Below are 144179 nucleotides of genomic sequence, written 5' to 3'. Positions count from 1 at the left end.
CAGACTGATGAAATGATCTGTTTGTTGCTCTGTTCTCATCTTGCTCACATCAGCATTCTTCTATCACTGCAGAACAGCTGATTGGCTCCTTGTACTTATTTTTGCTCCCGCAGTCTGAGCTCCACTGTAAGGCTGGGTTCACACTATGTGTGGCCGTGGGACACAGCAGGGGGTCCGGTGCTTTTTGAAGTGTTTTGCATTTTCCCTTGGCCACAGTCAGGGTAGACTAGTGTACATGTAGCTTTAATTTTTCTACATTTTAGGGTACTTTCACACTGGGGCTGGGGGGGGGGGGGGGTGTCGGTGTTAAAAGGACGCTATTTTTAGCAGCGCTTTACTGTCGTTTCAGTTATGCTTTTCAGCTGCTAGCGGAGCCCTTTTAGCCCCTGCTAGGGGCTGATGAAGGGGTTAATAGTGTCTAATAGCGTTTTGCAGGTGCTTGAGCGGCACTACCCATTGATTTTAACGGGCAGGGCGTTTTTAGGAGTGGTGTATACACTGCTCCTAAAGCACCCCAAAGATGCTGCTTGCAGGACTTTTTTATGTCCCGCAAGTGCACCTCTCCAGTGTGAAAGCACTCGGGCTTTCACATAGGAGTGACAGGAGAGGCGCTTTGCAGGTGCTATTTTTAGGACTAAAATGCCTGTAAAGCGCCTCAGAGTGAAAGTAGCCTAACAATGGGGTTCCTTGTGCATAATTTTAAAAAGGTACTTTGACCGAAAATAGGTTGAAAAACACTGATCTGGGGAGCCAAAGTTTCAGTTATGTTCTCTGTTCATATGCTATGCTTGGGTATACAAGGTATTACACAAGTAACATTTTCTACAAAAGCTATTCAATATTTCATTTAACTTTGCTGATGTCCAGGGCCAGCAACTTTAAGTGGGTCATGAAGTGGGTAGGAAATCCTAATCCTAATCCTAATCATGTGGCATTTTGGCTGCACAGTGTTGACATCATTGGGAGCCTGGCCTACTGGTTTTCAATCATCGGTGGTTGACCGCAAGCTGTCAGTGACAGCTCAATCACAGTTCTGGGGTCACCCATAAATTAGGAAGGGATTAGAACCCCTATCAAGTTTGAATATCTGTCTGCAACCATTGTCAACAAGACAAAAAGTGAACGTTAAGTGGAGGATAAAAGAAGGGAGGCACGTGATCTGACGCTTTGATCAAAAAATGTATGCAATTTATTCACATAGAAAGATAATAAAAAAGCAAAGTATCTACGTATTCATAAAGACAGGTATACAACATATTCAATTAAAAACGTAATAATAAACTCAGACATGCCCATGCAAGGACAAGTAATCAAAAAAGTGGGCTAACGTGTTTCAAGGATGCCCTCTTCATCAGAGCCTTCAATAACAGAACAAAATATATAGAGTCGACCAACATAAGAGGGGAATGGTTAATTGGGAGATGTCACATATTACGTGGTGATTACTCATTAGCTTTGCAGCTGTCCATATTGTCCATATCCCAGCGCTCTAAACAGTGTAGAGAGATAATATATATATGCACAGAATGTTTCCATGTGTGTGAATAGGTTAAGCTTGAATGTCTTTGGAGTGGATCCTGGCTTTAATTGCATCAATTGCTCTCTGATTGCTATCAGAGAGCAACTGACTGATCACAGGTGATTTTTGGTTCATAGTAATGGGCATTCTTGGCAAATGCTGCATCTGTTATTCAAAGAGGCCATTATATAAATCCAGCTCCCTTTACTTCTTGGAACTCTGCCTAGAACTCTAGGTCAGCCTCCTGAAACATGTGACAGTAAATTCCCAGAATGCAGCTGCGAGGACATGGTGATATCACCAGTTCCCTTTAGGAAACCAGGACGTGGAAAAAACATAATTGCATGACAACCTCTTTTTAAAGCCTGGATACTGGATGGAGAGTGTTGCTCAACTTGTCTCTTTAGAATTCCCCATACAGACTACTCTGTCAATACCCAGAAATAAGGATGACCCAAACACCCCCGGTTCGGTTCGCACCAGAACCTGCTAACAGACCTAAAATCGTGTGAACTTTAGAACCCTATTAAAGTCTATGGGACTCGAACGTTCAAAATCTAAAGTGCTAATTTTAAAGGCTAATATGCAAGTTACTGTCCTAAAAAGTGTTTGGGGACCTGGGACCTGCTCCAGGGGACATGTATCAATGCAAAAAAAAGTTTTAAAAATGGCCGTTTTTTTTTGGGAGTAGTGATTTAAATAATGATTAAAGTGAAACAATAAAAGTGTAATATTCCTTTAAATTTCGTACCTGGGGTGTGTGTATAGTATGCCTGTGAAGGGGCGCATGTTTCCTGTGCTTAGAACTGTCCCTGCACAAAGTGTAATTTCTGCAGGAAAAAAAGTTATTTAAAATCACTCGCGGCTATAATGAATTGTCGGCTCCCGTTATACAGAAAACCCTCATTGAAAGTCATTGATAAAAAAAAAAAAAAAAAAGCGTGGGGTTCCCCCAAATTCAATTACCAGGCCCTTCAGGTCTGGTATGGATATTAAGGGGAACCCCACGTCAAATCTAAAAATCCATACCAGACCATTTATCCGAGCACGCAACCTGGCAGGCCGCAGGAAAAGAGGGGGGAACGAGAGAGCGCCCCCCCCTCCTGAACCATACCAGGCCACATCCCCCCAAAGCACCATGTCCCCATGTTGATGGGGACAAGGGCCTCATCTCCACAACCCTGGCTGGTGGTTGTGGAGGTCTGCGGGCGGGGGGCTTATCAGAATCTGGAAGCCCCCTTTAACAAGGGGACCCCCAGATCCCACCCCCCCTGTTTGAAATGGTAAGGGGGGTACAAAAGTACCCCTACCATTTCACAAAGAAAGTGTAAAAAATTGTTAAATAAGACAAACATTCAATCCAGCGCTGGTAATTAGTGATGGACGAACTTCCGACGGTACGTTTCGCGAACGCGGCGGATAGTTCGCGAACGGTAACGTTCGCGACGGGCCCCATTGACTTCAATGGGAGGCGAACTTTGCAAACCTACAGGTCAAATTTGCAGCCACAAAATAAATACTAGCTGTGCAAACATAGTCCCACCACATGGCCAATGACATAACACATGTATGAGGTGAATCTGGGATCGACAACTACAAGATATTCTTTTTTTATATGTGAAATTGTGACAATTCAGGACTGTGGAGCGCATGAAGGCAATGGAGGAGAGGGAAGGTCAGGGTAGGCAAAGAAGAGGGTGCAGGAGATGATCACCAGCAGCGTGACATACAGCAATGACACCTGCACTGTGATAGAGTGATCTGACACCAGCACCGTGATAGAGAGCACTGACATCAGCAGCGTGACATACAGCAATGACACCTGCACCGTGATAGAGTGATCTGACACCAGCACCGTGATAGAGAGCACTGACATCAGCAGCGTGACATACAGCAATGACATCAGCAGCGTGACATACAGCAATGACACCTGCACTGTGATAGAGTGATCTGTCACCTGCACCGTGATAGAGAGTACTGACATCAGCAGAGTGACAAACAGCAATGACACCTGCACCGTGATAGAGTGATCTGACACCAGCACCGTGATAGAGAGCACTGACATCAGCAGCGTGACATACAGCAATGACACCTGCACCGTGATAGAGTGATCTGACACCAGCACCGTGATAGAGAGCACTGAGATCAGCAGCGTGACATGCAGCAATGACACCTGCACCATGATAGAGTGATCTGACACCAGCACCGTGATAGAGAGCACTGACATCAGCAGCGTGACATACAGCACTGACACCAGCACCGTGATATACAGCACTGACACCTGCACCGTAAGCAGCCCCAGGAGGAAGTCAGCGTAGCACAGGGATGGTGGGAGCCCCTCATAATGAGCATAGCACAGGGATGGTGGGAGCCCCTCATAATATGCACAGCAGAGGTACAGCCCCAGGAGAAAGTCAGCACAGCACAGGGATGGTGGGAGCCCCTCATAATAAGCAGCCCCAGGAGGATGTCAGCATAGCACAGGGATGGTGGGAGCTCCTCATAATGAGCATAGCACATGGATGGTGGGAGCCCCTCATAATGAGCATAGCACAGGGATGGTGGGAGCCCCTCATAATATGCACAGCAGAGGTACAGCCCCAGGAGGAAGTCAGCACAGCACAAGGATGGTGGGAGCCCCTCATAATAAGCAGCCCCAGGAGGATGTCAGCATAGCACAGGGATGATGGGAGCCCCTCATAATAATCAGCCCCAGGAGGAAGTCAGCACAGCACAGGGATGGTGGGAGCACCTCATAATGAGCATAGCACAGGGATGGGGGGAGCCCCTCATAATGAGCATAGCACAGGGATGGTGGGAGCCCCTCATAATATGCACAGCAGAGGTACAGCCCCAGGAGGAAGTCAGCACAGCACAGGGATGGTGGGAGCCCCTCATAATAAGCAGCCCCAGAAGGATGTCAGCATAGCACAGGGATGGTGGGAGCCCCTCATAATAAGCAGCCCCAGGAGGAAGTCAGCACAGCACAGGGATGGTGGGAGCCCCTCATAATGAGCATAGCACAGGGATGGTGGGAGCTCCTCATAATATGCACAGCAGAGGTACAGCCCCAGGAGGAAGTCAGCACAGCACAGGGATGGTGGGAGCCCCTCATAATAAGCAGCCCCAGGAGGAAGTCAGCACAGCACAGGGATGGTGGGAGCCCCTCATAATAAGCAGCCCCAGTAGAAATATGACACCGCTCAACCTCTTCAAACAGGAGGGTACGGGCATATAGTACGGTGTGCTTTTTTTGGACAAGGAAGTGAGCCAAATGAAGAAAGAAGGTCTGTGTGCTCGATTAAAAAAATGGTTTATAGACATATACATGGTCTACTGGTCACGTGTTGATCCATGCCTCATTCATTTTTAGAAATGTGAGGTAGTTAACACTGTCGTGAGCTAGGCGAGTATGCTTATCGGTCACGATCCCCCCTGCTGCGCTGAACGTCCTTTCGGACAGGACACTGGACGAGGGGCAAGCCAACAGTTTGATTGCAAATTGGGCAAGCTCTGGCCAGAGGTCAAGCCTGCCCACCCAGTAGTCCAGGGGTTCATCACTCGTCAGAGCGTCCACATCGGCCGTTAACCCAATGTAGTCGGACACCTGACGGTCTAGGCGTTCCCTGATGCTGGGTCCAGGTGACACCTGTCAATCGGTCGGCTGAAAGAATGACCTCATATGAGAAGTCACCAACACATCTTCAAACCGGCCTCTTCTTGCAGGCGCTGTTGGATTGGTACCCGCAACTCCTTCTCTGGGAGTGGGAATTGCTCCTCTGCCAGCGCACGCAAAAGCAGAATGCAGCATTTCTCGAAGCAAGGCCTGGAAGTGCTCCATTCTGACAGCCATCTGTGAGGGCGGTAACATTTCCGCCATTTTGTGTTTGTACCGGGGGTCTAAGTACATTGCCACCCAGTACTGGTCCTTGACCCTTATGCTTTTTATACGGGGGTCCCTATTAAAACACTAGAGCATGAAGGCTCCCATTTGCACTAAACTGGAAGCGGTGTGGTGGCCTGGCTCCTGCTCATCATCCAGGATAATGTCGTCCTCTTCATTCTCCTCTCCCCATCCACGTACAACAACAGGGATCCCAGAAAGGTTTAAAGCATGCTCTTCTTGCTCCTTCTCATCCGCCCCGGCACCATCCTCCTCTGACTCCTCTTCAGACTCCTGTTGTTCACTTGTCTCAGATAGTGTAGCCCCCCCTGGGAATTCATCCAGCATTGCGACTTCCTCATCTTCCCGCTCCTGCTCCTCCACAGCTTGATCAATGACACGACGCAATGCACGCTCCATAAAGAAGGCATAAGGTACCATGTCACTGATGGCGCCATGGCTGCGACTGACCAGTTTGGTGATCTCCTCAAATGGGCGCAGAAGTCTGCATGCATCGCGCATAAGCAGCCACTGGCGCGGTGAAAAAAAAACCAGCTCCCCAGAACCTGTTCTGCCGCAGAGTTCATACAGGTAGACGTTAACTGCACGTTTCTGCTGGAGCAGCCTATCAAGCATATAGAAGGTTGAGTTCCATCGCGTCGGGCAATCGCAAATAAGACATCTGACCGGCAGATTGTGTCACCGCTGAATGTCAGCAAGGCAAGCCATGGCCGTGTAAGATCTTCTGAAATGGGCCGAGATTTTCCTTGCCTGCCGCAAGATGTCCTGGACCCCAGGGTATTTGACAACGAATCGCTGCACGACCAAGTTTAAGACGTGTGCCATGCATGGCACGTGCGTAATTTTGCCCTGTTTCAATGCGCTAAGCAGATTGGCACCGTTGTCACACACCACTTTACCAACTGTCAAATTGAGCGGTGTTAGCCACTGATCTGCCTGTGAATGCAAAGCTGAAAGGAGTGCCGGGCCAGTGTGGCTCTTGGCTTCCAGGCATAATAGACGCAGCACGGCATGGCAACGTCTCACCTAGCATGTCGAATAGGTTCTGGGGAGCTTGGGCGGCGCAGCGGAAGAGACGCTAGCAGCGGATAAGGAGGAGTCAGCCGAGGAGGAGAGGGAGGAGGATGGAGTAGGAGGAGGAGGAGGAGAAGAAGAGCCAGGCCTGCATGCAATCCGTGGCGGTAAAACCAAATCTACACGGGTGCCACGGGTTACATGCTTGACGGCCGTCAGAAGGTTCACCCAGTGGGCAGTAAAAGTGATATACCTTCCCTGCCCGTGTTTGCTAGACCACGTGTCTGTGGTCAGATGTATCTTGGCACCGACACTGTGTGCCAGAGATACATTCACTTGCCGCTGAACATGGCCATATAGCTCTGGGATGCCCTTCTCTGAGAAATACTTCCTTCCTGGGACCTTCCATTGTGGTGTTCCAATGGCCACAAATTTTCGAAAGGCCTCCGAGTCCACCAGTTTATATGGCAGTAGTTGGCGGGCTATCAGTTCTGACAAGCCAGCCGTCAACCGTTGGGCAAGAAGGTTATCCGGCGTCATCATTTTTTTACGCTCGAACATTAGGCCCACGGAAGCCTGCCTTTTTGCAGAAAAAGTGAGCTTGGCGTGATGGAAGGTGGAGTGGAGGACAATTGTGAGGAGAGAGGAGAATAAGTAGAAGACGAGGCTGGACGGTGAGATCCTGGAGTGTGGCTTTGTGTGTTCCATTGCTCCAACTGGGCTCGGTGATGGCTGCTCATGTGCCTTCTTAAGGCGGTCGTCCCTAGGTGAGTGTTGGGCTTACTGCGACTAATGCGTTGACTGCAAAGATTGCAGATGGCAATACTATTGTCAGCAGCGAACACGTTAAAAAAAAGCCCACACTGCGGAGCCATGTGGCGGCGTCCTGGGAGCGCCAGATGTGACTGTACATGGTCGATGACTCGCTCCTGATACATTAGCAGTCTGCTTTGTCCCTCCTGTGCAATGTAAGTTATTCCTGCTTCTCCTCCCTATCTGCTGGTCCATATCTCCCTCTGAACTCCCCTCCTCTTCCTCTCTTGTGGCCACCCACGTGACATCACTAGACACGTCATCATCGACGTCACCTTCCCCACCGCTATAAGTAGAGATCTCGGAGTAGGCAGCAACACCGGGGACCAACCTCCTCCTTGGGCTGATCTGGGTACTGTCGTCAGACTGCTGAGTGGCGGTTCTTGCTACCTCCTCTTCCTGATCCAATGCCAAGAGTGGCTGCGCATCAGAAATGTCTTGATATGGATCGGAAAATAATTCCTGTGACTCTAGCGGAAGGTATGTGGTGGTGGTGGTGGTGTTGTTGGTGGTAGTGTCTTTGGGGGTGCACATAGCAGAGAGTGAAGAAGAGGGTGCAGATCGAGAAGATGAGGAGGGTGCAGAAGAGTAAGGCTGAGTGAGCCACTCAACCAAGTCTGGTGCGTCCTTTAAAGTAATTGAACGCACCTTCTGCAACTTCCCACTTTGGCTCAAGCCTGTTGCTCCTGCCCTACCCCTACCACCCCTGCGGAAGGGACTGCCTCTTCCTCTGCCTGTCATTTTTTAAATGACCCTGTGACAAAACTCTCAGTCCCTATACTGATAAAGGACTGCTGCAGAATAGGGCAGCAGTCAGCAGTAGTGCACCTCAACCTTATATATTGTGGACCTATACCAGTCCTTAAGGATTAGCAGACTGTACCTCACTCAACCCTATATACTCTAGTACGCTATACCTTACCAGTCCTTATAAGGACCTTTGTGCAACTAGTAGGTTGTGATTAGCAGACTGTACCGCAGTCCCTATACTGATAAAGGACTGCTGCAGAATAGGGCAGCAGTCAGCAGTAGTGCACCTCAACCCTATATATTGTGGAGCTATACCAGTCCTTAAGGATTAGCAGACTGTACCTCACTGAACCCTATGTACTGTAGTACACTATACCTTACCAGTCCTTATAAGGACCTTTGTGGAACTAGTAGGTTGTTATTAGCAGACTGTACCTCAGTCCCTATACTGATAAAGGACTGCTGCAGAATAGGGCAGCAGTCAGCAGTAGTGCACCTCAACCCTATATATTGTGGACCTATACCAGTCCTTAAGGAATAGCAGACTGTACCCCACTCAACCCTATGTACTGTAGTACACTATACCTTACCAGTCCTTATAAGGACCTTTGTGGAACTAGTATGTTGTGATTAGCAGACTGTACCTCAGTCCCTATACTGATAAAGGACTGCTGCAGAATAGGGCAGCAGTCAGCAGTAGTGCACCTCAACCCTATATATTGTGGACCTATACCAGTCCTTAAGGAATAGCAGACTGTACCTCACTCAACCCTATATACTGTAGTACACTATACCTTACCAGTCCTTATAAGGACCTTTGTGGAACTAGTAGGTTGTGATTAGCAGACTGTACCGCAGTCCCTATACTGATAAAGGACTGCTGCAGAATTGGGCAGCAGTCAGCAGTAGTGCACCTCAACCCTATATATTGTGGACCTATACCAGTCCTTAAGGATTAGCAGACTGTACCTCACTCAACCCTATATACTCTAGTACGCTATACCTTACCAGTCCTTAGAAGGAACTTTGTGCAACTAGTAGGTTGTGATTAGCAGACTGTACCTCAGTCCCTATACTCATAAAGGACTACTGCTGCAGAAGGGCAGCAGTCAAGTAAAATATTCTTTATATATTTGGAAGAAAGAATATTATACGTGTACAAGCCTATTACCATACCAGTCCTGCAAAGAACCTTTGTGGACCTAATAGTAACAGCTACTGATTAAACTGACTGTCCCTCACTGCCACACACAGCTTCCTGCCTGTCCCTATTTAAACTGACAAAACACAGGCGGCTGCAACAATAACTTGAATAGCACTCAAAACTATATCCTGTACTACTTTACCATACCAGTCCTGAAAAGGACTTTTGTGGACCTAATAGTAACAGCTAATGATTAAACTGACTGTCCCTGCTGCACACAGCATCCTGTCCCTCTGTCTACACTGACAAAAGACAGGCTGCTGCAACAATGACTTGAATAGCAGTGCCTCAAACCTATATCCTGAACTACACCTAACACCTATACCATACCAGTCCTTAAAAGAACTTTTGTAGACCTAATAGCTAGCGATTTAGGTCACTGCAGTCTCTCCCTGCTCAACACAGCAACCTCTCCCTATAGTGACAGTAGAAAGAATGTAAAATGGCCGCCGGATCGGGTCTATTTATAAGTTAGGGGGAATGTCCAAGTGTCCATGTGCTGTAATGTCTCAATTGGCTGTTCTGTACCACATGATGGATGTGTCATCATAGGTCAAAGTTCTTTTACACAGTAAACACGTAAGTCCGCCGGGCGAACAGCGGCAATAGTCCGCCGATCGGGCGGACCGCGAACAGCCGAAATTCACTGCAAACCGACCGCCGGGCGAACCGTTCGGCCATCCCTACTGGTAATCCACTCTTGCTATCCAGCGATGGATGATCATCTCTCCGGGGTCCACGATGGCTGATCTGATCCAGCGACAGGTGTTCTCTCAGTCCAGCGCAGCGCAGCCCATCCATGCATTCTCTGTCTCCACTGTCGGAGACACTGGGGATCCCGGCGGCCTGACATTTCTTATATGAGGAGGGCGGAGCCACCCGTCACCTGACCCCGCCCCCTCTAACGCAAGTGGGGAAGCCGGGCTTCCCCAATGATGTGTGGGTGACCCCGCCCCCCTCTGATGTAACGGAAACCTGCGTTGCATCAGAGGGGGGCAGGGTCACCCACATGGTGCTTTTGGGGGGGACCCCAAAGCATCCTACCAATGTTGAGGGCATGTGGCCTGGTACGGTTCAGGGGGGGCGCTCTCTCGTCCCCCCCCTCTTTTCCTGTGGCCTGCCAGGTTGCATGCTCGGATAAAGGGTCTGGTATGGATAATTAGGGGGAACCCCACGTCAATTTTTTTTAAAAATTTGACACGGGGTTCCCCTTAATATCCATACCAGACCTGAAGAGCCTGGTAATTGAATTTGGGGGAACCCCACGCTTTTTTTTTTTTTATCAATGACTTTCAATGAGTGTTCTCTGTAATACGGGAGCCGACATTTCATTATAGCCACGAGTGATTTTAAATGGCTTTTTTTTCTGCAGAAATTACACTTTGTGCAAGGGCAGTTCTAAGCACGGGAAACATGCGCCACTTCACAGGCATACAATAGACACCCCCCAGGTACGAATATTACACTTTTATTGTTTCACTTTAATCATTATTAAAACCACTGCTCCTGAAAAAACGGCTGTTTTAAAACTTTTTTTTTGCATTGATACATGTCCCCTGGGGCAGGATCCAGGTCCCCAAACACTTTTTAGGACAGTAACTTGCATATAAGGCCGCGTACACACGGGCGGACTGTCTGGCTAACTAAGTCCGTCAGACAATCCGACAGACAGTCCGTCCTACTTTCGAATGAACGGACTTGACCACACACGATGAACAGACAGTCCGCCGAAAGCTTGCGCGATGACGTACGGCACGTACGACGGGACTAGAAATAGGAAGTCCAAGACACAGCAAAGCACCCTTTGGGCTCCTTCTGCTGACTTTGCGTTAGTAGAAGTTTGGTTAGAGGCGATTCGCGCTTTTCAGACTTCAGCTTAATTTGTCCGTTTACTGCGGCGCAGTCTACCTGTGAGGTTTGTATCTGTCTTTCGGTACGCGTGGATCAGTTGTACCTGTTGTTAGGCGCTTCTGGTCCGCTCGTTTCTGGGTTTCAGGTCGTTCTTCATAGGTCTGGCTGTTCTTCAGTGCGTTCAGTTGAGCTTGTTTGTCCAGCCGACCGTTTCAAAGCCATGGAGAGTGGACGTACTCGGGAACGAGTTCGTGCTATATTGGGGCTTGGTGTTGGGGTTAATACTTTGACCCAAGCCCAGTCTGTGAATAGGGTGAGGAGGAGTTCATGGACAAAGAATTGGTTGCGCCAGCGTGACCAATTCTCGCATATGCCTTTACTCCGTGAGATCCGTGAGAATAATCCTGATGATTTCAGGAATTATCTCAGGATGACGGACCCCGTTTTTCACCGTCTGCTGGCTTTGCTGACCCCTTATATCAGCAGGCAGGATACCTGCATGCGGCAAGCCATCACTCCGGAGCAGAGGCTCGTCGCCACGTTGCGCTACTTGGCGACAGGGAGAAGCCTTCAGGACCTCAAGTTCTCGACAGGCATCTCCCCCCAGGCTCTGGGGATCATTATTCCAGAGACCTGTTCTGCCATTATTCGGGTCCTGCAGAAGGAATATATGAAGGTAAGTTTGTTCTTTTAATATTGCATACAATGCATTATATGCATTGTATGTTTGTATTCATTTCATCATGACTTTTAATATCCATGACAGGAATATGATGTGAATGTCCCCTTTATATGAATGCATGCATTTTTTTTTTTTGTTTTTTTGTGTCATTTTGAGCTTTTTACCTTTTTGTGTCCCACGTGCATATTTGCTTTCACTAACGTCCTCAGCATTCAATCCTGGGCCCCTATACACCCACAGCCGAGACAGTTTTTCTCTATAATTCATATTGTCAGCTCCATTGTACTATTTTACTGCCCCCCCACCCTTTGTATACTCTTTGTATACACCCTTTGTGTGTATGTGTGTGTGTATATATATATATATATATATATATATATATATATATATAGATTGTCAACTCATTAATTAGTCCCCCCACCCCACTCAAATTGGTTGCAGGTATTGTCTACTCATTAATTAGTCCCCCCACCCCACTCAAATTGGTTGCAGGTATTGTCTACTCATTAATTAGTCCCCCCACCCCACTCAAATTGGTTGCAGGTATTGTCTACTCATTAATTAGTCCCCCCATCCCACTCACCCACCTAACTTATGTCCCCTGGTCCATCAGAGGGCTGAGTAATCTGTGAATTGGGCCGTCTATTTATTTTTTTTGGCAGAATTTTTTTTTCAATTTTTCTGTTTAACTGTTGTTCCAAAATGTTTTTGAGTTTTATTTGTTATGAATTGTTTTGATTTAATGACTATTTTTTTTCCTGTGTTTGACTCCCCAGTTTCCTTCCACGCCACAGGAATGGCAGACTGTGGCTTCCCAATTCGCTGCCCGTTGGGACTTTCCCAACTGCGGAGGGGCGATCGATGGGAAACATGTGAGGATTGTGCCCCCACCCCATTCGGGGTCCTACTATTGGAATTATAAGGGGTTCCATAGTGTGGTGCTAATGGCGGTGGTGTCAGCACAATGTGACTTTCTTTACGTGGATGTGGGAAAGAACGACCGGATGTCTGACGGAGGAGTCTTTAGGCAGACCGAGTTCTGCCACCGTCTCATCACTGGTGGCCTGGACTTGCCACCAGATGCCGAGAATGTGGAGGGTCTACCGTTTGTGTTTCTAGCTGATGAAGCGTTCGGTCTGAGTGACCATCTGATGAAACCCTTCCCCCAAAGGACCCTCACCCCGGAGAGGAGTGTTTTTAATTACCGGCTGGCCAGAGCAAGAAGGGTTGTGGAGAGTGCCTTTGGCATTATGGCCAGCCGGTTCCGTCTGTTACTGACAGCGATCAACCTAGCAGAGTATAAACTGAACTATGTGATTCTTTGCTGCTGCATTTTGCACAATTTTCTCCGCAAACTTTCAGGGAACCAGTACCTGCAACCTATTGGGCCTGAGGCCGGACTAATATTACCAGAACTCACAGGGCTGGATCATGCCCTTCCTGGCTTAGCCCCCCAAACAGCACGTGAGGTGCGTGACCGGTATGTCAGCTATTTTAATGGTAGGGGGGCTATTCCAATGCCAGCTGACCAATAAAAATTTATTTTTCTTGAAATATGTATTGTCTGTTCAAATTTTTAAGTTTGGTTCTTGTTTGCTTTTCACGGTGCTTGTCTCCTACATTCTCCTAATTCAGGGATATGCAATTGGCCAACCTCCAGCTGGTGCAAAACTACAAGTCAATCATGCCTCTGGGTCTCATGCTTGTGGCTGTCAGTCTTGCTATGCTTCATGGGACTTGTAGTTCTGCAACAGCTGGATTTCCACTAATTGCATATTCCTGTCCTAGTGCATTTGTATTGCAAAGTGGTTTTTGCCAATAGTAAATAAGGCCCTTTGTGACAGAAAACACAAAATGACTTCCCAAACTGGTATTGAGTATTGAAAGAAGTAGACACACACACACACACACACATCTTTTTTTTGGAATTTTTAATAGTGCACATTCCAACCAGTGCCTCTTTTTTAGATATTTTTCTTTTTTGTTTTGTTTTTTTTTTTGTAATTTTTAATTTTTTTTGGAAACATATAAATATATAGATATGTCTATCTACATATATATATATATATATATATATATATATATATATATAAATAAAATTATAAAAAAAATACATAAAATCAAATTTTTAACTATTTACAGAAAACAAGGGGTAAAGCCAAATTTTGAAGATGCACACCAAAAAATGGTAATGTCAACATGTGCTATGTACCATCATGAGTGATCAATGGACGTGTTTGGTGGGTGCAATCCCTTCCTCTCACATACTAGAATGAGGAAGGGTTTGCAAACACCAAATGCGTACATTGCGATCCTCTGATGGCACATAGCACATGTTGACACACCGTGTGCATCTTCAAAATTTGGCCTCTAAAAACAATGTTATAAAAACATTAAAAAAAATATGGCAAGGAAATGAAGAACATGATCTTTCGTTTTAGGGAAAAGGGGCTTAGATTCTCCCTAAAACATCGATCATGTTCTTCATTTCCTGCCTCATAGTGTCCAGTTGTTGCATGGCATGGATTTGTTGTTGCATGGCATGGATTTGTTGTTGCATGGCATGGATGTTGTTCTCCATCAAATCAATCCTGCCATTCCAGGCCATGATCTGCCCAATCAGCCTCTGGGCACTGTCGGTCGTAAATGGCTCTGCGGCTTGTCCTTCCACAACCAGATCATCACCTAAAAACATGTGTAGATAAAAAATTGGTTAAAATATACAGCCATTAATTGTTTACCTTAAGCTGGGTTGTCAGACACTCACTTTGTGGGGTGTGTATCTCCACCACCTCTTCCTCCTCCACATCTAGCCCTGGGCTGGGCTGATCCAGCTCGGACACTGGGCTTGGCTGCTCCCTCACGGACACGGGGCTGGGCAGCTCCATCACGGACACGGGGCTTGGGCTAACTGCCCAATCAGGCTGGTGAGGTCAGGGGGTCCTGGGCTGCTCCGCCTCTTGTCTGAGTCTTTGTTCCCCTATGAGAATGAAAAAACAAAAAAAAAGGTATACTTTTAAGCATAGTGATATTTGAGTTCAGAAATTGGAATATGAAACATTGGTTTGAAGTGGTGTACAATTATTAGCTGGTTATTACAAGCTCCTAGTTTAATACATCATTAAAATAATTTTTTAGTTAGGCTGTGTTCAGACTGCTGCGATGTGCGAACGCTGCAAATCTACTGTGGTTTCACGCATCGCATGCCTCCCGGAGGCAGTTCACACTGCCCTATGTGACCTGCTGGGAGTGTCAGTGTAAAGTTTTATTGACACCTCCAAATTATTTCTCATATCACAGTGCAATCTTTAAACTCGGACAGGAATCGGACCACATGGTGTGAACAACCATGTGATCCGATTCTGCTGTGGACTAAAAAAAGGGCCATGTACAAGTTTGGGCCGGATGCGATGCGAATTCAGCCATACTATATGTATGGCTGAAATCGCATCACACAGAGATCACATGTGATTTGCACTACATTTGATCTCGTACATTGCAGCAATGTGAACCGAGCCTTTAACCAAACTGTGATACTTTATATCTTTTGTCCAAGTTTCACAGACGGACACACTCGAATCATCCCCTGGAGTACCTGTGTGTGATTATGTCAAAAAATGTTCTATGATGTCCCAAACTACACTAAATGATTCCCAGTCCAGATGTTGAACCAGCATTTTATCTATCTATCTATCTATCTATCTATCTATCTATCTATCTATCTATCTATCTATCTATCTATCTATCTCATTTTTTTATTGAGACTACATTACACTGAATACATTTATGAAACTTTATTAAAAATGTATATCCTAAACTGAGTGTGACAATTCAGTTTATCATGAACAATACCAAAAAATTAATAACTAATTAAAATCTAATCAAACACCAGATAAATTTACACCATATACAAACCCATGCTATTTACGTCCACATATACGAACAAGCATATTCGCTCATTACATGAACTATTAACCACACGAACGATCAAATGCGCCAGATTTACAAATATATCGTATACCTATACGAACGATTATGTCCGACAGTCACGATAAACGCGGAGTTTACTCACTTTTTTTCAGGGCCTTTTTGATTCGATGGTATTGGTCCGGCTCCCTGGATTTGATGTCGGACCATCGTTTCCGGAGCTGATCCTTGCCTCTTCGGACCCCAAATTTGCTGTGCAAAGTTTCGGCAACTATATCCATGATGCCGTTTTTGCGGATATTGGGTTTGGGATATGGGCCATTTTCCCCATCGTAATCCTCCCTTCTCAATATATCCACCATCTCCACCATCTCTTCAAAGGCCATGTTTGTGGCCTTATATCTCTTCCTTGCTCCGGAAGCATGGGGTTCAGGGCTTTCCTCCGCGCTGCTCACTGAAATTCCGTCCGCCATTTTCACCTATCAATCTCCCACAGCGGAACGAGGGTAAAAGGGGCGGGGAAATGCGGTCACACGGAACGTCAGGGGCGGGCAACGTGGGCGACGCAGGTGGAGCTTGAACGCATGCGCTGTATATAAAGCGTTACCGCGAGGCCGTACGCTTGTCCGAACGGAAGCAGCGAGTGCTACACGCAACGGTAAGATGGTTATCTTTTTATTTTATTTTAATTTTAAGCCTGCGTTAGGAATGTATATAGTGAGATTTCACCTTATTGATGGTTAATTGATTTTTATGTAGGTTGGTGGTTGAGTGGGGTTGGTGTTTTGTGTGGTAGTGTGGGGTTGGGGGTGGGTGTATGGGGGGGGGGGGTAGTGTGTGTGTGTGTGTGTGTGTGTGTGTGTGTGTGTGTGTGTGTGTGGGGGGGGGGGGGGGGTGGAGGTGGGTGTATGGGGGGGTAGTGTGTGTGTGGGGGGGTAGTGTGTGGGGGTAGTGTGTGTGTGTGTATGGGGGGTAGTGTGGGTGTGGGGGGGTAGTGTGTGTGTGTGTGGGGTAGTGTGTGGGGGTAGTGTGGGTGTGTGGGGGGGTAGTGTGTGTGTGGGGGGGTAGCGTGTGTGGTAGTGTGTGTGTGTGGGTGTAGTGTGGGTCTTGCCTACATTGTCACAATATAAATAGTGTGCATTTGGTCTGACATTATTATTTTTTTTTTTTTTTTGTTTGTTTTTTTGTTTTTCAGAAATCAAAATGCAAAAGTATAACCCAGACCCCTTTAAGGAGGAGGCCTTCCTCTCCACATTTATTGATATAATAGAGTCGCACAGGAGCCTTTGGGATTCCAAACACCCACAATATTCCAGCCGTCCTGGCCGGAGGAAGACACTGGGGACAATTTTGACGTTTGTGAAAACCCGACTCCCCCAGGCAGACATTGACTTTGTGAACTCCAAAATTCAGAATCTGCGTAGCGTGTATAGGCGGGAGCGCAAAAAGATCCTAGACTCCCAAACATCAGGATCAGCAGCAGGTCAGGTCTATGTACCTAGGCTGTGGTATTATGACAGGCTGCGTTTTCTGGATGACACATCAGAAGCCAGGCAGTCACTTTCCACTCTTCCGTCTACCCTTCCCTCCACCCTTCCCTCCACCTCAGGTGAGCCATCCCTGGAAGATCCAGACCCTTCTTTGCTGGACGAAGTTGATGCGCCCAGCTAGAGCCAGGTATATTTTAGTTTCTAAAGTTAGGATTGCTCAAATATTAATGATGTAAAGTTCAATGTTTGAATTGCTTCCAAATCTAGGATTTCATCACAAATTAAATTAGATATAAGGATACAGTAGTTTACACAAATGTGGCTCAAATCTTGGTGAACTGATGGAAAAATGATGGTGTCAAAATGATAGCCTTTTGTATTTCAAGACAAATGTATTTGCAAGTGAGAACTGTAAAATTGTTAGTGATTGATGATTTCAAAATATAGACATATTTTATTTATTGATTTCTTTGTTTTTTACACAGGATGAGCTCACCCAGGAGGAGGCCGGGACCAGTGGTATGGAGGAGGAGGCCGGGACCAGCCACACACAGGAGCTAGCTGGGCCCAGCAGGAGTCGGACCGAAAGCCAGGTCCCTCCCCTCTGCCTAGCCAGCAAAAGGCCCAGGAGGATGACACGGACAGAGGAGGAGTCCTTGGCACTTATACGCCAAGCCACCCAAGTGCTGAGCAAACCCCCCAATCCTGAGGAGGCCTACGGTACTTATTTGGCAAGCAAGTTGCTAGAAATGGAGAAGGCACAGCGCAACTTGTGCGAAGCCATTTTTTTTTATGCGATTCAACGGGGTCTGAAGGGTGAGCTAACACCGACCACCAAACTGTATAACACAGACCCTACTGCTACTGCTCCTCCTCCTCCTCCTCCTCCTCCTCCTACAACAAGTCCACCACCAGAGGCACAGCCTCCAGCGAAGCGTGGAGGGAAGGCTAGACGGAAGAGTCGGAAGTGACTGCCTGGCTTCAGTCTGCTCTGAAAGAAGACGCAGGATGTTGTAGTACCACAGTCTGGGGACATAGATCTCATCTGCTGCTGTTCCTGGTCTTTGGGATTCTAGGACCTGGTTGTGCTCCCTATTTACATGTTACACAGGTTCTGAATTTTGGTGGCCACTCACCTGATGTGTGCCTGGGGGACAAAAGGCTTCACAAACTTCAAAATTGTCTCCAGTGTTGCCTCCCTCTTGATTTAGTTTTGTTCTGACGAAAAATAAATATTTATTATTTCCAAAAATATTGTATGTTTTTTTTTGTTATTTTGGCTTAAAAAACAGAGTTTATTTGTGAGTAGGCAGGTACATGTCAAAAGACTCTGGGGGTTATTTACAAAACACACGTTCATGTTAATATAAATATGCTAACTTCAAGTGCAATTTTTAAAGCACTGCAAGTGCACTTGGAAGTGCAGTCGCTGTAAATTTGAGGCTTAACATTTGAAATGAGGGGAAGCTCATATATATATTTTTTTTTTTTTTTGATATTTTTTTTTGTTTTTTTTTTTATTTATTTTTTAAAATATTTTTCTAAAATTGGAAGATTAATCATAGGATGAGGATGAATAAAAACATTTGGTATAACTCTGTGTGAATATAAGCAGCAAAGCTACTTAATTTTTCTTGCATTATGAAGAAGAAAAGAATGGGCTATATTAAAAAAACACAAAATTAGCAGCATGACGAATATGCTAGCTTCAATACGAACACTAGTTTTACAAGACCGAGCGCTTCCGCCCTGTCCGCCCTGTAAATCCTTTCTGGGCATGCGTCATACTTAGTCCGTCCAACTTGCCTACTCACGAGCGGACTGTCCGCTGAAAACAAAGTTGGACGGACAATATTACGGAAATTCCGAAAGACTTAGTCCACCAGACTGTCCGCTGAAAAAGTCAGCTGAAGCCCACACACGAGCCCACACACGAGCGGATTGTCAAGTCCGTCAGACAGTCCGCCCGTGTGTACACGGCCTTAGCCTTAGCCTTTAAAATTAGCACTTTAGATTTCTCCCATAGACTTTTCGAATTTGCCGCGAACACCCCAAATTGTTCGCTGTTCCTTCTATGTGAATAATTTTCATACCTTTTTTGATCAAAGCATCGGATCCCTTCTTTTCTCCTCCTCCTGGCTTTCTTTGGACCACCCCTGGTCAGTTCAGGCAGTGGGACACACTACAACCGACTGAGTGTCTACCTCGCTGATAATAGCCTTCTTGATCCCCTTCAGTCTGGATTTCATCCTCAACACTCCACAGAAACTGCTGTCTTAAAACTAACAAATGATCTACTAACGGCCAAAACCAATCAACATTATTCTGTACTCCTCCTCCTGGACCTCTCTGCTGCCTTTGATACGGTTGACCACCCCCTCCTCCTCAAAAAACTCCACACATTTGGTCTCCGTGACTGTACTCTTCGATGGTTCTCTTCCTACTTATCCAACCGCACCTTTAGCGTTTGTTACAACTCTACTTCCTTCTCTCCTCTTCCTTTCTCTGTTGGGGTCCCCCAAGGTTCTATTCTTGGACCACTGCTATTTTCAATCTATACTTCCTCCCTGGGTAAACTGATAGCCTCCCACGGCTTCCAATACCACCTCTATGCTGACGACACCCAAATATATTTCTCTACCCCTCAGCTCACTCCCTCTGTCTCCTCACGTATCACTAATTTACTATCAGATATATCTGTCTGGATGTCACATCAGTTCCTCAAACTCAATCTATCCAAAACCAAACTTATAATTTTTTCTCCCCCATATGCCCTTTCCCCTAATCTCACTGTCAAAATCGATGGCACAACCATAAGCCCATCCCCTCACGCCAAGGTTCTAGGTGTAGTCCTGGACTCTGAACTCTCCTTCAAGCAACACATCCAATCACTGTCCAAATCCTGCCGCCTCAACCTCTGCAACATCTCCAAAATACGCCCCTTTCTAACCAATGAGACAACAAAGCTCTTAATTCACTCTCTGGTCATCTCTCGCCTCGACTACTGCAACTCCCTTCTCATTGGCTTGCCTCTACATAGTCTATCACCTCTTCAATCCATCATGAATGCCGCTGCCAGACTCATCCACCTTACCAGTCACTCTGTGTCTGCTACTCCTCTCTGTCAATCCCTCCACTGGCTTCTGCTCAGCCAAAGAATTAAATTCAAAATACTAACAACTACATACAAAGCCATCCACAACTCTGCCCCCAGCTACATCACTAGCTTAGTCTCTACATACCAACCTACTCGTTCTCTTCGTTCCTCTCAAGACCTCCCGCTCTCCAGCTCCCTCATCACCTCCTCCCATACTCGCCTCCAGGACTTTTCCAAAGCCTCTCCAATCCTATGGAATGCCCTACCCCAATCTGTCCGCCTATCTCCTACTTTATTAGCTTTTAGACGATCCCTGAAAACACTTCTCTTCGAAGAAGCCTACCCTACCCACACCTAACTGTATTTTCATTTTCTCCATCAGCTCATCCCCCCCACAGTTATTACCTTTTGTTTCAACTTGACCCTCCCTTCTAGATTGTAAGCTCTAACGAGCAGGGCCCTCTGATCCCTCCTGTATTGATTTGTATTGTAAGCGTACTGTCTGCCCTTGTATTGTAAAGCGCTGCGCAAACTGTTGGCACTATATAAATCCTGAATAATAATGATCATTTGCTAATTCACTGCTCTCGGAAGTACTACCACCATACCAGCAGCACCTTCACAAGCGCAGGAGTATTTCATTCTTTCTTTGTTCACATCTAAAAAGTGAAAGCTGCCCGTAGGCAGGTGAAGTCTGCTTTCTCCACTGTAGGCAAAAGATATCCTATTAGATGCTGCAGCCCATGTGACTCCTGCAGCCATCTTGGGTCAGGCAGAGCCTTTTCAGGGCCCGTATTTTGCTTGCATTTGCGAGATGGTAGCATAGGGACAGGTACCCCATCTGTTAGGGATAGTGGTAGTGAAAGGTTCCTGATTTTAGTAGAGCAATCTCCCCTGTTGAGCTATTGAGTTCCAACAGGGGGCACCCCCCAGCTAGAACACTCCGGTCAGTGCTCTCACCAATTGGCTGAGAGCGCTGATAGGGAGCCAATCGGATGCTAGTTTTCCAGCATGCATGTCTGACAGAAGCCAGCCAACCAGTGATGGTGTGTGTTTGTGCATTGATGCCTTTTCACACCATTATGGGTGCTGGTCAATGTGGTGGCATTTTTTTCTGAATTTCAAAGTATCTTTCTAAAAATGCTGCAAGCACCTTTGTGATGCATGTTGGTGCTTTAGGTAGACTATTAAAATAATGAGACTACCCTAACACAATGCACAATAATCCACAGCTACAGTGTAAAGGCTGGATCACACAAGATGCAGCGGGACTGCATTGGGCGGCTATTCCAGTGCAGTTCATGGGCATAATGTCTTGTCTCCTTGCAGTGCTGCGGCTGTTTCACTCTAGGACACAGTGCTTGACAACTCCTGCATATTTGTGCATGTGGGAGGCACATTGGGGCATAGTTGCCCTAGACAGATCATTTAAAATGTACGCACTGTAATAAATCTCAGCACACACAAATTTAGCGTATGTTGCCTTTTTTTGCAGTGCATCACAACCCATTGCGGCTGTGTAGCACAGGTACACCTGGGTGCCTTAGGCCTGATTCACACCTATGCCTTTTTAGTGCTTTTTGCATTTTGAAGATTTGCACTACAGAACGTGTTCCATATGAAACCATGTTAAATGGACTGTAGTGCAAATATACAAAATGCAAAAGCCGCTAAAAAATGCATAGATGTGAATCCAGCCTTACTGCAACACTCTGGTGTGAATGAGCCCCAGGGAGACACTGTCATTTTACCCAGCTACACTTTTCTTGTAATTTTTATTTATATTTTTTAGTATTACTGTAGGAGTATAATGGTACCCAATTTTTGTAAAAAGTATCAAAAAATATTTTTTATATAATAAAAATTGCACATGTATACATATCAAAATAGATACAAAACACATAAAAGCTGCACATAAAACATAACCAAAACCATCTAGTACTCCTGCCAAGAATACCAGTTCTTGTTGGCTCCCCTATGGTCCATAGGCTGGCTCCATAGGGGAGCCACCAAGAACTTGTATTCAAGGTGTCCTAGATGGTTTTGGTTATGTGTTATGTGCAGCTTTTGTATCTATTTTGATATGTATACATGTGCAGTTTTTATTATATAATAAATATATTTTGATAATTTTTACAAAAATTGGGTACCATTATAGCCCTTGTATTAAGTTTGTTATTGTCCATATTTTGTATATCATTGCTTAGAATGAGGTACCAGAACGATATGGTCTACCAAGTGAGGGTCTCTCATTGAGACCTTCCTCCCAGTTTCCTGTTTTCATATTACTGTAGGGGATGGCATGAACAAAAATCACTAAATATTCCATAGTGCAATCACTTCCCTTGAAAGTGTCTGCAGAGAACTAAAATAAAAAAAATAAAAAATCATGTCCCATGTAAGGCACCTTTCACGCGGAGGCACTTCTAAGGCTACTTTCACACTGATGCGCTTTACAGGCACTACAGCGCTAAAAATAGTGCCTGTGTAGCGCCTGTAAAGATCCTCTCTTGTGTCTCCAGTGTAAAAGCCCGAGGGCTTTCACATGGGAGCAGTGCGCTTGCAGGACAGTCAAAAAAGTCATCATCTCTACAGCGCTATTGAAGCGGTGTATTAACCGCTCCTAAAGTGCCCCTTCCCATTAAAAACAGTGGGGCAACGCTGCAAACCTGCCGGCAAAGTGCCTTGCAGGCGGTTTTAACCCTTTTTCGGCACTAGCAGGGGTTAAAACTGCCTTGTTAGCGGCTGAATAGCGCCGCTTTACCGACGGTGCCGGCCCAGTGTGAAAGTATCCTAAATTGCGAGCAAAACATTTGAGCGCTTTTGAAGAGCTTTTCAGGCGCTTTTCATTCATTTCAATGGAGAAGGGCGTTTTTTTCACCGCCCTGCCAGCCCACTGCCCCAGTGTGAAAGCATTCATTGATTTTAATGGAAATAGCTTTTCGTGAGCTTTTCGGGCACTTTTTTTTTAGCGTGAAAGCGACTGGGTGTGAAAGGTGTCTAAAGCTGGCCATACGCCATACAATTTTCTTTAGATTTACCTTCAACTATGTAGTGCATGGGCCTGCCTGATTGCATACAGATTGAAAGTGTTTAGGTTTGATCTCCTATTATATCGTTTTGGTAAATTTAAAGGAAAGTTGTGTAAGAAAATTGTATAATTTATGGTCAGCTTTAGTGAATGATGGAATACTAATTAATTAATCAACAGGATACAGGTTTAGCCTGTTCAGCTGGGTGACGTGTTTCCTATGGACTTGGCTTGGTTGTGGTTACCCAGGAGAGAAGGGAGTGATTACTGCTGGTGCTGGATCTCCTGGTAATTTGGATGTGTGTGATGGTGAATGATCTATGGCAGGAATGGTGCAGATTTGTCCCTAACTGAACGATCTATGGCTGCAATTTTACAGATTTATCGCTAACTGAACATTCTATGGCTGGAATGTTGAATAAGTAAGGAGCTGAAAAGTATGTCAATGTAGTATGAGTAACCTGAGTTCTCATGCACTAAGGGACTGACACACATAGTTACAATTGCTGTTTGTAGATCGGTTTTAATTAGTAACAACTTTCATATTTGTTATAGAAAAATGCAACTGTGGTGTGTTTTCTATTCACTCCAATGCATGTTTGGTGCAGTTTTGAAAAGCATACTAAAGACACAGAACTTTTACAAATGTAAAAATGTATTATTATATTATATTATATATATAGAGTTTATTTTTAAACCTGGTCAAAAACTGATCAGTGTGAAAGGGCCCTAAGCTCTATTGCTGCTATTTCAAATGTGACAGAATTGCATGGCAATGGAAATCGCATTGTTTTCAGATTGGTTTACACCTATGCAAGTTGTGATATTGAGAGATATAATGTGCGTGTGTGTTTTTTTTTTTTTTTTCTCACGTGTTTGATGTATTTTTTTTTTTTGGGGCAGAGATGTCTGTTGCCTGGTGGGAGAACCCAGCAAAAAACGCAAGCACTGTCTTTTGATGTGTTTCCATTGAAGTCTATGAAACCTGAAGGGAGACCCTGACCCTTTCCTAAAAACACACCTGTGGAAAGCGCACAGATGTGAACATGACCCATAGGAAGATATGTTAGATGGACTGTAGTGCACTTCTTCTGCACTGAAAAACGCATAGGTGTGAACCAGGCCTTCAATGTGCCTGTTAAGGATGAGTTCCGCCATGGTTGCAGAGCCCCCAGGAAGTCGGCACTGCGATGCGCTAATCACAAGCAGTGAGACATTGTCCCGATGTGCGGCTGCCAAGATCGGGGAAATGTCTCGCTGCCTGTGATCAGCACTTCCTGGCGGGCTCTGCACATGGGCTGTGCGAACACACCGGAGCTCATCCTTGGTGCCTGTTCTCGGTGCAACTTGGCATGGTGCGATTTTATGGGAAAGGTTTCTGTACCACTTTGGTGTGATTCCAGGAAGGTTGCCACCTCATCCTTTTAAACCCGAACACCTGAATTACACAGGTTCTGAGGCTAATTTAATGCAGATAAGGCACCAAGTGAGATTACCCCCTTAATCAGGCTCAGAACCTGTGTAATCAATATATGTTCGGGTTTAAAGGGATGAGGTGGCAACCCTAGATTCCAGTGCAATTATGGCCCAGTAGACTAGGAAAACCGTATCCAAGTTGCACGACCTAATCGCACTGAAAATCGGATTGTGGCACTGTGAACCTAGCCTTATGTGTATTGTCAGGTTACACCCAACAGGTGTTTTTGCCCATGAGCATCAATGTTTTTGGGCAGCTGCCAGACACGGGTAGCGATACTCAGAATTATTCTTTTGAGTCTAGTGATGCAACCGAAATACACTGGTCACAGTTGCAATGCCCTCCAGGCTGATTTGCAAAAGAACAATAAGGCTCGGTTCACGCTTGTGCGATACGGGAACCCTGTGAATCCACTGCTGGTTCACGCATCGCACCCGACTCACATGGCAGTTCACACTGCCTTATGCAAACAACTGAGAGTGTTAATGACACCCCCATTTCAGCTCGCATATCACACTGAGAACTGGCACTGCAGTGTGGTGTGAATCGCATGCGACCTCGCACCATGCACAAGTGTGAATTGGGACTTGATGCGCTTTTTTTTATTTTTTTTTATTATTATTTTTTTCCTCAACTCATTTCCACTACATGTGCACAAAACTGTAACAGAAAAGTGTCAAAATATGCAGTATCCTATGAAAATACTTCTGTATGCATGTCCAGCTTTTCCAAAGAGTCCAGTACTTCAACTTAGAAATTGCCCTTTGGAGGGGCTCCAATGCTGTGTGTGCATTGATAAACATACTGTAGGTTTACCTGAGTGAACCAAAAGCCCGCCACGGAATCCTTCATGCTGTTCTCATCCATTGTGATGCCTTAATATGCATTATTATAAGGCAGCCCATTTGTTTGATTGGGCTGCCAATATGCCATGACAGATCTAAGGTCGTGCATGCTGTATTTTCCACTAAGGCCTCGTTCACACCTATGCATTTTTAGTGTGTTTTTTGCAGATTTCCACTACAGTCCATTTAACGCGGTTTCCTATAGACCACTAAAAATGCATTGGTGTGAAACTGCTCTTACGCAGTGCTACTAATGCACTATTGTGCGCTACCATTTATCTTTAATACATGGAGGTTGTTACCACATTGGTGCCACTAGACTTCTTTGTCTTAGAGGTTTGCCACACACTGTGCAATTCCCACTGGAGCCGCTGTGGAGATGTGTGAACCATCTCCATAGAGAGCCTGTCACAATCCCCTGACATACGAATTGGATGCGGCAAAACCCACATCCATAATTGTACAGTTTGTAAGGTTGAAAAAAAACAAAAACAAAAAGTCAATCTAGTTCAACCAAAAAAAATACAATCCCATATATACACTCCTATACCCACAGTTGATCCAGAGGAAGGCGAAAAAACCCAACAAAGCACACTCTAATTTGCTACAGCAGGGGAAACAATTCCTTCCTGATCCCCCCCGAAAGGCAATTCGCAATGGTATGAACCCAGACTAAAACTGGGCTTGAGGGACAAAAAAACTTTTATGCTTGCAGCTGCTCCCCCTCCTTACTGCAAGTGTTAACAGCTCATTTTGCCAAAGAAATTGGGCATTAGGTGATATACTTGCCATATTCCTTGTACCTTGTCCACTGACAGATGTTGATTGGCCACCTGAGGACACTGACAGATGTTGATGTCACAATGGTACACCATTGCAGATATAATTGCCGTATTCCTTGATCCTGCAGGCTTTGACCTCTTCTTGAAGTCAGCTTGTTCAATTAAGTTTTGACAATAACTGATTGGTTTCTATGCAGAGCTGCACCAGATTTTGCGCTCTCAAGTTTTAGTAAGTCGACCACCACTCTGTTTCTGCCGTTATTCGTTTTTTACCTGCATTTTACAAGCATCTTTATGCATTGTGCATTTTTGTTAAGCAATGAGAATGCTTTTCCTTTAGCGATATTATGAAGGAATGTGCCGCCTGGTTTTTAGTGTAGAGTTTAGGAGACACAGCTGATTTTACACTCCTGTTTGCAGCTGCGACACAAACTATCAGTCTTCATTGTGGCTGAGCCCGTTGCATGTAAGCTAAATAAGTGCTTGTAACCATGGGATGATAAGTTGAAACAGTATTTGCAGCTGCTGACTTTTTTTTTTTTTTCTCTCTTGCTGATGAATAGGGATGTGCTGAACACCCCCCATTTCGGTTCGCACCAGGACATCTTGAACAGACAAAAAGTTCTACCGACCATGCGAACTCTATTAACCTCCCTGGCGGTATGATTATGTCAGATTTTTGCGTCTCACAGCGGTACGTTGTTTTGCATAGAAATTTGGCATTTTATATTGTAGGCCTGTAATTCTTAGCAAAAACACACTGGGCAAAAGGGTTGTGAAATAATTTCATACAGTAATGTAATCTGTAAGATTACAGTGTACTGTATGTATTATGAACTTTCTATTTTTTGAATTTGCCGTGACACTTGCAGGGAATGGAGCCCAGCACACAGGCAGAGGACAGAGCCCACAAACACAGCGGAGGGGGGCGAGACGTTGCAGGATCCTGCGGACAAGGTAAGTACACTACACCAGGATCCTACAATGCAGTCCCGAGTATGGCTTGGGGTTATCTCTAATGGTACTGAAATTTAACCCTGAGCCACACTCGGGAAAACTGCCAGGGAGGTTAAAGGCTATGTGACATGAGCATGAAAAATCAAAAGATCTAGTTTTAAAGATTTATATGTAGGTTATTGCCGTAAAAAGTGTATGGGGACCCGGGTACCGCCCTAGGGGACATGTATCAATGCAAAAAAGTTTTTAAAGAATCAGTGATTTTAATGGTGCTTAAAGTGAAACATTAAAAATGAACTATTTTTTAATTTTGTGCCGGGGAGGGGGGGGGTTCCCTTAGTCTGCCTGTAAAGTGGCGCAACTGTACAATTTTTTTATTTTTTTTCTAGAATATGCTGCAGCAATAACAACCATTCTAAAGGAACCCTTTTATTTTGTTGTTTTTTTTTTTTTTTTTTCATTTGAACTGTGGCGTCTGCGGTTGGGGGGGGCTTATTGAAATCGGGAGGCCCCAGATCCTGCCCCCATTCCCCCAAACCACCCCCCCTCCCCCATGTGAATGGTATCGGGTACAACGTACACCCACCCATTCATCAAAAAAGTGTCTAGACAGTTTTTGACAAGTCCTTTATTAAAAAAGAAAAGCTATAAAAAATTGTACCGCGATATAAATCCACAGTCAATCACGCCACCCGACAGAAACGAAAAATAGCAAAAGTGGAAACCGATCCGCCTCCATGGAAGGCCTCCCGCCGACTGCGCTCTCTTCAATTTGACAGCTCTTATGTAGGCAAGGGTGGGGCCAGTGACATAACTGGGGGACCCTGTCCCTTCTGATGTCATGTTATATACTCTGCACTGATCACTTTCCGAAGCTCTCCAAACCGCTCGCAGGTGTTTCTTGGGCTTACCGTTTTCACCAGCGCACCCGAGAGACATTATGGCAGTGCAGCTGACTGGTCACAGAGGCACTGAGAGACTTGATCCTCTCTATGGTCTTGGAGGACTGGAGCGTCATGACGTCACTTCTGGTCTAGGGTGAAGGTAAACTCTTCTTTTGCTTAATTTTTATTTATTTTTTTTCTCGATCTTTTGCTGGTAAAGGAGAGATTTGGGATCTCTCCATAAAGAGGACCTGTCATGCTTATTTCTATTAAAAGGGATGTTTACATTCCTTTTATAATAAGAATAAAAGTGATTAAAAAAAAAAAAAAAGGGACAGTGTAAAAATAAGAGCCCCATCCCTCTCTGCTTGTGCGCAGAAGCGAATGCATACGCAAGTTGCCTACGCATATGTAAACGTTGTTCGCAGCACCCATGAGCTATTGCTGTGAATGTTGCCACAAGAGAAAGAATTCTAGCGCTAGACCTCCTCTGCAATCCCAAACTGGAAACCTGAAAACATTTTTTAAGTACTGTAGTTTGTGGCTTCTCCAAAAAAAATTTAATGTTGGTTATCTGACATTCTAGATGTACAGTACTTTTTTTATTTTTGATTTTTAATAATTCAGTTAACCACTAGATGGCAGTGTGGTCCTTTTTCTGATGGTTGTGTGATCTAAAAATTCCTTTTCAGTTACAGTATAGAGGGGTTTGCCAACTGTGCATTAAAAAAATAAAAAAAATACAGATTGTATGAAAATAAAATGCAGACAAATAAAGGCTGTGTTTGGAAAAGAAAAATGCCCACAAAAATTCCCGCACTTGAGTATGAACAGATTACAATATTTTATCGCCTCTAAAAAATTATATAAAATTGAAAATGATGATTTTGTTAAATGGAGAAGTTTTCTGTACTCGCTACAGTGTGATGAGCAGTTGTTACATGCCAACATATAACCACTAAAATGTTATTTCTACAACACAGCTGTGTATTTAAAAATGTAGGCCTAAATGTTTTTAATGCTGCTCCTAGAGGGGGGTGTGTGGGGTGTTTTTTTTTCCCCCTGCATGTTGGCCTATGTGTCAATGCACACATCAACTTAGCGCCTGAAAAACGCCCGAAGTGTGAAAGGGATCTTAGAAGCAGAAACCCCCACTGGCAGTGTGTCAAAGAGCAGTGGCATTTTAGTTGGGAAAAAGCTTGATGCGTGTAAACCTGCCTAAATGTGCATTATTGCTAGACACACTTAGCAATTGAGCGTTGATTTCATTGGCCAGAATAATTATTCTGGCCACTGAAATTAATAACGCGCGCTTGAATGCGCTATATGCGTTTACAAGAGTCAAAATGGTAAAAAAACACTTCTGCCGGGAGGAAAAGCATCTAGAAGAGCTTGGTAAAGTCCTTGTGTGCATGAAGCCTAAGGGTCCTTTCACACGGGGCGGATCAGTTCTGATCCGCCCCGTGGATATCCGTTTGCTCAGCGGGGATCACTCTGCCGATCCCCGCTGAGCAGGGAGATGACAGCTCCGTCTCTGCACACTGCGCAGGGACAGACCTGTCACAGCGCCGCTCTCCCCTATGGGAGATCGGATGACGACGGACCGCAGTGTCCGTCGTCATCCGATCCGCAGACGGATGGAAAAATAGCTTTTTCCTCCGTTACACTTTTTCGGATCGGAGCGGGTCGGATGTCAGCGGACATGTCACCGCTGACATCCGACGCTCCATAGAGCTCTATGGAGCACCCGTTCAGGTCCGCCTGAAAAACTGACAGGCGGGCCTGAACGTAAGTGTGAAAGAGGCCTTAGTATTGTTGCTGTGGGCAGCTTATTATTGTGATGGTGATGTGTCCGTGTAAACAAAACATTTTTTGATGTACTCCCCACAAAAAACCTGTGTAACTCCACTTTAACCACTTTACGACCAGCGCGCGACGATGTACGTCCATTTTTTGAAGAGGGATATCTCGGTAACGGCAGCAGCTGCTGCCACAACAGAGATGTCAATCTCTTCAGGCGCCACTCGTGTGTACAATAATAATGGTGGTCTTTGCGGCGGGTTCGCCTTGAGATCACTGTTATCGGCGGCGAGAGGGGTGCCACCCCCTCCCTCCCGCTGCTTACCGGAGTCATCGGTAGCGGCAGAGGCGATCGGGACATGCCTTCTCTGTGGTATGGAGACGAGTGAGTCACCCCCACCCGTGTCTATACCATAGCAGGGCGGAAGCCACGTCTAAACGTCACTTCCGCCCATACCTCTTAAAGGCACATTTTATTCAATGTCATTTTTTTCAAATGACAATTTTTTTTTCTTTTTTTTTTTTTTTTTTTTATTGCATTTAAGCCCAAATATGAGATCTGAGGACTTTGACCTGTCATGTTTTTTTCGATTACAAGCGTGTTTACATTCCTTGTAATAGGAATAAAAAGTGATCCATTAATTTTTTTTTATCAGTGTAAAAATAAGAAACCTTTTTTTTTTTTTTAAAACGCCCTGTCCCGATGTGCTCCCGCGCAGAAGCGAATGAACACTTGAGTAGCGCCCGCATATGAAAACGGTAGTCAAACCACACATGTGAGGTATTGCCACGATCGGTAGAGTGAGAACAATAATTCTAGCCCTAGACCTCCTCTGTAACCCAAAACATGCAACCTGTAGAATTTTTTTAAATGTCGCGAGGGTAAAAGTTTGACACCATTGCACTAGCGGGCGCAATTTGACATGTTGGGTATCAATTTACTCAGCTTAACATTATCTTTCACAATATACAAAAAAAATTGGGCTAATTTTTACTGTTTTTACTTTTTTGAATAAAAAAATAAACATTTTCCAAAAAAATGCGCTTGTAAGACCGCTGCACAAATACGGTGTGAAAAAAAGTATTGCAATGACCGCCATTTTATTCTCTAGGGTGTTAGAACCCCCAAACATTATATATTGGGTTTTTTTCTAAGTAATTTTTTTAGCAAAAAAAACTGTTTTAAACATGTAAACACAGAGTCTGAAAAAGAAGCTCGGTCCTTAAGTGGTTAATGCCAGGTAATACAGCTGCCAGCAGGGGTACATAAAAGCAGGAGATCAAGATAGATGTGGAAAGTCGGTAGCCTGAAAGTACCAATTGACAGGATACAGGAGGGTGCCCCAGTTGGGGGCTACACCAAGGGGGGGTCCATCCATTAAGGGCGCACATATTCCGCCTCGCCTATCCTTGCCTGCAGCCCCTTTCAGGACACAGTGCATGAATTCTAATGTGGAGGCTTCATATAATATTATTATTATATATATTTTTTTTTTTTTAGCAATTCGAGCCAGAGGCTAAAGATTGCCGCCATTACCAGTAAAAAATGAAGTCCATAAATCTAATACATAGTTTGAGGACACTATAACTTTTGCGCAAACCGATGAAATACACTTATTTTTGTGAAAAAAAAAAAATGTAGAATACATATTGGCCTCAATCGATGAAGAAATTGGATTTGTTTTATTGTATGTATTCTAGCAGAAAGTAAAAAATATATATATTTGTTTTTTATAGCGCAAAAAATAAACCGCAGAGGTGATCAAATATCACCAAAAGAAAGCCTTTTTTTTTTTTTTTGCACCCAACACCGAAGTAAATAGGGGTGCCTTCATCTAAAAATGTGTTCAGAATTTGTCTCTGAACACGGTGAATCAGATGCACTGTTGTCAGCTGAGCAGCTTGTGACGGCTCCTTGCCATAGTTCTCTGATATCCTAGTGACAGTGTTTGGTTTTTACACTTTCTGTTTTTAAGTATCCATCTGTATACTGTGTTGGCTCATGAAAGGTCGCACAGAGGTAGCCTCTGGCCTACTGTGCTGGTCCCATCAGGTCTCCTGGCTGTGTATACACTCTGCACTTGTACAAACACATTTACGGTAAATGCTGTTAGGATTGGGGGGGGGGGGGGGGGGTTCGTAAAAGAAGCCATGTTTAATTAGAAAGTGGAATATTATAAACAGACAAAATCATTACACCAGGTTATAGAAAGAACTGGCATGTTTATCCAAATGCAATTATCCTTTGTGCTTTGCTCACCCTATGCAAACATTTTATAGTCTAACATCCTGTTTCTGCCACTTTAAAAAGTCTGTTTGGGCCAAGCCAGCCCAAACAAACCATTCCCTTCAGGACCAGTTCACACCTGAATTGCACAGGAACAGTCTGCATTACAGTGCTATTTAATGAGATAGAGTGTGTGTGTGTGTGTGTGTGTGTGTGTGTGTGTATATGTATATATATGTATGTGTGTGTGTGTGTGTGTGTGTGTGTGTGTGTGTGTGTGTGTGTGTATATATGTGTGTGTATATATATATATATATATATATATATATATATATATATATATATAATTATAAATTTTCTCTCTGGTATTTATTGGCGTATAACACACACATTCATTTTTAGAGGGAAGTTTCAGGAAAAAAACTAAAATTTTAAATAAGGGTCAGTGAAGCCTGATCAATGCCCATCTGCAGCCTAGAGGGAACAGGGAGGGGGGGGGGGGGGCAGGACGAGCAATGACAGATTACATACAGTGAGCTTCCTATTACAGAGGCCACCAAGTAAATAGGAGATTCTCACTGTATGTAATCTGATCGCGCTCGTCCCGCCCCTCTCCCTGTCCCCTCCGAGACAGCTAAAATTGAAGTATTGGCGTATAACACGTGCACCCTGTTTGCACCCAATTTTCGTGGTGAAAAACTGAGTGTTATATGCCAATAAATTCTATCTATCTATCGTAAATTTTATTATTTAGATTATTTTTCTTTTTATTACTAAAATCACACTGAATCGCACAAGAATGAGTACATTTCAAACTACTTTTTCAAAAATGCAGCGCACCAAATCGTATGGTGCTGTAGTACCATGCAATCTGGCTCAGGCAAACACTGCGTTTGCGATCTGCATTTTCGGTGTCCTCAAGAATATTGACACCTGAAGCAGATCACGCACCCGGTGCATTTTGAATGCAGTGTGGTTCCAGCCCTTACGAATGAAATGTGCCTGCTGTCGGAGCTGTATAGAGCTAGGTTCACACTGGTGTGGGAAAGTGTAAATCGCACCTATTCTTGCACTCGCAACAATTTGATCTTCATGGCACCGCAAAGCATCTGAAAACGCAGTGCATTTTTGGGTGTGGGAACTCGTATGGGCTGCACGATTAATCGTTAAAGAATCAAGATCGCGATTCTACCCACCCCTCAATCTTAAAAAAAAAAGCATTTCCTCACCCTGCCAAGTTTCCCACAACATAGCTTAGGGACATAAAGAGAAACATTGTAACCTAGTTCTCTTAGATCAAAGGGATGAACTTCTGTCTGTAATGAGGTCAGTTTAACAACTTAAAGACCTTTTTCAGACACTTGTTTCTTACAAGTTAAAATCCAATTTTTATTTTTTTTATTTTATATTTTTATTTTGCTATATAATCTTTTTATTTATTAAATTTTTTTGTATAATGTGAAAGATGTTACGCTATGAGAATCTTTATTCTAAGTAAAAAAAAATTGATTCTCAATTTAGCCAGAATCGTGCAGCTTTAAAAAGCACCATGCAATTGAAGCTGCGTTAAAAAAAAAAAAAAAAGTGCAGGGAAATGTGAACCTAGTGCAAGAAGCACGTACTACCAGCTGCAGAGAGAATACAGTGCTGTGTTCCTGCAGCAGTACAGGGACTGTAGCCATTCAGAGGAGGCTTCGTATTTTAAGAATGAAAGCATGGCTTCATCTGAGGTGTAACGTCTGATGACACAATCTCCTCTTCGGCCAATCGGAGGAAGCCTTGTATTCATAAAAACAAAGGTACCTGTGAATGGATTAAATTTTGTCCTGGAAATGGGATAAGAAGTCCTTGTGCTGCTGCTGAAACACAATGCTGGATATTGTATGTAGCTGATGCTACATATAGTTATACAGAGCTGACAGCACACACATTCATTCGTAAAGGAAATTGTTTGTTTAGACCAGCTTGAACCAAACGAGTACCTGAAAACATGGACTTAGGCTTTAAAGTTGATCAAGCATCAGATGTATTTTTTTTTTTTCAAACTGAGTTATATTATGGCTATACACAGACTTTCATTCAGCCTAACGGAATTCCTCTATCCATATTAGAGCTGGCCATACACAATTGAAATTCAGCCGGTTTGGCAGGGACCAGTTGACTTTCAATCCATGTGTGGCTAGACTGGTTGAATAGAAGTCGATCTACTGATTGACTTCTGTTCAATTGCTTTGTCTGTAAATTCTCGCTTGTTCAGCAATGCAGGCAATAAGCTGCAGTGCTGATGGGTTGTTTTTTTTTTTGACTGCAGGGAAGTCTTCCCTCTGTCAGAATACAATGATACAGTGGGGAGGAGTCCTGCATCAAAACATCGAATGTGTGGATGGGGTAGTCGGTTCAGTTCAACCAAAAAATGGACTGATGTATGGCCAGCTGAGTTCCACCCAAAAATGTAACTTTTACTTTAAGCACTCCTCGCCCTCTTACATGCCACATTTGGCATGTCATATTATATTTTTTTGGGGGAGGGGGAGTGGGGGCTTCATTAGGAGGGGGACTTCCTGTCCCACTTCCTCCTTCCGCCCAGGGGACTCCTCTTTTCAACCTTAGGCGGGCCCTCCCTCTAGGCGATCTCCTGGGACATGTGACAGGTCCTAGGAGATAACCTGTCCACTCCGGGAGAGTAACGCGGCGCGTGCGTGCCCGGCCGTGAAGCCGAAAGCTGTCATGGCCGGGTGCCCAGAGTGGCAATGAAGGGGCTGGTGGAGAGTAGGGGAAGAGGAGCAGCACCCCGTACGGCCGCATCGCTGGACCGTGGAACAGGTAAGTGTCTGTTTATTAAAAGTCAGCAACTACACTTTTTGTAGCTGCTGACTTTTAATAAACATAAAAAAAAAGCCTGGAACTCCCCTTTTAAGCAGTGCAGATGGATGAATCTTGCACTGCGTTGTTGTTGTATTCTGACGTCGCATCAGTGGTTTTAGCGGGATGCATCTGCTTTTTGTCTGTTTTCTGCCCAGCTGCTTTGATTTTTCAAAGTAAGAGTAAACAAGCACTTAAGCACAAAAGACTCGTCCAAGCTCTACCAGTATATTAAAGGTTGAGGAGCAGATGTGGTGCGCTGGCCATGTCGTTCACTAGAAGTCCATAATACCAAATAGCTTCTTCTTTACAGGATTTTATTAGCACAACAGCAATGAACGATTCAGCATAATGCTAACGTTTCGGCCATAGCATGAGGAAAGCATCGGAGGAAATGCATTAACATTATGCTGGATCGTTCATTGCTGTTCTAATAAAAATCCTGTATAGAAGAAGCTATTGGTTTGCCGGCTCATTTTTCTATTATAAACAAGCACTTGCTATCACAACCAGTACCCAACTGTGGTGTTAAAAGTGCCCTGATATGGCTACAATGATCCTAAGCATACAGATATAGCGCACTCTAGGTAGGTGGGTGTTAGAGTTAGGACTTTTGGAGGACAGGTTAATTTAGACAGGCCTGTTTGTTTTGATCTGATCTGGGCTGGGATAGGCTCAGGGTAGCAGCTGGTGACTCGCAGGCAGCATCACTGAGACCTTCCTCTAATTTCCAGAGTTTGCTAGAAAGATCTGGAAGGAGGAGAGGTGGTGCTGCCTGGGTCAGCCCAGCGGGAAAGGAGTGGTTGGGTGGAAGAGCTTGGAGGGAGCTCCCCAGTCTGGGAGGGGGGTTGTGACCTTGGGTTTGGGCTCGGGTGCAGTCAGGGCCACCTTTTTAAAGACGCATGAAGAGGTCCTGGACCAGAGGCAAAAGAGGACAGTGGGAGAGAACAATGCTAAGAGACTCCAGGACAACTGGTTGCTGGTGAGTGAGGCCCAGCCAGGACTGGGAAGGCACGCCTGAGAGGACTGGGAGCTTGCAGTCTGGGTGCAGAACCAGAAAAGGGGACTGTGGTGGAAAGAGGCAGTTGCAGCCAGGAGGGCTGTCAGGGCCTGAAGAGGGCAAACTGGGATCAGTAGCCATAGATATGGAGGCTAGCACAGGGACATTTCTGCTACACTTGTGGGGCCCACGGCCCCAGCCTGCAAAGTGCATTTTCTGAGGCCTGGCTGAGTCAGTGTCAGGCCTCACCAACAAATAGTGTTTGCTGTCCCTGGGGAACCAAGTGATGTGCTGGAGGTGGTGAGAAGAAATAGTCTGAAGCAAGTGATGTTCTGGTGGAGTGAGGAGTGGAAGCTTCAAGCAAGTTGTACAAGAGGAAACTGAAGGCGTATGCACAAGGAGTGTACATGGTTGTTCCAAAACTATTTGCCATGTCTGTCTATTCATGCTGGGCACCCCATATCTCCAGAGGGATGCTTTGTTTGTTATCTATGCCCACTGACAACCAAGTATGCAGCACTATCTACTCCTGGTGGCCACAGTTCGGCCCCCCTAAAGTCTAAAGGACAGTAAACTGGCCCTTTGTTTATAAAGTTTTGAGACCCCTGCCTAGAAGAATAAGGGCTAGAGGGATGGATGCAGCTTTATCTGCATTGCCTCAACTATATTTACAGACCCTAAGTTGCATCTTAACCCCCCCCCCCCCCCCCCCCCCCTGTTTCTTTTGGTTTCCTCCTCTAAGCTTCCCCTTCCAGAAGGCCATAAAACTCCTACAGCTGTGTCCTATTATTAACATAGCTATTCTCTCTAATACAAGGGGTAAGAGACTAAATATATTAGTCATTACCTCTGTCAAAAGGTGACCATTTTAAAACCTCTTTTCACTGGGAAAAGCCTTTTCACAAAAGAGTCTAACTTTTTTTCTTTCTTGGCTCTCTATAGGTCCCTTTGCTGTAGTCAGTGGCAGAGATACAAGAGTTCAACATTTGGAACAATTCCTAGGATTTTGTAGCTCAACAGCTTTGCCCTGAAAAGTGTGTGCTGGAAGAAGTCAACACAAAGCTGAATACAAAACAGTAACTCTTCACTGCCTCCTGTCGCATTTGATCTAGGCCTATCCTCTCTCAAGGGCTGCTCTAGGTAGGCAGCTACAGGGAACTGTAATAGTTAATTTTATTTTGCCTGGAGTATTTATTATTATTATTATTATTATTATTATTATTATTATTATTATTTATATATATATTTTTTTTCTTCCCCATGTTTTACGTTTTTAAACAAATATATGACTATTTTTGCATACCAGAGCATGTTGGCTTAGCTAAGCGGTAAACACAAAAGAAGCAACCTAGTCTCCAGAAAGAATTTGCCTTAGCAGCTGTCCATTCAAGATCTTATTATTTATTATTATTATTATTATTATTATTCCACCTAACACAAGTGCTAAAATAAAAAGGGTAAAAGCAAGTGATCTTATCCAACAAACAATTTCTCCAGCGCTCAAAAAAGACGGTCGTCAGTCTGGGATAGTCAGAAAAAATACTTCAGTGGTATCCAACTAAAAAGCTGCAAAAGAACACATAGGGGGTTGCAAATGCCTATTGCATAGCACAAGGTTTATTGGAGAAAGCAAATAGCCAAACTAATACTTGCAAACAGAAGTAATATGCAAGACACTCTGATCAATCAACGTGATTACAGATGACCACACAATAGGCAATGTTGGCAAGCTAATGCGTTTTGGGGACACATCCCCCTTCCTCGGAGCTCATCTCTATGGAAGGGGATGCGTCCCTGAAATTCATTAGCCTGCTGACTTTGTCAATTGTGTGGTTATCCAGTGTGTCTTGCATTATTTTGGCTATTTGGTTTCTCCAATAAACCTTGGGTAATGCAATAGGTGTTTACATCCCTTGTGTGGTAACTTTTGGTTAACCAGCTAGCCTGCAAACAAAGGCCCTGTCTAACCAGTCACGTTAAATACAGAGGGTTTAGTTGCACACATTTGCAAATAATATGTGGAAACTGAAGCACCCATGTCAAGGTTCCTCTGTACTAAAGTTCCACTTCTATAGTTTTAAGAGTCTCCAAGTTGCTGCATATATAGCAGTGGATAAATTGAGGGCAAGCTTGTCTGGAGGGAGACCACTCCCTAAAGGTACAGGTACACATTCAACACCTAGCAGTAAGCACAATGGCTACTGAAGGCATCCAAAGTGCCCCCAAACCATATCAGCTCTTCAGTGCATGATATAAAAAAGAAGGTTCCACTTTGATCAGCCCTCTCTGGAATAGGTCATTATTGATCCCTTGGTATTGTGGTGTGGTTGCAGATATCAGGCCACCCATTCACCATGATGATTTAATAAATTTAGTTTTCTTTTATAATGAACAATTTTGGACTAATTTCTGGTTTCTTTTTTTCTTTTCTTTTTTAACCAGTGTCCAACGCTATGAAAAGTGCTGCATCTGTTCTCCAGTCACCAAAAATGGCTACAGAGTATATTGACAAATTGAGTAAGCCTGGAAAACCTTCAACTTCCTCTTCTAGTAGAGCACTTTCAGTCAAATCGAGCAGGAAAAAATCCACATCATCAAAAACGCCAGTTAATCCTATTTCTCCGCCAGAGGACATTTTAACAACAAGTATTAATCAGCTTTCTGTGGCTGATGAGCGAGGTCCCACCAGGTGAGGTAGACAAAAAAATATTATTTTGGGAATGACTTTTACAGACTTGGGTGAATGTATTCTATTGCTGCATACTTATTTGAATTCCGAGAGTACCTCCACTATTAACCTTCAAACCATGGGAATTAGAATTGTAAAGAAATATGGATAAGAAGGGCGTTGTGTATGCTTAATGGCATTCATGTGACTAGTGATGATCAGCCTCGATGTGGAATAGCTATGGACTGCAAGGTGGGTGGGGAGATCATTGCAGATCTAACCAAAGAGACTAGGGTTGAAACATCAAAGCAGTTAAAGCTGCTTCTTAAAGAAATATTGGAAATCTCTAAATTATTCAAAGTTTATTATTACTGTTTGGTTATAGTGCTTGGGGCTTTTCAACTTTAAGATGGTCCTCCACTGTGTTTGTGTGTGTGTGTGTGTGTGTGTGTGTGTGTGTGTTTAGCCTTAACACTGTGGATGCAGTAATATTTGCTTGACGTTATTCGTATTTTTGGCTCTTGCCCTCCTCTTCCTGGATCTGTTAGCTTTGGTAAAATCCATGGAATACTTGGCCTTTGTGTCTCCTCAGGCACACAAAGGGTGCTTGGCTCTGAAGGTGCATACAGATGCACTATTTCCAGAAGTATGTGGACCCTCAGCCAAGTAGTTTCTTTAGTGCAGCGTAAAGTTAATGTTGCAGCATACAGTACAAAGATATTTTACTTGTAGCTACAGTCTAGGGAGGCTGTCTTATGTTCTAGCAGAACTGCATCCCTGTACACAAAGCCAGTTACATGATGTGGAAGAACTAGTCCTGACCTTCAGCCCATTGAGACCTTTTGGCATGAATTAAACATTGATTGAGAATCGGGTCCTGTCATCCATCAGTTACAAATGTTTGGTTTTTCTCCCTTCGCCTTTCAGGACATCACCTTGGAGAGAGTGCGTAGTTCCACCTCTTAACAGGAAACACCGCGTAACAATGCCCCTTTTTAAAAATGCTTCCACTATGAGTTCAGTTTTTAGTGTTTCCTCTGCCATGGTGGAAGCACTGTTGGGGAACCAGAGGGGCTGCGCTCTCTCCAAGGAAGGGGGTTTTGGCAGTACCTCCTTTTTCTTTTTCTTTTTCTTTTCCTTTTTTCCTTTTATTTTCTTTTTACTTTTTCTTTTCTGTCATCAGCCCAGCCCCATCCTGCACGAAGGGGGGGGGGGGGGGTTGCTCGGGTGCCCGTTCCTTCACCAGCTCACAGGAGTAAGGTTTTAGAATTTCTCCAGGAAGAAGTGGAGAAAGGTGTAGCTGCATTATAAGTTTTTCTTAGGAATAGACCCGGTCAAGAAACCTTGATAGAATATATATATATTTTTTTTGACTAAGGCTATGGCAAAAAATTAGGCCTAGGCCTCTTGTTTTTTCCCAAGTGGGATTTATCTTTGGTTCTTCAGGGACTTGCTAAATCACCTTTTGAACTGCTAGAAGAGACCTCTGTAGGATTCCTGACCCTTAAAACAATGCTCCTTGTTGCAATGACGTCTGCACTTAGAATCAGCGAAATACAGGCATTATCAATCAAGGAGCCCTTTATGAGATGTCGGCCGGACAGGATAGTGCTGAGGACAAATCCAGCATTAATTCCATAAGGTATCTTCGGTTTTTCACCGCACACAGGAGATTATACTCCCATTTTCTGTACCATGCCCTCTGGTCCAGGAGAAGAAGCCTTCCATACTATGGACATCAGAAGGTGCCTCCTAAAGTATTTGGAAGTAAGCGAGAATCTCAGTTATCTTTGCTTTTTTTTTTTTTTTTCCTAATGGAGGGAAGTCACAAGGGGGATAAAGCTTCCAAAAGTACCCTAGGAAGGTGGTTAAAACGGGCTATTGAAGCGTACCTGTCTTTAGGGTTAGAATCTCCAAAGGGAATATTGTCTCACTACATGGGCAGTGGTGACTTCATGGGCAGAGAGGGCCAGGGCATCACCAGAGCAGATATGCAAGGCTGTCACATGGTCCAGTTTTTCAGCCTTTATAAGACACTACAGGTTGGATCTACTGTCAGCCTCAGACTAGTCCTTTTTGGCAGGAATGTTTTACAAGCAGAGGTCCCACCCTGAAGTAAATTCTCGGTTATCTTCAAGGTGCTGTCATGAAAGGTGAAGTATTTCTATGAGCCTTTCAGGACAGCAGCCTACTTCCCTCCCTAGGTTATTATGTATAGTTTTAGAATCGTTGAGCTCAGTAATTGTCTGTCTGTCTTTATAGCTTCCAGCATGTCAGGAATTCTCAGTAACAACTGATGGCATAGTGGAAACAGCTGATTTTTAAAGTGGCATGTCATGCAGTGTTTCCTGTTAAGTGGTGGAGCTATGCTCTCTCTTCCAAGGTGCTGTCCTAGTCGACATTAATGCATCTATCCAATGGTCTACAGACATGGGAAACTAATAAAATATATATATGTAGCACTAACCCCCGAAGGAGCTGCTGGTTATTTTTGGGCTTACCGTTGCCTTCTGTTCTCCGTGTGGCACGTCTAGGGGATGTCCCGTGGTAAATAGCCCAGTGACTTGAGACTGACAACAGATCCACTTGAATGGATTTTATTTGCAAAACTCAGTCAATTAAACAGTCTTCAGAGGGTTGGAAAGGAAGTTCAGGTACTCTTATGTCAAAGTCCAAAAACGTTAAAGAACTTGCTTGCTTTGACTGCATCCAGAGAATAGCCATTCGCAGCTGGATGAACACTCGGGTTGGACAGTCCCTCTCTCACAAGCCTGGCAGCCAACAAGGTGCTTGCAAAGGAGTAGGGATGAGCCGAACACCCCCCGGTTCGGTTTTCACCAGAACTTTCGAACGGACCCCAAATTCGTACGAACTTTAGAACCCCATTGAAGTCTATGGGACTCGAACGTTCGCAATTAAAAGTGCTAATTTTAACGGCTAATATGCAAGATGCTGTCCTAAAAAGGGTTTGGGGACCTGGCTCCTGCCCCAGGGGACATGGGTCAATGCCTAAAATGTTTTTTAAAAATGGCCGTTTTGGCGGGAGCACTGTGAAGTGCCACGTGTTTCCCGTGTTTAGAACAGTCCCTGCACAAAATGACATTAAACGGAAATAACATCATTTAAAGCTGCTTGCGGCTTTAATGTTATATCTGGTTCCTGCAATATGGTTGAAAATCATTGAGAAAAATGGCATGGGTAGCCCTCCCTGCCCATTACCAGCCCCTTTGGGTCTTGTACGCATATTAAGGGGAACCTCGTACCCATATTAAAAAAAGGAAATACGTGTGGCCCCCAGGCCCTATATACTCGGAACAGCAGTATACAGGCGGTGCAAACAAGACGGGGACTGTGTAGGTTTGTTGTGTTAAGTAGAATCTGTTTGTAATTTTCAACTGGTACATTTTTAAAGTGTAGCTCCAGTCAAAAAAACTATTTTTAAGCTTTTTGGAAAACATAGGGAAGGGTTATCACCCCTGTATAGTTTGTTTTTGTCGTCCATCTTTTTTCATCTCACTTGCTGTTGTCTCCTTCCGTTTGCAAGTAGGAGATGTTTGTAAGTTGGATGTTTGAAAGTAGGGGCCTGCGTTATATGCTCTACAGAAATGGCAGAACAAGGTGTTGGTTTTGCCACAACATTGTAAGCCCTCAAAGTGACTCTTGGTGGGCGCTGGAGCGCCCTGCTGTGAACGATTATATCAAGAATTGTAATGACATGCCATTGTTGAACAGTGGTAGAAAAATTGACCTTTGGTGGTTGTGGTGCTGGTGCCACAACACTATATAAGTCCTCACAGTTACTCTGGGTGGGCACAGGAACGGGCCCTCCTGTGAAATATTATATCAGGAATTGTAATTACATGTCCCTGTTAAACAGGGGCAGAAAAATTGGGCCTTAGGCACTGGTGCTGGTGCCATCGACACTGCAACCTCTCCCATATACTCTAGTTTTAGTGCCAGCAATTAGCCCTGCTGCAAAGCATTGCATCAAAAATTGTAATTAAACGCCCCTGTTAAACGGGGGCAGACAAATTGGGCTGATGGCATCACCCAGAACCAGAAATGTTCTTACAACATATCAGCGGAGGAGGAAGAGGATAGACAATCAACATAACAGGACAGTCACTCAGCATCAGCATAAGCAGTCTTGATGGGATGTGATGTTTCAAAAAAAAATTATTCGGTTACATCAGCTTCAGGTGCTTGGTAGCTGTGGGTGATCCAAGACTGATTTATCTTGATGAAGGTCAGTCGATCAACTGATTCGGTGGACAGGCGCACCCTGTGATCAGTAACAGTCACCAGCAGCACTGAAGGTCTGTTTCGAAAGAATGCTGGATGCAGGACAGGCCAGTAGCTCGATTGCATACTGTGCAAGCTCTGGCCAGTGATCCATCCTCAAGACCCAGTAACCCAGAGGATTTTCGGTGGGAAAGGTGTCCAAGTCTGACCTTGCCCCTAGGTATTCCTGTACCATGTAAATCAGACGCTGGCGATGGTTGCTGGAACCGATCATACCTTGGGGCTGCGGACTGAAAAATCGTCTGAAAGCATTGGTCAGACGGCCACCTTCTCCACCGCTCCTTCTGACCGATGCCTCAGCAACACGTTGTCCAGGACCAGGAGTTTGTAACCTCCCAGTCTCTGGGAACGCGTTGCACAGACCTTTCTGCAAGGCCTCCCGGAGATGTTTCATCCTCTGCTTCCTCTGCGATGGCAAGATAAGGTTGGCAACCTTACCCTTGTACCGTGGATCAAGGAGAGTGGCCAGCCAGTAATGGTCCCTCTCCTTGATCCGAAGAATAAGAGGATCCTTCCGCAGGCTTTGCAGGATCAGGGAGGCCATGCAGTGTAGGTTAGCTGAGGCATTCGGTCTGGAGTTCTCTGGGTCACTAAGGACAACATGATCCACAGCTACCTCCTCCCAGCCACGTACAAGTCCACAGGTTTCTTGGTACTGTAAATCATCCCTACAAGACTGCTGCTGATGCTGAGTGCCAGCCTCCTCCTCTTCCTCCTCCTCATCCTCTTCCTGTGTGATGGGTGGCACAGCAGGAACACTGTCTGGATAAAGGGGGCCTTGAGAGGCAAGGAAGTCCTTCCTGGCTCTGTTCTGCCTCAAGTGCCCTGTCCATTATTCCACACAGCTTATGTACAGTGTCACTGATGCATGCACTGTCACTGCTCACCATCCTTGTGGCCTCCTCAAATGGTGGCAAGACAGTGCATGCATCCCTGGCGTGGTGCGAAAAAACCGAGCTCCCTTGACCCTGTCCTGGTGCCGTAGTCGCACAGGTACTCATTGATGGCCCTCTGCTGCGTGTGCAGCCGCTGCAGCATGGCCAACGTTCAGTTCCAACTGGTGGGCATGTCGCATATAAGGCGGTTCTTGGGCAGGTTCAACTCCTTTTGGAGCTCAGCCAGCCGAGCACAGGCATTAAATGATCAGCGGAAATGCACACAGACTTTCCTGGCCTGCTTCAGGACATCCTGTAAGCCCGGGTACCTGCCCAAGAACCGCTGCACCACCAGGTTAAGGACGTGAGCTACACAGGGCACATGGGTCAGTTATCCCTGTCGGAGGGCGGAGAGGAGGTTGGTGCCATTGTCGCAAACCACCATTACTGGCTTAAGCTGGCATGGCGTCAACCACCTCTCTGCCTGCCCCTGCAGAGCTGACAAAACATCCGCCCCAGTGTGGCTCCTGTCCCCCAAACAAACCAGCGCAAGCACGGCATGGCATCGTTTTGCCTGCCTACTTGCGTAGCCCCTGGAACGCCTACGGAGCACCGCTGGTTCTGAGGACAGAGCACTGGAAGAGGAGGAGGGGTGGAGGAGAGAGGTGTGTCACAACCAATAGTAGCATTTTGGAGGCGTGGTGGCGGAACAACCTCCAACACTACTGCACCTTGTCCTGCATCCTTCCCAGCTTCCAGAAGAGTGACCTAATGGTCCGTGAAAGACGGGTAACGTCCCTGTCCATGTCTGCTGGACCATGAGTCAGCGGTAATATGCACCTTACCGCTGACCGCCCTGTCCAGCGAGGCAAGGACATTGCCTTCCACATGCCGGAATCGCCTTCCATGAGAAAAAGTGGCGTTTGGGGACCTGCCACTGAGGAACTGCACATTTGTACAAACTCACGGAAGGGGGCCGAGTCTACCAACTGAAAAGGCAGCAGTTGAAGTGCTAGCAATTTAGCCAAGCTAGCATTCAACCGCTGGGCATGTGGATGGCTGGGAGTGAACTTCTTTCGCCGGTCCAGCAGCTGGGGCAGGGACATTTGCCTGCTATAATTGGACGTGGGTGTACTGCTAGCAGAGTGCCCGGAAGCACTTGGCTGTGACACACCTAATTCTACACCTTCATTCCTGCACAGGCGGAAGTCTCTGCGGTGTGATTCAGTCGGTGTGCTGCCCCTAAGCTGGCCCCCGGAGGGCATCCTGCCTTGTTGGACATGTGCCTCCTCTCTCCTACCAGGCACCCACGTGGAGTCAGTGCCCTCATCATCCCCTCCCTCTTCATCGCTGGAGCAAACCTGGCAGTATGCTGCAGCTTGTGGAACATGACTGCCAGATTGCTGTCCTTCTTGAGCATCCCCTCTCTGCATTCACGCTACTGTCTTCCTCTAGCTGAGTATCATCGGAGCCTACAAAACACTGGGCATCCTCCTGGAGCATGTACCCAACACTGTGCTCAAAGAGTTCAGGAGACTCCTCAGGAGGACATGGTGGGTCTAGGGAAGGAGTCACTGATGATGACATTGAGAGGAGGGAAGACGATGCGTTGGCAGCTGCTTTGCTAGTACCCTGAGACTGGGTGAGAGAGGATGAGGAGGATGAAGAGGGCTTGGTCATCCACTCTACCAAGTCGTTGGCATGTTGCGGCTCAACATGTCCAGCTGCCGAAAAGGACAAGCGTGTACCATGGCCACGTGCTGATGATGGCGATGCACCGCGTCCACGACCAGCACTGTTGTCTCTAGACACAGAGCCTGCTTGCCCTCTTTTATCGGCTCGCGCCTGTCTGCCTCTCCTTGCTGGCTTTCCAGACATGGTAATGGCCTGAAGGGAGTTGGGAAAAACAGCAATTGGGTAGTGTATATTGTGCTGGAGGCACACACAACTTCCACTAACTCCTGCAGATGGCTCAAATAGAGAAGAGCTATGTAGGTGGATATAGCGGTGTGTACTGGGTTCAGAGCATGCAGACAGCACGCACAAGCTCCTAACACTGACTGCAAGCTCTATTGTAAAAGATAGATCTATCGCTAGCTATATAGGTGACTATAGCGGTGTATACTGCGGTCAGGGCACGCAGACAACAACCACTACAGAAGAGCAAGAACAAAAATCGGCCGATAACGATCGGTGTATACTGTGTTGAAGGTACACAGAACACCCACTAACTGCTTCAGACGCCAACACACTACACAAGGCCGCCGCGCTGGCGGCCTTATATAGTGTGGGGCGTGTACTACACAGCCCACAGCATCCTGCCTGTGGCCAATCATGGCTCTCTTCGCTGCCGGCGCTGTGATTGGCCAAGCATGCGGGGTCACAGTGAATGCTTGGCCAATCATGAGCCAGCAATGCACTGCGCCATTGCGAACAGCCGATGTTCGACTCGAACACGATGCTCATCCCTACTCGGGAGGAAAGTCTTTGTCACAGACGTTGTTGCAGTACATGTAGGGAAACTAAGCTTTAGAACACTTGTAGGATACCTGGATCTTTCAGCCTGCTTGGCGATATCCACAAGACCGGATTTTCTCGGTTACTTCAGCCCTTCCAGGCTCTTGTTAAGAAAACCAACCCGTACGGGGTGTTCTTCTAAAGAGTCCTCCCCTGGAATGCTCGAAGTACTCTGGGTCTCTCCTGAACCGCAGACGTCACCCAACCACCTCAGAATCCTCCTTTTAGTTTCCTTGCCTCGGGCTAGCCAGCCCCGGGACATCAAAGTCGGGTGGATCCTGGGGGCTAGTCAGGAGGACCAGGACCATGTAAATAGCACTTCATACTGGACCGGAACCCAGACCCAAGTGACGTCCGCATCTTAAATACCCTCTCCCAGGGTGCACAGCGAGAGGGCCACTCCCACTGACCTGGCTCCGAAAGAGTAACTTAAGCACCCAACCAGACCAGAGTTCCATGCCTGCTACAAGAGACCGTGCCCCCTGTGGCCAGGCTGAACATCTCACAGTCCAGTTAGACTGATGCAGAGGTCCAATTTAGACAAAACCAAACTGCAGTTTAGGCAAAAGTTAACTTGCGGGCGCTTCAGTGTATGTGTGTGTGTGTTTTTATATATATATATATATATATATATATATATATATATATATATATATATATATATATATATATATATATATATATATATATATATAAAAAAATGTATTCTATATCTCAACTCAAATCTCCTTTATTTGTATATACATGGGGGAAAAAAAAATCCACTTTTCTATTTTAAACACTGTCACATGGGGTCTCCGGTAGCCCTGCCCGCATGTAGCTGCTTTAAGATGGAAATGGTTGGAGGGGGGGGGGGGGTGGAGAAGGGACTACAACCCGTCCCCAGAGGAAAAAGAAGTGAGGTCCCTGAATAGATCAAAGCCATGGATACTAGGGCCTGAAAAGAGTCCTGGAAAGAGAGCAAATGAACATCTGTATGTATATTATACATATGAGGTCACATCTAAACCACAGCACTCTGCAATGCATGCGTATGACATCATGTCGCGCATGTGTGGTGTGGAGGCGCAGTGCAATTGCAACTTGGGGGGGGTCCCCCTTCTAGGAGCCCCGGGTCATTTCCGGCCGCATGCAGCTGTCACCTAATCAGTGGGCGGTGTGGCGGAGATTAGCAGGCCTATAATTACCCTGGTCTCGTTTCCATGGCTTCACGGCTACCCAGAGGTTGAGCTTGGAGATCTTTATCACAGATCGAAGTTTATCAACAGTAAGTTATCTGGGAATTTGACCATTTCCTTTCTCTTATTACCCAAGACATAACTTGCTACCCCATTCATATAGGGTGGCTGCTGATGTCCAGCTTCGTTCCCTATGAATTTGGGGTTCATCATGATGGCTGCCCACAGCAGTGATTTTTATCTTTTGGGTTTGTTTTTAGCATCTCCAGAATACCAGCCCTCTTGGATCTGGTTGCCATGGTTTAGAGGTGACTTCATATGTTAGGTATGTTTTGCCAGCATGCAGCCTTATGTAAATTAATATGTGTGTGAAATAAAAAAAAATAAAAAAAATTATATATATATGTTCATTTGTTCTATTCAGGGACCTCTTCTTCTATAACCCTTCTTCTTTTTTTCCTCCTTGGGGAAGGTTGGGTTTTTTTTTTTTTTTTTTTTTTCACGTGAATATACAATTGAATAAGCTGTGAGTTGCTAATATATGGCTTTCCCATGTTTGTATACCATTGGATAGATGCATTAATTTACAGATGTGTATTTGAAATTTCTAGACGATATACACCCTGCTAACCCCTGATGGAGATGAGTCATATCTGAAACACATTGGGTATTGTATCTCTGTTGTATACCTTGATTCTCCAGGATTCATGACCATGTTGAGTACTTTATGTATATCTTCTCTTTTTTTTTAATAAAACAATTTTTTACTTCAGTTGTTCTTCAGTAGTGCCTTCAAAGTCCCACCCTTAGGGGGTTTCCCATTCTTTGTCCTTCATGGGATGTGGCACACTGGGAAATCTGTAGTATCAGAATTTTTCTCATTCTATTGGGAAGCACAACACCTGAAAATGCACAGAGAAAAATCTGAATAGCCTCAGTGATAAAAATAAAGCATTATTGCTTTAAAGACGTGTGGTTGTTTTAATGCAAAACTTGAAACCGCTAGGGTGTGAGTTTGGCCTAAAACTAGAACATATTTGAGAGTCTCTGCTTATGCAGACCTTGTGTCTTGGTTGGTGCTAAATTTACTACGCACTATTGGTTGACTGATGAAGCTACAGCCAATGAGTTTTACGCAATAAATACTTTTTTATCTGAGAACAAGTGCTTCTCTGCTCTAACCTGTTTGTTTTCCCTAGAACACCTCAACCAGTCAAGTCAACACTACGGATGAAAAACTCTGAAACAAAAGGTGCTCAATCTCCTCTAAAATGCAAAACTTTGATAGATGTTGCTGATCTAATTTTGAAGAATGTTTGTAAGAAAATAATCATTATGGCTGGAGCTGGAATAAGTACGCCAAGTGGCATTCCGGATTTTAGGTGGGTTATGTGGCAGATTTTCTATGCTGCTCTAAGTTTCTTTCTACATCTGAATTTACCCATGGGGTTCAACCTGCTGTGGCCCAGCAACCATGGTTCCACTGTGGACACAGAATTTTAACTATCCATAACTGTGATGTCTTGTGAGGGACAGTTTCATGCTACCCACAGAGAGCCACCTATTAAAAAAAAAAAAAAAAAAAAAAAAAGCTAAAAAAGTTTACCTGGTTGTTTTTATTTATTTTGTTATTTTTCTGCATTTTTCAGCTTTTTTGCATTAGAATTTTTCTATGGAGGAGGGGGGTTGTGTATTTGGCAAGAAAACACTTCTGTGCTTAAGTTATGGGATCAAAATGTGTAAACACCAGTTGGAGCGTTTTTACAGCTCAAAAACTCCTCTCAAAACCAACTAGTTCTGGGGTTTTTTTGTTTTTGTTTTTTTTACAGCCAGAAAATGCCCCAGCCAAAAAAACACTAACATGCATGGACACATAGGATGACATGTTGGAGAGTTTACTGACTGTAGAGAAAAAAAAAAAGTCAAAAACAGCAGCTGTAAAAAACATCCACTGTGCGTGAGGCCTAAAGATGAACTCCAGGGGTGGCTGGTGCTCCAATATTTTGGGGGAGTGGGGGCAAACGACCCCCACATTAAAATCCATGCCTCTGGCGCCCTGCATGGATTGGGGGGGCGGCACCCCTAATGGAGAGGCCACCACTGCAGGAATGCACTAGTTAAAGTGATGATAAATGCTCAGTTTTAAGCACTTTTTCAGCATCTCATCACTTGAGTATGCAACTTCTTTATCTTTTTAACCTGTCCATATTTTTCAGTTTCACCACTTCAGCCCCAGAAGGATTTGCCTGGTAATTTTTTTGCCTTATGGCTCTGCATCACTTTAACTGACAATTGTGCTGTCGTGCGACCTTGTAACCAAATCGATTATCATTTTTTTTTATTCCCCCCCCCCCCCCCCCACAAATGGAGGTTTCTTTTGGTGGTATTTGATCACCTCTGCAGTTTTTATTTTCTGCTCTATAAATGCTATAAACAAGAGCAACAATTTTTTTTTTTTTTTTTTGCGTGACTGCAACATTCTGGATCAGTGCTATAAAAATGACACTGGCAGGGAAAGAGTTGACACTAGGGGGCGATCAAGGGGTTAAATGTGTTCCCTCAGTGTGTTCTAACTGTAGGGGGGTGGGCTGCCTGGGGCATGACAGATCACTGTTCCCGATCACTGTTAACAGAATATCTCTGACATGTTCCCTGTCAGAACGTGGATTCACCCTTGTTTACAAAGGCAGATCCCCTGTTCTGCCTCTGTATTAGGCGATTGTGGGTTGCCGGCAGACAGAGTCCACCCAACCCGTGGGCACGTGCTGCCATCTCGCAACTGCATGAGCTGCCATACAGGTACAGCGATTCGTGCAGGAGAGTCGACCTGCCACAGTATATCGAGGTGAGCTGGTCGGCTAGTGGTTAAGCTGGTGCAATGACCACTGCTCCAGGTTTCCTGTTTTTAAAGCTTTGATACATACATGTATGACCGCATGTATCAAAGTTGGGCTCGTTCAGGAGGACCAGACCAGGTTCAATCCATGTATGGGCAGGCATAGTGTGTGTGTGTGTGTGTGTGTGTGTGTGTGTGTGTGTGTGTGTATGTATGTATGTATGTATGTATGTAAATTTTTTTTTTTGTTTTTTTTTTTTATTTTTTTTTTGTTTTTTTTACATATTGCTGCTAGTGGCTATTAAAGCCACTAGCATGATGAATTGTGTTCTGCCAGCCAGGGAGGCTCCCCTGTACCACTTGGGTACAATCAGTATGTCAGGTTCTTCATGCGACTGCCAGGGGCTATAGCTGCTAGCAATTATCACTGTGTGGGCTCCCTGTACCCCACCCCCTTTTCCCGCCGGGAGAACACAATAGCTTTATGGTGTTTCCTTTTTTGTCTTGCAACATCCTGTGGAGCCATCGTTTAAATGCAGTGACTATAGCGGTCTTTCTCTGCTGTGTACATAAACTTGCAATTACACAAGTTACAATCCATGTCGACAGCAGTGGCCGGCTAAAAATTTTGGGGGACAGAAAACCACTGGCCAGGGGGTCTTGGGGTAATTGGTTCTTGTGACCCTCTTCCTGATTGGCCAGGAGGAGAAGCAGGGTGACCTTAGTGAATATTAATCGCAAATGTCACACAAGTGGATTGGCTCAGGGTGCAGTGCTCTGACCCCACCCTTTTTGAAGCCAATTGGAGCCTCAGGTTCTAATCACATGCTAAAAAAAAAAAAAAAACACCTAATCCATGCATCCGGTGCCCTGCATGGAGATTAGAGGCTGGGTGCATGGATTGGGGGGGCTGCGCCCCTAATGGGCGGGCTTCCACTAGTCGACAGACTATTCCTTTACAATAGTCTATAAGAATATATGTGCATTTAATGTATTTTTATGCATGTTATTTACCTGTAAAATTCTACCTTGTTTGGATATCCAACAGTCCTGAAACTGCTCCTGGGTGCTGCCATCTTGGATGTGGATGCAGACTCTGAGCTGACAATTAAGTGACATTATCCCTTTTGCTTCTCCACTGGCAGTTAAAAGGGGATGTTGAGAGATGAGGGTGGCTAGTGGTGGTAAGTAGACTGCCCCAGAAGAGGAGGGAGTCAGTAGTAAAAACAGTTTCTCATTAATTTTTAAAGGAAAGCTTGCATTTTTAGAATAAACTTAGAGAAGACCTCCTTGCCTATTTTCTAAAACTGGGTTTCCTGGCTAGTACTAATCTATATTTTAGCCAACAAACTTGCTAAAAAGTGTTTTTCTATTGGTGAGCTGTAAATGTAGTGGAACCTCTACCACCAGAGACCCCTACTGGGACCTAAGGAGGTGTAATGATTGTCCATGTAACTACCCCCTCATTTCTCTGTTGCAGGACACCAGGCTCGGGTCTGTATGACAATCTGAAGAAGTACAAAGTGCCGTACCCAGAAGCTATTTTTGACATTGATTATTTCACATACAACCCAAAACCTTTCTTTGCCTTAGCGAAAGAGCTGTATCCTGGGAAATACAAGCCAAATTATATCCACTACTTTGTGCGACTGCTACATGAGAAGGGTTTGCTGCTGAGGTGCTATACGCAGAACATTGACGGCCTAGAAAGAAGTAAGCTTCTGCTGTGAGGGGAAACTATATGGCCTTGCATTGTTTTTGCCTAGTAATAGGTCATACTTACTGCTTTGTTACTTTTATTCTGGCACTGGATTCAAAGAGACGGCACAATGTAAGCTCTGAGTTTAAGCTTATGCAGGGTTGAGGGCTCCCTCAGTGTGTGTGTTGTGTTGTGTGTTGTGTGTTGTGTGTTTTTTTTCTTCTAGTATTACTTGGTTATACTGTATGTGTATTTGCATCTATGTGGTGCCTAAAAAGAAGAGTAGATCACTTTGGGACCAGTGAGGCCTGTTACCTCCTGAAGATTAAAGGTAGATGCAATTTCAGGGGTGGCCCCACAACATAGTCAAAAATGCAAATGCATGTCTTTATATTGTGAACGCGAGTTTATATAAAAAGATTAAAATCCCAAGCCAATCTTGGGCACGCGTCTGAAACCACGGTTGCTCTTGCTGTGAAGAAGAAGCCTTTTTCTTATCTGGAGGTTAAATTTTTCTCCCAGATGTGAAGAGTGCCCCCATTGTGGTTCCTCCAAAAAATACCTATAAATAGTGATGTAATTTAATGCCTTCCTCCTGGATTATGTGTGCATTTCAAGAGTTTAAACCTCAGGAAAAATAACAACCTGGACCAAAGGGAATTGGAAGATTGTTACCTGTGATATGGAGGAGAAGCCGGATGGCTTCAGTCTTCCATGATGTGTTCAGTCTTCAGAGAATGCTTACACAGAAAGTGCTGTGGATCCAAAAAACTTTTTCTGCACAGTCTGTTTTAAATTTTAGTTTTCAATTTTAGGTCCTCCTGGGTGTTTTTTTTTTTTTTTTTTTTTTCCATCCTTCATAACGCATTTAAAGCTGAACTCCAGGGTATGCAAATATTGTCTAAATACAACAGACATGTATTCTTACATGATTGTGTGTTATTTGTGTACTGCACAGATCTGTGCAGTAAACGTTGCCTCTGTACAGGAGCTTCCTTTTAATAAAGACCAGTCGCTGCTGTTCTTACTCCTTGTACAGCGTGACTGGTCTTGTATCCACCGCCTCTTGTAGTTTTCTGTAAGCAGCCTGTAGCGAGTGGCTCTCGTGAGTCCCTCCCACAACTCTAGTCTCTACTTCTTTACAGACCCAGATATTATCTTTTGTAAATGGAATTTGGTGCACAAAAAAGTTGATTCTTATCTTTTTTTTGTGGCTATTGAGACCTATATTTTAAAGGCTTTTGTGTTTGAAGTTCGGCTTTATTATTTTATAATTAAATCAAAATACTTGATGTCTGTTTATATGAGCTGAATTCTGGTTTGTGGTGAGAACTCTTACCATGTAAGTTAAGGGGAAATTGCCTGGATGGGCCATTATGAAGGTGATAACCAGGGACGTGTGGCACTGGCTAGTATCTGAGCCAGATGCACACAGGTTACATACGCCGCAATCGTTAGAGCAAGAGCAATAATTCTAGCACTAGAACTCCTGTGTTGAGTCCTGTGAGAACGGCGTCCCTGCACTTTTTTTTTCACAGCAGGAATGCAGTTCCCTTTGCAGGACTAGAGCCACCCGAGACGAATGTCGAGAGCAATGCAAAGTAGCGCAGGAAGCGCCTGTCTGTATTTTATTTTATTTTTTTCCCTCTCATGTCACGCAGAGCTGCTCACTCCCCGGCGGCCCCTCCTCTCTTCTTGTCTATCCCCATTTGGCTTGTGTCATCTGGGATAGCCGAGAAGAGATGAAGGGCCACCGGGGAGCGAACAGCAATGCTTGACATGGGAACTTACTACAGACAGGCGCTTCCTGCATTACTCTGCATGCTGGCTAGTAAGATCCCCCGATGTGACATGTGCCCTAATGTGCTATGTGGCCTGATGTACCATAATGTGCCATGTGCCCCATGCCCTGATATGCCCCATTCCCCGATGTCCTATATTATTTTTATTTTTTTGGGTGGGAGTGCCCACGCTTTTTCCCCAAGACTTGACCCCTGGTGAGAAGTGTCAGAATTGGCCTGGGTGGCAATGGGTTAATTCCTGTAATTAATATACAAATTATCCTATTTTTAAGGTAATTTACTATATTTTCAAAAACTGTACTCGAGCAGGTGGCTTAACGGACAAGTTACTGAAGTTTGAAGTTATTTCTTCCAACTAGTATTTTCACAGTAAATAGATAAAAAATGGTATATATGATTTTGCTGGATTTAAAACTGTACCTTTTTTCTTCAGCAGAGTCTCATTTTCCCTCTTAAATGTGTGTGAGAAACCATGGGATTGTGGGTAAATCTTATACCCATAAACCCATGCTTTTTCCTTCTAGTTAAGAGGCCTGGGCTGGAAGGGAGCATGTGTCTTTTAGACACATGCCCCCTTCTATCTCGCTGCAGTGAGAGGCGTGCCTCCACTGCAGCATTTTTATTGGAGAGCTTGGGCCAATGGTACCATTGGTCCAAGACTCCAAGCTGTCCATTGAGCTTGGTTCTTCTAACGAGAAGTGAGAGGTCATCCTCTGTCTGCTGCAAACAGTGTGCCAGCTTGTTTTTAAACTGGCGGCTCTGTAGCTTCTGACAGGCTTCATAAGAAGACCCGTATGTCCTGAACCATAGGTTGTAGGAGCCCCAAATTTTGACCAGTAGTTGGGTAGGACTTCGGGTCTGTGTGACCCCCCCTAAGCTCAATTATTTTATTTTTTTCCTCACCTGCCTCCCCTGACTGCACGTCCCTGGAGATTACCCAGGGTAGGTGTCGGCACAGTTCCCAGTTGAAACCCCAGGCAGAAAGTATGGCTATCGCCTAAATACTAGACTTTTTCATTAAGGGTGTAATCCTTTTTCATATAAATTTTTCTTTGTTGGCTGACTGGGAGAAAACATCCTAGTATAAACCACCCAGAAAATGGATTCCAGGCTGTGTAATACACCACGCTGAGAAGGCTTTTCTTATCCCTTTTTTTTCATAGAGATGAACACAGTTGCATACATGCAAATACTGCATCATGTAAAGGGTGGAGAAAAATAAAATCGGTTACAACTTGCTTATTTTTATTTTTTTTCTAGTGGCTGGCATTCCTTCAAGAAAACTAGTTGAAGCTCATGGAACATTCTCGTCTGCTTCATGTCATCTGTGTTACACCCCATTTCCTGCAAAAGAGGCTCAGGTAGGGCTAGCATCTCTGCCTTGCAATATTGCATGGAAAAAAATCCTACAGTATATTTTTATTAGTAAATCTGGGGAAACCCTGATACCGTTGTCATACTTGTACGTACAGTACTGGTTTTTGTTTTAACCTTTAATCACTGTACCTTTTCCATATTATATTTCTCTAGTATTTGTCTCTAGTATTCAGTACCTGGTTTTGCCCACAGGTGTCACTGCTGTGAGATTAGCAGCACCAGACATGACCAATTAGAGTGGAAAAGGGTTGCTTTGCAGTTGCAGTGCATCTGCTGGCTTTAAAGGGTTAAAACACACTGAAATGACCGATTGCCTCCAAAGACCTGCTGCCAATGTATATTAGCCCTTTAAAGTAAAGTTGATCTAGAGGGTTCCATCAGTTCTTCCCCACTTCCCCAAGAACTAATCATGACATGCATTTTTTATCAAATAAAATGTGCCTATGCATTCTCTAGGCTTGTGAGAAGTTTTTTAGAAAAGAACTTTACCTGAAAAGGGAAGTTCCTCCTTATTTAATCCCCCACCCCCAACATTTTTATTTTTTGTGTTTTTAAATTGGGGAGCGGGTATTTATTTCTGCCAGGTACCCACTCCCGCTTCTGATCAGATTGCCTAGGCCACGTGTCAAGCACAAGGCCCACGGGATGATTCTGGCCAGCCAGGTCATTTCATATGATCCTTGCACCCAGGGCTTTTTTTTTTTTTTTTTTTTTCTTCAGCCAGAATGTGGTGGAATTCTGTTCCATCACCTCTGGCTCTCCTGTTTCGCTCACCACTGTCACTTGGCTCCTTCCCTATTACATACAATAGAAACACTTTTTTACACACCTTTTTATCCTTTGCCCATTTCCCCTAACCCCCCTCCCCCCGTATCCCTCCCTCTTCTAAGAAGGCAAAAAAGAGAACCCCCTCCCCTATAGACCAATTATCTCGCTATATTTATTTGTGCGCTTGAATATTTTCCATCTTTCCCACCTCCCCTTGGGCTCCCTATTTCCACTCTCCTCATCTACCCTAACTCCTTCCATTCTATATATTTCATCTATTTTCTCAAACCAGTCTCTTATTTTGGGGGCCTCTACTTCCTTCCATTCTCTTGGGATCAGACTCTTTGCAGCGTTCAGCAGATGGATTGTCAAGGAGTTTCTATATTCTTTTAATGGTGTATATACTCCGTGGAATAGAGCTACCCAGGGGTTTTCAGGTAATTGGGAATTTTATTTCCCTTATGTAACTTAATATATCTCTCCAGTAGATTTTAATCTTCGGGCAATTCCACCACATATGTGCCATCGTCCCCATTTGACCGCATCCACTCCAGCATTCCTTAGATTGTCCTAATTGATATGTTGCAACTATATCTGGTGTCCTATACCATCTTACTAAGGTCTTATAATTTATTTCAATCATTCTAATATTCGTTGAACTGTGCATCAGTTTTAATATTTTCCCCACCACCTGTTTCTCGTGGGCCTATTTCCCTCTCCCATTATTTTACAAATGCCAGAACCTCCAGCCCATTCTCTCTCACCAGAATCCTGTAGCACTGCGAGATCCCTCTCCGTGCTGTTTTCCCTTCGCATATATGATGGAAAGTTGTCAGTTCTTCCCTGCCTCTCAGTGGCCTCAGTAAGACTGAAACAAAGTGTCTGAGCTGGAGCTACCGCCATTCGCTCAGCTCAATCTTTTTAAAATTTTTCCAGTGACATTATTTTTCTATTATGTGACCCAATTAGACATTTTCCCTTTTTTAAGCCACTTCCCTCCCAGGGCATCTTTCCCTGGTGGAAAAAGGTCATTCTCTTTTAAATACATTAGTGGGGAGTTCTATTTCCATTTATTGTGTTTTGTGTATTCCATCCCAAACTCTAATCGCCTTTCTTGTCAGTGTTCGTGTATTTCCTCCCAGTGTTCTATTTTGTGGTGATATCCAAATACTCCGTCCCAAGTTTATACCTGTCATACTGTGCTCTATCCTCACCCATCTTTTTTTACTCTTTAACTTAGTCCATTCTACTACCCGTGTTTAATATCACTACTTCATAGTACTTTTTTAAAATCTGGTACACTTGGTCCTCCCTGATCTTTTCCATTTGCAAAGTCCTTAACGATATTCTAGGTTTCTTGTTTTGCCAGATAAGTTTTGTAATTTAATTTAAGGTTTTAATAATAATTCTAAAATAAATCAGGGGACTATAGATCGGGAACATCTGAAATTTATACAATATTTTGGCCAATATAATAATTTTTAACGCATTTATCCTGCCCATCCAGGACAGGGGTCTTGTTGCAATTCTCTTTATTTCTACTCCTAAATCTTCCAACAGTAGGATATAATTTGCCTGGTAATCTTTTTTTCAATAGTTGGCGTTAATTTTATCCCTAAATACGTTATGTCCGTCATCTTCCAGGGAAAAGGAAATTCTAACTGGAGATTCTGCACTTCTTTTGGAGAAGTGTGTGTGTGTGTGTGTGTGTGTGTGTGTGTGTGTGTGTGTGTGTGTGTGTATATAATTATATTATATTACTTATGACTTGGCTAGGTTAATCTTGAAGTTAGATAGGTCCCTATATTCCTTTAACGCTCTTAAAAGGTTTTGCATGGATATTCGGGGGTTAGAGATGTAGAACAGCACATCATCTACAAATTCTGCCAATTTGTGTCTCCCTGCCTACTTTCACACCTCCTATCAGGGTTTCCCCTTACCATCGCTAGTAGTGGCTCTAATGCCAACATGAATAGGAGTGGTGACAGCGGGCACCCTTGCCTAGTCCCATTGTACATCCTAAAGGGCTGGGATAGTATACCGTTGACCTTTTTTATAGCTGCAGTTAGAGTCCTGTAAAGTACTTCTATCCAGTCCATAAATCTAGGGCCAAAACCCATTTCTTCCAAGGTACCCATCATGAAGCCCCAGTCTACTTGGTCAAAAGCTTTTTCAGCATCAATCGATAGGAGTAGACTGGGGATTCCACTCTCCCTCATTTTCTGGAGGAGTAATGTTCTTGCTCCATTATCTTTACTTTCCCTCCCCGCAACAAAACCCACCTGATCTGGGTGGACCAAACTCGGCAATAACTTTTTCCCCAATCGTCTTTCAGGACAGCCACCTTAGAGACACCGGCTCCTCCCCTCTGAGGAAATACCGCCTTCATTTTCATGATTTAAGCCTCCTCCTCCCTTCGTTCCTCAGTTATGGTGTTTCCTCCGGCGGGGAGACATCGCCAAGGAACCTGAAAGCTGAATTCGGTTGGTGAAACTGAAGCTATCCGAGCGGAGCCCCGGCCCCGTTCGGCTATCCGACCATTTATCGGTCGGTCCGGGACAGTCCTATCGGCAGGGAGCTGAAGGGTTCGTACTGTCCATATACCCTAAACTTCGCTTGGGGAAGCAGGAAGTTTATGGGGTCGTCCGTTCGTTCACCCGTGGGTGTTTCAACGGAGCAAACAGTCCGGTCGGCTGGGGAAGCTGAACACCCGACTGACCTTTACACGCACTCCAATCTTCGCTTGGGGAAAGCAAGAAGTTTTGGGGAGGTTCATCCCTGCGTTTCGCCCAGTGGGGCGCTAAACGAAGGCGTCCAGGGCCCCCCTGTGTATACAGCCGGCTGGGAGCTGGAAGCCGGACCGGTAGGCGGGCGACGTCAGTTCCGGTGGGGGCGGACCCCTTCGTTCGATCCGCGTCTTCCGGTTCCGGACGCGGCACGTGAAGGGGAACCTAGCGTTCGGCTGGTGCAGCCTCTTTCTACAGTTGCACAGGTAGCTGTTGGAGGCACGTTCGTACCACGCTTCCTCAACGGGAGAATGTCCGAAGCAGAGGCTTCAAGAACTCCTGGAGATAACAGCACCAGCCACTCAAAGGTAATAGCCCTGGAGAGGGGTTCCCTTACCTTATAACCAGTAGCTCCACTGGTGTGTTTTCCCCCTAGGTGGTCGGGGGGAAGGGCAGTGCGTCGGGGATCCAGGCGGAGTTTGATCCTGGGCACTCCCGGTGGTCCTCTTAAGTAGTGCTGGTGTTTCTTTTCTTTTTAAAGTTTATGCTGCTCTCTCTCTTTTGCTTCGGTATCTCAGACTTAAGCAGGTCCCCCCTTGGTTCTTGGAGGAAGTGTCCTTCATGTAGAGCCTCTTTGGGGAATTCCTGGTTCAAGGCACTTTGTTAGGAGTGTATTAAAGGCCTGGATAGCTCAGTCCGTAGCTCTGTTTGGGTGCCATTAGAAAGCAGGCAGCAGAACAGGGTGCAGATCTGGCGGCTTCTGTGAAGTTTTCAATGCCCTCAGCTCCAGAGCACTCTTTTCACCAGCACAGCAGAGTGTTCCACCTAACCCAATGGTTGTTCCTCCCACAGGTTAGGGAGAATCCAGAGGGTTCCAGAGGGAAGTTGAGGAAGAAGTTGACAGGGCCGTCTCAGACTCCCAGAGGGAGACTGAGGGTGAGGACTTGGATGGGGAACCCAAAAGAACCTCACGGTATAAACTTCCCCTGGATGAGATGGAAAGGCTCTTGAGGGCTTTCCAAGTCACTTAGGAGGCACTGTCACCCCACGATCAGATGTACTAGGGCCTAGGGGGAGCCGGTGTTCCCGGGTCATGACATCTTGATCGATGCCATCAAGGATGGCAGGATCCAGATAGAAAGCTTTTCTTTTCTGGTGCATTAAAGCAAGGTTTCCTTGGGCGGAAGAGGAGGTTCTCATCTGGAATAAAATCCCCCAGATTAGATGCGGCCTTTTCTCAGATGTCCAGGCATACTGACCTGTCCCTGGGGACATGGGGGTACTTTCAGACCCTATGGTTTGAAGATTTACCATAAGGAAATCTCTAAGCCTGCCATAGCAGCCACAGTGGTGGCTCGTAGTACAAAGTATTGGCTTATCCAGATGAAGCAATGACGGCAGAGGAGTCTTTCTATCCTCCTTTTCCCGTGCTGCTTTAGGCGTTGGCATACTCTGCGGATGCTTCGGCTCAATCCATTCGATTGTATGCAAGGTCCTCGGCTCTGAACAACTCAGCCTGGAGAGCCTTAAGGCTGTAGACATGGCAGAGGGACAGGGCGTCCAGATCAAAGCTCGGTGGAATTCCTCTTTAGGGGAGACCTGCTGTTTGGGCCAGGTCTTGAAGCAGTGCTATCGCACGGCTTATAAGAAAGAGGCCTTTCCCCTTAAGATAAAATAGGGGGAGCAGTTAAAAAGGGTCCTTCCTCCCCAAGTGGGAGACGATCACCTCCAATCAGTTTGTGTTGGGGATCATCAAAAGAGGTTACCGTGTGGAGTTTTCAGAGCTTCCCCCTTTTGAGACTCCTTGTCACTGAGCTGACAAGATGTGCCTTTCTTTCCTCTGCAGGAGTTAGAGGAATAGGAAGTGGTAACAAAGGTCCCAGCAGGTTAAACAGGCAAGGCTTCTATCCTCTCTTTTATGGTTCACAAGCCTTCGGAAAAGTTCAGGCTCATCCTGAACCTGAATAATCTGGGTGTCTTGGTCACCTACAGAAGCTTTTGGTTGGTTTTAGTCACGGGGTGAGGGCACCTCTTCCACCAAAACTGTTTCAGGGCATCGATAGTAAGGATGCATACCTGCATATTTCCATCGCAGAGAACCACCAGCGTTTCCTCATGCTGGCAGTAAGAACCTCTGTAGGGGTGCTACACCTTCAGTTTAAAGCACTCCCCTTTGGGCTATCCCCTTCTCCCTCGTATCTTCACCAAAGCGATGGTAGAGGTTCTGTCCTTCCTGCGTCTCAGGGTAGTCTCTGTGATCGTGTATCTCGACGATCTTCTCCTGTTTGTCCCTTCTCTGGCGCAGTTGAACGGGGATCCATAGCTTACAAGGGACCTATTAGTGAGCTTGGGTTGGCCTCTGAACCTAGGGAAACTCATCTTAAACTTCTTCCCAAGGGGTCACCTTCCTGGGTGAAGGGGGTCAGGTTGAGCTTTCTGACATCCACGCTCCTAGCTGTTCAGTGGACAGGGTTGCGTTACCGTCCTCTGCAAACTATCCATCTTGAAGGTTTGGGGCCACAGTAGAGGGTCTTAGGACTCTTTGGTTTCGGTTCTGACTCAGGTAAAGAAGCCAGGAGCGGTGGCGTGTGACAATGCGCGGCGTCTCCCAAAGGCGCAGTCTGCGGTTGGATTGTGTATGTCTGAGTTCTAGTCCACCCTGTGCCAAATCACGAGGGTGTCCGTTGCTAGCTCTAGCACGGTGGCTCACGACTGATCACCGTATGGCAAAGGTCACAGCTGACAGTCCTGTGCTGTCAAGGTAGCAGTGAATAGCCGACTTAGACCATTGAGATAATACTACACAGCCCGTATTTTAAAGTCCCTTTGGTGGGATAGGGGAGCATGTTTGTCACAAGGCCTAGAGTGGATTTGGCCAATATCCAAGGAGGAAGGAGTCAAAGAGACCCTCAAAATTGGAGTGAGAACGCGGGGAGAGAGCAACCAGGTTCTCAAACAGGATGTTTTCGAAGTGATCACCCAGTGGAGGGGGATTCCTTCGATAGACTTCTTTTGCCCCAAGGGAAAACGCGAAAGAAGCCATCTCCTGTTCTATGAGCAGGGGAGATGGGATGTCGGAAGCAGACGCACTAAGCACAGACTTAGGGTTTCTCTAGGTGCTATGCTTTCCCCCTTCCCGTCCTGATTCCCGTCCTGATTCCTGCAGAGTTAAGGAAGTTTCAGGTGGAGATTACCATCTCTGTCTAATCGCACCTCATTGGCCCAGGAGGCCGTGGTTCTCCATTCTGAAGGGCCTGTCGGTGGAACTCCCCGGGGTTTTTTCCCGGTGTCCAATCTGCTGTCCCCAGGTGGAACCTTGCAGCTTGGCTACTGAGGAATTACCGAACGGCAAAGGGGTCTCAGACTGTTAGTAGCCACTCTTCTGAATTGCAGGTAAATGGAAGCTCAGACCATTTTCCTGAAGGTATAGAAGCGGTTCAATAACTGGTGCTCAGAGAACTCCTTCAATGAGCACAGCTCGGGGGCCGTTCTAGAGGTCCTGCAGTCAGGGGCAGATAAAAGGTTAGCCCCGAAACATTGGAGAGTCAGGTATCCGTTTCAAGCGTATTTCTGGATAGACATCTAATGTCAGTCCTTGGTATAGTAAGGTTCTTCAGAACCTTAAGTAGGCGAAGACCAAGCCTTTGGTCGCCCCCTTCCTAGTCGGGATCTGGCTTTGGTTTTACAGGTTCTCACAGGGGAACCTTTTGAACCGTTAGAACCTTGCTCGTTAAAATTGATCACTCTCAAAACTGTATTTTTGGTGGAAATCACTACAGCAAGGAGAGTAAGTGAACTCGAAGCCCTTTCTATTAGGGTACCTTTTTTTTTTTTTTTTTTTTACCTAAGGTAGCCTCTAGTTTCCAAAAGAATACAGGAGATTGTGCTACCTACTTTCTGTTCGAATCCAGTAAGAGAACAGGAACACATATTTCACAGATTAGATGTTAAAAGATGTGTTCTTCATTATTTGGATTGCACAAGGTCAGTTCAAGAAATCCGATTCACTTTTTGTGTTGTTTTCTGGGGCTAGGAAGGGTTCCAAAGCCTCTAAACGTACGATAGCTAGATGGTTAAGGTTAGCCATTGGACAGGCTTACGTGACAGGGGGGTTAGATCCTCCAGTTGGGGTTAGAGCACACTCAGCCGGGGCGGTAGCATCTTCTCAGGCAGAGTGGGCTAGGGCATCTCCTGCACAGATCTGTAGTGCTGCAACGTGGTCCAGTGTTTCTACGTTTGTGAAACGTTATAGACTGGATCTTCTGTCAGCCAAAGACCAAGCCTTTGGCCGTATAGTACTGCAGGCAGTGGTCCCACCCTAAGGTAATATACTCGCTTATCCTCTCTAAGGTGGCTGTCCTGAAAGACGATTGGGGAAAAATGGAATTACGTACCGGTAATGTCCTTTTCCAGGAGTCTTTCAGGACAGCACCGGTTCCCACCCAAATTGTTTGCAGATCATCGGGAACTCATTACATGAGGCCGTCAGGTAAGACTTAAAAAGTTTATTTGTTTGACGTGTTCTTGTGTCTCCCCAGTTGGCCGGAGGTACTCTGGAAGAACTGAGGAACGAAGGGAGGAGGAGGCTTAAATCATGAAAATGAAGGCGGTGTTTCCTCAGAGGGGAGGAGCCGGTGTCTCTAAGGTGGCTGTCCTGAAAGACTCCTGGAAAAGGACATTACCGGTACGTAATTCCATTTTTTATCCTATTTGCCAATACTTTGGCAAACACCTTGGTATCTATATTCAATAGTGAGATCGGTCTATAATTTGATCAGATTGTATTCTCTTTGCCTTCTTTCAGGACCGTAGTAATTGTGGCAATCGATTCTTCCTTAACCCATATCTCTCTCCCAATCCATTGAAGTATGTACAAAGTTTTGGGGATAATATATCTCCACATTTTTTTTTAAATACTCCATTGTGAAGCCACAGGCCCAGGGCTTTTCCCTCCTACTGACTTTTTTATTTTTATTTTTTATTGCCTGATTTATTTCTTGTATTGTTGTTGGGTCCTCCAGTTCCAAGGCCTCTTTTGACCGAATACAGCTGCTTATAAAACTTGCGAAATACTTGCAATTTCTGTAGTATTATATACCGGGTCCCCTTTTTTGTTTAGTATTTTCTCTATAAAATGTATGGAATTTTTTTTTCCTCAATGTTCTCGCTAAATATTTACTATTTTTATTCCCCCATTGAGATCTTTCGCGATCTTTATTATGTATTTTTCTCGTTTCCTGCTCCATTAATTCCTTTAGCGCATCTCTTTTGATTACAAATTTGTGCTGCACTTCCGAATCTTGTCTCTTGTTATTCCTACTCTCTTTATGGGTTTGTTCTAATCTAAAAATGTCCTCAATTAGTGCTTCTCTCATTTATTTTTCTTTCTATTAACACCCATTGAGATAAAGATCCCTCTGATATAAGCCTTATGGGCCTCCCAGACGATGTTCTTTGCAGTACCTGCTGTTTCGTTGGTGCAGAAGAACTCTAGTTCTTTTTTTTTTTTTTTATTTTTTTTTTTATTTCCTCTCCTCTTCCGTCCATCAACTCTTTATTGAGCTTCCAGGAGAATGGTTGTTTCTTTACCCCGGGGATTTAAATTTTCATTATCTATGCATGATCTGATAGCGATCTTATTTCTATATTTGTAGATACCACCCAATCTAGGGTCCTATGTTCACCCAACCAGTAGTCAATCCTAGTGTACGTCCCATGCACCGGTGAGTAGAACGTAAAATCCTGTATCTTCGGATGTTGTATCCTCCATACATCAACCAACTGAAACTGATTCAGTTGGGACTTGATTGCTTTCAGTTGTATGTTCCCTATCCCCTGTGCATGGGGCGTACTATCTAGCTCTGGATTCATGCAGAAATTCAAGTGGCCAGCAACAATTACCAGCCCTCTCTTAAAGTCCCATCATTTTTCTAGGGTTTCCCTCAAAAATATCGTTGGACCTCTATTAGGGCAATATATATTTGCCAAGGTATAATCTACTCCCCATAGCTTACCCTTTAAAAAAAAAGGAACCTACTCTCCGGATCATATAATCTGTCCTCTAGCGTGAAGCACGCTTCCCTTCCCATACCTATTACCACTCCTTTCGATTTGTTTGACATTGAGTCCCCGTAGTACCACATAGGTTATCGCGGGGAATACAGTCTAACCCTATTTTGGTGAGATGGATGGGTTTCCTGCAAAAAGATGATCCCCGCTCCATAGATCTCCATCTTTCAACACTTTATGACTTTTAACTGGCGTATTTAAACCTCTGACATTATATGTCAACAAATTAACTATCGTCATATTTTACAGGTAGCCTCCTCATCTCCTTCAAATCTAACCATTGTTCCCCTTTGCCTCCAACCCCCCCCCCCCCACTCCCTGGCCACAACTTGGCCTCTATACCATGGTTCGAGACAAATCTCCCTCACGTACCTCACCCCCTGAGGTGGTGCTCCAAAAGATGTCAAACGGGGGGGGGGAAAGGGCTGGGACAGATGTCTAAGGCCGTGGGCTTTCAGCGGACAGTTTCAGCGGACAGTTGGACAGACAAGGTTTTTCGGAAATTCCGAAAAACTGTCCGCTGAAACCTTGTTTGAGCGAACAGTCCGCCCGTGTGTAGGCTTGTTTGTCAAACAAAGTTGCGCGCATGCTCAAAGGATTTTCACGCCGAAAGCTATAATGCAGTGTATAGGACGTCGTATTTTTCGTCCCGTCGTACGTGCCGTTCACGTCATCGCGCACGGTTTCAGCAAACTGTTCGTTCGTCGTGTGTGGGCATGTCCGTCCATGCTAATTTTGAGCGGACTGTTTGCCGAAACTGTTGGACGGACAAAGTTGGGCGAACAGTCCGCGCGTGTGTACGCGGCCTAAGAGACCCGGCCCCTATTCAACCCATCCCCCTACTTTATTATTTTATTCTACCAAGCTGATGGTGATAAAATCACCTATCCTCCCTCCATCCCCCCCCCCCCCATGCCTCACTTCATTTTCCCTCCTCCCTTTCTTTCTCCTTTCTTTTTTTTTTTTTTTTTTTATATTTCCTCTTCCAAGTCTATGATACTCTGCCACAGTCCATCTTCACCAGTCGCTCCTTCTCTCTCTATTCTTCCAGGGAGGTTTGGGACTGGAATCGCTAATTTTTCACAAAACTCCTGCAGCTTCTCGATGAACCAAAATCTCCCCATTCTTCTTTCCTTATGGACTATCAATGAGGCTGGGAAACCCCAGCTATATTTAATATTCGGTCTCCTTAATTGTTCCAATGGAGGTTTTAGTTGTCTTCTTCGTGATAATGTCCTTGCAGATAAATCTGCGAACACCTTGTTCGTATTGCAGAGGGGGCCTTCCTCTCAGATTATTCCATATTTTCGCTTTGTCTTCATACTGATGAAATTTGATAACAAAATCGTGAGGCACCTCCTCTTTCAGACCCACGGGTTTCCTAAACCTGTGTACTCTATCAATCTTCAGCTCCTCTCCCTCTCCTCGACCCAGTAAAGGATTAAATATTATTCTCATTTTTTCTTCTAGATTTTCTCCGTTTTTGTTCTGGCAGAGCTCTTCTCCTTAAATTTTGGCATCCATTTTGATTTTCTTGCTCTTCCAACTTATAGAGCAAGTCTCTCTGATTAATTTGTAGTTTCTTTACTTGGGTTTTTAACTCTGCAATCTCTTGTACTACTTGTTATGTTTTTTTTTTTTTCCTCTACTCTCCTCAACAGGTGGCCCAAATCCATCCTTAACATTTGTAATCTCACTTTTAATCGGCTCTTCCATTCTCCCAAACCTTTCCAACATCTCCATTGTGCTTGGCATTTGCGATGTACTTCTCTGTTCTTCTCCTTCACTTGTATCTATTTCCCTCTCTTCTCTCATTATTTTTTATTTTGTTTTGCTATTTCTTTCTTAGAACTTTTAGTAGTGGGTTTATTTTTATTTTTTCCGTTCCTGGGCTTTTGGTGTTCCCCACTTTTGTTAAATATTTCTGTATTGTACTTGCGCTCGTGCTTGTATTTAGGCTCTCCCTTGAGGTTTTTGGTTCTGTCGCTTTTTGCGAGCGACCTCTCGTGTTTTTAATCTCATTTCTGTCTCCTTCCTCTAAAGAGAGAAGCAAGTCTCCCAATACTTCCCCTCTGTGCTCAAGAAATTTCTTGCTCTATTATTGTCTCCAGCAATGTATAGCAACACAGACGGAGAAAGCAGGAAAAAAAAGAAACCAAGGGATGACACTGTTCGACACCAGGGAAAGTCTATAAACAGGGTCGCCTCTATTTGATTGCTTACCAACTCAGGGAATGCCGGGAATGCTAATTGCACATTGGCTGTGCTCTCAACCAAACTATCAAACCATCCAATGGCTGGTGTCATAACGAATCACATGTGCAGCACCATTGCAGTTGAAGATTAAACAGAGGCAAAGATGGCAGCTTCCTTGGCTGAAAACGATGGAGTTTACTTCCACTTTAACGTTAAGTTTCACACTTTTTCTGCACTGTGGATCCAGCAAGCAGTCTGCAGGTTATAGAGGGTATTGAAGAGGGGGGGTAGGACAGACTGGTCGGGCTCTATTTTATGGTTCGAACGGACTCAGAGGGCTTCCCACACCTCCTCTGCTCGCTCCTCCGGAGCCACTTCGGTCCCCCCTCCACCGGATCAGCTCATCTCTAGGGGTTATGCGCTTTGTAGGCATCCATTCTCGTGGCGCTCACTGAGCCCGGCGTTCCTCTCACTTCCGCCGGCTCACGAACCTCCACCACAGGTCACAGTCTCTCCATTGTGCGTCCTTTCAGGCACTGCCGTCAGGCCCCCCCCCCCCCAGTGTCCCATCCCATCACGTCCGCATCACGTGTGCTGTCGTACCTCACGTCTAACCTGACCACTGTCACTTGTAAACACACATGCTTCTGTGTTTGCTAGGACAGCTTTCTTCTTGGTGACTCATGATGGGGACAAGGGGAATTCAGTGTGGAATGGGGCATTGTGTGGTAAGCTGCACTGTGATCCACATCTGTGCCTGGGTACACAGGCCAATGATCTCCCTGCAAGTGAGAGGTGCCACCTACACTGTCGGGAGGTACCAGGGTCAGGTAGGTGGGGGGGGGGGGGGTTTGAGGGCTGTGGGGGGATGGGGGACAGTGGTGCAGAGGTCGGAGCTGAGGGGTGGAAGTGATGTATGGATGGCCTGTGAAAGAGCTGAACCCTGCACTCTTGAAATTGCATTCTGTACATGGCGCACCCCTGAAACCTGCACTTAGTCAGTATGTAGTGCACCCTTGAACTCTGCATTATGTACATTGCACACCCCTGAACTCTGCACTCTGTGCATAGGGCATCCCCTAAACCCTGCACTCCATACATAGCGCATCCCTAAATTCTACACATAATGCACTCCTCGTATGTATTGCCCCTTTTAAGATCCTGCCACTGTTTGTACAAGTTGGCCACACTCACCGTTTGATCGCTTGGTGGAGAAAGGGGCCGTGGTTGAGTTGTTTCACCTATTCTCTGAAGGAAAAAGCCTTTGATAGATTGTACAGTATTACAGATACATTTGGCACATGAGGGCAGCCATAATGCGGGCCACAATGAAATGGAGTTTGACATCCTTGGCCTAGGTAATCTGACTTCCTGTGGTTACCCACATCCACGATGTTTGTGCCAGGGACCAGAAGGCTGATGGAGAATTGGCCTGGATGAGGACAGCGCTGGATCCCTGGACTGGGAAGTGTGCGTTTTTTTTACTTAAAGCCAGCAGCTAAAGTTGTTGTTTTTTTTTGTTTTGTTTTTTTTACTTTGTTTATTTAATTTGTTTAAACTGGAGGTCCTTTTTTAACTTGCTATCTACTGCTAAGCTGCGTTCTTGTATTTTTCTCCTTTCCAAAGGATTGCATAATGAATGACAAGTCTCCTCGTTGCAATGTGTGTTATGGAGTTGTCAAACCTGACGTCGTATTCTTTGGTGAAGACCTTCCAAAAACATTTGACAAATTTTCAAAGGACTTTCCAGAGGCAGATCTGCTGATTGTAATGGGAACTTCTTTAGAGGTATCTTTCGTTCTAATTTATATTAATCAGAAAATGTTCTAGTAGTGCAGTCATACCTGTGAGGCCTTTGTTAAATTATGGCGATAGGTGGGTAGAGTGCTGAACTTGGTGAAGGTTCTGAAAGAATATGATTGCTAATTGGTGCCAGCTTTTTAAATGTCTGGTGGATCTCCTAATACCTACTGGGGAAAGACCAGCTTTTAACCACTGAAATGCATCGACTGCCAGATTACTAATTCTTTGTCAAGACAAGATGTTATCTGGACCCCAATACCTATGGCATGGTGGTCCTTCCTTTTTTTTTTTTTTTTTTTTTTTTTTTTTTTTTTTTTTTTGCCACATAATTGTTCTACTTCCCGACATCTACACATCAGTCTTGCAGTGTTAAGGAAGAATAAAGAACTGACTGGCACATGCAGAGCTTCAACTCTGCTGTATATATTCAGCAGCTCTTACAAGTTCTTTGGTAGAGGGCAGGGCTAGAGATGGGTGTTAAAGGAGCCTTTTTTTAGGGCATTTTGAATTATGGGCCCAGTGCCAGCATACAGTAAGTTTGTTGTAAGAAAAGTGCCTACGCTTGGCGATGCCCTATCCCCAGTAGGGTCCACAAGGGAATGGACCCAACTGGTGATCGATCAAAGGTATGTATAGGTGTGTTGTACCAAGATTCTCGTTGTGAATCTTGGTAAGTGAGCTGCCATCTAGCTAGTGGAAGGCTTATGGATATGATGTATCTGGATTTTGCAAAAGCATTCGATACAGTTCCCCACAAACACTTAATCTACAAGCTGAGGTCTGCAGATATGCACCATAAGGTCTGTTCTTGGATAGCAAACTGGTTACAGGGCGTGTCCAAAGGGTGGTGATATAAAAAGTGCACTCAGACTGGTCTGGAGTGGTAAGTGGGCTACCCCAAGGCTCTGGGACCAATTCTGTTTAATTTTATTTATACATGATATAGAGCAGTGATGGCGAACCTTGGCACCCCAGATGTTTTGGAACTACATTTCCCATGATGCTCAGCTATACTGTAGAGTGCATGAGCATCATGGGAAATGGAGTTCCAAAACATCTGGGGTGCCAAGGTTCGCCATCACTGATATAGAGCATGGGATAAATGGCTCAATCCCAAATTTTTGCGGACGACACAAAAATAAGCAGGGCAATAACTTCACCTCAGGATATAGAAATTTTACAGAAAGACCTAAACAAAATGGGGTGGGCAACTACATGGCAAATGAGGTTTATTGTGGAGACTTGTAAGGTCATTCACTTAGGTGTTAAAAGCATAAACGCAAACTACTCACTAGGAGAACCTCCTAGTCCTAGTAGAAGACAGACTGAGCAATAGCATGCAATGCCAAGCTGCAGCTACCAAAGCTGGCTGAATATTATCATGCAAAAAAAGGGGATATACTCCAGGGATAAAACAATCATGCCACTTTATAAAACTCTGGTTAGGCCACATCTGGAGTATTTGTCCAGTTCTGGTCACCAGCTGGAGAGAGTCTGAAAAAGGGTAAATTAATAGGACTCAAGGACCTCAATTATGAGGAACGATTACAAGCACTAAATTCTTGCTGGAGAAGCGATGCTTGAGAGGGAACGGGATGGCAATTTTACTAATACCCCAATAGTGGTTCCAGCGTAGGAATAAACAACTCTGTCTCTGAGTGTAAGAGGACACGGGGCCACACAATGAGGTTGGAAGAGAAGCGGTTTAACCTTAAACTGTGCAGGGGGGTTTTCACTGTCGTGGCAATAAAGATGTGGAACTCTCTTCCACAACTGGTGGTGGCAGCAGGGAGTATGGATATTTTTAAGATTCTTGGACATGCATCTTAAAGAACACAACATATATGGATATGGGAAATGATTATAGACACTGACTCGCCTACACAAGTTGAACTGGATGAACTATTGTCTTTATTCAACCTTGCCTACTGTGCAACGCTGTAACTGTGTGTAAGCTTGGTGGACACCTCCAGGAGATCAAATTTATGTCCACAGATGGTGCACATACCATTAAATAACAGGTGATTTGCAACACCAGATTTGTGGGTGTATTTAACATACAATATACAGTATGTCAAATTCAGTATGTGGGTCGACCGATGAGAAGGGTTATCCAATAGCCTAAGGGATCATGTAAATAATATAGTTAAACAAATTTGGCCAAACGTTTTATTGATCATAAAGAGAGGAAATCTCTAAATCCAGGCCAAAGAAAGAATTGACAGTCCCATCAGAGCTGTGGTGGGGTTTGTGTGTTATTTTTTTTGTTTTTTTTTGTGTAAATGCAAGGATATTTCCATTAAACATACATACCAGAAGGGTTGAGTGGGATGTATCCCATGATTATAGATCATATGGTGGCGATCCTCCTCAGGTGCTTAACCTTCCTTTTTGTATTGGGGGAACAAATATTAAGATGTGTGAACACTTAAGAATTTGCAGACTCTGTTTTGGGTAATCATTAGACATGTGCATTTTGTTTTCATTCGAATTTTAGGTATTTTCTTTATCGTTTTAACAAACGATAACGAATATGTCAGATCTTTTGTTTTTCAGATTCTGCACAAACAAATGCTTTACTTTCGTTTTCTTTGCGACAACAGTTTGCTATAGATGGCCATTGTCAGTCGTGTCGAATCTATCTGTGTCCATCGAACCTGTGGTCGAATTGGCCTAACCTTGGCTCTATTAGTTCAAGATTATTCTACATAGAGAGAAAAGATTCGACATTATAGAGACAATCACAAAAAAGGTTGAATGTGCCTAACCTAGTGCTATTAGGCCAAGATTATTGGACAGAGAGAGAAAAGATTCGACGAAGCAGTCGCCGAGAGCAGACATTTATGGTCAAATACTCTGCCCATAGGCTATAGAAGAATTCTAATGTTGGTTGACTAGTAATAATAATTAATAAATATAATTATTACTAGTGTCATAGAACATTAGAAATCTACTATAGCTTGTAGGCGGAACATTCGACCGGAAATGTACGATTGGGGCGTCGTACAGTTTAGCTGCTCTGTCGAATCGTCTTAGAACATTTAACAGACACCATAGGCCATGAGCCTTCAATGACAGATTCAACCTTAATTATTTCTGATTTTCGGGCGAATGCATTTTTTAACTAAACAAAATAAATAAAAAAAAATTTATTTTTCGGGGGGAAAACAAACACAATTCCGAAAACAAAATATTTGTGTGCACATGTCTAGTAATCCTGACATCAAAGTGTTATAGCTCTATTAAGGGACTGCATACAGTTATAACTATGTGAAGCATTATACTCGCATCTAATGATTTTATGTGGATTTTAAAATTCTTTCCCAAAAGACCCAAAGAATTTATATTTGTATAAGAAAAGAGGGGTAATACAGAAATTGGAATGGATTATCAGATTAGATAAATCTGGCACAAGTTTATAGGGTAGGAAAGATGTATATCTATATATAGACTGATTTTGTTGTACGTGTGGAAAGGACATTATCTTCCATGGTGCCAGGCCACATCAAATTTTTGAAAACCTGCCTTTTTTGTCAACACTCCCTATAATTGTGGGTTTGTGTATGGCCCGATCTATGTATAGTATGACCTGTGGATAAGAGAACCTCCCCACCTGTTAGCACCTACTCAACAAATGGGCTCAATACCAGTGAAATGCGTTGGAGGCGCAGGTGGAGTTCAGGTGGTGCATCTTGCACTGGACTAACTGTGGCTTTTAATTTGGAGTGTGACTGCTGCCTTTTACCATCACTGAAACGTGTTAAGGTCAAAATGAAGTCCGTATTATGATTTACATGTATTTTCTGGGTTAGCGATTTGGAAATCGGTCACACAACCGCCAGGCAAAAAAACGCTTTCAGAAGCATAGGTCAGCAATGGCTAGTTGTTCTGCAGGGGCTTGGTTGATGGAGGGTGTACAGTAAACAGAATGGATAGTTTATGTAGGTTCTCCTAGATGGCTTTGGTAAATCTCTATATTTGATTACAATCTATATCGCCAGCATATGACTCTTCCTGTTTTTATACCCTCAGGTTGAACCTTTTGCCAACATTGTCAAAACGGTGCGACCTAGTGTCCCCCGCCTTTTGATCAACAGGGATCTAGTAGGTCCTTTCAAAATCCAAACAAGGAATAGTAGAGATGTGGCAGAATTGGGAGATCTTTGTGACGTCACCAGGAAATTTGTCAATGCACTTAACTGGCAGGCGGACATGGAGGAGGTGATGAGAACCCACAAATCCTAGGCAAGTATTACCCGTGTTACCCGACGGTGTCAGTTTCAGTTGTACTTTACTGTCTGAAGCGGTGGGTAGTATTTGTTTAAATGTAAGATCTGTTGAACAAAATCTCCTTCAGGTCCACCAAGTATTTTGCAAGGAAACTTAGCAGCATAGTGTGTGTGTATTATACACACATATAATAATTTTTTTTTTTGCAAAACAAGACGTGTGTGTGTGTGTGTGTGTGTGTGTGTGTGTGTTCTACAAGAAACCTCCTAGTACTTTTTATTGTGGGACTTTAACTCCACTTTAACTGAAGAACTGCAGGGACATACAAAATACGCTCTGATATGTGCGAAATAAAATAATGTAAATAAAAATAGTCCTTCTGTATTAAAAAACAAAAACAAAAAAACACACAAACCGTCCAGTCATGCAAAAATGTTCAGCCTACAGAAGGATTGAAGGCTTACTAGAATTATTGGCTACACAATTAAGTGCAGTAAACATGCATGAATTATGCTAATCTTGTCGAGTTGGTGTGTCCTCGCCACTATCCCTAGTTGTGAAACTCTAGGTGTATCAGAAAAGAAGAAAAATGACTTGTATGGTGTAATATTGTTACAATATGGATAATTGCACCCAAATGGATATCACTCCATACAAAATAGCTCTGATCAGCAACCTTGACCGGTTATCACCCCCCTGCATTGCACACTCACCAAAAATCTTTTTGAGGAAACAAGGATGAAGTTGGCAATATCTGCAGGCTTCCATATCAGAAATTCTTCCCAATCTTTCTCACTTTAACAGAGTAGGGCTCCATTCATATGTCCCCAAATACCAAAGGCAATAAACAAAAACATGCCTCATAGTGCAGTATTTATTGGAATGAACATGCGATTAAAAACAAAACTGGTATAAAATGCATGTATAATCAATATAACAACCTGCTAAACTTGCGTATGACGCCACCACCCAGACCACCAATGTGGCGGCACGACATTCTGGCTCTTAAGTCCTACCCTTTGTAATTCACACAAAAGTGCACCCTAAGGGGCCTCTAATGTGTATTGCAGCAGCCATACATATGTGGTCCATGTAGGAAGTGTAAATCGCATGACTTCCTGTTCAGTGCCATTTTCTTGAAGACCCGAGCATATGACTTCCAGTCCGGTGTCCTGTCACAAAGCTGCTATCCATCAGAATATAACGGAAGTGGCGTTCCAGCACTGCCATCTTGGTACACACATACTCGTCTGCAGTCCTACAGTCAAAAGGCGGCAAGCGGACATCTTTTTACACCCACCTGTTACCTGTTTACTATACTCGAGATTTTAATATTTCTCAGATTATGATTTGGGTTAAATCGGCATTCTTTGACCATGAGTGAAAGCTTTAACACAATACCAATACATTTTTGTTTATATAGTAAAGTAGGCCTAGACTAATGCATACAATGTGTTTGTACAGGGAAAGGGCAAAAATCATGGATTACATGATGGAATACAGGGTATATTCCTTTTAAACATTAATCTACAAATACTAGGACATAAAAGAACTAAGACAAACATATTTAGTTACAAGTACAAGGCAGACCTTTCCCATAATTACCAGGCTATGACCCACAAAGGTTCTATTCAGGTGACCGCTCTACTAGGGTTTCCCTCCCATCTAGTTTGTGTATATCATTACAGGCTATTGCCTCATTGGATGGCATGGCTCTGATTGGTGGGCCTCTCTAATCCTTGGTAAGGACTGGCTACATCTCCAATCCCTATACTCTTCATAAGTCAGCCCCTTTTTTATAATTTGAAAAAATAATTTTATTGAAAATTACAAAGAAAAAGAGTACAGAAAAGTACAGTACAACAGTGGTCGAATTCGACATTCTAACAGATATAGAGGTCTTCATCAATAGAGGCTCGTATTTAGCCTCCAGGAAGGGTAGCATACCATATGTCAAACAAGAGAAAAGAACGTGGCAGCTCATCGAATAAAACATACTATATGGCCCGAAAACCAGTCCATACCATTTATACAGATATACGTAATCTTACTATAATTGCTAGTTGGTGTACCCAGTCGGGCTACCTACTACTCTATGACCTTAGCAGAATTGGAGGGAAAGGATGGCCTCCCAGCAACTGAAAATCAGACCATCGGTTAAAGAAATAGGGGGGGTGAAACATGCAGAAGGTAGAGAAGAAATGGGGGGGTATTCAACATGAACACGATGGACATGACCGGCGGTCGCCTCGTAATTGGTCTGCGTCGGCGCGACCCTCAAGAATTCAGTACGTTTTGTAATGTTTGTCTTGTTTGTGTTGGGCTGTGAGCACTAGCTCTTCCATTGTTTTAATGTCTTCTACTGTGCGCAACCACAATCCCACTGAGGGAGGCACATTTTGCTTACATGTAGCTGGAATACATGACTTTGCGGCATTGAGCAAATGTCTAATCACCGCCTTCCTGTACGACTGGGATTGCGGCGGCGTGTAGCAGAAAGAACGCAGGGTCTTTCTGAATTATGTGATCTGTAAACTTCTGAATGATTTTCTCAATTATTGTCCAAAAGTGTTGTAGTAATGGGCAAGTCCAGAACATATATGAAGAAGTGTCCTTTTGTCTGTCTGGCACCTCCAGCACTTATCTGATGTAATGGGGAAGAATCTATGTAGCAACTGAGGTGTATAACACCACCTAGTTTAGAATCTTATAATTTATCTCCTGATTTTTTTTTTTTTTTTGTGCAAATGGATGACTTCAGGGAGAATTTAAAAAGTTTGTTTTGTTTTTGTATGGCTGTGAAAGTACATTGTAGGTAATTTTACAATTTCTGCAGGAACAGCAGATCTGGTTGTTCCACTGGGGTGTTCAGCAAAGTATATGTTTTGGATTTTACCTGGGATAATGTACCTTCACCCCTACAATAGTCTTCTAGGGTTGTCTGGTCACGTTTAAAATGTGCAGGGCATGTGCAAAAAGAAGTTAAACATGTCCCTTTTAAGAAAGAAAAAAGTGGCGCTTCCCATATTGCACATAAGAAAAGTCTATGCGCTTCGGCGGACGTGATGGACTGGCCGTGTGTGTTTCACTTTTTAGGACATGGGCGGTGCTTTCTGTTACAGCTCTGACGTCACTCAAAGGAAGTGAGGGCAGCACTCGTATCCTCCGTCGGAGCATGTCTCTGGTCAGCCCGCTTATCGACTACATTTCACTTTCGTGGTGGTCGGCGGCAGCACATCTCCCCACGTTACAACCCCCCCGCTTATCAGTGCATTTAAACAAATCAATCTGAAACTAACTGTATACCACATAAGTGAGTTTACTGGACAGTCTGAGTAGGGGAGACATTACTATATGTATAAACACCTTGCAGTTGAGTAAAAAACATGTTTTTATGGTAATTTATTGTTCTGATACAGTACTGGTGACTCCTTCAGGCCCTTTATATATGCTTTTGCAGGGTGGGACTTTGAGGACTTTTTCCTGTGTGTTTTATATGTAGTACTATGGTGAGAGGAGAAGGGAGGGAAAGCTCTGGCACTGATCCCATTTCACAGGCAACCTAAGCATGCAAATATCAAAATCCTGATTTCTTAGTGACTCCAATAACTTGCCCATAATAATCCAAACATTCAGAAACCACACCAGCTCCACTCCCAGCACTGTACATATCCACAAATGTATTTCATATATTGTAAAACTATGCAAAGTCCTCAAATTCATAAAAACAAATTAATTCCTTTTATTTAACAATCAACTTCACCCCTTGTTGATTATAACCCCGCCCGGTTATCAACTATATTTTATTTTTGGTGATCGCCGGCAGCAACAACCCCAACTACCCCCCCAATGCCCCCCCCGCTTATCAACTATCCACTTTAATTTCCGGTGCCCATATAGTGTAATGACGACAACGCTTTGCATAATGATAAATTATAATTACTGCTGCATTTACCATTTTTGTCTGGTGAGCCATTTTACTGGTAGACACAGAATTGACCAATGGGGTCTGCATGGCACAGCTCCTCTATCGATGCACATGGAACAGCAACACACATTGCACTGGAAGAACCTGGGCATCACACGTGTACTCAATGTAGATTTTTGGACACAGTTTCTAGGACATTGACAATAAAATATATTTACTGTGTGTGTGTATATGTGTGTATGTGTGTGTATGTATGTATGTATGTATGTATGTATATATATATATATATATATATCACTAGCGTCCGTGCAGCCTGGTATATATGCAGAGCCCAGTGTATAATGTGCAGGATGGTATGTGATGCAGACCGGGTAAAATCTTGTAGTGGGTCGGATTTGGTTATCATGCCATAGTTTGGAGACCCCTAGTCTATATTTCCTTTCAAGTGTGCAATCTAAAGGGAAATACCCCAAAACAACTGATGGCTATTGTTGTTTTTTCCAAGATAAACTGAAAATTTCTGGCTGTGTTTTTCACATGGCAATATTGAATAAACATGCATCCAGAACAGCTTGAAAAATGTGGTGATCAGGTTGAACCTACATAATGTACCCTGTACACTTGTTCTCTGAAGTCTATTGCCAGTATAAAAGCCAGCCACAAACTCAGCACAGTACTACAGATTGTCCCGTCTAGAATAAATTGTCAAACAATTGTGTGCAAGGTTTTACAAAAACGCACTCCATTTATCACCAGGAAGGTGTTTCAGCCTAATGGGGATGAGGTTAGACTATGAGCAGGGGAGCTAACCCAGATCCGCCCAGCCCACCCGCCCCATGATATAACTTGGGCATGTAACATAGTAAAATACAAAACCCATCAAATAATTGGTCAAGCAAGCAAACAACATCACATATAATTCACTTATGTACTCAGACCCAGCCCCAGTGCTAAAACGTAAAATGCATCTGTATTATCTTTAAGCCGCAAACGGCACGACCTGAGCTCAAAATGGGCAGTGTTCTTATCTTCTCCTGAACCCAACTGACCTAAACTGTGGTAAAGACATGTTTCCTTCCATGTCCTCTGGTAATGTGTTGTGGAGTGGGCAAACCCACAAATTACAAGGCAAAGGTGTCAACATGGGGGTAGGAACCAGATTGGGCACCCAAGTTTTCCTCACCTCTGCGCTCCAACGATCAGCCCCCTCCCGCAGTCCGTCACCCACCCCGGGTGCCACATCCATGGTGTAACAGAAGCTAAGGAGCCAGGAGGAAGTCAAGTAATTCTTACGGGGTCCTTACTTGGAAGAAGAGGTTGCAACTCAAAGCATGGCATGAGGAGGCCTCAACAGGGAGGCTACAAATAGAGGTAAAACAAGGGGTGCACTGGGGATGAGGTATCAATAGGTGTGAATAAAGATGCAAAATCTCACCACAGTGGCTAGGCTTCCCTGGTTATTTCTGGTGAGGTGATGTGGGATCTGCTTCGGCTCCTCTGTGGTCTCAGCGAGCGAGGCCTCCGTTGATTCGTCCCGCCCGTGCAGGAGGCAAATCTTGGAATCCGTTGAACCCAGTCTGGAATGTCCACTGGGTCTGTTTCCAGGAAATCAAACGTGCAGGAAGTTCTGAAGGTGATCGTAGGGTGAAGAATTGAGATTTTCTTAAAAGTCACCGCTATGGGGAAACTCCATCGATGGGTAATGTTGGGCAATTTTAAGCACTGGTTTCAGTAGTAGTGCCCTTCGTTGCAAGGTGGCTCTTGAGAGATCCGGCATGATCTGAATGGCAGCTCCATTAAACTCCACATCTGTCACCTCCCAGGCTTTGCGCAGGATGATTTCCTTGTGTAGATATTTGTGAACCCTGCAAATTGCATCTCTCAGGCGATTTGGATCTGTCGATCGCGGTCCCAGGGCCCTGTGAATCCGATCGAATGACATAGTAGCTGGGAAGTAGTTTCCTGCTATTTTGCTGATAATGGCCAGTGCAGTAGCTTGCCAGGTCTTCTGTGCCAGTTGCCTCAGGCAAGCCCTGGAGTCTCGGGTTGTTCCTCCTGCTGGATGTCCTCCATTCTGTATGTCCTCTATTCTTTTCAATCGCCTTTCCAGGTCTCATTGTGGCTTCCCCTGCTCCCAATGCGCTCTGTCAGGGTGGTGATATCTGTAAGTACCACCGCTTTATCCCTGCGGTGAGAGGCTTCTAGTCTGCTGACCAGATTTAAAGTCCGCCCTGGTCAGTGAGGCCTGCAGCAAGGCCCTCAGCTCTGTGTCCGCATGCAAGGTAAGGGGTGTAAGATGCAGGTTGGGCATGTCCTGGGAGTCATAGCAGAACATGGCAGGAGTGGCGATGTCACCTTCTAGGGTGCAGGGGGCAATGGATGGTGTTGGTGAGTCGCGCTGTGCTGTACTCGCATGTCCGCCGAGTCTCGTGGTGTCCGCCATCTTGGGAGCTGGAAACGAGTCCTGAGAACCAGGGAAGTGATGGTATATTGCTCTATTTTTCTGTGGTTTGGGAGATGTCTTTTTGTTTTGCTTGCTGTTCTTCCCTCTGCATTTCCCAGCAGAGTTAATGCCGCTATTTGCTGATTATATAGCAGAAATTAGGCCCAGAAAGGCTGGGACGGAAGGGGAGCTCTTCAACAACATGTCCTTACACGGCCATGTCCAGACCACGCCCTAAATCCGCTCCCTTTTTAATGTAAATCCTTGTCCCAGACTATTTTGAGCAGGAAACTTAACCTTCTAAGTAGATGAATTTTTCAGGGAAATTAAGTATACATGACGGACTGGCCACGGCCCCTCATTGCATATGCAAACATGGGATCCTTTTGAAGTGAGTATGTGTAGAACAATGAGGTTTGGGTCCCATTGTTTGACACAAAAGTCTATGCACCGACTTGTCTGTCTAACATAGACTTCTGGGGCGATATGTTACATAGATACAAAGCTTACTGAAATTATATTCAAAATTACAATTTTTAAATTTTTATTAATGGAGATTTCACATAAACTCATAACACACCGAAGTCCTGCATTTCACACTTCGTTTTACCAGTAAACTGAGCTTATATAGTCAAATACGGTATTTGGAAGTATTTCCTTGTGACTGTTTTGATGTTGAATTTTAAAAGCAGCAGCAAGTCTGCTGATCTCACAGGTTTGCTTATCTGACAGAACACTGCTGCTTTTAAAATTCAATATCAAAACAGTTTAACTGTTCTCTAAATACTGTACTATATAAGCTCAGTTTAGTGGTAAGAAATAAGTGTGAAATGCAAGACTCTGATGTAAATAGATGTCCTCTTGGTGACTTCTGACTGTAGGCTTACTACAGATGAGTGCGGGTGTACCAAGATGGCTGCAACGGAACGTCACATTTTCTAATAGGTAGCGCCTTTCTGATAGAACACCAGCCCCATCTTTAGAGAACCGGGGAAATTATATAGATAGATGACGGATGCCTACTAAGGCTGACTTCCTGTATACCGCCATTTTCTTGAAGATTGTAACATATAACTTCCAGTCTGGTGCCATTTTGCAAAGAACCAGGAAGTGAAAATAAATGTCTCTCTCCTCTGTTGTCATTACAGCTGGATAATGCAGAAATTCCATAATTTATCACATCTAACAAGAACCATCCTGGTTTAAACATAATGGCTAATGTATACAATTTTATATACCTAAATACAGATAGTGAATGTAATGGACTGGTTGAATACAAACCTAAATACTACCCAGTGCCAATAAACACATTTTAAAATGTGATTACCTGAGGTGGACCACGTAATCTATAGATGTTACATTGGAAAAAATGAGTAGCCGGCGTGGCGCTGTTCTAATTAGGAAGGTTTTGGGATATTTGGTTTGAACATATTTTAATGATGGTTCTGTGTTGCACCCTCTGCAGGTTGCAATGATACAAACTTTAAAATCCAAAACTTAAACAAATAAAATATATAAAAAGTGATAGAATATACACTATCTAGTTATACCAAAGAACAATATGTATATCCTCTGCAAGATCCAATGAACCATGTACTAATAAGTGTGTTGCAACCTCTGCCTGATACAGCGAGCCAGGACAGAAGCCATAGGGGGAACGTTCATTTTTTGGTGATGCCACTTACTGAAATAAACCAAATGGTGTAGACAAAAAAAAAATTGAGTATTCTGTCCTCAGCCTGAGTGGAGTGTACAAAAGGAAAAAATGTAATGAAGATTAATAAAAGTAAACGCATAAAAGTGAGAGTTGTACTTATTGCACAGTGCCCATGTAAATATGACAAAGAATAAACACTTTTATACTTTGGCATACAGTATTTACTGAACTGCATATTCCAGATAAGGTATTACTAATGATTTTAACAGGGGCAAAATGATGGCTCTCTGGAGTCCACACCTCTCTTAATACAAGAAAGGACTTTGCATGCTATTATTGAACTTATGATCTACCAAAAGCCCCAGATCCTTCTCCACTACGGATTCCCCCAGTTGTACTCCCCCTGGTATGTATGTATGATGCATGCATATTCTTAGCCCCCTAGTGCATAACTTTACATTTCTCAACATTAAACCTCGTCTGCCACATAGTCGCCCAATTAGACAATTAGTGCATTGAGGTCGGCTTCTAAATTGGAGACATCCTGTAACAACGTTATTCCACTGAATAGCTTGGTGTCCTCTGCAAAGACAGAAATGTTACTTTTGATCCCAGACCCTATATCATTTATAAAGATATTAAAAAGTAAGGGTCCCAGCACTAAACCTTGGGGTACACCACTGATAACCTTACACCATTCAGAGTAAGAATAGTTAACCACTACTCTGAATTCTGTCTTTTAGCCAGTTTTCTATCCATTTACAAACTGATATTTCCAAGCCTGTAGACCAGGGGTGTCCAAACTTTTTTTAAAGAGGGCCAGATTTGATGAAGTGAACAAGGGCCAGCCATTTTGCCTGACATTCTTAGACTGAATTTTAATGGTTCAAAGTGTGTTCGTTCGAGCACTAATACACTGCCCAACAAGAATTCTCTTGCCTTTGTGGCTGTGTGTGGTGAAGAGATATACCGTATTTATTGGCGTATAGCACACACCTTCACTTTAAGAGAGAAGTTTCAGGGGAAAAAAAACAACTTAATTTCAAATAAAGAACTGTGAAGCAAAATAAGGGTCAGTGCCCATCTGCAGACCCACCATTGCCAGGATTGCAGCGCTCACCATTGCCATTGAATTGGCTCACCATTGCCAGAATTGCAGCAGCCTTGCGACTCGTACACATACAGGAGCATCCAAGGAGCTCCTCTTCACCCGACCCTGCCTTCTCATATCCCTGGCAGTCGAACGGGCCCGCCCAGATGCTGGGGCCCCTTACAAGTGTATGGGCTGTACCCCCCCTGATGGCGGCCCTGGATCCGTGGGTGGATGCCATCAGGTCCAGGTGCTTTATCCATCTTTATTCTGTCTAAATATTTCTGGACCATATCACTTTTCAGCCATTGTGGATCATTCGGGGCTGGGTCAATACCACCCCCATTATGGACATGAGCTCCCCCATGCTCTTTTGTATACACAGAGCTGAATAAAGTATTTAATTGGCCTCCTTTGTCCCTAGTTACCCACTCTAGATTATCTTGTGAAGGGCCTACATGCTCAGACCTGACCTTTTTTTTTACTGTTAATATATTTGAAGATTTTTTGGGGGGTTTGTCCTATCTTTTGCAATTTTTGTCATTTGTTTTGAATTTTTGCATCCTTGATTTCCTTTTTACATATTCTGTTTAAATTCTTTGTAACATTTAAACGACACTAGTGTGCCTTCATTTTTATATTTTTTAAAGGCTATTTTCTTATTGTTTATAGCTTTTTTTAACTTTGACCGTGAGCCCCATAGTTTTTATTTTTAGCCTTTTAAACGTATTGCCCATGGGAATATACTCTTCAGTGAGGTCCCAAACTTTTTGAAGGATTCCCATTTCTGTTCTGTTTATTGATGCCAATATTCCCTCCCAGTCTAAATCCTGGAGAGCAGCCCTCATCCTTGGAAAATTTGCTCTCCTTGAAGTTTTTATCTGTCCCATATGTATTTCTTGTTAACATGATTTCATTTGATGTTCGCTGTAATGATCACTGCTACCCAGGTATTCCTTTATCTGAACATTAGTAATAAGCTCTGCATGGTTTGAGATTACCAGGTCCAACAGAGCTTCATTCCTAGTTGGGGCCTCAATAAACTGGACCATAAAATTGTCCTGTAATAGATTTTATACATTTTTTCCCTTTTAACTGTCCCAGCAATTCCATTACTCCAGTCAATATCTGGGTAGTTAAAATCCCCCATTATTATCACCGTCCCAGCCCTTGCAGCCCTTTCCATCTGTGCAAGGAGCTCCACCTCCTAGTTAACATTGGGTGGTCTATAACAAACTCTAATGATTAACTTTGAACTACGCACATCTATATGCGGTTCCACCCTTAATGCTTCAGACTCATCACACTCCATCAACTAGGTCCTCTTTCACACTTGCTTTGAGATCACTTCTTGCATAGAGACAGACCCCGCCATCTTTCCTTTTTACCCTGTCTTTCCAAAAGAGTGCATAGCTGGAAATATTAATAGCCCAATCATGTGAGCATTGAAGCAAAGTTTCAGCAATACCAATTACATCATAGCTCTCCTCCATGCACCAGAGCTTCCAACTTGCCTATTTTGCTTGGCAGACTTCTGCCATTGGTTGAACAAACACTTTACTGCATTATTGCATTTTGCTCTGGTGTTTTATATTATTTTTAGTAGTACATATGGCACTATAGTTTCCAATGGCTGTTTGCAACATGGGAACTTTCTTGTCGCTTGCCATAACCCTCCCCCCATCTATCCCCATTCCACCCTCCATTAATGTCTGACCCCCTAACTGACCTGTCTGCTCGATGTAATTCTAGTTCACCCCCCCCCCCAATCCTAGTTTAAATACTCCTCCAGCCTTCCCATAAACCTCTCCCCCAGCACAGCAGATCCCCTTCCATTCAAGTGCAAACCATCTTTAGCATTTAGGTTGCACCCCAATGAAAAGTCAGCCCAGTGCTCTAGAATCCCAAATACCTCCTCCCTACACCAGGTCTTTAGCCATGCATTCAGCTCTCCAATCACCCCCTGACCTTCCTGTGTTGCGCATGGCGCAGGCAATATTTCAGAGAATATCACCATGGAGGTCCATCCCTTCAACTTGCAGCCTAGTTCTTTAAATTGATTCTTAAAGAGCCTCCACCTTCCATGTATACTATCATTGGTTCCAACGTGAACCAAGACAGCTGAGTCATGCCCAGCCACTCCCAGTAATTTACCCACCCGGTCAACCACATGCTGACCACCTCTACTAGATGGGCTGCTCTCCTGGCTGTCAGGGATGGCAGTGACCTAGAGCTGCCACCTCCACATCTTCACCCAACTTGGCAAATTTGTTTTGCTGCACAAATACAGGACTGACCTTCCTTTTCTGCAAGCCCCTTCCACTCCCTCTAACTCAGTGGTCATCAACCCTGTCCTCAAGGCCCACTAACAGGCCAGGAGTTATGTATTACCTTGGGGAGATGCAGACTAGAATACTGCAATCACTGAGCAGCAAATGATATCACCTGTGACTTATTTCAGTTATCTTGCAAACCTGGCCTGTTGTTGGGCCCTGAGGACAGGGTTGATTACTGCTCTAACTACATTAACCCATCTTCCTATCTGATAATCCTGACTTGCCCCTCCACCTTCCACATCAACCCTACTGACCACCTGCTCAGCAAGCAGAGGACCCCTTTCAAGGTTGTCCTTTTCTGCCCAGTGTTGCAACTTTCTCCTCCAGATCTCTAATGCGAGCTTCCAGAAGAGCAACCTGCTCACATCTGTCACAGCAGTATCCATCCTGGAGCTGTTGCACCAATTTTGCATACATGTGGCACACTGTGCACTGAGCAAAACCTTCAACCCTGCTGGCACTCATTTCCCAGTTACAATACAATTGCTTAAAGGAAGTTTAAGATGTTAGTTACAGGTTAGAAGACTCCTGTCTTAACTCCTGTTTTCAACTCCTGGTTATTATGTCTCCACTTTAGTTCAAAATTCCGCTTATGTTCACAAAATCCACATGCAAGCCACCATCAGCAGGGAGCAAAGGTATCATTGGTATCATCATGTTAAAATGATACCCTATAAAGAGCCTACCCTCGATGGGTCTTTTTAGATTTTTTTTATTTTTTTATATTATAACTCGTATCACTAAAGCAGTTGACAACCTATTTTATGTTATGCCCATGAAGTCCATGAGATTTTAATTCATATAACCAGAATGTTTCCATTTTGGATATTTCCCTAATTCGACTGTACCCTCTCTCCTGTGGGGCTGTGTCAGGGCTGGGCTCAGTCCTTCCTTCTCTGAGCTGGCCAATCAGCTGGCAGCTAATTGCCAACTCCCATCTCTCTCCACAGTTACCCAGCTGTTGATTCTGCTCGTCAGTCCTGCCTACTTAAAGCCATCCAGCTCACTTGATCTCTGCCTTCACCTTGGTCACATCACAAGAAACCATCTCCTGCGTTCATGTTTAACCACTTGGTGCCCATACTACGTCTATTGATGTCATGGGTTTGTGGTGTAATATCTGAATGATGCCTGAGGCCACAGTCATCATTCAGATATCAGCGTTTTCAGCCGGCGATTCCCTGCACCATAAGAACGATCATAGCGGTTTTCTCCTGCCTACATACTGTTTACGGCATGTACACAATGTGTAGTTTCACAAGAAATAAATGTCTCCATTATATTCTCTCTGTCGCAGAAGATGCAAAGGTTTCTATTTTCTTATGGTGTCCTCTCCATGCTGTTCAGATGACTCAATGATTACACGGGGAAAAAACCTTTCAACGTTATGGAAAAAAAAAAATTGTTTAGGGGGATCACCAATATTTGATGCTAAACGGTCCCTAAGTTTGCCTGCTTTTCTGAAAATCTCCTCCGCAGTGAGAAGCGGTATATTTCTTAAAGAGGAACTGAACTCTGGGCAAAGGACTAGTCCATAGTTCGGCCTGCTGTCTCCCTTTTTAGCTGATTTATTTTTTGTTCCTTATTACTTGTTTCTTTTTCTACACAGTGTCTCAATGTGGAAGTGTCCATCTTTGTAGTGGCAGGGGTTTGCTTCCTCATGTTAGTCTCCAGCAAGGATAACCGTGAGCAGCACTGTAATGATTTCACAAATATTAGAATAGTAGCAGGGACAGATTAGGAACAGCGATTGGTCTCCTCCTCCAGGCAGTCCCACCCCCCCCCCCCCCCCACAGTTAGAACACACATGAGGGAACACATTTAACCCCTTGATAGCCAGTGACACCTTCCCTGCCAGTGACACTTATGCAGTAATCAGGTGTTATTTTTAGCTCTGATCGCTGTATAAATGTCAGTTGTCCCAAAAAAGTGTTAAGCGTTAAGTGTCTGATCTGTCCACCGAAGTCCTGCTAAAAATCACTGATCACCGCCATTACTAGTAAAAAAAAAATAATAAAAATGCCATAAATCTATCCCCTATTTTGTAGACACTTTAACTTTTGCACAAACCAATCAATATACACTTATTGCAATATTTTTGGTAAAAAAAAATTGGAAGAATATATATCGGCATAAACTGGCTTTTGCTATAATAAAAAAAAAAAAAAAATGGGGAAACAGTTGGAAAAAAAAAAGAGGTGATCAAATGCCACCAAAAGAAAGCTCTATTTGTGGGGGGAAAAAGACGTCAATTTTGTTTGGGTACAATGGTGCACAACCATGCATTTGTCATTTAAAGTAACACAGTGCCATATCGCAAAAAAATTTGCCTGGTCATTAAGGGGGCAAATCCTATGGGTGGTTAAAGGAAGAGCACTTTTATTTATTTTTTTTACAAATTTATTTTATCCCCTATACCAGTGATGGCGAACCTTGGCACCCCAGATGTTTTGGAACCACATTTCCCATGATGCTCCACTACACAGCAGAGTGCATGAGTATCATGGGAAATGTAGTTCCAAAACATCTGGGGTGCCAAGGTTCGCCATCACTGCCCTATACTATAGCAAATCTTTTTTTATTTGTAAGTTCAGTTTCACTTTTTAACAATTTTTTTTTTTTTTTTTTAATTTGTAGATGTCTCATCTCCATTCCTGATCTCTTTAGAGACTCCGAAAGATGTCAGACATTGAAATATATGCTCTCGAACAGATGAGACCTTCTGCTCTTTTTTTACTGTAAATATTAACTTTGGAATAACTTATGTGTGATTTTGTAATTATTTTAACATTTCATAAAGGTGTATTTTAACTTTGTTTTAAATTATGAATGTATATTTGAATAAAATGATTTGTCTTCGTAATGGGTATCTTTTTTTTTTTTTTTTTTTTTTTTTTTCCAATTTTAAATCTTTTTTATTTAAGAAAAACAATATTCCACAATAACAGTCAGCAATAATAATCACAAAACAATTTCCCGACCATAGGGCTATAATCAAACTGTTTACAACATATCCTTTTCTTGGTCATCTTGACTCTTTCCCTCTGGTCCTATATTTAATGTGCTCTGACCCCATATTCGGGCTCCCATCGAACATGGCTGTATTTGTAACCCCCCCCCCCCCCCAAAAAAATATTGTTCACCAACACCTCCCTTCCACAAAAGAGGAAGGGAAAAAAAAAACCCACAAAAAGAAAACACTATTTCTCCTACCATTTAATGTCTCTCCTCATCCCTCTTCCCTCCTCCTCCCGCTGTCCCCTTGGCCCACATCCAGTTACGTGCATCACTCCCCAGCCGAAGGATGTAATTCCCTCAAATCTCTGGGTTCTCAGCGATGAGACTCTCCCTCCTCTGAGTTGATTAAAGAGGTTCCAGAGGGGCCATATCTTCCTATATTTCTCTCATTTCAGCCTTCTTGTCCACACCAGGTTTTATAAAAGATGAGACAGAATAGACTTTTTATGTCGTGACTGGTATTTTAAGGTCATGTAACAGAAAAAAGGTTGGATCCTCTGGGAACCTCATAGTCGCAACACTTTTGAATAATCCTTAGGACCTCCCTCTAGTAGCCTCTAATTCCATGACCTGACCAAAAAATGTGTAATAGCGTCCCACGTTCCTTCCGACCAATGCCAGCATCTATCAGAGGTATCGGGAAAATATCTGTGAAGCAGGGCCGGGGTTCAATACCATTGAGAGAGAATCTTGAAATTAGTTTCCTATATTTTTGTACATACCGAAGATTCAAAAATAGTGTATTATCCCATTGCACTGCTCCTCTGAAAAGGTTCTATCCAGTTCCAGCTCCCACTTTTGAAATAACTTTAGCTGGAAATCCCCCCCCTGAGGATTCGTCAACCGAGCAATGCATCCTTGAGATTTGTATGAGAAAGCAGGTCCTCTCTCCATATGGTGTTCTTTGAATGGAAGTAAATTCCCATGTATAGCTATCTGGGGTATTTAAAGAGTATAAAAAATGTCTAAGCTGGGCTGCTTGCCAAAAGTCTAATGAAAATAACCGTTTCCAGCTGTCGACACCTGATATGTAGGCCAATCTTCCGATGTTATAAAGTGAGACACCTGGTATACCCCCTGTTTCGTCAGAGCTTCAAAAGTTCCCTGGCATAGGCCTGGGAAAAATCATGGGTTCCGCAGAATGGGGAATAATGGGGATTCTATTGATTAAAGTCTACCCCTGGAAAAAAGCCCAGAGCATTGACGCAGTGTGGGTCCAATCAATGGATGTTTTCTAACCCCTTCCCGACCAGGAGTCACAATTGCACTGCGGCAGGTTGGCTCCCCTGGGCGAACCATCGTAGCTATACATCGGCTTGCCTTTTGACCACTAGGGACACGCACGATGCCAGAACTAATGTGCGACCGGGCACCTGCGATCGCTTCATACAAACTGAACGGAGATCTGTCAATGCAAACAGACAGATCTCCGTGCTGTCAGGGGTGAGGAGAGAGATCTGTTGTTCATACGAAGTATGATCAGATCGCTTTCCTCACCCAGGCAGTCCCACCCCCCCCCCCCCCCCCGTTAGAATCGCTCCCTAGGTAGCAGTTAACCCCTTGACCGCCCCTACTGTTAACCCCTTCCCTGCCAGTGACATTTACACAGTAATCAGTGAATTTTTATAGCACTGATCGCTGTATAAATGCCAGTGATCCCAAAAATCGTGTTCGATCAGTCTGCCATAATGTTGCATCGCTGATCACTGCCACTAGTAAAATAAATAAATAATAATTAAAAATGCCATAAATCTTTCCCCTACTTTGGTTTGCGCAAAAGTTATAGCATCTACAATCAATATACGCTTATTGCGATTCTTGTTACCAAAAATATATAGAAGAATATATATCAGCCTAAACTGAGGAAAAAAATTGCTTTTTGCTGGATATTATAACAAAGTACAAAATATTGTGGTGTGTGTGTGTGTGTGTGTGTGTGTGTGTGTGTGTGTGTGTGTGTGTGTGTGTGTGTGTGTGTGTGTGTGTGTTTTATTTTTGTTTGTTTTTTTTTCAAAATTGACGTTTTTGTTTTTTTCTGTTTATAGCGCAAAATATAAAAACCGCAGAGATTATCAAATGCCACCAAAAGAAAGCTATTTGTGGGGAAAAAAGGACGTTGTACCGTTTTGGGTGCATCTGACCACAACAAGATTGGTGTGATAAAATGCTTTCCCAATTTCCCAATGGCGCTGTTTACATCCGGTGAAATCTAAGTCATGAACTGCTCGTAGTTTCCGGTTTGGTCTCTGATCAGCTCCATGGTCAGCTGGTGGAACCACTGGCTACATTCTCAGGTTCCCTGTTGGGAGAGCCAGAGAAAACCATGGAAGATGGTGGGGAGGGGGGAAATTCCCTCCCACTGCTTGTAAAAGCAGTCTAGAGGCTAATTAGCCGCTAGGATTGCTTTTACATGAAAGACGACCGCTGGCTTAAAAAAAAATGATACCAAGATGATGCCTAAACCCGCAGGCAATCATTCTGGTAAAACCAATCAAAGTCCAGCAACATACCAGTATGTTGCTGGTCCGTGTTGGGCATACATTGTAATTCATTTTTTTTTTTTTTTTTTTTTTTTTTTTTCATGCAGCCTGTGGGCTGAATGAAAAAACGAGATTCATCGGTGGGTATGCCCACCATTAGAATACCTCCCTTCATCCACCCACTTCTAATGATGGGCATACATGCATCATTTTGTTTTTAACTGTGGTGGTATAATCACCTACTACAGCGCTGGAGTCACGGCTTTAAGTATCGTGGGAGCAAGCGCTTTTGCTTAGCAGGTACACCATTCAGTTGCAATGCAGATTTATTTATCTTGACAGCAAATGATGGCTAACAATAAAACAAAGTAACATTACAGTATAACAATAAGACATACCATACCTGCAAAGCAAATACAAAAAAAATAGAATTTTTTTTTTAACGCAATCTGTGCCTTATTTATATATATATATATATATATATATATATATATATATATATATATATATATATATATATATATATATATATATATATATATATACACCGAAGCATGGGGGCATCTGCCCCAAAATTTAGGAGCAAATCGCTCCTCCACCCCTGCTGCCCCCATGCTTTGGATTATATGCGCAATTTTTTTATTTTTTTTTAACTGTGGTGGTGAAATCACGGCTTTATCTATGGTGGGAGCAAACACTTGCTGTCAAGATAAGTAAATCCGCGCTGCAACTGAATGGTGTACCTGCTAAGCAAATAATGGTTAACAATAAAACAAACATTACAGTATAACATAACATACCATACCTGCAAAGCAAATACAATGAAACATAGTAAAAATAAAACCGAGAGAGAACGATAGATATAGAACAATAGTGAGTGGAAAGTAGAGAGCGAACATAAGAGAGAGAGAGAACAATAGAGAGAGAGAGAGAGAGAGAAAAGAAAAATGCTTTATTTGTGTGTGTGTGTTTTTTTTTTATTATTTTTTTTTTTTTCACTTTTATTTAAACTGAACGTTGCAGATTAGGGTCTCTCAAAATGAGATGGGCATCACATCTTTCAAGACCCTGTGTATGTGTGCCTATGACTGTGTGCGCTGCTGTACCTTAAGCTAATACTCTAGTGTGTGATGGCGTTCAAAACGGTCACCAATGCGAAGACAAGGTTGGTCAGGACAGGATAAAAGCGGGCATCACGCCTAAATCCGTGCTTTCTACAGACACAACATCATCTTTGGGGGTTTCTTTGGGTAGGGTTACCAGAGAGGACATGTGGAAAATGCCTGAGCACCAACAGAACACAGCGAGCAAATTATTACATCTCAAGCAGGCTCTCTCCCCCAGCCTAAGACGGTAATCTACAAGCCTCCAGGGTATGCCCTGGCGATTAGGTCGCACGGTGCCAAATGCGTCAATTTGATGATCAAACAAGTTACTAAAAAGTGGCATGCTTGTGTGTAATAATTGTCCACATACAAGTGGTAGCCCTTTCCAAATAAAGGTGACACCAAGTCCCACACAATCTTACCAGCGCTCCCTATGTAAACTGGGCAGTTCGGCGGCTCTACGTGACTATCTCTTCCCTTGTAAACCATAAAACTATATGTATAGCATGTGGCCCTGTCACAGAGCTTATACATCTTGACCCTGTATCTGGCACTTTTGCTCGGAAGATACTGTTTGAATGACAAGTGGCCAGAAAACCTAATCAGGGACTCATCAAACAGACAACTTCATGGGGAGCAAACAAGGCTGCAAAACATTGGTTGATGTGGTTTACAAGCAGCTGGATCTTGTAGAGCCGATCAAATTCAGGGTCACCCCGAAAATGACAGATTTCCTTGTCACTGAAGTGCATGAAATGCAAGATCTGCTCGAATTGTGTCCTGGTCATGGAGGCAGAGAACATAGGCATATGGTGAATTGGGTCAGTGGACCAATATGACCGCAACTCACTCTTTTTAGTTATGCCCATGAGAAGGGATAGGCCCAGGAAGGTCTTAAATTCGGAGACCGTAATTGGTCTCCAATCTCTGGCAAGGGTCAGCTGGGGATTAGCAGCAATGAATTGACCAGCATATAAATTGCTTTGGTCCACAATAGATCTATAGAGATCTTCAGTGAAAAACAGCGAATAAAAATCAAGTGACGTAAAATCAACTGTTTCCACCTGAATTCCGGGTTGGCCAGTGAATGGGGGAAGTAAGGGTGCTGCAGAAGTGGTGGGTTCCCAATTGGGATTGGCGACTGTAGCAGGAAGGGCACTATGGGTTTGACAGGCCTGTCTTTGTCTTCTTGGTGGCAGCAGGACACTACTCGCCAGTTTGAACTGCACTTATGGGGCTCACCATGTCACCCAGTGTTACTGCAGTGCTGGATGTATTAGGTCGCTGGTGCTTGCCAGTTCACCAGAAGGAATAGCGGCGCTAGTACTGGCTCTCTGCTCGATACGAGGGACCTGTGGTTCTTGGACCTCAACGACTGCAGAAAAAGATTGGAGACTGGTACGCCTGACCTTGGCAGAGCTATCTCTCGTTGTGCCGCTGCTGTCTACAGGTTCGTATTCTGACAGATGAGTGACTTCCTTCACTATTTGTCATGCTCAGAAACGTGTAGGTCTCTTCACTAGTGTACCTTCGATTTGCCATTTTGGGCTTCTAATTTACTGGTACACTACTGAGACTCAGGGGTAAAAAAAGCTCCTGACTGTTAGCGACTGATTCAAATGCTACCAAAAAAACGTATGCCGCGTACACACTATTGGAATTTTGGTTGGAAAAAGCTCTGATGGTTTTCCCGACGGAATTCCGATGGGATTTCGCTAAAGCTGTCTTGCGTACACATGGTCACACCAAATTCCAACCATCAAGAATGCAGTGATGTACAACACGTACGACGGGACTAAAAAAAAAGGACGTTCAATAGCCAGTAGCCAATAGCTTCCATCTCGTAGTTGAATCTGAGCATATGTAAGTTTTTGCGCGTCGGAATTGCATACACACAAACAGATTTTCGGATAGGAACTTTTTCTGACCGAAAAATTTAGAACATGCTCTCAATCTTTTGCTGGCCGAAATTCGGGATGGAAAGTCCGATGGAGCATACACACGATCACATTTTCTGGCCAAAAGCTCTCATCTGTCTTTTGCTGGCCAAATTTCCGATCGTGTGTACGCGACATTAGCATTCGCAGGGATCAGGACTGACTCTGCGAAAGTTGTAGTTATGTGTGTTGTGTTTTGTAAGTGACAGTGATCGATTTATGCTGCACTTGGGTGGGCTGGGCTGGGCGGAGGGGCTAAACGCAGGTGCTAGCAGGTATCTGGGCTGATCCCGCTAACGCTGCATTTTTGGGAACCCTAAACTGCTGGGGACACTAATATAGTTCTGAGCAGATCAAATATCGTTCCATTCAGACACTATACTACTAAGGGAGGTGTATGGTGCGTGCATGGGTGTTAGCGTTACTGGCACTGATATGACACTGCATGGGGCGATGCAGACCCTATCTGATGCTAAAACCTAACTTTGATCACCAGCTGGGTGATCAGGGGGTTAAACCTTTATTGGGTAAACTACGGTGGGTGCCCTGATGCTATAAAAATAAATCTAGCTAAACTGTGTCAGCTGTGACACTTATACTGTGATCATGGGTGACGGGGTAATCAAGGGGTTAAACCTTTATTGGGTGAGTTGGGGGGGGATCCCTATACCTATCTGAGCCTGAAGCCGCGTACACACGGGCGGACTGTCTGTCCAACTTAGTCCGCCGAAACACATTTCAGCGGACAGTCTGTGGGCTCGTGTGTGGGCTTCAGCGGACTTTTTCAGCGTGCAGTCTGGCGGACTAAGTATTTCGGAATTTCCGTAATATTGTCCGTCCAACTTTGGTTTCAGCGGACAGTCCGCTCGTGAGTAGGCTAGTTGGACGGACTAAGTATGGCGCATGCTCAGAAAGGATTTACACGGCGGAAGGTTCATTGCTGTGCATTGCTGTGTATTGGACGTCCTATTTCTAGTCCCGTCGTACGTGCTGTACACGTCATCGCGCAAGCTTTCAACGGACTGTTTGTTCATCGTGTGTGGTCAAGTCCGTTCATTCAAAAGTAGGACGGACTGTCCGTCGGATTGTCTGACGGACTTAGTTGGCCAGACAGTCCGCCGTGTGTACGCGGCTTAATACTAATTACCCTAACACTGATTAGTGTCACTAATGACACTATATGTGTAGGGGTGGGGTGGGGGGCGTGGAACACCAATACTCCGATAGAGGCACCATCCCAGAAGATATATGTAGATATATTTAAAAAAAAATAATAGAGCAAAGCGGGACTCTAATTGTGACAGATGAGTACAAAAAATTGAAAGACAATATAATTATACAAAAATAAACAAATTTTTATTTTCTAAAAAAAAAAATGTAAGATACATTACAGTCTTAATGATTCAATTTGAGTTGAGAGATGTGCTAGTTCCCAGCAGGTTTTGCAGAAAATTGGCTACATGTTTTGCGGGTGATTCTGCTTCATCAGGGCCTTGAGAATAGCACAGATGTAAACGTTGTGTGAATTCTACAAATAGAGTGTTGATGAATGTACCATATATCATATAATTAATTTAAATACATAATGATGCAATCAACATATATATGTTAATCTATTTGTCTTCACATACAATTATATCAGAAAATATAAACATTACAACAAATATTGATAAGATTTCTATACCACTTTAAAAGATATTAAATATATAAACATAGTCATAGTTCCTATATACCCAAAAGTGTACTGACATTTTTTACATATAGTAACTTAAATGCAAAAGGTCAAAATAGATAAAACTAGAGAACTATGTAGCAAATAGAGTGCAAAATTTCCAAGGCAAGCCCCTGAACTCACCAAAAAAGACCGCAAATGGAGAATGCCGGCTCAGTGGGACAGGTGAGGCCTGGGAGCCCGTGGGAATGCTTCTCCCCACCTGGGCAAACAAAAAATGGAGGGGCTCCTATATGTACAAAAAGTTTATTGGTGAAAAATAATAATAAATACACTGGTCAAAAAAAAAAAAAAAAACAAGGGAGGGAAAGGAGAAGGGAGAACTGAGCCTTCAAACAAAAAAAAAAAACAAAAAAAAGAAAATATGTATTAAAGTTAGCTTACCAAGTGAGAGTGTGTGGAAATAAGGACAAACCTAATTGTGGAGTTGAAGCACCATTGGGGGCACAGAAGTAATTATTTCCAAAGAAATTTGAATTGTTGGTTTCAATTGTCATGAAAGGTAGTGTGCGTATAAACTTTTAAAACACGTTTTACACATTTTTTGTACTCCTCTGAGGCACAATTAGAGTCCCACTTTGTTCTATTATTTTTTTAAAATATATCTACACTAATGACACTAGTACAGCGATCAACAAAAAAAAATCTGATTGCTGTACTGTGTGATAAAGTGTGACAGGTGGTGAAGGGATTAATTGGGGGGGGGGGGGGGTGATCGGGGGATGAATTGTGTGCCTACATGACCTGGTGTCAGTATAGTGTTGGTGCACTTGGATGTCTTCTCTCCTCTCGGTCTGGAACTTAAAGACCGACACGAGGAGAGATGACATAATTTCCCTTGACTGTGTTTACAGTTGCACGACAGAGGAAGGATATCATTCGTCAGGAATGATCACCAGGTCCAGGCCAGATATCATTGGCCTGGGCCTGGGGATTGATCGGTTCCTGATCGAATCTGATCGTCGCAGCCGGCGGGGTGGGGGGGCAATGTAGCATAATGGCGATTCGCCTGCCTGTACAATTCGTATTAATGTAACCAGTGCATTTTCAGATCAGCAAATAATAATTGAATTTGAAAAAACCTGTGAAAATTCCACCACCATATAGTCCCCACTGTAATATCCACAATCTCCCCCACTGTAATATTGGCTGGGTACGGCTGAGTATGGCTGGGTATCGCAGAGTATTACAGAGGTTGGCTGGGTATCGCAGAGTATTACAGGGTATGGCTGGGTATTGCAGAGTATAGCTGGGTATCACAGAGTATTACAGAGTATGGCAGAGTATGGCTGGGTATGGCAGCATATTGGAGAGTATTGGCAGGGTATTGCAGAGCATTGGCAGGGTATGGAGGGATGGCTGTCACAGAGCAGCACTGTGGGCACTACAGATTGGCAGGGTATGGCAGAGTATTGCAGAATATTGGCAGGGTATTGCTGGGTATGGCAGAGTATTGGCAGGTTATGGCAGAGTATTGGCACAGGGTATGGCAGAGTATTGGCAAGGTATTGGCAGGGTATTGCCAGAGTATTGGCAGGGTATGGAGGGATGGCTGTCACAGAGCAGCACTGTGGGCACTACAGATTCAGCCCACAGTGCTGCTTCCATCCAATCTCTCCCCTCCACTGTACAGATCAGTACAGAGAGGGGAGAGAGGAACTGGCGTCATGACATGACGCCGGTTTGTTTACAAGTAATTGCTCCGTCACTTGATGGAGCGATCGCATTGTAAACAGCCTGGGTGTAGAAAGATGGCCGCCGATTCAGAGCTAGACTGAGACCGCGGATCGCGGCGTGTGCTGATCCAAGCGGGGTGACCCGTTCGGATCAGGGATCGGTGACGATCCGTTGCACCCCTACTGCCTGATAATATTTGTACATACAGTGGTGTGAAAAAGTGTTTGCCCCCTTCCTCATTTCCTGTTCCTTTGCATGTTTGCCACACTTAAGTGTTTCGTAACATCAAACCAATTTAAACAATAGTCAAGGACAACACAAGTAAACACAAAATGCAATTTGTAAATGAAGGTGTTTATTATTAAAGGTGAAAAAAAATCCAAACCATCATGGCCCTGTGTGAAAAAGTGATTGCCCCCTAAACCTAATAACTGGTTGGGCCACCCTTAGCAGCAACAACTGCAACCAAGCGTTTGTGATAACGTGCAATGAGGCTTTTACAGCGTCCTGGAGGAATTTTGGCCCACTCATCTTTGCAGAATTGTCCTAATTCAGTTACATTAGAGGGTTTCCGAGCATGAACGGCCTTTTTAAGGTCATACCACAACATCTCAATAGGATTCAGGTCAGGACTTTGGCTAGGCCACTCCAAAGTCTTCATTTTGTTTTTCTTCAGCCATTCGGTGGTGGACTTGCTGGTGTGTTTAGGATCATTGTCCTGCTGCAGAACCCAAGTTCGTTTCAGCTTGAGTACACGAACAGATGGTCGGACATTCTCCTTCAGGATCTCTTGGTAGACAGCAGAATTCATAGTTCCTTTTATCACGGCAAGTCTTCCAGGTCCTGAAGCAGCAAAACAGCCCCAGACCATCACACTACCACCACCATATTTTACTGTTGGTATAATGTTCTTTTTCTGAAATGCAGTGTTCCTTCTACGCCAGATATACTTGGACACACACCTTCCAAAGAGTTCCACTTTTGTCTCATCGGTCCACAGAATGTTGTCCCAAAAGTCTTGGGGATCATTAAGATGTGTTGTGGAGAAATTGAGACGAGTTTTGATGTTCTTTTTGCTCAGCAGTGGTTTTCTCCTTGGAACTCTGCCATGCAGGCCATTTTTGCCCAGTCTTTTCCTGATGGTGGAGGCATGAACGCTGACCTTAACTGAGGCAAGTGAGGCCTGCAGTTCCTTGGACGTTGTTGTGGGGTCTTTTGTGACCTCTTGGATGAGTCGTCGCTGCGCTCTAGGGGTAATTTTGGGCGGCCGGCCACTCCTGGGAAGGTTCACCACTGTTCCATGTCTTCGCCATTTGTGGATAATGGCTCTCACTGTGGTTCGCTGGATTCCCAAAGCTTTGGAAATGGCTTTATAACCCTTTCCAGACTGATAGATCTCAATTACTTTCTTTCTCAATTGTTCCTGAATTTCTTTGGGTCTCGGCATGATGTGTAGCTTTTTAAGGATCTTCTGGTGGACCTTACTGTGTCAAGCAGCTCCTATTTAAGTGATGCCTTGATTGTGAACAGGTGTGGCAATAATCAGGCCTGGGTGTGGCTAGAGAAATTATAGTATGTTTTAACAAGAGGGGCAATCACTTTTTCACACAGGGCCATGATGGTTTGGATTTTTTTTCACCTTTAATAATAAACACCTTCATTTACAAATTGCATTTTGTGTTTACTTGTGTTGTCATTGACTATTGTTTAAATTGGTTTGATGTTCCGAAACACTTAAGTGTGACAAACATGCAAAGGAACCGGAAATGAGGAAGGGGGCAAACACTTTTTCACACCACTGTATCTGGTACCGCAGGTCCACCATATTGTTTGGGGAGGGTCAACAGAAATCTATTAAGCCTTGTTTTTTTTTCTGTGCCCAAATAAATTCAGTGAATAATGTATGTATTTGTTTGAAATACTGTAAAGATATATTGATAGGTAAAGCCTGGAGCAGGTACAGAAGCTTTGGTAAAATGTTAATTTTTATAATGCTACACCTCCTGACCCAGGAATGGAACCCCTTATGCCATTTCTCCAAAAGTGTCCGCACTTTACATAACAGTGGTGGAAAATTGAGCTCAAATGTGCGTGTAAGGTCTACCAGAATCATAGTCCCCAGGTATCTCAATGCTTGATTCGTCCTATTAAATTTATTGATTTTATCAGAGTATTAGGGACAGCTACTCTCATTGCCTCTGACTTGGTAAAGTTAATCTTAAAATATGATAAAAATGCATATTTCTCTATTTCCTGAAAAAGACTGGGGAGGGAAATCACTGGGTTTATTAGTGAAAAAAAGCATCTCATCTGCATATGCTGAGATCTTATGTTGGGCTCTGCTTCACTCCCTGCATATCTGGATTTGCCCGAATCTTACATAGGAGAAGGAATTTTCCTTTCCCAATTATTGTGCCCAAATTACTATTTTAGCCCACGTGTTCCCTATTTGTGAGTTGTGTATCCTACTATAGAGTCAAAGAAAAAAAAAAAAGATGGGGTGAGTCTCAAACTCCAATCCCCCATCCTACATCTGGCTATCCCCTAACCTTCTAGCTAAAAAAAAAAAAAAAAAGATATTAGTTCTCTCCACTTTATATATTCTTCCCCATCGCACTCTCTGTCTACAAGACTATTTTAATGGCTCAACCAGTGAGCATATTACTAACTTCACCACTGCTGGGGTATTACTGGGGTGTCCAAAGAAAGACCAATAACAGGAGAAAGCCAAGAGAATTCCACTCATTCAGTTGCCATTAGGTTGCAATCTCCACTGTTGCATAAGAAATTGCAGTCACTGTGTTCACAATGGTAAATAAAGGTAAAAACAAAAAGTCTAATTACCTTTTGTATACTGCTGTCTTCCACTTTTACTGTTGCTGGGAACATTTCAAAAGATAAATCTGCGACCGGGGAAGACCCAAGCACTCAGCTGCTGTATGTGTCAGTAACAGTGTCCACGCTTGTCTTCCCTGCTTTGCTGGTGGGGTCAAAATATCGGGAGTTACAGTGCATATACATATGTATATATAAACATCTTTTTGAAAGGCCCCAGAGGCTGCAACACCTAAGCAAGAGGCACCACTAACCAAACACTGCCTTGAAGACAAAGAAACTCTCTAAACAAGTAAGGGACAGCATTGTTGAGAAGTACAAGTCAAGGTTAGGTTATAAAAAAAATATCCAAATCTTTGATATGGAGGAAGGTGCTCTGGTCTGATGAGACTAAAATTTAACTTTTTGGCCATCAAAGTAAATGCTATGTCTGGCACAAACCCAACACATCACATCACCCAAAAAACACCATCCCCACAGTGAAACATGGTGGTGGCAGCATGATGCTGTGGGGATGTTTTTCACCAGTCGGGACTGGGAAACTGGTCAGAGTTGAGGGAAAGATGGATGGTGCTAAATACACAGATATTCTTGAGCAAAACCTGTACCACTCTGTGTGTGATTTGAGGCTAGGATGGAGGTTCACCTTCCAGCAGGACAATGAGCCCAAGCACACTGCTAAAGCAACACTTGAGTGGTTTAAGGGGAAATATGTAAATGTGTTGGAATGGCCTGGTCAAGGCCCAGACCTCAATCCAATAGAAAATCTGCAGTCAGACTTAAAGATTGCTGTTCACAAGCACAAACCATACAACTTGAAGGAGCTGAAGCAGTTTTGCAAGGAGTACTGGGCAAAAATCCCAGTGGTAAGATGTGGCCAGCTCGTAGAGACTTATCCAAAGTGACTTGGAGCTGTGATAGCCGCAAAAGGTGGCTGTACAAAGTATTGACTTTGGGGGGTGAATAGTTATGCACATTGACTTTTTGTGTTATTTTGTCCTATTTGTTGTTTGCTTTTGTTTGCTTTTTGTTTTAAAAATAAAAAAACATCTTCAAAGTTGTGGGCATGTTCTGTAAATTAAATGATGCAAATCCGCAATCCATGTTAATTCCAGGTTGTGAGGCAACAAAACACGAAAAATGCCTGCAAGGCATTGTAGCTGGGACCCATCCATCTGACCGCCGTATTCACCGATTCACAGCTCCCCCTGCCACCATTAGGTTATCGGGGGGTCATGAAATCCAGGCTCACAATAGCCGTACACCACTCTACACCATGTGCTGCTGCCAGGAACCATGCAGGACTCCTGGTTCCAGCGCCAGTGAGATTAGGTAAGCTTTAGCTGGGGTCCGACCACCGTGTAGCTGTTGAGGATAGAGCCTCTCAGACCGGGAGGTATCAGCTGCTGCGGGCTGTTTGGGTGTTGAGTGTTACAGAGCCGGCATAGGTCAAGAGCTCAGCTGCAGAGCGTCCTCACCCAGCCATTGCTAAGCTATTCCCCCTCCCCTGTATCATTAATTTTAATGATTCTCATATGTTGCCCATCTTTATCCGATTTAAATTTGAAAGGCAAATATAAAAAGTCCACCTTTATGTTAAAGTTAAATAAAAAAACCCTCTATATGTGTATTTCAAAAAGCCAGCATATCTGTAAGACATTTAGCTTTAAGCCTGGTACACACGGTCCGAATATTGTCTGGTTCAACATAAACCGTCCGACAATCGGCTCATGTGTTTGGCAGCCTGTGCGACAGAAGCTGGCTGAATATCCGGTTTCTGCCAGAAAAAAAAAGATTTTTGTACTCACCATAAAATCCTTTTCTCTAAAGTTCACTGATTGATACAGCTCCTTTATTCTTGACCATCGGGTTGTTACGCCACCTTCAGGAGAGGACTAGGCAGAACATGTTAACATGTACGAAAACAGAACTTTCTTGCTCAGCCCAAGAGGCGGTCCCTTCAGTAACAACCCCCCAACCTGCTTCCTGCAGCCTCAATACGTCAACAAGAAGTATAATGTAATCAATAGGAGGGGAGGGTGCTGTGTCAGTCAGTGAACTTCAGAGAAAAGGATTTTACGGTAAGTACAAAAATCCTATTTTCTCTTTTGTTCACTGACTGACACAGCTCCTTTATTCTTGACCATCGGGACATCATAACGAGGGGTGGCAAACAGCATAAAAAAACTTCACCCACAACCAGAAGTGCTCCCTAACAGGGGAGTCACCACCTTATCTAACCGCATCAGAACTTACAGTTAACAATGCAATAGTGCATTATACTCAAAGTGGCAGACGAGACCGCCATACAAGTATCTCTTATCCTGTATACTAATCGCCGCACCTTCAGATTGAGACAGGAAGCCAGGAGATCCACGTCTGGTGTGCCCCATCACAGGCACAGTAGCCTGGACACCCCTGGATGCAGCGCCCATTCTCCTGGGTTCAGCATCTGGCGATTTAGGTAGTCCGCCTGCCAGTTCTCCACTCCGGGGATGCAAATGGCTGATAGGGCCGGTACATGTTGCTCTGCCCACTGAAGGATGTGAGCGACCTCCCGTGCTGCAGGCGAGCTTCTTGTTCCTCCTTGATGGTTGACATATGCCACAGCTGTGGCGTTGTCTGACTGGATCCTGATCGGAAGCCCTCGAAGTCTCATTGACCATGTGGAGAGACAAAGCCTGATCGCTCTTAGCTCAAGCACATTGATCGGCAACTTGGATTCCTCCCTCGACCAGAGGCCCTGGGTCGACTGTACTCCCAGTACTCCACCCCAGCCGGTCAGGCTGGCGTCCGTTGTGATCACTGTCCAATGCAGAGGTAGGAACGACTTCCTGGACCTAAGTGCCGGGGATCTCAGCCACCAGAGCAGGGATAACGGAGATTTGTCCCATTTCGACAAGGTCTCCTTCTGCAAGACTCTGGTATGAAACTGGGCGTACAGTACTGCCTTGAAGGAGACCCCCTGAGCCCCAGCATTTGCATGCAGAAGTGTAGCGATGACCACCTGCGGTTCATCAACAGTTTTACCACGGTCATGAGACACTTTTGCTTCCATGGAGTCCAGCAGTAAGCCTAGGTACTCCAAATGCTGAGTTGGTATGAGCACTGACTTTTTTAGGTTCAACAGCCCCCCAAAATCCTCCTTTAATTCTGAGGCGGAAGATGCTCTCAGGAGGAGATCATCTAGATAACCTATGATCGCTATCCCGCTTTGTCATAACAACGCCAAAACTCAAGCCAATACCTTGGTAAAGACTCGGGAGGGGCTGATGCCAAGCCAAAAGGGAGAGCCACAAACTGGTAGTGGGTGTCCCCAATTGCGAAACGCAGAAACCTCTGATGCCGGAGGCATATGGGTATGTGCAGATACGCATCCTGGGTGTCCAAAGACGCCAGGGACTCCCCTTGATGGAGGGCAGCGACTACTGAGCGAACTGATTCCATTCTGAACCTCTGTACTTTCACAAAGCAATTGAGGGCTTTCAGGTCCAAGATTGGATGTACTCCTTCCTTTTTGGGGACTACAAACAGATTGGAGTAGAACCCCTGGAACCTTTCTGACTCCGGAACAGGTACCATCACCCCGCAACTTAGCAGGTCCCTTACCGCCCCCATGAGGGCAATGAGGGCCTCCCTGCGAGCCGGGAGTAAGGGTATGCTGGAAGGGAAGAATCTGTTTGGTGGCCAAGAGAGGAACTCTATCTTGTAGTCAGAGGAAATCAGTTTGCAGACCCATTGGTCAGGCAGCCAAGAGGCCCACCGGGCTGCAAACTCCCGAAGGCGACCCCCCACCCATGAGACGGGCGGGGGCAAACCTTCATGTGGTAGCACTTTTGCTCACAGGCTTGTTAGGCTTGCGATTTCAGGGACGCTTTTGTCCTTCAGAGGTCGTCCTGTCAGGCTGCGGACGAAAAAGCCATTTATGAGCGGAAAATGAGGGCCCTTGCCTACAGCGTGGCTTCTTAGTCTTCCTGGTCTGTGGGAGCAAGGTACTCTTCCCACCTGTGGCATTCTTAATGATGTCATCCAACGAGGCTCCAAAGAGCTGCTCACCAAGGAAGGGTAGATCCATCAGGGCTTTCTTAGATGCCTGGTCCGCAGACCAGCATTTTAGCCAAATCAGGTGCCTCAGCACCACTGCTGACACAGAAGTCCAGGATAGCAGAGGAAGAGTATCCAGGGCTGCGTCACAAATCTACTTAAGGCCTTGCACCAACTGGTCTGCTAGTTTCACGCAGACAGGAGAAGCCTGTTGCTCCCCCAATTTGTGGTGCAAATGTTTTGTCCACTCAGTAAGTATCTGTGACACAAATGCAGAGCCCAGTACTGGTCGCATTGCTGACCCCTCAATCGTAAACAAGGAACGGACCACTGCCTCGGACTTCCTGTCTGTGGGGTCCTTAAATGCAGGAGTCCCCTCTCCCGGGATTGTGGTTACTTTATTTAACCTGGATACTGGGGGGTCCACGACCAGAGGAACCGACCATTTTTTAGGAAGGCTTTCCTCAAAGGGGTAACGCACTGCCATACTTTTTGAGACCAAAAAGGTCAGTTGCGGTCGACCCCATTCTTGGTATATGAACTTATCGAAATAAGTCAGATATGGAAACACCTTAAGGGCCCAGGCTGGCTTATGGGACCCAAAAGGGGATCTGCTGTATCCTGAATCTTCAGGGTATCACGCACAGCTGTGATAAGTGCTCCAACTAGCGCTTTGTCACGGGCGAACCCGGAATCATCCTCACTGTTCGATCGGTCCTGGTCAGCGCCATCTGAAAAGACAGAGCAGGGGCAACCTGTCTCAGCGGGGCCCGAGTCTGTATCAGAGCTCTCCCCTGAGGACAGGGGGGCAGGGGCCACTTTTTACCACCTTTGCACCCATGCACCGCTTCCATCCTGGCAACGAACGTGTCAAGGACGGCTGACAAAGTGTCCAGAGGCATTGCAGTTTGCAGACAAGCCGGTTGCAATTGCCGGGAGTTCAGGGGAAGAAAAAACAGTTTCTGAAGCCAAGATGACCCGCCCTGTCTGCCACCTGATGGAGACTTAGGACAGGTGTATAGTCCCACCCTCCTAGATGCTGCAGGCTGAGGGGCCCCCACCGCAGGACTCACCACCCTGACCAAGTTCTGCGCTGTACAGCTAGTAGTGTCTGTGTCAGCACCCAGGTGTCTGAGTGAAGAAACTGCCCTGTTCTGATACCCAGGGACCAGTGCTGGGCATAAAAACTGCGCTGGGCTACAACAAAATGGCTGCTGAACGTCCAGTATAAAGGACATAATCACAGGGAAAATGGCCCCTGAACTACAGTAAAATGTTTCCTGAGTCACGCCAAACAACTGTACACAGAGGGGGACAGTGAAAAAAGACAGAGAAAATGGCGGCAGAACAGCGCTATGGCGATCAGCAAGTGCAGACCTCCAGACACCCAGCGGGGAGACAACAGGAACTCAGGGGCACAGCCACCCAGCACAGCCCCCCACCCAAGGCGAGAGCCCCCCAGGGGACCCCTATATATACGGCACACACACTGTTCAGCAGCCCATGCAGCATCCCCCACAGAGGGGGGAGGGAAGATAGGGACAGGGAGATAAGAGAGGGAGGAGAGGGACCCCCTAATCGACCGCCCAGGGAATGCCCAGCTGCTAACCCCCGCTGAGGCAGGGAGAGCTGTACTTACCATCCGGATGAGTTGGGGACATTCCATCACAGACCCACTCCCGAAGAGTACGGGGTGGCTGCTAGCCACGGCACACTGTGACTCAGACATCAGTAGCCCAGTCATATGTGTGCCCCGGATCATTGCGCTCACCGGCCACCCCTGAAGCCTGAGGGGCATGTCGTGGCCAACCCAGCGCGTAGCTATGGTCTGCACACGCTCAATGGCCAGGCTGGGGAGACTACAATGATAAGAGTATCCAGCCTGTCACCCAGCCGGCTGTTGATAGTAGATCACAGGATCTAATCTTGAGCAAAAGGCAAACCTCAGCAAAAAAAGCCAAGACCGATGGTCCCTGTCATGGATCTGCCACCTAGAGGTTAAAATAGTGCAGACTAATTTCACTGATTGGCAAGAGGCTGCCTTATTTAAACACCTCAGCAGCACTTGATCTCTGTTATCCTGACCCTGGCTTGCCTTGTAACCACGTTCAGCTCTACACTGCTTGATATCCTGTTGCCGAACTTTGCCTGTATCCTGACTAGGGATGAGCTTCGTGTTCGAGTCGAACATATGTTCGACTCGAACTTCGGCTGTTCGCCCGTTCGGCGAATTCCGAACGTTATGGGCCGTTCACGCCAAATTCATGTGGCGCTCACTGCCCACAATGCACTGCGATGGCGCAGTGCATTGCTGGCTCATGATTGGCCAAGCATGCACTGTGACCCCGCATGCTTGGCCAATCACAGCGCCGGCAGCGAGGAGAGCCATGATTGGCCACAGGCAGGATGCCTGTGGCCAATCATAGCTCAGGCTGTGTAGTACACACCCCACACTATATAAGGCCGCCAGCGTGGCAGCCTTGTGTAGTGCGTTGGCATCTGTAGCAGTTAGTGGGTGTTCTGTGTACCTTCAACACAGTATACACCGATCGTTATCGGCCGATTTTTCGTTCTTGCTCTTCTATAGTGGTTGTTGTCTGCGTGCCCTGACCGCAGTATACACTGCTATATTCACCTATATAGCTAGCAATATATCTATCTTTTATAATAGAGCTTGCAGTCAGTGTTAGGAGCTTGTGCGTGCTGTCTGCGTGCTCTGAACCCAGTATACACCGCTATATCCACCTATATAGCAAACTATCTTGCTCGTTTTAAATAGAGCTTGCAGTCAGTGGTAGGAGCTTGTGCGTGCTGTCTGCGTGCTCTGAACCCAGTATACACCGCTATATCCACCTATATAGCAAACTATCTTGCTCGTTTTAAATAGAGCTTGCAGTCAGCGGTAGGAGCTTGTGCGTGCTGTCTGCGTGCTCTGAACCCAGTATTCACCGCTATATCCACCTATATAGCAAACTATCTTGCTCGTTTTAAATAGAGCTTGCAGTCAGTTGTAGGAGCTTGTGTGTGCTGGCTGCGTGCTCTGATCTCTGAGGACTTCCAGTGTGGTGGAGAAAGAGAGGGAGCTGATGACTTCAGTCAGCCCAGGCCAGGTGCCTGTTTCTCAGCCTAATGAAGGACGTGGAGCCCCTAAGCTCCTGGAGCTCGTCAAGGAGGAGAGGTTGTTTTTGGAGAACCAGCTGGATCTTGCAGATTGGTCTCTGAGACAGCCAGGAGAGGATGCGGAGAAATCTGCAGACAGAAGGAAGAAAGCTAAAAGCTTAATTGTGAAGGCTTCCCGCAGCTACTGCGAGAAAATGAAGGTCCTGGCGGAGCTAAGGAACCGGAGAGACAGATCGGGTGTTGTAAAGAGACAGGAGTTCAAGACGGTGATAGACGGGTTGAAGAAGCAGTGCAACTTGATGGGTGAGCTGTTATCCAACCTGATTGACAGTGCTTCTAGTGAGAAAGAATTCCTATCTAATGTGGACAAAGCGATGAGAATTGCGTGTGACGAGGGGACCCAGGCAGGGAGACGCGGCAGACAGCGTTCAGCCCCTGACACAGCGCCTGAAGAGGAAATGGCGGGTCCCTCTGTGGAAGCCAGCCATGAAGAAAAGGAAAGTGCGGTGGAAAGAAAGGTGGCCAGTGTCAAACCAGAGGGAAAGACTGTGGTGGAAAGAAAGCCAGCGGTGTGTAAAGAAACAGTTTTGGAGAGAGAGAGTGCTGTGAAGGCTGGAAATGTGAAGAGCATTCCTGATGAAAAGACTGCTAGCCCTGCTAACTCCGCTAATCCTACAGAGGGGTCAGGTAAGCCTAAGGGTTGCCAGCCTATGAATGAGGCTGTGTCCCCAGAGGGCAGGTTAGACCCCGGTGAAGTGGGAAGGAGGCAGCAAAAGGACATTAAAGACAGGAGTGTTGTTAAGAAGATACCAGTGGTGCAGCTTGCTAGGATAGTAAGCAAAGGAAAAATGGACTTACCTGTACAGTCCCCAGTGATCCCAGCCGGTGGTTGCAAGCAGGGCACGCCGTCAGTTGCGTTGTCGGCTGCCACTGCTGCAAGCCGGTCTCAGGGTAAGGGGACTAGGGTATATGAGAGTCAAGCCAGCTTGGCTGCCGCTGTGGGCAGCGGTGCAGTGTCGGCCGGCGGCATGGCATCTGACAGTTGGGGAATGGCGGCCGTGAATAAGAAAACGCAGTCTTCCCGCGGGAGGAGGGGTGGTGCTACTGACCGCGAGGCCAATAGTAGCGCGGGAAGGGGTGATGACACACTTCCGGTGCGCGAGCTGGTTCATGGCGGGAATAGCCCGCGGCCGGAAGTGACGGTGGCGGGTCCGGAAGTTGACCCCGAGGGTCGTTTTCAAAGGACTTCCGGTCTGCTTTCTGGTCAAGAGAGTGTAAACAGTAACAGTAATGTTGAAATGTCTAGTTGTATAGTGCCAGAACAAGCTACGGCCTGGGGTGACTGCCCAATGGGCGAGCTTGATGGTGAGAACCCTGCAATGACGTTCATTCGCGGCTTGGAGGGTTCTCAATCAGGGCCGAGCCAAGTGTCAGTGGATTCCTGCGGGGCCCATATGGAGGTGGAGTGGCAGGAAGCCTGGGAGGCTTTGCTTTATAGCTCTGAGGATGAGACCTATCCTAAAGTTCAGGCTGGGGTAAACGATGTGGGGAGTGTGACTTCCCATGCCGTGAGTGGGGGGGCTGCTTCTCATGTTGTACCCCCAGTGTCTGTGGCAGAGGCTCCTCCTCCGGGACCCGTACTAAGGGGGACACCGGAGGTAAGGTTGCTGACGGCACTTGGTGAAAGGCGTTCCTACGCCAATGTAGCTGGGTCCAGTGTGCCTCTGGACCACCTGTACCACCAGTTTGGGGCCAGTAACTTTCGGGTACCCCCGGCTGGTCAGACCCCTGGGGCCAGTACTTGGTCTAGGGGGACAGGTGGTCCGGAGCGCAAGCATAGGAATGTGGTCCAGCTGAGATGGGAGGGTGAAGGTCAGTGCCCCACGAGGGGTCAAGTGGTTGACATGGTCCTGGCGTTGGGGTTCAGGGTGGCTGAGCTATTTGCTGTGATCCACCCAGCTGGCACCCCTGACTTTGATGTCAGTTTCACCAACGCTGTGACCATGGAGCGTTTTATAACCGCTTTTGGGTTGGTTAAAGGGGCTGATCCCTGGAAAGGGTTCCGCCTGATTCCTTTGAGTAGGCAGGAGGAGATTAAAAACCTGACGGTGTTAGTAAGGAACGAGAGCCTGCCCCCGGAGGACATAGCAACTTGGCTGGGGAGACACGGCCAGTTGCAGTGTCCTCTAAATAAATGCTTAGACGAGCGTGGGGTATGGACTGGAGCATGGAACACCAGGATTCGTTTGAGAAGATCTGGCAACACGGTTGCACATGTCCCAGGAAGTGCTTTCCTGGGACGAGACAGAATCCTGGTGTTCTACCCAGGCCAGCCCCGTAGGTGTTTCAGGTGTGGGTGTCCAACCCACATGAGTGCAGATTGCACAGTTGTGCGCTGCACTAAGTGCAATAAGTTTGGACACTCAGGTGACACGTGTGGGTTGATCTGCTGCAACCTTTGCGGTCAAATGGGGCATCCCTTTAGCAGATGCCCCAGAGCCTACAGGGGTGAAGCTGCAGCAGGTGGTGGGCCAGGAGGGGATAGTGCACCTCCTCCTGCTGGGCAGAGTTCTGGAGGGGAAAGGCAGGGAAGCGCTCCTACGGCGGAGCCACAGGGTGCACCTCGAGCCCAGAAGGCAAGTAGGGTCCCTCAAAGAGAAAAGGGGGTACGGCCTGCAGATGTTGCCCAGGCCCCTGTCACTGAAGTTCAGGTGCCCGGTCCAGATATTGGTCAGGTGGAGGTAGTTGGGCCTCCCCTTTTGGATAAGGGGGGGGGCACAGGGTTCTGTTTCCCAGGTTACTGCTCCCACTCCCCTTCCTCGGAGATGTAGGCCGGGCAGACGTCTGGTCACTGTCTCCTCATCCGATTCTTCGGCTGGGGATGACAGGTCTGGGGAGGAGGAGATGGAAGTCTCGGTTAAGGGGGCTCAGAAACGCCCAAAAGAAGTATCGGATGAGGAGGGTGAAGTGGCTTGGGTCACGATTAGGAAAAAGCAGGGGAAGAAGAAGAAAAAAAGGGCCCCGTTACCTGAGGTGGATCCTGGGCCACCAGAAGGGCCTAGCAGTAGGGGTGATGCTCTACTTATAAATTTTTCTTCTGGGGAGGAGGAGGGGGAAGATGATATGTAAAAATTGTTTTTTCCCTTTTTGACTGTATAGTTTATCGTTGTTAGTTTTTGTAAAGTGAATGTAAACTGATGTTTGTTTTGTTATGTTAAGCTTGTAATTTGGTAGCAGTATACTGGAATAAAAAAATATCCACCTATATAGCAAACTATCTTGCTCGTTTTAAATAGAGCTTGCAGTCAGCGGTAGGAGCTTGTGCGTGCTGTCTGCGTGCTCTGAACCCAGTATACACCGCTATATCCACCTATATAGCAAACTATCTTGCTCGTTTTAAATAGGGCTTGCAGTCAGCGGTAGGAGCTTATGCGTGCTGTCTGCGTGCTCTGAACCCAGTATACACCGCTATATCTACCTATATAGCAAACTATCTTGCTTGTTTTAAATAGAGCTTGCAGTCAGCGGTAGGAGCTTGTGCGTGCTGTCTGCGTGCTCTGAACTCAGTATACACCGCTATATCCACCTATATAGCAAACTATCTTGCTCGTTTTAAATAGAGCTTGCAGTCAGCGGTAGGAGCTTGTGCGTGCTGTCTGCGTGCTCTAAACCCAGTATACACTGCTATATCCACCTATATAGCAAACTATCTTGCTCATTAGTGATGGCCGAACGGTTCGCCCGGCGGTCGTTTCGCGGCGAATTTCCGACTTTCGCCGTCCGCGGGTTCGAACGCCTTTTTCCGTCGTTCGCCCCGGCGGACTTACGTGTTTAATGTATACAAGAACTTTAACCTTTCGTGACACGTTTATCATGTGTTACAGGACAACCAATTGAGACATGACAGCTCATGGACACTTGGACATTCCCCCTAACCTATAAATACACCCGATCCGGTGGCCATTTTACATTCTTTCTTCTGTCACTGTAGGGAAAGGATCCTGTGTGGAGTAGGGACAGAGAAAACGCTAGCTATTTGGTACACAAAAGTTCTTTTCAGGACTGGTATAGGTGTTAGGTCAGCAGCCTGAGTTTCTTTTGTCAGTTTAGATAAAGGGACAGAGCGCTGTATGCTGCTATTTTAGGGACAGCTCAGCCAGATTAGTCTTTCTTCATCATCATCATCATCATCATCATTAGCTGTTACTATCAGGTCCACAAAAGAGCTGTTCCAGCTAATCGTTCCAGCCTACTCTTTTTTGCCAATTTGTATAGGGACAGGCAGGAAGCAGTGTGTCAGGCAGTGAGGATAATTTTAAAGACTTGCTGTTACTATTAGTTCCACAAAGGTTCTTTTCAGGACTGGTATCAGTGGTACGGTAATAGGCTTGTACACGTATAATATTCTTTCTTCCAAATATAGAAAGAATATTATACTTGACTGCTGCCCTTCTGCTGCAGTCTGCTAATCATTCACAACTCACTTGTTCCACAAAGCTCTTTATCAGGACTGGTAACTTGGTCTGTCTAGGGTGCTACGGTACATAGGCTTGGGTGCGGTACAGTCTGCTGTTCTGTAAGGACCGCTATCGGTCCACAATACATAGGGTTGCCGTGCACTACTGCTGACCGCTGCCCTATACTGCAGCAGTCCTTCATTGGTATAGGGACTGACGTACAGTCTGCTAATCACTAACACACAACCTGCTTGGTCCACAAAAGTTCTTATAAGGACTGGTAACTTGGTATAGGGTGCTACGGTACATAGGCCTGAGTGCGTTACAGTCTGCTGTTCTGTAAGGACCGCTATCGGTCCACAATACATAGGGTTGCCGTGCACTACTGCTGACCGCTGCCCTATACTGCAGCAGTCCTTCAGCGGTATAGGGACTGACGCACAGTCTGCTAAACACTAACACACAACCTGCTTGGTCCACAAAAGTTTTTATAAGGACTGGTAACTTGGTATAGGGTGCTACGGTACATAGGCCTGAGTGCAGTACAGTCTGCTGTTCTGTAAGGACCGCTATCGGTCCACAATACATAGGGTTGCCGTGCACTACTGCTGACCGCTGCCCTATACTGCAGCAGTCCTTCATTGGTATAGGGACTGACGTACAGTCTGCTAATCACTAACACACAACCTGCTTGGTCCACAAAAGTTCTTATAAGGACTGGTAACTTGGTATAGGGTGCTACGGTACATAGGCCTGAGTGCGTTACAGTCTGCTGTTCTGTAAGGACCGCTATCGGTCCACAATACATAGGGTTGCCGTGCACTACTGCTGACCGCTGCCCTATACTGCAGCAGTCCTTCATTGGTATAGGGACTGACGTACAGTCTGCTAATCACTAACACACAACCTGCTTGTTCCACAAAAGTTCTTATAAGGACTGGTAACTTGGTATAGGGTGCTACGGTACATAGGCCTGAGTGCGTTACAGTCTGCTGTTCTGTAAGGACCGCTATCGGTCCACAATACATAGGGTTGCCGTGCACTACTGCTGACCGCTGCCCTATACTGCAGCAGTCCTTCATTGGTATAGGGACTGACGTACAGTCTGCTAATCACTAACACACAACCTGCTTGGTCCACAAAAGTTCTTATAAGGACTGGTAACTTGGTATAGGGTGCTACGGTACATAGGCCTGAGTGCGTTACAGTCTGCTGTTCTGTAAGGACCGCTATCGGTCCACAATACATAGGGTTGCCGTGCACTACTGCTGACCGCTGCCCTATACTGCAGCAGTCCTTCAGCGGTATAGGGACTGACGCACAGTCTGCTAAACACTAACACACAACCTGCTTGGTCCACAAAAGTTTTTATAAGGACTGGTAACTTGGTATAGGGTGCTACGGTACATAGGCCTGAGTGCGTTACAGTCTGCTGTTCTGTAAGGACCGCTATCGGTCCACAATACATAGGGTTGCCGTGCACTACTGCTGACCGCTGCCCTATACTGCAGCAGTCCTTCATTGGTATAGGGACTGACGTACAGTCTGCTAATCACTAACACACAACCTGCTTGGTCCACAAAAGTTCTTATAAGGACTGGTAACTTGGTATAGGGTGCTACGGTACATAGGCCTGAGTGCGTTACAGTCTGCTGTTCTGTAAGGACCGCTATCGGTCCACAATACATAGGGTTGCCGTGCACTACTGCTGACCGCTGCCCTATACTGCAGCAGTCCTTCAGCGGTATAGGGACTGACGCACAGTCTGCTAAACACTAACACACAACCTGCTTGGTCCACAAAAGTTTTTATAAGGACTGGTAACTTGGTATAGGGTGCTACGGTACATAGGCCTGAGTGCAGTACAGTCTGCTGTTCTGTAAGGACCGCTATCGGTCCACAATACATAGGGTTGCCGTGCACTACTGCTGACCGCTGCCCTATACTGCAGCAGTCCTTCATTGGTATAGGGACTGACGTACAGTCTGCTAATCACTAACACACAACCTGCTTGTTCCACAAAAGTTCTTATAAGGACTGGTAACTTGGTATAGGGTGCTACGGTACATAGGCTTGAGTGCGGTACAGTCTGCTGTTCTGTAAGGACCGCTATCGGTCCACAATAGATAGGGTTGACGTGCACCACTGCTGACCGCTGCCCTATACTGCAGCAGTCCTTCAGCGGTATAGGGACTGACGCACAGTCTGCTAAACACTAACACACAACCTGCTTGGTCCACAAAAGTTTTTATAAGGACTGGTAACTTGGTATAGGGTGCTACGGTACATAGGCCTGAGTGCGTTACAGTCTGCTGTTCTGTAAGGACCGCTATCGGTCCACAATACATAGGGTTGCCGTGCACTACTGCTGACCGCTGCCCTATACTGCAGCAGTCCTTCATTGGTATAGGGACTGACGTACAGTCTGCTAATCACTAACACACAACCTGCTTGGTCCACAAAAGTTCTTATAAGGACTGGTAACTTGGTATAGGGTGCTACGGTACATAGGCCTGAGTGCGTTACAGTCTGCTGTTCTGTAAGGACCGCTATCGGTCCACAATACATAGGGTTGCCGTGCACTACTGCTGACCGCTGCCCTATACTGCAGCAGTCCTTCAGCGGTATAGGGACTGACGCACAGTCTGCTAAACACTAACACACAACCTGCTTGGTCCACAAAAGTTCTTATAAGGACTGGTAACTTGGTATAGGGTGCTACGGTACATAGGCTTGAGTGCGGTACAGTCTGCTGTTCTGTAAGGACCGCTATCGGTCCACAATAGATAGGGTTGACGTGCACCACTGCTGACCGCTGCCCTATACTGCAGCAGTCCTTCAGCGGTATAGGGACTGACGTACAGTCTGCTAAACACTAATACACAACCTGCTTGGTCCACAAAAGTTCTTATAAGGACTGGTAACTTGGTATAGGGTGCTACGGTACATAGGCTTGAGTGCGGTACAGTCTGCTGTTCTGTAAGGACCGCTATAGGTCCACAATAGATAGGGTTGACGTGCACCACTGCTGACCGCTCACCTATACTGCAGCAGTCCTTCAGCGGTATAGGGACTAAGAGTTTTGTCACAGGGTCATTTAAAAAATGACATGCAGAGGAAGAGGCAGGCCCTTCCGCAGGGGTGGTAGGGGTAGGGCAGGAGCAACAGGCTTGAGCCAAAGTGGGAAGTTGCAGAAGGTGCGTTCAATTACTTTAAAGGATGCACCAGACTTGGTTGAGTGGCTCGCTCAGCCTTACTCTTCTGCACCCTCCTCATCCTCTCGATCTGCACCCTCTTCTTCACTCTCTGCTATGTGCACCCCCAAAGACACTACCACCAACAACACGACCACCACCACCACCACCACATACCTTCCGCTTGAGTCACTGGAATTATTTTCCGATCCATATCAAGAGGACATTTCTGATGCGCAGCCACTCTTGGTATTGGATCAGGAAGAGGAGGTAGCAACAAGCGCTACTCAGCAGTCTGACGCCAGTACCCAGATCAGCCCAAGGAGGAGGTTGGTCCCCGGTGTTGCTGCCTACTCTACTTATAGCGGTGGGGAAGGTGACGTTGATGATGACGTGTCTAGTGATGTCACGTGGGTGCCCACAAGAGAGGAAGAGGAGGGGAGTTCAGAGGGAGATATGGACCAGCAGATAGGGAGGAGAAGCAGCAATGACTTACATTGCACAGCAGGGACAAAGCAGACTGCAAATGTATCAGGAGCGAGTCATCGACCATGTACGGTCACATCTGGCGCTCCCAGGACACCGGCACATGGCTCCGCAGTGTGGGCTTTTTTTAACGTGTCCGCTGCTGACAATAGCGTTGCCATCTGCAATCTTTGCAGTCAACGCGTTAGTCGCGGTAAGCCCAATACTCACCTAGGGACGACCGCCTTAAGAAGGCACATGAGCAGCCATCACCGAGCCCAGTGGGAGCAACGGAACACACAAAGCCACACTGCAGGCTCTCACCGTCCAGCCTCGTCTTCTACTTCTCCTTCTCCTCTCTCCTCACAATTGTCCTCCACTCCACCTTCCATCACGCCAAGCTCACATTTTTCTGCAAAAAGGCAGGCTTCCGTGGGCCTAATGTTTGAGCGTAAAAAAATGATGACGCCGGATAACCCTCTTGCCCAACGGTTGGCGGCTGGCTTGTCAGAACTCATAGCCCGCCAACTACTGCCATATAAACTGGTGGACTCGGAGGCCTTTCGCAAATTTGTGGCCATTGGAACACCACAATGGAAGGTCCCAGGAAGGAAGTATTTCTCAGAGAAGGGCATCCCAGAGCTATATGGCCATGTTCAGCGGCAAGTGAATGTATCTCTGGCACACAGTGTCGGTGCCAAGATACATCTGACCACAGACACGTGGTCTAGCAAACACGGGCAGGGAAGGTATATCAGTTTTACTGCCCACTGGGTGAACCTTCTGACGGCCGTCAAGCATGTAACCCGTGGCACCCGTGTAGATTTGGTTTTACCGCCACGGATTGCATGCAGGCCTGACTCTTCTTCTCCTCCTCCTACTCCATCCTCCTCCCTCTCCTCCTCAGCTGCCTCCTCCTTTTCCGCTGCTAGCGTCTCTTCCACTGCACCGCCCAAGCTCCCCAGAACCTATTCCACATGCCAGGTGAGACGTTGCCATGCCGTGCTGCGTCTGTTGTGCCTGGAAGCAAAGAGCCACACTGGCCCGGCACTCCTTTCAGCTTTGCGTTCACAGGCAGATGAGTGGCTAACACCGCTCAATTTGACAGTTGGTAAAGTGGTGTGTGACAACGGTGCCAATCTGCTTAGCGCATTGAAACAGGGCAAAATCACGCACGTGCCGTGCATGGCACACGTCTTAAACTTGGTCGTGCAGCGATTCCTTGTCAAATACCCTGGGGTCCAGGACATCTTGCGGCAGGCAAGGAAAATCTCGGCCCATTTCAGAAGATCTTACACGGCCATGGCTCGCCTTGCTGACATTCAGCGGCGACACCATCTGCCGGTCAGACGTCTTATTTGCGATTGCCCGACGCGATGGAACTCAACCTTCTATATGCTTGATAGGCTGCTCCAGCAGAAACGTGCAGTTAACGTCTACCTGTATGAACTCTGCGAAAGAAACGGTTCTGGGGAGCTGGGTTTTTTTTCACCGCGCCAGTGGCTGCTCATGCGCGACACATGCAGACTTCTGCGGCCATTTGAGGAGATCACCAAACTGGTCAGTCGCAGCCATGGCGCCATCAGTGACATGGTACCTTATGCCTTCTTTCTGGAGCGTGCATTGCGTCGTGTCATTGATCAGGCTGTGGAGGAGCAGGAGCGGGAAGATGAGGAAGTCGCAATGCTGGATGAATTCCCAGGGGGGGCTACTCTATCTGAGACAAGTCAACAACAGGAGTCTGATGAGGAGTCAGAGGAGGATGGTGCCGGGGCGGATGAGCAGGAGCAAGAAGAGCATGCTTTAAACCTTTCTGGGATCCCTGTTGTGCGAGGATGGGGAGAGGAGAATGAAGAGGACGACATTATCCTGGATGATGAGCAGGAGCCAGGCCACCACACCGCTTCCACTTTAGTGCAAATGGGGGCCTTCATGCTCCAGTGTTTTAATAGGGACCCCCGTATAAAAAGCATGAGGGTCAAGGACCAGTACTGGGTGGCAACGTACTTAGACCCCCGGTACAAACACAAAATGGCGGAAATGTTACCGCCGTCGCAGAGGGCTGTCAGAATGCAGCACTTCCAGGCCTTGCTTCGAGAAATGCTGCATTCTGCTTTTGCGTGCGCTGGCAGAGGAGCAATTCCCACTCCCAGAGAAGGATTTGCGGGTACCAATCCAACAGCGCCTGCAAGAAGAGGCCGGTTTGAAGATGTGTTGGTGACTTCGGATATGAGGTCATTCTTTCAGCCGACCCATCGACAGGTGTCATCCGGATCCAGCATCAGGGAACGCCTAGACCGTCAGGTGTCCGACTACATTGGGTTAACGGCCGATGTGGACGCTCTGAGGAGTGATGAACCCCTAGACTACTGGGTGGGCAGGCTTGACCTCTGGCCAGAGCTTGCCCAATTTGCAATCGAACTGTTGGCTTGCCCCTCATCCAGTGTCCTGTCCGAAAGGACGTTCAGCGCAGCAGGGGGGATTGTGACCGATAAGCGTACTCGCCTAGCTCACCACAGTGTTAACTACCTCACATTTCTAAAAATGAATGAGGCATGGATCTCGGAGGAATTCAACACATGTGATCAGTAGACCATGTATATGTCTATAAACAATTTTTGGAATCAAGCACACAGACCTTCTTAATTCATTTGGCTCACTTCCCTGACCCAAAAAAGCACACCGTACTATATGCCCCTACCCTCCTCTTTGAAGAGGTTGAGCGGTGTCATATTTCTACTGGGGCTGCTTATTATGAGGGGTTCCCACCATCCCTGTGCTGTGCTGACTTCCTCCTGGGTGTTCTTATTATGAGGGGCTCCCACCATCCCTGTGCTGTGCTGACTTCCTCCTGGGGGTTCTTATTATGAGGGGATCACACCATCCCTGTGCTGTGCTGACTTCCTCCTGGGGCTGCTTACGGTGCTGCTGTCAGCGCTGTATGTCACGGAGCTGCTGTCAGCGCTGTATGTCACGGAGCTGCTGTCAGCGCTGTATGTCACGGAGCTGCTGTCAGCGCTGTATGTCACGGAGCTGCTGTCAGCGCTGTATGTCACGGAGCTGCTGTCAGCGCTGTATGTCACGGAGCTGCTGTCAGCGCTGTATGTCACGGAGCTGCTGTCAGCGCTGTATGTCACGGAGCTGCTGTCAGCGCTGTATGTCACGGAGCTGCTGTCAGCGCTGTATGTCACGGAGCTGCTGTCAGCGCTGTATGTCACGGTGCTGCTGTCAGCGCTGTATGTCACGGAGCTGCTGTCAGCGCTGTATGTCACGGAGCTGCTGTCAGTGCTGTATGTCACGGAGCTGCTGTCAGCGCTGTATGTCACGGAGCTGCTGTCAGCGCTGTATGTCACGGAGCTGCTGTCAGCGCTGTATGTCACGGTGCTGCTGTCAGCGCTGTATGTCACGGAGCTGCTGTCAGCGCTGTATGTCACGGAGCTGCTGTCAGCGCTGTATGTCACGGAGCTGCTGTCAGCGCTGTATGTCACGGAGCTGCTGTCAGCGCTGTATGTCACGGAGCTGCTGTCAGCGCTGTATGTCACGGAGCTGCTGTCAGCGCTGTATGTCACGGTGCTGATGTCAGTGCTCTGTATTACGGTGCTGCTGTCAGTGCTCTGTATCTCCTGCACCCTCTTGTTTGCCTACCCTGGTCCCTGACCTTCCCTCTCCTCCATTGCCTTCATTAGCTCCATAGTCCTGAATTGTCAGAACAATTTCCCAAATAAAAAAAAAATGCTTGTAGTTATCGATCCCAAATTCACCTCATACATGTATTATGCTATTGTCCAGGTGGTGGGACTACGTGCTACCCCCTAATAATTACCCCGTGGCCGCAAATTCGACCTAAAGGTTTGCGAAATTCGCCTCCCATTGAAGTCAATGGAGCCCGCGGCGAACGGTCGTTTTCGCGAACGTTTGTGTCCGTTCGCGTTTCGCGTTCGCGAAACGTCCCGTCGGAAGTTCGTCCATCACTATTGCTCATTTTAAATAGAGCTTGCAGTCAGCGTTAGGAGCTTGTGCGTGCTGTCTGCGTGCTCTGAACCCAGTATACACCGCTATATCCACCTATATAGCAAACTATCTTGCTCGTTTTAAATAGAGCTTGCAGTCAGTGGTAGGAGCTTGTGCGTGCTGTCTGCGTGCTCTGAACCCCGTATACACCGATATATCCACCTATATAGCAAACTATCTTGCTCGTTTTAAATAGAGCTTGCAGTCAGCAGTAGGAGCTTGTGCGTGCTGTCTGCGTGCTCTGAACCCAATATACACCGCTATATCCACCTATATAGCTCTTCTCTATTTGAGCCATCTGCCATCTGCAGGAGTTAGTGGAAGTTGTGTGTGCTTCCAGCACAATATACACTACCCAATTGCTGGTTTTCCCAACTCCCTTCAGGCCATTACCATGTCTGGAAGGCCAGCAAGGAGAGGCAGACAGGCGCGAGCCGATAAAAGAGGGCAAGCAGGCTCTGTGTCTAGAGACAACAGTGCTGGTCGTGGACGCGGTGCATCATCATCATCAGCATGTGGCCATGGGACACGCTTGTCCTTCTTTTCGGCAGCTGGACATGTTGAGCCGCAACATGCCAACGACTTGGTAGAGTGGATGACCAAGCCCTCTTCATCCTCCTCATCCTCTCTCACCCAGTCTGAGGGTACTAGCAAAGCAGCTGCCAAGGCATCGTCTTCCCTCCTCTCAATGTCATCATCAGTGACTCCTCCCCTAGACCCACCACGTCCTCCTGAGGAGTCTCCTGAACTCTTTGAGCACAGTGTTGGGTACATGCTCCAGGAGGATGCCCAGTGTTTTGTAGGCTCTGATGATGATACTCAGCTAGAGGAAGGCAGTAGCGTGAATGCAGAGAGAGGGGATGCTCAGGAAGGACAGCAATCTGGCAGTCATGTTCCACAAGCTGCAGCATACTGCCAGGTTTGCTCCAGCGATGAAGAGGGAGGGGATGATGAGGGCACTGACTCCACGTGGGTGCCTGGTAGGAGAGAGGAGGAGGAGGAGGAGGCACATGTCCAACGAGGCAGGATGCCCTCCGGGGGCCAGCTTAGGGGCAGCACACCGACTGAATCACACCGCACACTGCCTCTGCACGTTATTCTAAAAGTTCTTTGGTGTGGGCCTTTTTTGAGACGAGTGCATCAGATCGCACCGCTGCTATTTGCAACATATGTCTCAAGCGTATCTCGTGTGGCCAAAACATCAGCCGCTTGGGCACCACATGCTTGACCAGACATATGTTGACCTGCCATGCAGCTCGTTGGCAAGCGTACCTCAAAGACCCACACCAAAGAACAAAGTGGACCTCTCCTTGCTCCTCATCAGCTGGGATCTCCAACCCCACTAGACCTTAAGTCCTCTCTGAAACCTGCTCTGAGAGGAATGAAGGTGTAGAATTAGGTGTGTCACAGCCAAGTGCTTCCGGGCACTCTGCTAGCAGTACACCCACGTCCGATTATAGCAGGCAGATGTCCCTGACCCAGCTGCTGGACCGGCGAAAGAAGTTCACTCCCAGCCATCCACATGCCCAGCGGTTGAATGCTAGCTTGGCTAAATTGCTAGCACTTCAACTGCTGCCTTTTCAGTTGGTAGACTCGGCCCCCTTCCGTGAGTTTGTACAATGTGCGGTTCCTCAGTGGCAGGTCCTCAAACGCCACTTTTTCTCACGGAAGGCGATTCCGGCTCTCTACCGGCATGTGGAAGGCAATGTCCTTGCCTCGCTGGACAGGGCGGTCAGCGGTAAGGTGCATATTACCGCTGACTCATGGTCCAGCAGGCATGGACAGGGACGTTACCTGTCTTTCACGGCCCATTGGGTCACTCTTCTGGCAGCTGGGAAGGATGCAGGACAAGGTGCAGTAGTGTTGGAGGTTGTTCCGCCACCACGCCTCCAAAATGCTACTATTAGTTGTGACACACCTCTCTCCTCCACCCCCTCCTCTTCTTCTTCCTCCATGGCCTCTTCCAGTGCTCTGTCCTCAGAACCAGCGGTGCTCCGTAGGCGTTCCAGGCGCTACGCAAGTACGCAGGCAAAATGATGCCATGCCGTGCTTGCGCTGGTTTGTTTGGGGGACAGGAGCCACACTGGGGCGGATGTTTTGTCAGCTCTGCAGGGGCAGGCCGAGAGGTGGTTGACGCCACGCCAGCTTAAGCCAGGAATGGTGGTTTGCGACAATGGCACCAACCTCCTCTCCGCCCTCCGACAGGGACAACTGACCCATGTGCCCTGTGTAGCTCACGTCCTTAACCTGGTGGTGCAGTGATTCTTGGGCAGGTACCCGGGCTTACAGGATGTCCTAAAGCAGGCCAGGAAAGTCTGTGTGCATTTCCGCTGATCATTTAATGCCTGTGCTCGGCTGGCTGAGCTCCAAAAGGAGTTGAACCTGCCCAAGAAGCGCCTTATATGTGGCATGCCCACCAGGTGGAACTCAACGTTGGCCATGCTGCAGCGGCGGCACACGCAGCAGAGGGCCATCAATGAGTACCTGTGCGACTACGGCACCAGGACAGGGTCAGGGGAGCTCGGTTTTTTCTCACCGCACCAGTGGGGCATGATCAGGGATGCATGCACTGTCCTGTCACCGTTTGAGGAGGCCACAAGGATGGTGAGCAGTGACAGTGCATGCATCAGTGACACTGTACCTCTTGTCCACCTCTTGGAGCATACGCTGCGTGGAATAATGGACAGGGCACTTGAGGCAGAACAGAGGCAGGAAGATTAGGACTTCCTTGCCTCTCAAGGCCCCCTTTATCCAGACAGTGTTCCTGCTGTGCCACCCATCACACAGGAAGAGGATGAGGAGGAGGAGGAGGAGGAGGAGGATGATTGTGTCAGCATGGAGGTGGAGGCTGGCACTCAGCATCAGCAGCAGCAGCAGCAGTCTTGTAGGGATGATTTACAGTCCCAAGAAACCCGTGGACTTGTACGTGGCTGGGAGGAGGTAGCTGCGGATCATGTTGTCCTTAGTGACCCAGAGGACTCCGGACCGAATGCCTCAGCTAACCTACGCTGCATGGCCTCCCTGATCCAGCAAAGCCTGCGGAAAGAAGGATCCTCGTATTCTTCGGATCAAGGAGAGGGACCATTACTGGCTGGCCACTCTCCTTGATCCACGGTACAAGGGTAAGGTTGCCGACCTTATCTTGCCATCGCAGAGGAGGCAGAGTATGAGACATCTCCGGGAGGCCTTGCAGAAAGGTCTGTGCAACGCGTTCTCAGAGACTGGGAGGTTACAAACTCCTGGTCCTAGACAACGTGTTGCTGAGGCATCGGTCAGAAGGAGCGGTGGAGAAGGTGGCCGTCTGACCGATGCTTTCAGACAATTTTTTAGTCCGCAGCCCCAAGGTATGATCGGTTCCAGCAACCATCGCCAGCGTCTGATTTACATGGTGCAGGAATACCTAGGGGCAAGGTCAGACTTGGACACCTTTCCCACCGAAAATCCTCTGGCTTACTGGGTCTTGAGGATGGATCACTGGCCAGAGCTTGCACAGTATGCAATTGAGCTACTGGCCTGTCCTGCATCCAGCATTCTTTCGGAACGCACCTTCAGTGCTGCTGGTGGCTTTGTTACCGATCACAGGGTGCGCCTGTCCACCAAATCAGTTGATCGACTGACCTTCATCAAGATGAATCAGTCTTGGATCACCCACAGCTACCAAGCACCTGAAGCTGATGTAACCGAATAATTTTTTTTGAAATATCACATCCCTTCAAGACTGCCTATGCTGATGCTGAGTGACTGTCCTGTTATGTTGACTGTCTATCCTCTTCCTCCTCCGCTGATATGTTGGAAGAACATTTCTGGTTCTGGGTGATGCCATTAGCCCAATTTTTCTGCCCCTGTTTAACAGGGGCGTTTAATTACAATTTTTGATGCAATGCTTTGCAGCAGGGCTAATTCCTGCACTACAACTAGAGTATATGGGAGAGGTTGCAGTGTAGTGGCATCAGCACCAGTGCCTAAGGCCCAATTTTTCTGCCCCTGTTTAACAGGGGCATTTAATTACAATTTTTGATGCAATGCTTTGCAGCAGGGCTAATTCCTGCACTAAAACTAGAGTATATGGGAGAGGTTGCAGTGTCGTGGCACCAGCACCAGTGCCTAAGGCCCAATTTTTCTGCCACTGTTTAACAGGGACATGTAATTACAATTCTTGATATAATATTTCACAGGAGGGCCCGTTCCTGTGCCCACCCAGAGTAATTGTGAGGACTTATAGTGTTGTGGCACCAGCACCAAAACCACCAAAGGTCACTTTTTCTACCACTGTTCAACAATGGCATGTAATTACAATTCTTGATATAATCGTTCACAGCAGGGTGCTCCAGCGCCCACCAAGAGTCACTTTGAGGGCTTACAATGTTGTGGCAAAACCAACACCTTGTTCCGCCATTTCTGCAGAGCATATAGGGCAGGCCCCTACTTTCAAACATCCAACTTACAAACATCTCCTACTTGCAAACGGAAGGAGACAACAGCAAGTGAGATGAAAAAAGATGGACGACAAAACAAATTATACAGGGGTGATAACCCTTCCCTATGTTTTCCAAAAAGCTTAAAAATAGTTTTTTTGACTGGAGCTACACTTTAAAAATGTATCAGTTGAAAATTACAAACAGATTCAACTTAACACAACAAACCTACACAGTCCCTGTCTTGTTTGCACCGCCTGTATACTGCTGTTCTGAGTATATAGGGCCTGGGGGCCACACGCATTTCCTTTTTTTAATATGGGTACGGGGTTCCCCTTAATATGTGTACAAGACCTAAAGGGGCTGGTAATGGGCAGGGAGGGCTACCCATGCCATTTTTCTCAATGATTTTCAACCATATTGCAGGAACCAGATATAACATTAAAACCGCAAGCAGTTTTAAATGATGTTATTTACGTTAAATGTCATTTTGTGCAGGGACTGTTCTAAACATGGGAAACACGTGGCACTTCACAGGCATACTACAGACACCCCCCAGGCACGATATTTAAAGGAATATTTCACTTTTTTTTCACTTTAATCGTCATTAAAATCAGTGCTCCCGCCAAAATGGCCATTTTTAAAAACATTTTAGGCATTGACCCATGTCCCTTGGGGCAGGAGCCAGGTCCCCAAACCCTTTTTAGGACAGCATCTTGCATATTAGCCATTAAAATTAGCACTTTTAATTTCGAACGTTCGAGTCCCATAGACTTCAATGGGGTTCTAAAGTTTGTACGAATTTGGGGTCCGTTCGAAAGTTCTGGTGCGAACCGAACCGGGGGGTGTTCGGCTCATCCCTAATCCTGACCATTCTCTGCCTGTCGTCTGTATCTACATCTGATCATCTGTTACCAAACCCGGCTTTTCTGACTGCGTATTCAGTGTCTCCCCAGCTTACCAGCCTGCTTCCTGTTTCCTGCTGCACCAGCTGAACTGACAAGACCAAAGACGAACCAGGCACCCATACACCGTCAGGCTCTTGTGACCACTGTTGCAACACCGGTGGCCCTTGAGCCGGGGTTGTACGAGACAGCCTTCCCACTGCACGTCAGGCTCATCCGGCAGGTAAGTAACAGTCCCGCAGGATTCCTAGGTCCATCTCCTTCTCTAGGCAGAAAAAAACTGAGGCTGCAGGAAGCAGGCTGGGGGTTGTTACGGAAGGGACCGCCCCTTGGGCGGAACTAGAAAGTTCTGTTTTTGTACATGTTAACATGTTCTGCCTAGTCATCTCCTGAAGGTGGCGTAACAACCCGGTTGTCAAGAATAAAGGAGCTGTGTCAGTCAGTGAACGAAAGAGAAACATCTACTGATCGGCATCCTATCAGCATTCTAAGCCAATGGTTGCGAGCATTCCTTCTGTCAAAACACAATAGATCCGCTCTGAGATGGAGCCATGAGATCCAGCCAGATGACATCACTGGCCTAAGCTTTAAAAAACACTTTGAGCACCACTACCCATGGCCTTTTTTTGCACTGATTTTCTCTTATAAATTAATTTACCCTCCAGGGAACCCCAGAGTACTCAGGCTAGGAACCTCTGAGGCAGAGAGCAACCACACTGACACTGCAAAGAGACAGTTTTTTTTTCTAGTTGTGCACTTGGAAGGCCATGTGTTCCCCACCTCACTGGATAACCACAAGTCTACTTTTTACCTCTTACTGTGGTTCTTATCCCTTTTTTTATTTTTTATGAAGCATTTTACCTGGTTTCTGAATTAATCTACAACACTATATAAGGGCGCTCCCACCTCCCTCCTTAGAGGGGGATAAGACCCTCGAAGAGGGGGACAAGACCCCCGAAGTCGGAAGAAGAGGGCGGCGGCGAAGAAGAAAGCCGGGCTCCTCCGCTAGTGAAAGAGCTAGCAAAAGAGCAGAAGATAGCGGAGGAGTCCGGCGAGAAGACCCCCGAAGACGGAAGAAGACCCCCGGAGCTGTGCAATAAACTATTTTAACCCTTGTGTGTTGTGGGGTTTTTTTTACTTTTTTTTTACAGGTGAATGGGTAGGGGTACATTGTACCCCATACTCATTCACATAGGGTGGGGGGCCGGTATCCGGGGGCCCCCTTATTAAAGGGGGCTCACGGATTCCGATAAGCCCCCCGCCCGCAGACCCCGACGACCAACGGCCAGGGTTGTCGGGAAGAGGCCCTTGTCCTCATCAACATGGGGACAAGGTGCTTTGGGGTGGGGAGGCCACGCGGCCCCCCCCTTCCCCAATGCACCCCCCATGTTTCCTGGCCTAGCATGCTCGGACAAGGGTCTGATATGGACCTAGGGGTGACCCCAACGCTGATTTATTGGCATAGTGGTTCCCCTTTAAGTCCATACCAGGTGACGGGGCCAGCGACGCCTCCTTCGCTGGCCCCGGCTACCTGGAGACGCGCTCAAAATGAGCGGACTTTTCTCCGCGTGGTAAAAGTCTGCTCATTTCAAAAGTATGGCGGACTGGCACATACACGGCCATACTGTCCGCCGAAAAGCGAGTCCGGCGGACAGATTGGAGTGCAAAAATACTTTCTTAGTCCGCCGGACTTTTGGGTAAAAAAAGTCAGCTGGAGGCTACACACGGGCGGATTGTCTGGCGGACTTGAGTTTGCCGGACTTTTCCACCGGATTGTTTGATGGTGTGAACGAGGCATTAGGGGTTTTATGCTGATTTACATGGGACAAAGTTGTGGGGGAGGGTTTACAACCACTTTAACATCAAAGTAAACCTACAACAAAGGATGGGGCTGTCACTGCTGACTTGTGTTTTTTTTATTAATTAATGATTTTTTTTTTCAAGGTGCAAGTTCCAGTGTTGACATCTTGTGCTCATTATAATATTCTTGTAATTCACTTACAGAAAACATGTATAACGAATAGGTGTTTAGACACCTGATCTGTACAGGTTTGTTCCAGAACAGTAAAGTCAAAGTCTGGATGACACTTGTACCTGGAATCTGTACCTTGATAAACAAGTCGGCAATGGCAGCTCCATTTTTTTTCATTTTTATACTGGCGTGACCTCAACATGGCGCATACGCAGATCGTCTGAGGCAATAGCTGATGACCTGCTAAGCGCGATTGTCAGATTTCTGCCTCACTGTTGCTGGCCGATCAGATTCTACCTTACTGTTGCTGGGCGATCAGATTCTGCCTTACTGTTGCAGGGCGGGTTTTGGCTGTATTAAACAGCGTGTTTTCTGTCTGTTGCGCAGTAGCTTAAAGTGGTGTTGCCACCAAAAAAAAAAAAAATTGCTTAAAATTTATAAAAAAAAAAAAAAAATTGGAAATTATTTTTTTTACTCACCTCTAAATGCCTGTTGCTAGGGGGTCCCTCGTAGTCTGCCTCCTTCATTGCCCAGGCTGGGGACATCACTTCCCCTAGATGTCCCAGATGACTGCGGCGTATCACGGAGTGCGGCGCCGCTCACGCAGTGGGTGCCCGGCTGTGAAGCCACAGCCGGGTGCCCACAGTAAGAATGCCGGCGCCGCGAGCAGAGCGGGGAACGAGGGGGGGCTTTGTTTCCCCGCATGGTTGGACCCTGGGACAGGTAAGTGTCCGATTATTAAAAGTCAGCAGCTGCATTATTTGTAGCTGCTGACTTTTACATTTTTTTTTTTTTAGGGGGCATCCCACTTTAAGTGTGTTTGGCTGTGTCTAAGGGCTGGTTAAAGAGGAAGTAAACCCTGATGAGTTTATTTCCTCTTTCATTCCCTGCAAAGGTAAAGCATAATGGACTACTATGCATCGCATAGTAGTCCATTATGTGTCACTTACCTGACACAGGAGCCAGCGAAATCATCGCTGTCCCCTGTAGTCCGGCGCATCCATCTTCTCGGTGGGTCTCGCTGCTCCGCCGCTGTCATTCGGCGAAGCCACGATGACGTCACTCCCGCGCATATGCACGGGAGTCGCCACTCGCGGCATATCGCCATTGACCGTGGCGCGCTCAGTGCCTGTCTTTTGGCAAATATCTCCTAAACCGTGTAGGTTTAGGAGATATTTCTTGGATCTACAGGTAAGCCTTAATCTAGGCTTACCTGTAGGTGAGTGTGTTGTAAGGGTTTACAACCACTTTAAAATGCACACAAAACCCGCCCTTCAACACACCCACAACCCACCCTGCAATAGCGAGGCAGAATCTGACAATTGCATTCTCTCTTAGCGCTTAGCAGATTGTCGGATACTGCCCCCAATGATCTGAGCATGCGCCTTGTTGACGCTACGCCAGCTGATCAACATATCAGCTGGAGGATGTTGCATACTGCGCATGCGCAGACCCATCAGAGTCATTTTTTGATAACACCAGGTTCTCCGAACACCGGCTCTAAGACTGTGAACTGTGTGATCACATGACTGCTGATCACTCGGTCTAAACTGAGCAGAGAGCCATAACTGTCAGCTGAATCTGGAACACAGGAGTGCAGAAATATATGCATTTCTGTCAGGGCAGCCATCAGAAATTTTGGGGCCTCTTACAAAGCTTTAGACACTACCTGTAACATAACATTCCACTTAGTGCATGTGTGTACAGACACAGCTACTCACCAGCATCAGCAGGGGGGAGGAGCCAGGACATTGATGCAGAAAAGGGGTAGAAAATAGCATGCTGATGACTGGAGGGGCGTGTCAGGGAGAGCTCTTCCTGCCAATCACCTCTGATCCCTCCCCAGCACTCTGCTCCCCATCTCCTCCATCTGCTGCAGGGATGAACTCTGTTGAATGTAAGCAATCTGTCTTCTCCTCCTGCCGCCCGATCTCCTCAATGTCTGCAGCTCTGCCACTTGTGATGTGAAGGAGATCAGGCACTGGAGGAGCAGCGGGAGGAGAACATCAGATGAGACCAGCAGGTGCCCCCCCGCTGGTCACAAGAAGCTGTCCCACTATGGCTGTGAGACCCTCTATACTTTCAGACGTTCCGCCACACTTCCTGGTTGCCGGGGCAACGCCAAGCTCACTCCTCACAGCACCACCGATTAGAAGCCTCCGGATCCACTTCTGCTGTGATTGCAATCCCAGCAGAAGTGCATCCGGAGGTGTCTAATCAGCGGCGCTGTGAGAAGTGAGCTTGGCATTGCCCCGGCAACCAGGAAGTGTGGCAGAACGGCCGAAAGTGGCTGTCAATCCTCCAGCCAGCGGGTTTTACCTTCTATGCATGAAGGTAAAAATCCTTCTGTGTGCATCGGCCAACCCAAATACCTAAGCTTCCTCTCGATCCAGCAACGTGCATGAGACCTGAGCTTCTCCCGGGGCCCTCATTACTCACTTGTCAAGACAGCTACTGTCAATCACAGCGAACAAGCCAATGAGGAGAGAGCGGGGGGAGGGGGGATCTGTGTGTCTTACGGACGCATAGAGCGGGGCTCGGGAGTGAACATGCACCAATGCCACCACATCAAGCGGCTTGCTATCGGGGGCCAGGAGCACCGGGCAAGGGACATGAAAAGAGGATCGGGGCTGCTCTGTACAAAACCACTGAACAGAGTATGAAAGTAGAACATGTTTGTTATTTAAAAAAATTAACCTTTAATGTCACTTTAAATTACATTTTTTAAATCACTGTGTAGAATAAACAATAACTTTTTTTTATAAAATACTATTTTCAACTATTTTTCCCCATCCTTATTTGCATCTTGGTGCTGCTGATCATCTCCTGTAGCCACGTCCTGTCTGGCTTCTTCCAGTGTAGGCTGCACATCAAGACTTTGGATCAAATGTGTGTTGGCACAACCACTTGTAGTGTCCACCAGCGGTGCATGCGACAGATGAACAACACAGGAGTACCAACAAGAAATACCTTAAGGGGCCATTACAGCAAGATCACTAAGGCAGGCCATGGATTATGGAATTTTCTTTCCTGCAACCACCAGTTGCAACAGTGGAGCCATAGTGATCTCCAGGCTGGGGGGGGGGGGGGGGACAGAGGAAGCCATCCCAGCACAATTACTGCTAGTGGCTGGCAATAATCACATGCTAAAAATCTGACACGCTGGTTGTACCCAAGTCAATTAGCCTGCCTATAGATGGATCGAGTCATGGCCGGGCTGAGATCTAATGCATTTATGGCTGGCTTAAGAAGGATTTTTATGAAAGCTGGAGGATTGAAAACGTTTGAAATTAAATTCACAATCAGGTTTATATTTTAGAACTTTTTAAATTCTAGAAACTTGTATAATGCTCCAAACATTGTTTGTTTATGCAGAGTAACGGCAAATCCTGAACTAATCTCTTAGATTTGCATTCTATAGAAGAAAACAAGAGGTATTAAAAAGAAACACATGCTTTTATTCTGACAAGTGAGCAAGAACAATTCATAAAACAAACTCATGCCTTTAATAAATAAAGCATTTTAACAAAATTTCCAGCATTTTTACAGTCTAACCCCTGCCCCCTCAGCAAGTTTCAACTAACCATTCATAACTGGGATTTCAAGTATGTTTACCCAAGATGTATGGTTTCATTTGTTTGAGGTGGATATTGGTTTGATCACCAGCATGTCCCCATTTCATGTAACACTGGGGACACCAGTGAGAAAACCTTCATAAGTTCCCTGCTGCAGTCTTGCTCAGACAACATATTGTAAATAAGGCCCTGTCTACTACTTAATTCTGCATATTATATCCGACTCTACAATGCCTTTTACAGTGGTGACTGCCATACGTGTTATCTGGGATGAATGGGAGGTGATGATGAATTGTCTGGCCAAAAAAATCAAAATACATTGGAATTGATGAAGATTTTAATGGTGGTTTTTAAATCTGGACTCCAGCTAAACCACCAAAAACACAGAAATGCGTATTTTGAGCCATTTTCTTCTCAATATTGTCTATCCAGAGTGTGTGTATATTATATGTACAGTATGTATATATTTTTTAGTTTTTACATTGTCTTATTTTTTTTTCTACTTTTATTCCTATTACAAGGAATATAAACATCCCTTGTAATATAAATAAGTAGGACGGGTCCTCTTTATGAAGAGATATGGGGTCAAAAAACCCCCAAATCTTTCCATTATCTTTAAAAAAAAAAAAAAATTTAAACTCTTGCTTTAAAAAAAAAAATGTACTTGCACCCTGGAGCAGAAGGTCCTACAAATACAGGGAGGCAATCAAAGGCGATCTTATCACCTCTTTGACCAGCGGGTCGCACCATCAGATCGTTTCTCGGGCGAGGCGGTGGAAACTGTAAGCTTTTTTTTTTTTAAGAGCTCCACAGAATGCCTGACTGGCTCCCGAGGGTTATTTTTTTCTCAGCTATTTTACAAGAGTTCGTCTATTTAAGAATTGTATTTTCTAGTAGACATGGAATGCACTTAGGAAGAAATATAGCAGTAGCTGTCATTTTGATATGCGTTTGTTAGGAAACCAATTGTTGATATAGATAGAGACATAATAATTAATTAATATTATTTTTTTTTGCTACTGCATTAATTTTTATTGGGCAATCTAAGGCAAAAATTTTATTCTCTCTTCAATGAAGGTAAAATCACTTGTTTCATCCAAAGCGATCATTTAGCAAATTGACACATTGGTGGATGACAGAACCTACATAATGAACACTTATGGTGTCATTTTAAAGTGTATTTCAACTTTTTCAGCCACATTACGATAAAACATACTTTATATTTGTTATACGTTCCATTACCATAGCATAACAAAAAGGTAACCAGTAATTCGTAAATATTTTAAGAGCTTACTTGCATTAAAATCCTACCACGTTCCCCTGCTCTGTGATGTGTTTTTTTTTTTTATTGTTTTTTAGGGGGTTGGTGTTGCTGTGGAGTAATGATTATCCTATCTGTACTGCATTTGTAGTTTTTCATTATCAGTTGTAAACTGGATTTTAACATTGTCTGTTCTAACAAAGTTAAAAATTTAGAAACCACCCCCCTCTGTTGTAATGAGCTATAGGTATTTCTATGTGGAGAAAGATTGCCGTGAAATTCTTAAAATTACCATGACACCACCTCCTTGGAAACCAAGAGTGTGTGTGTGTGTGTGTGTGTGGTTTATTTTTCTTATGCTGTGTGAATGGGAACATATGCCATAGGGTGGCTTTCTCAAATTTGATTGCCCTTTAAGGCAAACTTGTCACTAGCCTGGTTTTAATAAGCTCAGCATATGCTAGTTTTGCCAGCTTCTGAGAATGTGTTTCATTACACCTAAGGAGTCCTCTCCTGAACCTGGCTATGCTCTGACCTTGCCACCGCCTGCTGAGATCCCAGCAGACCATGAAGGGAATGGTGCGAAAGGTTTCACTCATGTGCTTGACTTTTTACAAAGTCAAAATTTACATATAAAGTAAATCCGGCAAGCTTTATGGAGGTTTTCTTGTAATGCTGTTTACAAACCACTCCCAGGGACCCAGGAGACTGCAAAAATTATATAAAAAACAGATTGGTGCACTAGAAGATTGTAAAACCGTTTGCACTGCATTTATGTGCAATCAAAATGGCTTCTACCTTGCCACACAGATGATGAAGGTATAATATGTCTTGATACAAGCTAAAGGTATAATGCTGTTTAAATACAAATTTCACAGATATTATGTTTTGTCAGTTAAGCAAACCTCACATTGCCTCAAAACAACAAAGGGGGGGGGGGGTTGCTACAATCCTGCAACTGTCAAGAATGGATCACAGGCAGTAACTGCTACTAACTACCGTTAGTAGGACCATAGTTAGGTTTAAGGCTGACAATGGCTAGATTGACTAGTGGTTAGCCGAGTTGTGTCAAGTAGAACAGTGGTTCTCAACCTCAGTCCTCAAGTACCTCCAACAGACCACGTGTGCAGGTTTTCCTTTATCTTGCACAGGTGCTTCAAATCAAGCCCAATGGCTTGGTATTTTGGACATCTGTAAAACCTGGCGTGTTGGGGATACTTGAGGACTGAGGTCGAGAACCACTGAAGTAGAAAAACGTAACATTGAGTGAAAATTTCCATGCTGCTTGAGCACACTACAAAAAGGGCCAGCACTGCACCTATGATATTGTTTTTGTTTTGTTTTTAAGCCCAGCAGTGGGTTCATCCAGACACATCTGCTGTAATTTTCTTTTCTTTTTTATTCTCAACTCTTTTCAAACCCCTTCAGAATGCTCACATAATACACAGGGCTCCCTAGTTCTGGGTAGTCATTAATTATGCAGACAGCAAACTTTCTGTTCTGCATCGTTAAACTGAGTGTTGGGTGCCATAGCAGGATCTCCTGCACTCACACTATGTCCTCTGTCTTTTGGGTTAAACAGCATTTTCTAGTGGAAAGGAAATACCTTGTGGGGCAGTGCCAAAGCATTAACACTATAGGCACCAACTGCTTCTAGCACTACCAAGGAATGGAACTGGGGTATAGGGTAAGCAGGTACAACCTTTTTTCTCATCTGTGTTACAGCACTTCAGCCCTATGAGGCAATAGTGGGGCAAGCCTAAGACTAAGCAAAAGGTGACTTTCTGTAGCCTGGTGCATTGACAAGTGGGCCCCAAATCATAAAGTTAGTAAATTGCAGAGGATACCACATACTATCTAATATTTAGAAGACTTTAGCTCAATACTAAGCAATATGTCAAGTGTCTTCATATTCTGCCTGCACAACCTGACATACTCAGGTGGCTGTATCTATATGAGGTACAAATCTACAATGCAAACCTGACCCTACTGAAATGTACTATGTATGTAGTTTCCACTGCAACTAAGGAGGCATGTTTCTAAATGTAATGCGTTAAAATTAGATAAATGTGCCATGCATTTGTGTATTTTCAAGACAATGATTTTAAAAATGGATCTAACCCCCGACCGGATGACCAATATTTTACACTGTGTATCAAAGTGATTGTAAAGGTTTTTTTTTTTTAATAACCAATATGTTATACTTTTAATGGGTTTGCACAGAACGGCACTGAACCTCCTCTTTTGGGCTCCTCTTCTTCTCAGCCATATGTCACTATATGAAGTTGTTTCCTATGGTGGTACACATGGGGGCTCGATGTCTATCGATGCACACAGTTTGGCTCAGCTCTGCCCCATCACTGGTTATCATAGATAGCAGCAGGAGCCTATGGCTACTGCTGCCCTCAATAAGTCAAATAATTGCCATGTTGTTTTTCTTTTCTTTTTAAATCTAATTTTTGCTGTTTACTTCAGCCACCCCTTTTTACATGCTCTAATAACAACTGCACATCATTACTATAGACCAGCTTTCTCGTAGTTGCAATGGCAGACCATGCTTGAGCAATGTGCTCGCATGACCACTTGTTGGCTCTGCCAGGAGAGCATGTGACAGGGTGACAACACAGACCACAGATGGTAGATCATAGTCTACCCCATAACAAGAAGTGCTTGAATGAATGATCTTCATGGCAGGATCACCAGGTTTTACTTTCTACCGATTTAAATACTGGAAATTACCTTTGAAATTAAATTGATCTGTTTAAAGCTTATATGAGATTTAAGTTTAGATCTACTAGTGTTTAGTGGTTCTTAATTACATTGCCATGTGGAAGATCAGCCATTTTGAAGGGGCTACAAAAAGGTGCTTTAAAGCTGCCAAGTATAAAGTGTCGGCACTGCACACCCATCCCCCACACACTCCTATTGGCCAGTGAGGCAGCCTATCATAATGATGGACCAATACCCGATTGTCTGGGAGGTGGCAAGCTTCAAGCAGGAAGTATTGAAGCTTTGCCCATCAGTCCAACCTGGTATTCATGGGTAACAACAGAGCTTGGAGGCTGCTGCATGCAGATATGATATACCTACATTTTATAACTGATAGTTGCTTTAAAAAAAGAAAAAAAAAATACTGTCACTAGAAGTTTTTTTTTTTTTTTTTTTTTTAAAGGCCTTACTACAAAGAAAACCTGCCAGTCCTGATGCCACTTTTTACTCTTTAGGGGCTTCACAGTACCAATATAGTGATATAAGAGATGTGCAACCACGTTGCACATCAGGGAAGAAAGGACCTGATACTTCCAGAAGTGTCAAATACAGAAGTTTGTTTTGTTTTTTTCCCCGCCAATGTAGCGCCTCCAAAAACAAGAATTGCTCAGGTGGTAGGGCAGTGAGTATTACCTCTCTTGTTTACAAGCTAGGCTTTTGTTAACATTTTAATCCAGTGCCAGGGCTGTTTTAATACTAATTAAAAAAAAAAGTCCAAAATACTGCCTGATTTTGCAACCTAACCCTGGACGACATCAGGCGTAAGCAACCATTTTTCTTATAAGAGACAAGTGTTCTCTTTATTTGGAGGATGGTTGATGGGTACTTTTGCATTGCACATATTTTCCTTCATAATATTAAACAAAAAACACTCTGCATCAGTTCAACGTGGAAATCTATTGAGAAATACTGCTTTATAAGAACATGTGTATTTTGCTACTCGGCACACAACAATGCATGTCACAGTCCAAAATCTTTCACCATATTAAATGAACACTGATACAAATCTCAAATTATACTGGCCTTACAGTCCAATTACTGCTGTTAGCACCACTCAACAAACTGTGATCTGAAAATCAAAGGAGCTGGGCAGAAGATTCTCACCCAAATGGTGACTGCAGTCACTGTTCAGGTATTTTGAATGGGAGAAATCCTAATGTGCATTGCTAGCCTTACTTGACTATACCTGTATACCAGGTATCATTAAAAAAACCTCTGTATTTGCTAATCATTTCAATCTAAGCATAGCATGAATATGGTCATACCTGCCTTTCCATTTACAAGACTGGCCATGTGAGTTTTGTGAATGGCCAGAAGGAGAGGCAGGCAGGCAGACACATGACTGTGGGGTTGGAAACCTGCAGCCCTTGCATATGAGCAGCAGGAATGGTACTAATTTCAGCATGTAAACTGATTTTCATGATGTAGAATAAGGATTGCGTGACAAGGATTGCTTTTGTGGTAACGGAATGTGTACTTGCTTTAACCCGGTAAAGCTGACCACAGATGGATCAGGTTCAACCAGCAGGTTGAACGTTAAAAAAAAAAAAAAAAAGAAAAACTGATTTCCCCCATACACACACACACACACACACACACACACGTTGTGGGTGGGGGAATCCTCCCACTGTGTCATTGTATTAGGACAACGGGGAGACTTGCCCGTTGTCAGAATACACAGGCCACAGCTGTAGACGAGAGAAATTTTTCCAGCAGGGCAGTTGTACAGAAGTCAATCAGTAGATTGACTTCTGTACACCCACAGTGCTCATACATGGATCAAAATTCAATTCTGAAGCAGCTCAATTTTGATCCATGCACAGGGAGCTTAAGTTTATTGTGCCTGGAGTTGGGCTTTAAATTGCTGTTGGGGGTTATTATTCCTGACCCCATTGGAAATTTTCCCTTGTATCCTGTCCTTATGCATGAATGAATAAATGGCACTGGATTAGGAAGGCACAGACAGTAATAAAAACAGTGGCCCAGATAAACTCTTGAATGTACTAAAAATGTGGTGCATGGAACACTGATTTTATGACTCCACCAAATAGTTCAAGTTGAGAGTTTTAAACAAATGATAAAAGAAAAACAAATCTCATAGGCATGTCTTACAAAAAGTATAAGGATCTGCACCAAGTTTTCCAAGAATTAGTTCGGCAATGAAGGCGTGCAGTAAGGCGCCAAAAGGATGATAGCGCAATGCATGAGATGCGAGAATCCCTTTGCATTTCTCTACAACCACCATTCATAGTTTAGCTGGCCCATTGTCTGTTCAAACATTTCCCCTCTCTACTAAAAACATGTTTTTGTTTGTATCCTCTTGGGGAAAATTTCCCATCACTTCCTGCTCTGGCGTGAGCATATTCTCCCCAACAGGGACATGAACAGCAATACAAAGTTGACAAAGACTCTAACCCTTTTTTACCAACACAAAAATTCTTGGCTGAAAGTCCACCGGATATTGATTGTTTTTGTATGTTTTTTGTATGGTTGTACTTTTAACTGTTTTGTGGTCAGGGCATTCTCTTTCTTCAGACAATCGATGTTTAATATGGTGGATACAGTTCGACCTTGACTGCTGATCCTGACATTTACACTTGTACTCTTATTTTAAATTTCAATAAAAACATTGAAATATAAAATAATTCTTGGCTGCAGCTGTGCTTTCATTTTTGTTTGTAAAAACTAGTGTCACTTTAAAACGTTTAAGCTTAGCATTGGTGAATCACGTCCTAAGTTTTCATTTAAATATTCACAGTAATAGGTGAATCACACCATTGGATTTTATTTAAAATATTCACAGCTTGCAGAAACACCCATCTGCCATCACCCCTACAATAATTATTTTTATTATAAACCATTTATAAATGTAAATGGACAGTAGTTTGGTGAAAAGGTAACAGAAAAAAAAAGTATATACCTTATTTTTACTTCTTAAAGACAAAATGTTCTGACTTATCAAGAGTATAAATAGATATCAAAAACAAAAGTAAAAAACCATAGGAGATTGTGTTAGTCTGAATCGGAGTTCTCTGGCTCGGCCACCCGTCTACCGTGTATAACTTCTTCCAATGGTGCCATCGTCCCATCTGCTCTCACGCCCATTGGTTTAATAATATCTTCCCTGGAAGACAAAAAAAATAAAAAAATCTTTTCAGCTTTCAGAATGTAGTAGTCACTCAGACAGGGACAGCATACAAATATTTTCCTTTTTTATTAATCCGAGCTCCATGTTTAACAAATAAAGTTGACCTTTAAAAGGGCCAAAAAAATATGTGAAGAATAGATGCAAATCTTTCTCTGTTGATGTCTGCCAATTAAAGGAAAAGCACCGAAGTCCGCATTTAATGAGTCCTGAACAAGGACATAAGACTGCTGCGTTGTGTATACAAGTTCGCTTTTGTCTGTCTGATTTTATTCCAGTATTATAAAAAAAAAAAAAAAAAAAAAAAAAAAAAGAATTGCCAGACACACACTCAGCACCAGTTCAGCAAATAGCTCCTATTCAGTTAGACGCATTTTTATTTAATTAGGAAAAGGAAAATAATGTAGGTGAGGTTCTGCCTGCACATCCTCTAGTGGTGCTTGAGACCTGCTCGATTCACTAAGAATTAGTCAACCTTCTTTCTGTAGCTTTTTGTCCCTGACAGTTTAATTACAGAGCTGACAATCATTTTAATCCTTTTAAAGCCTCTGACGGCCCTCCATCATCAATCCAATTATATCTAGCCCCCAAGCCACTACCTCATTTGGTAGTCCCTAATTATTGATTTAAAGCTTATAAACGAGCACATTAAATTAATTTCCAACATTATCGAGCTATAAGAGTGCCAGTCCTGAATCAGTAAACCTGTGTACAACTTGGATGCGCTGAGTGCATTTGCTTGCATTGAAGGGGACTATGCCCAATGTGTTCAAGCAGGGGATGTCTTTGGATCTCTGTTAGGCAGCACTTATGTATACTGTGACAGTAACCATCCTTTTAATGCTTTCCATGAAGGCATGTGGTTAGTATGATAAACATACACACATGTGTGTGTGTGGGCACATGTATATTTATCATACTAAACACATGCCTTCATGGAAAGCATTAAAAGGATGGTGTTTATATATATATATATATATAATTGATGGTGCTATATAAGCAACTATAAATAAAATAAATAAATATAGACACACACACACAAAAAACGAACAATGAATTAGCTAAAGAATACACAATGTTAGTGGTACCCTCAGTAAGAACTCCCAGGCTCAGAAACAGAGGGGGGTGGAGAAGAATGGTCCAATACAGCACCATGTCGAACCACCTCCACGAGGAGAAGGGGGTGTAGAGCAGGTCGACGGAAACAACTCAAGAAAACGAGCGAGAGACAATTAAATAAGGGTATATACAATCTCAGTAATACGGAGTTGAATCACAAGGAATTAAATATACTCAATTTGGGCCTGAAATGTGCACCTAAAAAGTCTTAACAAGTTTGATGTGTACATTAACACACACAAATTTGTTAAAACATTAAATTTAAAAAAATAGTTTTTAAACCAGCCAGCTTACCTAAAGTCTGCTATAAGTCTGAAAAGATCGATAGCGGTCTGAGAAATAAGTCAATTTTTAATCCTCAGAATCCAAGTAATCATTTCATAGAGGTATATAAAAGTCTGGTACTTAAGGATATAGAGGCAGTGATCCCTAAAAAAAAAAAAAGGATCAATCCTGAGTACATTAGGGAAGGAATTAGGTCTCTTGAAGAGAGAAAGGACATCATCATACGTCCAGCAGATAAGGGGGGAGGGGTGGTGGTAATGGAGAAATCTCTCTATATTGATCAACTTAATTCTTTATTGGGAGACACATCTACTTACCGAAAACTGGGTTTGGACCCTACGGAACCCTATGGAACACAGTTGGAATCCCTCATAGAATGGGGCTTCGAGGTGAATGCCCTTAATTCCAGAGAGACGATACTTAGTCCCCAGTGCGTGTAGAATTCCGATCATCTACATGCTGCTCAAAATACATAAAAATACACAAAACCCACTAGGCCGCCCTATTGTCAATGATATAGGATCAGTGACATCACGATTAGGGGAGTATCTTGACAAATTCTTGCAACCAAGCATTAGGGAAACAAGGTCATATCTGAAGGATACTTCTGATTTGTTGCTCCTGTTGGAAGAAGTCCAATTAATTCTACAGTGGAATAATTTTTAGTGATAGCTGACGTTTGTTCACTGTACACTATTATACAACATGAAGATGCATCTTTGGCACTTAATTGGGCATTAAGCAGACGAAATGACATTCCACATTCACAGAAGCGATTTTTGGGTCATGCGTTGGATTATTGCATGACTTAGAACTACTTCTGGTGGAATGGGCAATTTTATTCACAACAGGTTGGTGTGGCTATGGGAGCTAAGTTTGCTGCCAGCCTAGCCAACCTGTTCATGGCAGAGTGGGATGATAGGTAAATTTTTAGTCAGGATTGCCCGCAACTTAATTTCTACAGGAGATTCATAGACGACCTACTGATCATTTGCGAGGGGTCCTATGAGTATGCAGTAGAATTTATAGACAATTTGAATTTGAATACTAATAACATTAAGCTGGATTATCAAATCAGTGATAACAGCATTAATTTCTTAGATGTGGTTATTTCAAAAGAAAATAATAAGTTGAACACTAAAGTTCACTTTAACCACTACAGATCCGCGCTATTGCCAAATGACGGCATTAGCGCGGACCTACATTTCCGGGACTACGTCTATTGACGTCGTCCCGGTTACGAGCGGCCTGCGCGCCCCCTGAGGGGCGCGCGCGGCGCGCTTTGTGATCGGCGAGTCCGTGAGACTCGCCTGATCACCGATCCGTGTAAGGGGTCGATCCCGACCCCTTATCACGTGATCAGCTGTCAGCCAATGACAGCTGATCATGTGATAGAACGGAGCCGGTAATCGGCTATTATTCCTCCTCGCGCTGACAGCGGGAGGAGAGAAAAAAAAAGCCGATCATCGGCGGCCGTGATCGGGACATCAGTCCCGATCACGGCCATCAATACAAGGGACCACCTGCCACCTGCCTGTGCCCACCTGCCTCCCGCAGTGCCATCCTGAAGTAAAATAAAAGCAAAAGTGCCCCCCGTCAGTGCCCATAGTGCCCACAGTGCCACCCACAGTGCCACCCACAGTGCCACCCAATCTGCCTCAAAGGTGCTGCACCCCAGTGCCGCCCATCAGTGCCCAGCAGTGCCGCCCATCTGTGCCCAGCAGTGCCGCCCATCAGTGCCCAGCAGTGCCACCTATCAGAGCCACCTATCAGTGCCCATCAGTCCCATCTATCTGTGGTACCTATCAGTGCCCATCCGTGCCACCCATCCGTGCCACTTATCCGTGCCACCCATCCGTGCCATCTTATCTGTGCCCATCTTTGCCCATCAGTGCCGCCTTATCTGTGCCCATCGGTGCCGCCTTATCTGTGCCTATTAGTGCCGCCTTAACTATGCCTATCAGTGCCCACCGGTGCAGCCTATCAGTGCCCACCAATGCAGCCCATCAGTGCCCACCAATGCAGCCCATCAGTGCCCACCAATGCAGCCCATCAGTGCCCACCAATGCAGCCTATCAGTGCCGCCTAATCAGCGCACTTCAATGAAGGAGAAAAATGACCCGTTTGCAAAATTTTATAACAAACTATTAAAACATGATTTTTTTTTTTTTTTTTTTGCATCTTTTTTTGTTTGTTTAGCAAAAAATAAAACTCCGAGCTGTAACTAAATACCACCAAAAGAAAGCTCTATTTGTGGGAAAAAAATGATAAAAATTTCATTTGGGTACAGTGTTGTATGACCGCGTAATTGTCACTCAAAGTGCATCAGCGCTGAAAGCTGAAAATTGGTCTGGGACTGAGGGGGGTTTAAGTGCCCAGTAAGCAAGTGGTTAAACCTACGGATCGCAACAGCTATCTGTCTATCAGAAGTGGGCACCACCCCTTATGGATTAAAAATATACCTAGAGGACAAATGCTAAGAGTCCTGCATAATTGTACAGAAGTAACTGACTATTACCAACAGGCAGATCTTCTGAAAATTAAATTTTTACAAAAGGGCTATGCAGAAGATTCCTTGAATGAAATCATTCAGGAGGTCTCTGAAAGTGGCGATTGCCTAAAAAAGAAAATTGAGGGTCAGGGGACTAATAACCAACATCAAGTGAGCTTTATATCTGACTTTCATTGTCAGTATAGAGAAATAGAGGGTATTTATAGAAAACATTGGCATATTTTACACCAAGATCGACATTTAGGGCCAATACTACAGGATCAGCCTAAATTTATTTATAGGCGTGCCCAAAACTTTGGTGACCGGGTAGTTAAAAAAAATCCTGGACCCTCCAGATCGGCAAGTTTTAAAAATTGATTTAAAAGGCTTCTATGCCTGTAGAAAATGTATATGTTGTAGGACTGTTAACACAGTTATTAGGGGTAGAACTAGTATCACTAATGGAGATGGGGAATCATTTGATATTAAGGAGTTTGTTTCCTGCAACTCCTCGCATGGGGTCTACCTTATGTGGTGTCCATGCAATTTGTTTTATGTAGGTAGGACAAAAAGACTTATAAAAGTCCGGATAGCAGAACACCTGGCAAACATTAATAAAGGGTTCCGGTATCAGTGTGTCATTACACTTTAAAGAGAGACATAACCAGGACCCTTCATTGTTACAATTTTGTGGAATAGATGTCATTCACCCATCATGGAGGGGTTCCAATAGGGTGAGGGATTTGTAGCAAAGGGAAACCCGATGGATCTTCTTGATGAGATGTTTGGTCCCGAAAGGGTTAAACATTGGAGGTAGACCTCAATTGTTTTATTAATAATTTTTAGGAAGATTCTTTTTATGCAGCATTAACAATAAACATTGGGTGTTGCATAGAATACTACGAGTTCACGGTACAGTATAGATCATGTTGACAAGAGTAGTGATATATTGTATATTTGAGGAGTTTGAGGGCACGTGTAGTTATGAGTGGGGATATGAATGGCTTATATGGATTATTTGCAGGATTCCCCTAAACAGGGATAGTGTATTGATGAAATCCATCCTGGTGGTTCAGTATCCCTCCATTACTATACATATAATTTCCCATTTTTTGTTTATTTTTATGTTTATTTTAATTTTATTTTTATGTTTATATATTTTTTCATACTTTGTGTTCCACTATAGCCGCAGTGCAATGCCTGATCTTTTGGTGAAAGTTTGCTGTGATCTTTTCAATTGATGCTGGCATTTTTTTTATTGAACATGTGAGTTGATATTGAAGTGATGTGTGTGGTGTTTGAATACATTTTTAAATGGTATCACGCTATGTGGAGCATTGTATTTCACTTTTTGCATATGGATAAGCCTTGCATGGAATGATCGAGGGATAGACCCAAGGGGGGTTTATACTGTTTTTTTGCCAAACACGAAAGTGGGAGGCAACATCAGTCGGTGAGTGCGTTTCCATTGGGCGAGGTGTCATGAGCACATTGGTGTGGTGGAAGTCTGAAGGAGTTTGTGAAGATTGATTCCTTTGTGTGATTTTCAACATTCTGTTAAATGGACTTTTAGTTCTCTAGATCACTGTATCACGGGGTGATAAATTGAATTATTTTCACTTTGCACATTTGCTACATTATGAGCGCTACTTAAATTATCTTTCAAATATTTTTGAAGTACACGTTTGGAGGTATCATTTATTTTGATAAATGTTAGTAATTGCCTGGCCAATCATTGCCTTTCCTCACATGTGACACGAGGGTTGATTTTCTAAAACCAGAGAGTGCAAAATCTGGCACAGCTATGCATGGTAACCAATCTGTTTCTAACTTCAGCTTGTTCAATTAAGCTTTGACAACTCAATGTTTTCTTGTTTTCTTCTATAGTCTGCAAATCTAAAACTGACCATACACCTACAGATTATCTGCAGATTTTCTACGGTTAGATGGAAAAATTGGGAGATTCCTCCATACACACAGTTTAGCGAACATGGAGAAAGCTGTTGCACTTTTTCCATCTAACCATAGAAAAACTGCAGATAATCTATAGGTGTATGGCCAGCTTAAGAGAACAGTTTGGGTGGGGTGGGGGGGACCTGTCCAATGTACTGTATAAGGATTTTGCAAATAAGAAAATTTTTTAACTATACATTACAGGCAACAGGCTTTTAAAGTCTTAAACTATTGGTACAGGAATGTGACCTGACTGGAAAAAGGTAGGAACCCTATCCTTTTAAAATGTAGGCTCGAATGATGAGAGTGGCCGGTTGCCTTCTGCATGGACCTTCAGACATGACAGAGTGAAACTAAGGGGTTGATTTACTAAATATGGAGAGTGCAAAATCTGGTGCAGCTCTGTATTTTTTGTCAAAGCTTAATTGAACAAGCTGAAGTTAGAAGCTGACTGGCTAACATGCACAGCTACACCAGATTTTGAGCACTCCAGTTTTAGTAAATACACCCCCCCCAAGTGTCTTCTAAAACTGTAGTGGAAAAATAAACAGTGTAAAATAAATCTCCCTAGAGAGGGTAGTATAATGAGTTGGTTAAGGTGAAAAGAGGAATACACCTTGGGAAAAAGGCCTATGGCCTCCAGACAACTTCATCCATAAATAACACTAGGAAGGGCTTATTACAGGGTAAACTTTGTCAATTGCAATGCAGTGGTGATAGCGGCGAGAAAGGATACCTTATGAGTGAGGGTAGACAAGGGGCTATCCTTGCTATGTTCAAAAGGGAGGTTTTTGCAGTCAATTGAACCAAGCCAAGATCCAATGGAGCCACTGCAGAATGCACAAGCGGAACAATGTGAGTGACACCATGTATTAATACTTTTACCAGAGAGAAAAAAAAAAAAAAGGAGAGTGGTCTTTGAAAAATAATTGTAAGCTCTAACGAGCAGGGCACTCTGATCCAGCCTGTATGGATTTGTATTGTAAGTGTACTGTCTGCCCTCATGTTGTAAAGCGCTGCGCAAACTGTTGGCGCTATATAAATCCTGTATAATTATATATATTAATATATATAATAATATCTTAAGAAAAATAAATTAAACAAGCAGTTTGCTTCTCTCAGAGCATAGAAAAGAACTCTATTCACCTAAAAAAGGACACTACCAAAAAACTGAAGCTTGTTGGAAGTAGGAGGATTTATATAGAGCTACCCTCAAAGTAAAATTCCAGCTTTGCTATAACCTTAAATAGTTAGTTTGGGCCAAGCTGGTCCAAACAAACTATTTGCTTTACATAACTATGTGGCCACTGTATCATACTGTTGTAGCATTGGTTACATAAAGTAAGCAGCAAAGTTCTGGCAGCAGTAGGGGCTATTAACTATTATTCTTCATTATGCCTAGTATAAAAAATTAAAAAAACACTACGCCAAACCTCTCTTTAATGGATTCATAATGTGTGTATTAAGTGCAAGTATGTTGGCATTGAAGTCTAGCCTGGATGACACCCTCCACAGATACAGTGAGAAAGTAAGCACAGACATAAATAGGATGGAAAGCGTGTATCAAAATAAATAAATGAGTGCAGCCCCTGCATCA

General features: G+C 45.0%; 2 protein-coding genes across 2 annotated transcripts in view; one reads left to right on the top strand and one right to left on the bottom strand.

The window, feature by feature from the left end:
• The first annotated feature begins 23444 nt into the window (after positions 1-23444).
• LOC143960156 (NAD-dependent protein deacetylase sirtuin-3-like) lies at positions 23445-87479 on the top strand. Its single transcript, XM_077468466.1, has 9 exons — positions 23445-23570; positions 37059-37256; positions 38559-38805; positions 48856-49038; positions 51973-52205; positions 55254-55354; positions 68756-68917; positions 72965-73177; positions 87254-87479. The coding sequence occupies exons 3-8, from the start codon at positions 38570-38572 to the stop codon at positions 73175-73177; spliced, it is 1128 nt and encodes a 375-aa protein (XP_077324592.1). The 5' UTR covers positions 23445-23570; positions 37059-37256; positions 38559-38569; the 3' UTR covers positions 87254-87479.
• A 41942-nt stretch (positions 87480-129421) lies between these two features.
• Positions 129422-144179, bottom strand: part of RIC8B (RIC8 guanine nucleotide exchange factor B) — a 100694-nt gene continuing 85936 nt past the window's right edge. The window contains exon 10 of the mRNA XM_077468465.1: positions 129422-136713. Within this exon, the coding sequence (XP_077324591.1) occupies positions 136602-136713 (112 nt within the window). The 3' untranslated portion in view covers positions 129422-136601. The remainder of the gene's footprint in view (positions 136714-144179) is intronic.

This window comes from Lithobates pipiens, unplaced genomic scaffold (assembly GCF_037356315.1).
Source record: "Lithobates pipiens isolate NorthernLeopardFrog02 unplaced genomic scaffold, aLitPip1_a1.2 Scaffold_8, whole genome shotgun sequence".
Classification (NCBI taxonomy): domain Eukaryota; kingdom Metazoa; phylum Chordata; class Amphibia; order Anura; family Ranidae; genus Lithobates; species Lithobates pipiens.
Note: the sequence above shows the minus strand (reverse complement) of the source record. Positions and strands in the feature narration are given on the sequence as shown.

Bases quoted from the DNA above. Each gene is read 5' to 3' on its own strand.
- LOC143960156 (XM_077468466.1), top strand. From the start codon at position 38,570: ATGAAAAGTGCTGCATCTGTTCTCCAGTCACCAAAAATGGCTACAGAG. The intron at 38,806-48,855 runs GTGAGGTAGACA...TGTTTTCCCTAG, and splicing joins GATGAGCGAGGTCCCACCAG to AACACCTCAACCAGTCAAGT. The intron at 55,355-68,755 runs GTAGGGCTAGCA...TCCTTTCCAAAG, and splicing joins TTCCTGCAAAAGAGGCTCAG to GATTGCATAATGAATGACAA.